This window comes from Ips typographus, linkage group LG5, assembly GCF_016097725.1.
Source record: "Ips typographus isolate SLU linkage group LG5, UJ_Ityp_2.0, whole genome shotgun sequence".
In the NCBI taxonomy this organism is placed as follows: domain Eukaryota; kingdom Metazoa; phylum Arthropoda; class Insecta; order Coleoptera; family Curculionidae; genus Ips; species Ips typographus.
In genome coordinates, this window is record NC_138426.1 from 9,215,188 (window position 1) to 9,359,366 (window position 144,179).

General features: G+C 33.8%; 5 protein-coding genes and 2 long non-coding RNA genes across 7 annotated transcripts; 4 read left to right on the forward strand and 3 right to left on the reverse strand.

The window, feature by feature from the left end:
* Positions 1 to 538: 538 nt before the first annotated feature.
* Positions 539 to 109,580, reverse strand: pxb (putative Hedgehog signaling attenuator pxb). Its single transcript, XM_081979658.1, has 6 exons — positions 109,330 to 109,580; positions 97,066 to 97,300; positions 42,325 to 42,437; positions 10,760 to 10,931; positions 1,775 to 2,157; positions 539 to 1,718 (listed from the first exon to the last, which is right to left on the reverse strand). The coding sequence occupies exons 2-6, from the start codon at positions 97,282 to 97,284 to the stop codon at positions 1,373 to 1,375; spliced, it is 1,233 nt and encodes a 410-aa protein (XP_081835784.1). The 5' UTR covers positions 97,285 to 97,300; positions 109,330 to 109,580; the 3' UTR covers positions 539 to 1,372.
* Positions 6,211 to 8,107, forward strand: LOC145729050 (uncharacterized). Its single transcript, XM_081979660.1, has 2 exons — positions 6,211 to 6,484; positions 6,688 to 8,107. The coding sequence occupies exons 1-2, from the start codon at positions 6,214 to 6,216 to the stop codon at positions 6,792 to 6,794; spliced, it is 378 nt and encodes a 125-aa protein (XP_081835786.1). The 5' UTR covers positions 6,211 to 6,213; the 3' UTR covers positions 6,795 to 8,107.
* LOC145729051 (uncharacterized) lies at positions 106,851 to 109,345 on the forward strand. The gene is made up of 2 exons (XR_014178245.1): positions 106,851 to 107,311; positions 109,215 to 109,345. It is a non-coding gene; the product is annotated as an uncharacterized LOC145729051 (long non-coding RNA).
* A 7,745-nt stretch (positions 109,581 to 117,325) lies between the features above and the next one.
* On the forward strand, positions 117,326 to 117,999 carry LOC145729049 (uncharacterized). The gene is made up of 3 exons (XM_081979659.1): positions 117,326 to 117,485; positions 117,545 to 117,668; positions 117,725 to 117,999. Exons 1-3 carry the CDS (start codon positions 117,366 to 117,368, stop codon positions 117,943 to 117,945), a joined length of 465 nt encoding a protein of 154 aa, XP_081835785.1. The 5' UTR covers positions 117,326 to 117,365; the 3' UTR covers positions 117,946 to 117,999.
* A 2,256-nt stretch (positions 118,000 to 120,255) lies between these two features.
* LOC145729074 (C-type lectin mosGCTL-1-like) lies at positions 120,256 to 120,916 on the forward strand. The gene is made up of 3 exons (XM_081979686.1): positions 120,256 to 120,399; positions 120,459 to 120,582; positions 120,639 to 120,916. The coding sequence occupies exons 1-3, from the start codon at positions 120,280 to 120,282 to the stop codon at positions 120,860 to 120,862; spliced, it is 468 nt and encodes a 155-aa protein (XP_081835812.1). The 5' UTR covers positions 120,256 to 120,279; the 3' UTR covers positions 120,863 to 120,916.
* A 2,247-nt stretch (positions 120,917 to 123,163) lies between these two features.
* On the reverse strand, positions 123,164 to 123,841 carry LOC145729271 (uncharacterized). The gene is made up of 3 exons (XM_081979954.1): positions 123,681 to 123,841; positions 123,498 to 123,621; positions 123,164 to 123,441 (listed from the first exon to the last, which is right to left on the reverse strand). Exons 1-3 carry the CDS (start codon positions 123,798 to 123,800, stop codon positions 123,218 to 123,220), a joined length of 468 nt encoding a protein of 155 aa, XP_081836080.1. The 5' UTR covers positions 123,801 to 123,841; the 3' UTR covers positions 123,164 to 123,217.
* Positions 123,842 to 133,829: 9,988 nt separating this feature from the next.
* LOC145729267 (uncharacterized) lies at positions 133,830 to 137,798 on the reverse strand. Its single transcript, XR_014178323.1, has 3 exons — positions 137,068 to 137,798; positions 136,302 to 136,484; positions 133,830 to 135,444 (listed from the first exon to the last, which is right to left on the reverse strand). It is a non-coding gene; the product is annotated as an uncharacterized LOC145729267 (long non-coding RNA).
* Positions 137,799 to 144,179: the final 6,381 nt, after the last annotated feature.

Genomic DNA, 144,179 nt, shown 5'->3' on the forward strand with positions numbered 1-144,179 from the left:
CCTGACTGTCCTTTCAAACTGTGTTACTGGCAGTTCAAACTGTGACACCGCTTTTCTCCCTGACTGTACTAAATTTTGTAGTGTTTTTTTAAGGGTATTGAATAGGAAATTTAATGACGATTCCAAAAATGTACTTAAAACTGTCATTTTCTCACTCCAAGTGGGTTTTACTAGCAGTTTTGTCCTTAACTGTCCTTTCAAACTGTGTTACTGGCAGTTCAAACTGTGACACAGCTTTTCTCCCTGACTGTACTAAATTTTTAGTGTTTTTTCATGTTATTGAATAGGAAATTTAATGAGGATTCCAAAAATGTACTTAAAACTGTAATTTTCTCACTCCAAGTGGGTTTTACTAGCAGTTTTGTCCTTAACTGTCCTTTCAAACTGTGTTACTGGCAGTTCAAACTGTGACACAGCTTTTCTCGCTGACTGTACTAAAATTTTAGTGTTTTTTCATGTTATTGAATAGGAAATTAATGAGGATTCCCAAAGTGTTATATACATTACTATACACATACGTATATGAAAACAACTTGGCTATTAAGTGATTCAGATTTATTTATAAATTAAACATTAACTGAAAAAACAATAACAACATAAAAGGTAAATTTCGTTTTGTTACAAAATATAGAAATTACCCCAAATTTTTACACAAAAACAGGACAAATATTTTACAAAAAAAATAGTTATCATACAAAGAAATAATATACAATTTACAGTGGTATAAACGCCCGACTAGGATAATGTATTCCACAATAATTAACAAAATGTAATCCAGTAACCACAGACCCTGTTTGCGTCTTAATGTAACCTTTTTTTAAAAAAAGAATTATTATTGGTTATGATAAATAGTCTGCTACACATTCAAGCCCCAACCTGTTATTCACCATAACAAGAAGAGACTAGTTTTAGGCTTATTGCTTTCAATTGGATAGTTGCATCTAATTCTTCTATTGCTAAGTGAAACAAAGTTGGGAAAGCTTGCAGAAATTGAAACTGTATTGGCCCTACGTCTTCACAAAACTATCTCTTACGATCTAAAATATTGCGGAGCCTGCACTCTAGCCAGGTTTAATTCTTATTGACAGAAAGCTTTAATGGTGATTGCATTAAGAACCAGATCGCGCATCTTCCTGAATTAAAAATGTATATTAAATAAATAACAAAGTTATATACACTTCGGTGTTATTTACAGGAGCGACAGTATACAAAATTTATACAGGAAGGCCATCGAGAGATTTCTAGATAAATGGAATGGAAGGCACTCGGCTACAGTGCCTCTGTTTAGCTAGGGAAGTGCTTAGGTCTTCACACAACGAAAAATATCACAAAGACGCGCCCGCTCTCCAGACCTAAGTCCACTCGCCTAATACTACGTCAAAGCTAAATCGGCGCTAATTTGTGACAATCTCCTCGGATCTCTTCGTCCCCGATTCGATCCTCTACTCGTGCCAGTGGTGTGATTGCTGTAGCCCGAGTCTGAGCCAAACGCAGAGTCTCGTGATGATGGCTTCATCGGACGAAACGTTGCCAGGTGACTGATTACTGGAACTGTTTCGTAGGGGGCTGCGCATTGAATTCTTTGCGCTATGCTTGGAATTTGTCTGCGCTGGTTTGGGGGTGGTTCGACGCTTCCTACACGAGGGTAAAGTTGCAGAAGGGCGTCCAATAACATCCCTTCATGGAATTCGGCTTGACGATGGCGATCCATGGTTCTACTGTAAAAAAATATTTAACTACTTGTTCAATGCATGATAATTTGTCAATCACTTACCTATTCCCAATGTATCGCTTGCTATTGCTATTATTACAACCAGGTAGAGGAGGTAAAGGTTCGTGAGGTCGCCGAAACCTGGGGATTTCACTACGTCTCATCGAACCTCCTCCATTCGGTCGATAAGGAGGAGGAGGCATCTCGAGACGTCTCCGGTCCATTTCCCCAGCCAAACTGAGCTCGTCTTCGGCAAACTCATCTTCGCTGTGTCCTCCGTGTCGTTCCAGTTCCGTTTCAGCATCGCTCAGCTCTTCGTACACTGGATTGTACAAATCCTGCGAACAGTACGGATCTGGTCCTGGTGATGAACACAAGAACACTGGAGGATGTTGCGAGATTGGATATCCACTGGGATAATGAATGTTGTTTTTCACGTCGATCATCTGAAATTTTGTTAATATTAGAACTTCTTGTTCTAAACCCTGACAGACAACAGTAAATTATGCAAAGTGTGTATAATGCAGGAGAAGGGTACAAGAGAGAGGAACAAACATTCCACACACCATAATGCAATATCATTACTGATTACCCACCAACTAAAAAGGATATAGAAAATAAATTAACACCTCACAAATTCCCATATGTTTGTAAAGACTCAAAGACCACAAATGTTCTAGTAAAGATGGTGGAATATTTTTACACTATTACCAGGTCTGAAAAAGAAACTATCTTTAACAAGAAGATCTGTTTTGGTTGAACAAATATGTATTCCTTCTATTCCATCTTATGCGTGTAACTTGGAAACAATTCTTCTATTTCTGCTGTGTTTGTTTTAATGTTGAACTTGACTAGTTAATACCATTTTAAGCCAAATTTTTTCCGTGGTTGAGCAAAAAAGCGATTCTATAAAAAATCTTTCTCCGATTGCTTACGCATTTTCAGACGTCGACAGTTGCAAAAGCAAAGTTGGAGGAAATGAAGTTGTCGATGCTGCAGGGCGATAAAACTCATACAATTTTAAAAGGTGCGAGCGGTCCGGATATAGAGCTACCTGAAAGCTTCGCTTTGGAGTATTTAGGCAAAACAGGGACGGAGTTTCGAACTTAGGAAAAAGTGAAAACACATGATAATAGCATAGGAAACTTTTGTTTTCATGGATATATGGAAATACTAGAGCACATGCTTAAGAAGCAAGTTTAGGGTCAGCAATTTTACTAAAGCATTTTAACAACATTCTTTCCTCTGGCTGTAGATATCAAAAGTTTTAGCACAAAAGTCACTAAAAGAATTGCCCAATGGACTAAATTTGACAGTTTAACAGTCTAAAAAAACTCAGTTTTTAACACAGTTACAAGGTGACCCAATATATCGATTTGTAGCCCTTGGAATTCTTTTTTGACCACCCTATATAGTGCTTATAGCAAAAGCGTGAAATAACTAAATTATTTAATAATACAAAATGAACTAAATTTGAAAGTTTGCAATAAAACAGCTTCAAGACAGTAAAAGAGCTTCAAGACACTTTTGGCAAATTAATGAGAGTAAAACGTTTTGGCTACTTCAATATGAAAGTTTCAAGACAGTATTTAAACTTACCAGGAAAATTATGGCAATTTAATGACAATTAGATGAGCTTCAAGACATTTGAAAGGTCAAGTTTTGACAAACTAACAAGAATATATGGTTTTGAACATACATTTTGACAATCTTAAGACTGCAAGACAGCATTAAGACAGTTATTAAATTTACTAAGGTAATTATGACAATTTGAAGGCAATAAGAAGAGAATCAAGACTGTAAGAAAGCTTAGAAGTTGATATTTAACAATCTCAACATAGTAAACGAGCTTCAAGACATTTGAAAGGTCAAGTTTTGACAAACTAACAAGAATATATGGATTTGAACATACATTTTGACAATCTTAAGACTGCAAGACAGCTTTAAGACAGTTATTAAATTTACTAAGGTAATTATGACAATTTGAGGGCAATAAGAAGAGAATCAAGATATTAGTAAAGTTTTCAGCAACATTTGAAGACTATAAAATGGTTTCAAGACAGTAACAAAGCTTAGATCTTGAAATTTAACATTCTCAAGACAGTAAAAGAGGTTCAAGACACTTAAAACATCAAATTTTGGCAAATTAACGAGAGAAAAACGTTTTGAACCTGAACTTTGACAACTTCAAGGCAATAATGAGCTTCAAGACAGTAAGACAGCTTAAAATTTGATATCTAACAATCTCGAGAGAGTAAAAGAACTTCAAAACACTTGAAACGACAAATTTTGACAAATTAACGAGAATATATCGTTTTGAACATTAATTTTGACGATTTTAAGATAATAAGACGGTTATTAAACGTACCAAGATAATTATGACAATTTGAAGACAATGAAAAGAGTTTCAAGACACTTAAAACGTCAAATTTTGGCAAACTAACAAGAGTAAAACATTTTGAACCTGAATTTTGACAACTTCAAAGCAAAATTAAGCTTCAAGACAATAAAAAAGCTTAAAACTTGATATCTAACAATCCCGTGAGAATAAAAGAGCTTCAAAACACTTGAAATAACAAATTTAAACAAATTAACGAGAGTATATGGTTTTGAATATTAATTTTGACAATTTTAAGACAATAATAAGGATTTCAAGATACTAGTAAAGCTTTCAGCAACATTTGATGACTGTAAGATGGTTTCAAGACAGTAGTAAAGCTTATATATTAAAATTTAACATTCTCAAGACAGTAAAAAAGTTTCAAGACACTTAAAACGTCAAATATTGGTAAATTAACGAGAGTAAAACGTTTTGAACATGAATTTTGACAACTTAAAGGCAAAAATAAGCTTCAAGACAGTAAGAAAGCTTAAAAGTTGATATCTAACAATCTCGAGATAGTAAAAGAGCTTCAAAACACTTGAAACGACAAATTTTGACAAATTAACGAGAATATATCGTTTTGAACATTAATTTTGACAATTTTAAGACAATAAGATGCTTATTAAATTTACCAAGGTAATTATGACAATTTGAAGACAATAATAAAGATTTCAGCAACATTTGAAGACTGTAAGATGGTTTCAAGACAGTAACAAAACTTAGATCTTGAAATGTAACATTCTCAAGACAGTAAAAGAGTTTCAAGACACTTAGAACGTCAAATTTTGGCAAATTAAAAAGAGTAAAACGTTTTGAACATGACTTTTGACAACTTTAAGGCAATAATAAGCTTCAAGACAGTAAGAAAGCTTAAAAGTTGATATAACAATCTCTAGAGAGTAAAACAACTTCAAAACACTTGAAACGACAAACTTTGATAAATGAACGAGAATATATGATTTTGAATATTAATTTTGACAATTTTAAGATAATAAGACAAGTATTAAACTTACTAAGGTAATTATGACAATTTGAAGACAATAAAAAGAGTTTCAAGATACTAGTAAAGCTTTCAGCAACATTTTGAAGACTAAGAAGGTCAAATTTTGGCAAATTAACGAGAGTAAAACTATGCTTTTACTCAAAAAGAAGTCTTAGCAAACCAATAATAACGTTTCTCACCACATAAAAAATTGATCAACAGTCTAAATATTCAACCGTGTGATTTTTACATAAAACATTGTTGCATTTCTCACAGTAAGTCACGATTGTCAGTTTCTCGGAGCTAATTACTCGTTCCGCCTCCTTTGCAGCAGAAAAACTTAAAGTCTTCTTAATTAAACGCAGATATTATTAATAAAATACTGGTAGGACGTATCTTTTTTTCCAGCTCGTTAAATTTTTATTAAGATTAATACTGTTGAAGAGGAAAAAATTGTCTGCGGTTAATAAGGCACTTAATAGTATACGTGATCGGTTGCAAAACTCGTTTATAGAGCTTTTTAATAAACCTGTAATTAGCTATCAACGATGTTTATTAGGAAATCATTTAAAATTATCCCTGCCGTACGTATAGAGAAAGTCAAAGTAAACGAGGATGAGGTCATCAAGAGTAAAATTTACAAACATTCGCTTTGACAGAAGAATGTCTGATGGTGATTTTGGCTTGAGGTAACGTCATGCTGATTGACTTTTCGTGTACATTATTTGAAGTAAATTCGAGGGTTTCAAACAAAGAAGCGACCAGACTTTGCCTCGGAATAATTATAATATTTATATTCGCGGCATAATCCGAGTTAATGTTTCGAACTTTTCCTGACGCGACTGCAACTCTATACGAAATCTGCAATCTTACTTATACACGAACAAGTTTAGAGCCGACAAAGTTTGCGCCCGACTTCAAAACTTCCTTCTTATCTTTCGGCGGGGATAATTTCCTTAATTAAATTCGATATACGGCGGGACGTCCTGGGTTCTACGTGTTTACCAGTTTTCTCACTCAACCAGGACCGTAACACAAAGTTTCAGAAAAAATTTAGTTTTTGAGAATCTTAGGCTTAGGATAGTAGAATTTGTAAAATCTACGATTAAACCACCGTTATAAGAGTCAGTCAATGTAATGTTGCATGATATCTCTATGCGGATAACTAGCCCGGTACAGACTGCATGGAAACCAGGACTTCGGACTAGCAGGATATCAAGTATACAGAGAAGACAGGGCGAACCGACGAGGAGGAGGAGTGGCACTTCTAGTGAAGAGAAGCGTCGCCCACGTACCAATGCCAACGCTAGACAGGGCAGAAATGGAAGCGCTGGCCAGAGAAGTGGAAACAGACCAAGGAAGATTAAGAATCAGTTCCTGCTACCACCCAACGCAAGGAACACTACAGGTAAATGATCTAGAAACAGTCATTTTCAGGAGCAAACAAACATCGCAATTGGGGAGTTTCCTAGAAAGAAGAAATGACGTCGACGTGCTGGCAACAGAAGAGCCAACACATCTGGGAAACGGACTCAACGACATCTTGGACATCGAAATAATCAGGAATCTCTAAGGTAATCACAAAACCTTATATCCCTTATTATGTTTCAGGTATCCCGGAAGAAACCAAACAGTTAATCAGGGACAGTAGACGCGCCAAAAGAACCCACCATGAGGACAGGAGCTTCTGCAGACAAGAACAGGCTCAACCAGCTTAACCGGCGAGTTAAGATTGCACTGGACGACCATAGAGCAAACCAATGGCAGGAACACCTAGAGAGCCTAAATCCCGAGGACAGAAGCATGTGGAAAACATGCAGAGCGCTGCGACAAAAGAGGAAGCCGATTCCAGGCAACAACGGGATTGTCTACGAGAAGAGGGACAAAGCAGAAGCCTTTGCCGACACATTAGAGCGACAATTTCAGGAGAACGACATCGACGACGATGACGCCGACGCCTGGAAAACATCGTGAACAGACGTGCCAGACGAATCAACCAATCCGGCACGCGACGTCAGTGGAGCTAAAGGAAATCCCGCGGCATCTCAACATCAGAAACGCCGCAGAATGGGACGAGATAGAAAACATTGCGCTCAGAAAACTTTTGAGACGCGAGATAGCTGCCCTGTTGAATATTGTTATCGGCCCATCAGCCTTCTGCCATCCTTGGGAAAAGTGGCAGAAGTTATCATCCTCAGGAGGTTAAAGGAGCAAGAAGAGAACCTGCACGTCATCCCCGACGAGCAATTTGGATTCCGGAGGACACTATCAACGGAACTCCAAGTCCTGAGGATGATCAAGTACATCACGGAAGGGTTCAACAGGAAAGAAGCAGTGTTGCTAGACGTCTCCAGGGCTTTCGACAGGGTTTGGCGCAGAGGAACTTCTAATCAAGATGCTGGATGCCGGATTTTCAATCGGCCTGGTAAAACTAATTAGATCTTTTCTTTCAGCTCGTCGCTTCCGAGTTAAAATCAACAGCGTCTACTCAAGTTATAGGGAAATTTCTCATTTCGCAGGAAAATCGCGATTCCTCTATAACATTTTTGTTTCAGATCCACCTAGAACGCAGCGGACCAGCTTAGTGCTCTACGCGGATGACACTGCAATCATGGTCCGGAGCAGGAGCGGCCGACTCCTGACGGCGGATGCGGAGAACTCCTCCAGTAATTGGACCTTACATAAGGAATACTTTAAAAGATCCAGTCTAAATATTTTAGGTGAAATACTTGCTAGTTTTGCCATATTAAGATCACATTGTCTGTTCAAAGTTATTGTGTACATTATTTTTCCGACATCTTGCGGCCGTCGTCAAGTTTTCGTGGGACGTGGGTTTCAGTGGGACGAATCAAAACGGGATAAAAACTTCACTGTATATTCCATCGAGTTGATTTTTAGCCCAGTTTTGTGCTACATATCTTCACCTAAAATTTCAGAGTTCTATTTAACCAAATCTTAGAGATATGTTCAATAATAAAGCCTTCTTCTTCAGCTTTTGTCATTGTAATTAATAAATTATTACTAACTCCCAGTTTTCACTTATATTAAAGCTTTTCTGGAGTTACTGACCATGACCGACAGTTTTCACATCAAACATCGTATCCATGAAATACATGAAAAGAAAATATAACAAGATTTCACATAACATAGAAAAAAAGGGTGGCTTCAACTAATTTGGAAAACCGACGTTGGACCCAAAAAAACCGAGATCATTATCGTACGGAACGCCACCTAAAAGCAAAACAATGTAGTTCTATTAAAACCCCCTGAGTGTACTGCACGATGTAAAATTTTCTATTGTCATTCCCCATTGTTCCTGGCTTGATATGGGCATACTTGCTAAAGCCGAGCAAAAACTACATTCGTTTGCTCATAATGGAAAAACAATTATTATGGTACATACCCTTCTCGTTTGCTAACGCCCCGAAATTAATTAATATCCACGCTAACGTTAAATTAAGTCTCACTTGAATAGTTATTCATCAAACCAGTCAAACAACTGGTAGGTTCTGAGGAATCGTAAAAACTCTATGGTACCAAGAATCATTCAGGCTATTAACTGGCAGACTTATGTAAAAAAAGCCGTGTTAAACCCATTTTAGGTGGTCGAAGCAAAAAAAAAAAATTCTACAGAACAACCAGCATCTATAGTTGAGCATTAATAGTAGATCTAGTTAGGACACCGCAAACGAATTGAAAATATCGCACCAGTTGTGAAACTGCAACGTCCGGCCCGATTTCAATTCCAATTAGAACGGAGGAGAAATACCATTGGGAAATAAATCAGATCCCAGTTTTTAATTCGCCGATAGGGCGAAACATGCAAATTGGAAAACAAACGGAAAACGAGCAAAAGAAACTGGATGCCTGGAATGGGGGCCAGGCCGATTAAATTAACGAAATGAAAACGGCGGATTATCGAGTTTATGGAATTTTTCCCAGATCGATAATCTAAAGGTGAATTTCGATACGATTTCGCTAAACAAAAGGGCGAGATTGTAAAATGTTGACGAAGCCTGTTTTGCTAATACACTCTCGCTTCCAAACAATAGGGTTGTGTGAAAACAACGGTTTATTCATTATCACGAGATTAATATTGATGTTAACTAGGTTTTTGCGAGGTTATTACACTTTTCCGCTTTGTGTTGTTGTTTGGTAAAGCTTTGAATATGCCAAAAGTTGGTCTACAGTGTTTTAGTAAAAGTCTGTTGTTTCTTGTTGGTTAGAGCAAAAAAATTAGAAGATTTAGACAAAAATTAAACAGAAATACGATGATATTCATGGAATTATTGACATTTTGCCCCTTGTACATTTTTGATAATGATTTTTCTTTTCATTCATACTCTACTTCCCTTCTGTAAAATTATAAAATCATAATTATGTTTGAACTGAAGGTTAAAATTACCACTATTTTAAATGGGACATCCTGTATATTATTACGTCATTTGATTCAGCTTCTTGTGACTTTACTTGTGCTGTACAAAAGAACGTACAGTTCCCATGATATACAGAGTGAAGTTTGAAGAATGCAGGGAAAATTTCATGGATAACGTAGATCCTAAATGATAGTGAAAACTAGTATTGTTTTTAAAGGAAAACTTTTAGTTATTTGGTGTTTAGCTGTTTGTGAGCGGGATTTACGTCATCGTTTTAAGGATGAAAGAGAAAACCAAGTTTAGGAATATTTGGGAATAACCTGGAGGATTTATAGAAGCATACATAAAGAGAAACAAGATGGATATGCTGGATTGTAAGTCCGGAAAGACAGTGAGAACTAAGAAGAAACGAGGGAGGTCGTTGATGATAAAAGAGTTGAGAAAGAAATCCAGAAGAAGAGGAGAGAGAAAAACCAAAAGTTAGATGACATAAAAAGACAAATAAAGAATTAGTTAGATTGTGTGATTAACGAAATGAAGAGTGAGATGGAACACATGATGGCAATATTCGGAGAGAAATATATCATAGAATACTTATTATTATTCATACTATCCAAAACCATCTTGGCAGATTTACAAGAAAGAGTTCTAAATAACTAAGCATCTACTGATAAGGATTACGAGGATTTAACCCAATATCTGGAAAAGATCTTTAGAAATAAGCATCTGGAAGAAGTCAACGAGGCTCAGCTATCAAGCAGAAGCCAAAGAAACAAACAAAACTGGGAAAAATACAGTAAAAAAACTTTATCATCAAAACATTCTTCTCTGTTAGATGATTCTCTAACTGTCAAAACTACTGGAAGATCAGATTGACTCAAAAGATGTTGTGAAAATTAAAAACTAGAATATCAAGGAAACTGCTTCATTGTTAGAAGAGACTTGATGACATCTTCAGTGAAGAATTACATTTGGTCCCAAGTTACTACTTGGTTTTCAAAACTACTGACTTTGACTCCAAATTGTACAAATATGTTGGGAAAGTTTTTAGATTAGAATAACGTAGAAACTGCTTCAAAATCGTTTTAAGAGAAGATGGAATTTGATATCAATTTCTGATGATCGTTGTAGGAAGTTTTCATAGTTTTTGAGGATGCTTGACAAACATACGTCTTGCGAGGAAAACTCATAGTATCTAGTGAAGTTCTCCAGATTTTGGATTAGACTTTTTGACATCTTCAGTAAAGAAGTTAATACATTTTACTGTCTTTTAATGCTAATCTAGCTTAATTTTAACAAACACTTACCTCTATCGAAGGTGCAACAATATGTCCACCAGTGAGTTGATGATGATGATGCGGTGTGGTATGCCTGGGCATCACCTCGTTCAAGTCTTCGTAGAGGCCGGTGGCGGCCGCTCCATCACAGTTGTTTTGGGGGGAATTTTTACAAGGTAAAAAGTTTTGTACTCTCTTATGTCTGCAACAAAAGGAAAAAGATCGTCTTTATGAAGTCGCTCTATTAAAGCCAGAGCCGAGAGGAGGCTAAATTGGCCTCATTAATCTTTCCCCGTTTCGGAACAATCAGTTTCCTCCAAAAAGGAAACTCTTTCGGGCGAGTCAAAATTAATTTTTCCGTTTTCGGTCCTCGGCTCTGTTAGTTCGTCGTATTGTGCCAACATCTTTAGGACAGGCATATTTAACTAATTGGATTCTGTCTCTTCTAATTTTATGATTTTAATGAGCAGAGATGGTAAATATAATCGTTTTTACTATACAAGTGCAATCTTAAGGCGTATTAAGTGGTGATTAGTTGTTCCACATTAAAATCATCAATATAACATTATACTAGCAAGATCAATGAATTATTGTTGTTCAGTTTGGTTTTTACTTTCTAGAACTGAGATATCTTTGCTTTTACAAAAATGTTTTCTGCGTTTTGCAGCATTTTTAAATTTTCTAAGATGTTTTGGTATTCAGAAACAACTTTTCAAGCATAATGCTGGTTCAGAGACAATTTGTAGGGTTGACAGGTTCCAGTGAAGAAAAACTAACGTGACCACCTAAACACTAGATAATAATTTAATCTCTCTGTATATTAGCTTTTCTCATCTATTTTACGAAAGAGTGATGCTTGTACAGGGTGATTGTTTATATTTCACTCAATAGTTGACCATTAAATTTGATCTGCAGAATAGTTTAGTATTTTTTTGAAAAGTTGACAATTTTTGCTTATTTTAAATAAATTACACTGTATTTTCGGTAAAGATTTAAAAAAAATTATTTACAATTTCAGCTTTTAAAATTGTCTAAATTTGATTTAGCAAATTTTCACAATTTAAACTATTTTTTATGGTCACATGACTGTTTTGACAGGTCTTTACAGTGTTGCAGAGCTCAAAATTGCAATATCAAAAATACACGACGTGTATTCTAAACTTCCAGTTTTTACTACTGTCTAAATTTAATTTTCAACGTTTAAATTGTATTTTAAAAGTCACGTGACTAATTTTGTCAAGTGTCAATTGGCTTTTACAATGTTGCAAGCTCAGAATTGCATTATCAACGTCATAAGACTTGTATTTTACAATTTCAGCTTTTACAACTGTCTAAATTTGGTTTAGCAAATTTACACAGTTCAAACTGTTTTTTATGGTCACGTGACTGGTTGACAGATGTCAACGTGACTGTTTTGTCAAGTGTCAACTGGTCTTTACAGTGTTGCAAGCTCAAAATTGCATTATCAACGTTTTGTGGCGTGTCCCTTACAATTTCAGCTTTTATAAGTGTCTAAGTTTAATTTAACAAATTTTCAACGTTTAAACTACATTATAACAGTCACGTGACTGATTTTGATATATATCAACTGGCCTTTACAGTGTTGCAAGCTCAAAATTGCATTAACACAGTTACGTGACGTGTCCCTTACAATTTCAGCTTTTTTTAACCGCCTAAAATTGAATTTACCAAATATTCAACGTTCAAACTACATTTTAAAAGTCACGTGACTGATTTTGACAGGTGTCAACTGGCCTTTACAGTGTTGCAAGCTCAAAATTGCATTATCAATGTTTCATTACGCGTCCCCTACAATTTCAGCTTTTATAAGTGTCTAAATATAATTTACCAAATTTTCAACGTTTACACTACATTTTAAAAGTCACGTGACTGATTTTGACAGATGTCAACTGACATTTACAGTGTTGCAAGCTCAAAAATGCATTATCAAAATAATGCCTCTTACAATTTCAACTTCTGCTACTGTCTATATTTAATTTACCAATTTTTGCATGGGGTTGCGTTTGATTTTTTGAGTTTGGCGAATTTGTAAAAAGCGCCACTTGTCGAGAAAACTAAGCAACTTTAAACAATCGTTTATAGTGCATCTGATAGAAAAAAACTTGATTTTTCTAATGGTATCAAATTCAATGCTCTACGACAAAGGGTTTCGAAGTTATCGCACTTTCTTTTAACCAACTTCACTTTCTTTCAAAAAGTGGGGAAAAAAGGTGTTAATCAAAGTTGTTACTAGTAAACGAAACATCATTTTGTAAGTATTTCCAAAGTGCTATTTTATTTGAAATTTTCCAGATATGCACTTTATTTAAACACCCTGTACAAGTTTAACAAGTAAATCTACTGAGATACACCCTAGAATATTATAGGAGAAACTAACATAGCAGTGTCGTCCGCATGTGTCACTGAATGCGGACACACTGAATCTTTGTGAGTAAATATATTATATTTAATAACAATGATATTTGTTATTTTAAGTAGCAATTGATAATGATGAAGAAGGGAAGAAAAAGAAGTTTGGCAAAAACTTGCAACAAGATAACAGAAGAGAAATAACTTTAGAGTTGTTAAGGTGATTTTACTTAAAGTGAAAGTACAAACATATGGTAGGGCCTGTATGAAATTTCCATTTTAGAGACAAAACTTACTACTTCCAGGGTGTGTATTCTTGAAACGAGGAAAAAGAGTTATCACGGCAAAGGTAGTATGTGACAGAAATCTGCTCAATTCCGTTGCGGTCAAGAATTAGGGCCCAGTACGAAAACTCTATACGTTTGGTGAAAAGGATTTAAACCAAACAACACCATAACCTAACAAAAAATCAAATAGCAAGTTATAATGCACGAATAATATTAAACAGTAGACAATATAGAAGTACTCCTGGTGGAATCAAGAATAGGAGGAGCGAGACCGATAAGAAAAGCGCTGCTTTTGACGCGAATATGTAAACAGTGCTTATTTCGCACGGATGGCCGCAGAATTCGCTATAAATTGCGACTCTCAGTGTTTCAGACAATTCAATTACGGTTCCTTGCAGCTGACAAGTACGAAATGGACGCCCTCTAAAAGAGTTAAACGGAACAAAAACCCTTATCGACGTTACAGATGCGAAACACGTCTAATATGCACGAGTGTATTATATAAACAGTTTTCAACTTTTCCCTTCTTTCAGGGTGGTCTGCGACGCACATATTATCATTATCTCTGCTGGAAGTTTCGATAAAAAAAAAACAACCCCGCTTTCTTTCAGACGGAGGCGAATTTAAATGCTTTATCATCCTCAAAGAAAGCCCTTTGTGATTCCGCGTTCAGGAAAAAACGACTCTTCGCGGTTCGCTAAAAGCTCTGCAAGGATGAAATAAAAGCGAGAGGAATATTACCTTTTTGTCTAATAGATTTACTTGGGGAAAGGAAACCGTTAACGAAGCGGGGAAAATAGAGGTGATTTGATTTACGTCAAGGCGATACCTTTGGCAAATAATCTGATAATGGTGGATTTGGAAAAAGAAGATTTAAAACTGGTTTCTGGATACCATTCGTTTGTTCCAGGAGATTGAATCAAATAATGACAAAAGGAGATTCAGTAGTGGCATATGCGGACGATACTCAACTCATATTCTAATCAATAATAATAATTTGATCCTTCTAGTCTAGACCATCGGTATAGGAGAAGTAAATTACCAAACTAATAGTCAGCTTAACTAAACAAACCAGTCTTCGATTACTAACAGTATTAAATCGATAACGTCATGCTGAACAAAAAAATACATAACTGGTTTTACCTGTTAGTTACATTTCTGCTAGTTTTTTGATGATTGGAAAGAAACAAATTTCTGGAAAGTAGCCCTGTATACAGGAGTTTAGTGGATAATGTTTGGGCCCTTGACAAGGCCCTTAAGCCGATAACGATCGGCCAAACAATCAACTTAACACGCCAAAATAAGCTTTTAGTCCGCAAGACAATGACGATGGAAAATGCAGAACCAGTGGCGCCGTAATAATTAATCACAGGACAGGAAGTCGTTTAAAGGGATGAAGGGCTAATGGGACATCCCTCGTGTCACTTATCACGTTTGCGTGCCGCTGGCCGTCAAATCAACTTTTTTCTGTCAATGCTACTTGTAGTGACATTATCAGAACTTGTGTATCGTCAGGCAACTTTAAAGGAGGTCGATAGGACATAAATCAGGTGAGCGGACAGGCCACTGCACATTGCGTTCACCTGATTTTCTGCAGCTGAAGCTTTCGTTGATCTTTTTTAAGCTGCGTTCGTAAACAGTTTTACTTTTCTTCCGTTCCCGGAGGAGTTTTCCGGTTTTTCTTCTTTGTTTAGTGATAAATGCGAGAAACAGTTGTTTTAACGGTTGATGTCGCGCTTTATGGCGTTTTAATCCCGTATCCAGTTTAGCAACTGACTTAATTGTCGGCCGTCGGATAATAAATGGCTCGCGGTGGTTCCCATTTCGGTTCCAAAGCTCGGCTATTTCGGTACGACTTGCTAATTAAGACATAACGTCTTTTTTCGTTTTGCTTTCTGTTTCTCGTCGCGGTTTTACGGTATAAATGCCACAAATTATAGGCTTTTGATGTCTTAAGTTTTTACGGTCGTTCTATTCGTTCTGGTCAGCTCTAATTGTTGGTAAATCCATTAACGTGGTTGTTTAACCAATTAAATATTAATATTATTAGTTAGATGTAAGGTTTGTGTTGTGTATGTCTGTTTATAGAAAATATTTATACGGGGTGTGCCAGAAATGTACCAAAACTTTTTTAAGAGCAACAGAGGATGTTAAAACAAACAAATTTCACCCTATACACATTTGTCCGCAACAAATAACCAAGTTTTGACAAGTGAAAGCTGTATTTTGACGTATAATAATGTCAAATTTGATGATCAAATTACTATAATGCTAGTCGATTTGACGAAATTGAATCATTGATTTTGACAAAGGTTATTTCCAGCAAAAAAATACACCCGAATATTTTAGCAAGTAATAGACGTTGGTTGACAGTGCATCTGATTTGAAGTGTACTAATGTCAAACTTGACAACTGTCAAATTAGTCACGTAATCAATTGAACTGGTTTTCAGAAAGGAACCTGAACAATTCGGTTCAGTTTGGTTAAACCAGACTTAAATTTCACAATTGTCACGTAGTTCCAAATTTTACACCGTTTCTCTCCTGTACCAAAGTTTGTAGTATTTTTTTAGGTTATTGAATAGGAAATTTAAAGAGCATTACAAAAATTTGCTTAAAACTGTAATTTTCTTACTCCAAGTGGGTATTACAGGCGATTTTCTCCCTGACTGTCTTTTCAAACTGTGTTTCTAACAGTTCAAATTTTGACACCGCTTTTCGTTCTGACTTTACTAAATTTTGTAGTGTTTTTTCAGATCATTGGATAGGAAATTTAATGAGGATTCCAAAAATGTGCTTAAAACTATAATTTTCTCACTCCAAGTGGGTTGTATCAGCGATTTTGTTCCTGACTGTCCTTTCAAACTGTGTTTCCGGAAGTTCAAATTTTGAAACCGCTTTTCGTTCTGACTTTATTAAATTTTGTAGTGTTTTTTCAGACTATTGGATAGGTAATTTAATAAGGATTCCAAAAATGTGCTTAAAACTGTAATTTTGTCACTTCAATAGGTTTGACAAGCGATTTTTTCCCTGACTGCTCTTTAAAACTGTATTTCTGACAGTTCAAACTTTGACACCGCTTTTCTTCCTGACTTTACTAAATTTTGTAGTGTTTTTTTCAGATTATTGCATAGGAAATTTAAAAAGGATTTCAAAGATGTGCTTAAAACTATAATTTTCTCACTTCAAGTGGGTTTTATGAGCGATTTTGTTCCTGACTCTCCTTTCAAACTGTATTTCTAACAGTTCAAATTTTGACACTGCTTTTCTTCCTGACTTTACTAAATTTTGTAGTGTTTTTTCAGATTATTGCATACGTAATTTAATAAGGATTCCAAAAATGTGCTTAAAACTGTAATTTTGTCACTTCAATAGGTTTGACAAGCGATTTTTTCCCTGACTGCTCTTTAAAACTGTATTTCTGACAGTTCAAACTTTGACACCGCTTTTCTTCCTGACTTTACTAAATTTTGTAGTGTTTTTTCAGATTATTGGATAGGAAATTTAATAAGGATTCCAAAAATGTGCTTAAAACTATAATTTTCTCACTTCAAGTGGGTTTTATTAGCGATTTTGTTCCTGACTGTCCTTTCAAACTGTGTTTCTGGCAGTTCAAACTTTGAAACCGCTTTTCTTCCTGACTACTAATATTTGTAGTGTTTTTTCGATTGTTGGATAGAAAATTTAATGAGGATTCCAAAAATTTACCTAAAACTGTCATTTTGTGACTTCAAGTAGGTTTGATAAGCGATTTTGTCCCTGACTGTCCTTTCAAACTGTGTTTCTGGCAGTTCAAACTTTGAAATCGCTTTTCGTTCTGACTTTACTAAATTTTGTTGTATTTTTTCAGATTATTGGACAGGAAATTTAATGAGGATTCCAAAAATTTACCTAAAACTGTCATTTTGTGACTTCAAGTAGGTTTGACAAGCGATTTTGTCCCTGACTGTCCTGTCAAACTGTGTTTCTGGCAGTTCAAACTTTGACACCGCTTTTCTTCCTGATTTTAGTAAATTTTGTAGTGTTTTTTTAGATCATTGGATAGGAAATTTAATGAGGATTCCAAAAATGTGCTTAAAACTACAATTTTCTCACTTCAAGTGGGTTTTATCAGCGATTTTGTCCCTGACTGTCCTTTCAAACTGTGTTTCTGGCAGTTCAAACTAATACACCGCTGATTTGATTAAATTTGGTAGTGTTTTTTGATCCAGTTTTAATTTTGAGAGTGTTAAATGTATGAAATAAAGATAAAATTCGAAGGTTTAACTTTATTATTAGATCATCAAACAACATACGTGCAAAGATTAAGTTTTTCCTTATTTCAAGCAAACGCTATCAATTTACGGTATGATATTTATACTCGTGTGAATACATTCTTCGGGGATAAACCCTTGGGATGTCCGAAAAAAAAATGAATTTGCTCGTACGGTTCTTAAGGAAAAAATATTGTTTCAACGCGTAAAGAAAAAATATCAGGCTTGTTTTTCTTATCAGACCCGACCCCCGCTAATTTAGATTGATTGATGTTGCAAGCGGTGATGACATGAAAAATTCCTGCTAAACATCTTTTATATTTATATTTTAGGGGCCGAAGGCATTTTTCGCTTTGTCATTTCGGCTGTTAGAACGATTAATATTTAGAAGAGGCGCATCATCGATTACTAGAAAATAATTCCGGGCTTGACAAGGAGATGTTTCCCCAGAAAGATGGAGGACTCAGAATAGGGAGAAACAGATTTTAGAAATTTTTGTGAAACAAAATATAAAAATGCTAAACTACCGTAATCAAGGAAACTCCCCGAAGCCTTCCAAGACACAATACCGAGAATTCGAAAAGTTTCCGAGTGGAAACTTTTTGTTTGAGTTTTTCCGATAAATACATAACGACACCTACACAATAAATGCTCAACAAAAACTTGACAAAGCGAGCTGGATTTTTCCATTTCTGTTTCAAAAGTTTTGCTTCAATAAGAAAATTCAGTCAAAGTAAAACCGAATAATGTAGTTCAGTTCTTTAGCTTTCCAATATGTATCAATAATGTATTCATTAAGTTTTGGTCTGGACAAGCACAACATCCTCAAATGGTAAAAATGTGTATTAAAATGTGAACTATGGTTTCAGTTTCTTCATTAAGTTACTCACTTACTAAGTCTGTAGCATAAGTATTCTCGACAAAAGATATGTCTAATCTACAGGATGTTCGAAACTTTTATGTGCCAAATGATACACACTCTTAACAAGCTTTCTATGACTATGGGAAAACCACATTTTTGATTTTTCTTTAGAATTTCAAACATTTTTAGAATCCAAACCCATGGTGACAGTAGAATTTTGTAAAAAATAAGTGACACACGCACTATGTCAAAAATCCAGAATACAGAATCTCTGATTTTTCTTTCGAAAAACTGCAAATTTTTAGTTCAAAAAACGGCAGATCAAAAATAAACAATTTATACAAGAAAAACATTATACAGGATGTTTTGTTAACGATTACAAAAAATTTTAATAATCAATTATACATCGAAAAATAATGCCAGTTTGCTATATAAATCATACTTCAAAAATACAGATTTTCATTTATTCATCAATTGTTTTCTAAGTTTTAACGTTAGTGACACATATCACGTCGTTTTAGAGGATAATTTAGTTAAACAGTGACGTGACCCACTTAGAGTAAGCAAATGACTGTTTTAAGCACATTTTTGGAATCTACATTCAATTTCCTATACAATAACTTGAAAAAACACTACAAATTTGGTACAGTCAGGGAGAAAAGCGGTGTCAAAGTTTTATCTGTCAGAAACATAGCTTAAAAAGACTGTCAGGGGCAAAATCGCCTGTAAAACCCACTTGGAGTAAGAAAATTCATGTTTTAAGCACATTTTTAGAATCCTCATTCAATTTCCTATACAATAACCTGAAAAAACACTACAAATTTGATACAGTCAGAGAGAAAAACGGTGTCAAAGTTTTAACTGTCAGAAACACAGTTTAAAAGGACAGTCAGGGACAAAATCGCTTGTAAAACCCACTTGGAGTAAGAAGATTCATGTTTTAAGCACATTTTTAGAATCCCCATTCAATTTCCTATACAATACCCTGAAAAAAACATTACAAAACTTGGTACAGTCAAGGAGAGAAGTGGTGTCAAAATTTTAACTGTCAGAAACACAGTTTAAAAGGACAGTCAGGGACAAAATCGCTTGTAAAACCCACTTGGAGTAAGAAGATTCATGTTTTAAGCACATTTTTAGAATCCTCATTCAATTTCCTATACAATACCCTGAAAAAACACTACAAATTTGATACAGTCAGAGAGAAAAACGGTGTCAAAGTTTTAACTGTCAGAAACACAGTTTAAAAGGACAGTCAGGGACAAAATCGCTTGTAAGACCCACTTGGAGTAAGAAGATTCATGTTTTAAGCACATTTTTAGAATCCCCATTCAATTTTCTATACAATACCCTGAAAAAACACTACAAATTTGATACAGTCAGAGAGAAAAACGTTGTCAAAGTTTTAACTGTCAGAAACACAGTTTAAAAGGACAGTCAGGGACAAAATCGCTTGTAAAACCCACTTGGAGTAAGAAGATTCATGTTTTAAGCACATTTTTAGAATCCTCATTCAATTTCCTATACAATAACCTGAAAAAACACTACAAATTTGATACAGTCAGAGAGAAAAAGGTGTCAAAATTTTAACTGTCAGAAACACAGTTTAAAAGGACAGTCAGGGACAAAATCGCTTGTAAAACCCACTTGGAGAAAGAAGATTCATGTTTTAAGCACATTTTTAGAATCCTCATTCAATTTCCTATACAATACCCTGAAAAAACACTACAAATTTGATACAGTCAGAGAGAAAAACGTTGTCAAAGTTTTAACTGTCAGAAACACAATTTAAAAGGACAGTCAGGGACAAAATCGCTTGTAAAACCCACTTGGAGTAAGAAGATTCATGTTTTAAGCACATTTTTAGAATCCTCATTCAATTTCCTATACAATAACCTGAAAAAACATTACAAAACTTGGTACAGTCAACGAGAAAAGTGGTGTCAAAATTTTAACTGTCAGAAACACAGTTTAAAAGGACAGTCAGGGACAAAATCGCTTGTAAAACCCACTTGGAGAAAGAAGATTCATGTTTTAAGCACATTTTTAGAATCCTCATTCAATTTCCTATACAATACCCTGAAAAAACACTACAAATTTGATACAGTCAGAGAGAAAAACGTTGTCAAAGTTTTAACTGTCAGAAACACAGTTTAAAAGGACAGTCAGGGACAAAATCGCTTGTAAAACCCACTTGGAGTAAGAAGATTCATGTTTTAAGCACATTTTTAGAATCCTCATTCAATTTCCTATACAATAACCTGAAAAAACACTACAAATTTGATACAGTCAGAGAGAAAAAGGTGTCAAAATTTTAACTGTCAGAAACACAGTTTAAAAGGACAGTCAGGGACAAAATCGCTTGTAAAACCCATTTGGAGAAAGAAGATTCATGTTTTAAGCACATTTTAAGAATCCTCATTCAATTTCCTATACAATACCCTGAAAAAACACTACAAATTTGATAAGGTCAGAGAGAAAAACGGTGTCAAAATTTTAACTGTCAGAAACACAGTTTAAAAGGACAGTCAGGGACAAAATCGCTTGTAAAACCCACTTGGAGTAAGAAGATTCATGTTAGTTCATGTAAGCACATTTTTAAAATCTTCATTCAATCTCCTATACAATAACCTGAAAAAAACACTACAAATTTGACTACAAAGATGACAAGCTGTAATTGATATGTGGCATGAAAATGACTATGACGTTTTTTTGACACTTGGTCACCAGATTTTAATCACACTTTCTGACGACGTGGTCACGTGACCAACTATTAAATGACTACCAAATTGGTAATAAATCATTGATAGGTTATAGGTAAATTGTAAAAAACATATTTTTTCTCTTGTTGAGAAAAGAAACAGGAAATTTAATGGCCTTCGGCCGGCAAAAAGGGTTAATTTTCGCCGGACCTTTGGGAAATTAAAAAATCCCCTTAATACCCGCTATAAGTTAAAAGAAAATTGGTTTAAAACGCACTTGTTACCGCATTAAACGCCCTTTCCGCGGCAGCTTAATGAAAAAACTTGAACCGACTTTTTTGCTCGTTTATTAAGGGTTTTGTTTGATATTTCGAGTTTCGAGCAAATATTTCGTTTCGCGCCCAGCCGAGAAACGTATTTCTCTTTGTTTTGTCCCAGTCAAAAAGAAACCTATTAACGATAAAACGGTAAACCCTTTTCAGTACACGTTCATATATCTTCTTCTTTTTTTCGAAAAAAAAAGTACGGGAAACTCGATATAATTTTCGAGAGGAAATCGACTGGCTGCCTTAGCACAGAACGAGATACATTGTTAAGCTGACACGTCGTACTTTTATTTGCTAGAAACGTCGATGTTTTCGTTTCGAAATTCTCCGCTTTTCCCCCTCGAGTTTTAAAACACCTTTTGTAAGTGCGAGTATTTGATAGTCTGAACACATCACTAACCGAAAGGAAATAACAATTTTATCGCCCGCCCAACACAGCTTTATGTATTTTTCTTATATGAGAGAAATGTCTTTGCAATTTTTGCACACCCAGTATATAAACGCACGTGTCAGCACGTTGAATGTTGAATGGATTCAGCCTGGTGGAAGCTGCCACTCGATTTCCTCGTGGAAATTACGATTGGACATCGGCTTTTGTTTACGGGATATATTTATCCGTTTGCGTATGTTGTTCGATTTGAAAGCCTTTTTTTAGCACAAATAGGAAAACGTGATATGTGCAATCCACACGGAAATATGCATTTAACATTGGTTTGATTAACTCAGTGGTTATCCTACCCAAACTGCGCCTAAATATCTTGCACTTTTAGATCCACAATTGATATTTATGTAGTATTAATTCCGGGACGGATTAAATTAATAATTTTAGCGTGGACATGCAAATCCAACCAATAATATTGAATTATTGTTGACAATTGGACGTTTTTAGGGTCAATAAATTGTTGCTACAACCAGTGTTGCCAAGTCAAATTATTTAATGGCTGTAGAATAATCGGTCAAAATATGGTAGATATGAAGATATGGTATTGATCAAAAATAAACAATTTACATAAGGAAAACAAAAGATCATTTTATTATACAACATGGTTTTTAAATGAAAAATCATCGATTCTAAATCGATTTTTTTTCATAATTTTTTTCCAAAGTTTTAACATTTGTGTGAGTTATCACGTGGTTTTAGAGGATAATTTAGATAAGCAGTCACGTGACAACGATCAAAATAACCGTCATAAATCTCAAAAATACGTTTTATATCGAATACAAGAAAACTTTTGTAAACCCTGATTTTTGCAACTTTTGAGCACAGTTTGACATTTTTGACGTTAGTGACCAATTTATATAGACGGTCACGTGATAATTTTTAAAATACTATCACGTGACTTTCGACAACTGTGTTAAACTTTAATTGTGCAGATTCTAGACAAATTTGTTTTTAAAGGATAATTTAGCTAGGCAGTCACGTGACCCACTTAAAGTAAGAAAATGATTGTTTTAAGCATATTTTTGAAATTCTCATTAAATTTCCTATCCAATAACCTCGAAAACACTACGAAATTTGGTACAGTTATCGAGAAAAACGGTGTCAAAGTTTGAACTGCCTGAAACACAGTTTGAAAGGACAGTCAGGAACAAAATCGCTTGTAAGAGCCACTTGGAGTAAGAAAATGACTGTTCTAAGTACATTTTTGAAATCTTCATTAAATTTCTTATTCAATAACCTGAAAAACACTACAAAATTTGATACAGTTAGGTAGAAAAGCGGTGTCAAAGTTTGAACAGGCAGAAACACAGTATGAAAAAACAGTTAGGGACAAAATTGCCTCTAAAACCTATTTGGAGTGAGAAAATCACTGTTTGAAGCACATTTTTGGAATCCTAATTAAATTTCCTATTCAATAACCTTAAAAAATCACTACAAAATTTAGTACAGTCAGGGAGAAAAGCGGTGTTACAGTTTGAACTGCCTGAAACACAGTTTGAAAGGACAGCCAGGGACAAAATCGCCTGTAAGAGCCACTTGGAGTGAGAAAATGACTGTTTTAAGAACATTTTTGAAATCTTCTTTAAATTTCTTATCCAATAACCTAAAATCACTACAAAATCGAGTACAGTCAAGAAGAAAAATGGTTTGAAAATTATAACTGCCAGAAAGACAGTTTTCAAGGACAGTCAAGGAGAAAATCGCTTGTGTTACCTACTTGGAGTAAGAAAATAAATGTTTTAAGCTCATTTTTAGAATCCTCATTAATTTTCCTATCCAATAACCTGAAAAACACTACAAAATTTGGTACAGTCAGCTAGAAAAGCGGTGTCAAAATTTGAACTGCCTGAAACACAGTTTGAAAGGACAGTCAGGGATAAAATCGCCTGTAAGAGCCACTTGGAGTAAGAAAATAACAGTTTTAAACTCATTTTTGAAATCCTCATTAAATTTCTTATTCATCAACTTGAAAAAACAGTACAAAACTTGGTACAGTCAGCTAGAAAAGCGGTGTCAAAATTTGAACTGCCTGAAACACGGTTTGAAAGGACAGTCAGGGACAAAATCGCCTGTAAGAGCCACTTGGAGTGAGAAAATCACTGTTTTAAGCACATTTTTGGGATTCTCATTAGATCTTCTATCCATAAATCTGAAATATATATCCATAAACAGAACACAACAACCCACATAATGGAAATAAAAACAGGAGAACGGTAAAAAAGCCACAAAAACCGTAGATATATACCATTTTAACGGTAGACCTGGCAACATTGGCTACTGCACTGCAAATTGCCGTCGTACAGTCGAGATAAAAACCTTTTCTACAGGAATATGTTAAGCTCACGACAAGCTACGAGATGCTAAACGGTAATCCGGATCTTACCGAAGATGGCAAAATTGAAAATCCTCCATTTTCGTCGTCTTTATTCGCATACATATGGGAAAGCTACATTGTGAACCGTTTTTACCTGTAAAATCAAATATGGCGAGAGCCCTAAATGTGGCAAAAAACTGTTTAATAGAAAATGGTCACACTGAAAGACATGCGACAACTTTGACAGAACGAACCTTGAGGATGCCTGACAAAAAATCAGTAAACAAAAACGTCGGACCAAAAAGCTCACGAAATTAATAACCCGTTAAAAATAACAAGCTAAAGTTATACGGTGTATTTCATCAGGAGCGTCCTTATTAAAAATAAATTATAACGTGTTTTTAATATCTTTATTTTGAAAGCCATTAGTTTCAGGATAGTCCTTAAGGCTACTATGTTGTAATTAAATGATACCGTTCAGACGTTAAATTAGCCCCCAGTTTCCGCTTTGAAGTTATATTTCATAACGTTGTTGTTTTTTTAGACGTTTTTCCTAAGCCAATCCAATAAGGGGAGAGGCACGTTTTTTGGGTTTATATTTACTAATCAATCATAATTGAATTATGATTTTTTTTTGAAAACAGCTTTCATTTTAGTTATCCCTAGAAATATGGCTTCCAGTCAAAACATCCTGTGTAGTATTAGTCGAAAGTATGTTTAATCCTTATTAGATAAAATCTTGTTACAGGAACGTAGTATCCATATTTTTTAATAGGATTTTGTCGAATGTATGCTAGTCAAAAAGATCTTATAACTCCAGAAAATGGTGGATTACTTAACACAATGACTGTATCCACTTTGGTACTCAAACTGCAATCATCTTAAAAACAAATTAAAGATACTTGAAAGTGATGAATGGTTTGAAAATAACGAAAATTTAGGAAAATTCCACTAATTACAATCTGACGAATTTATGACCTAATTTAAGAACAACAGCTGTCAAATTTAGTACAGTTATTGTTCTACAATAATCTAGGATGCTACTATCATCAAATCAATCAAATATCGATAAACCGTCCTAAATATAGTTGTAGGACGGTGACAACTGTCAAATTTTAGTACAGTTAGTACTTCACAGTAGATGGACACCCTAAAAAAATTTGAGCTCTGTAGATATCACCGGTTCGAAGCTTAATAAAATGGCTTACAAATGTACTGGCATGACTCCACTGAACTGACATCTGTCAAGTTTGGTACAATTTTTAGCTAGCAGTAATAGGACACTATTGAGAAATATGTGCTCAATTGGAGTAGTTTCTTACCAAGAGCGTACTGTTTTAAAATCAAACTTTAAAAACTACCTTTTCTAGTTGTACGAAATTGACATTTGCTAAATTTAGTACAGTTAGACATAATTTCAGAAATTTGAGCTTAAGAAGTAGTTCCTGAGATATCAACGGTTATTCAGCTTCTAGTTTATTAAAATGTACTGCTTTGGAAGTAAAAATAGTTTGCCAACTTGCAACTGTACTAAAGTGATTCAATAGTACAATTTTTTTCACCAAAGAAAGAAATGTGTGCTCAATTGGTACAGCTTCTTTGTTCTGGTCACTTTTATACATAACCTCAAAATTTTTAAAGAAACTGCGCAAAAAACTATTTTTACACGTTTTTTTTTATTTTTGCAAAAATAATCGTATTTCAACGAAACTTGGTGAAAGAATAACAAAATCAAGGCGTTTTCGAGATATTTATGTTTTTAGGTCCAAAACACTTTTTCATAAAATGAATTTCCTCCTTCAGAAAATAATTTTTTATTTAATAACCTAAAAAAAATAGTAAAACAGGCAGTACAGTCAGGGAAAAAACCTGTCAAACTTTCAACTGTCAGAAAGACGGTTTTAAAAACAGTCTGCGACAAAATCGCTTGTAACATCCACTTGTAGTACCCGGATTCCATTTTTAAGCACATTTTTGAAATCCTCGGTAAATTTCCTAATCATTAACCAAAAAAACACCAAAAAACTTGTTACAGTCAGGGAGAAAAGCACTGTCAAAATTTGAAGTGCAAAAATAACAGTTTAAAAGACAGTCTGCAACAAAATTGTCAGTAAAACCCACTTGTAATGACCGGATCACATTTTTAAGCACATTTTCGGAATTTCCAATAAACTTTCTATCCAATAATTTTAAAAAACACTACAAATTTGGTACAATCCGGAAGGAAAACGATGTAAGAATTTAAACAGTAAAAATGACGATTTGTAGGACGGTCTGCGACGAAATCGCTTGTAACATCCATTTGTGGTACTCGGATCCCATTTTTAAGCACATTTTTGAAATCCTCGTTAAATTTTCTATTCATTAACCTAAAAAAACACCAAAAAACTTGTTACAGTCAGGGAGAAAAGTACTGTCAAAATTTGAAGTGCAAAAATAACAGTTTAAAAGAGAGTCTGCAACAAAATTGTCTATAAAACCCACTTGTATTGACCGGATCACATTTTTAAGCACATTTTCGGAATTTCCAATAAACTTTCTATCCAATAATTTTAAAAAACACTACAAATTTGGTACAATCCGGAAGGAAAACGATGTAAGAATTTAAACAGTAAAAATGACGATTTGTAGGACGGTCTGCGACGAAATCGCTTGTAACATCCATTTGTGGTACTCGGATCCTATTTTTAAGCACATTTTTGAAATCCTCGTTAAATTTTCTATTCATTAACCTAAAAAAACACCAAAAAACTTGTTACAGTCAGGGAGAAAAGTACTGTCAAAATTTGAAGTGCAAAAATAACAGTTTAAAAGAGAGTCTGCAACAAAATTGTCTATAAAACCCACTTGTAATGACCGGATCACATTTTTAAGCACATTTTCGGAATTTCCAATAAACTTTCTATCCAATAATTTTAAAAAACACTACAAATTTGGTACAATCCGGAAGGAAAACGATGTAAGAATTTAAACAGTAAAAATGACGATTTGTAGGACGGTCTGCGACGAAATCGCTTGTAACATCCATTTGTGGTACTCGGATCCCATTTTTAAGCACATTTTTGAAATCCTCGTTAAATTTCCTATTCATTAACCTAAAAAAACACCAAAAAACTTGTTACAGTCAGGGAGAAAAGTACTGTCAAAATTTGAAGTGCAAAAATAACAGTTTAAAAGACAGTGTGTAACAAAATTGTCTGTAAGACCCACTTGTAATGACCGGATCACATTTTTAAGCACATTTTCGAAATTTTCAATAAGTTGTCTATCCAATAACTTTAAAAAACACTAAAAAATCGGTACAGTCAGGAAGGAAAGCGCTGTCAAAATTTAAACTGTATAAATGACAGTTTACAGAACAGTCTGCGACATAATCGTCCGAAAAACCCTTGTCCAATGATTTCCTGTCCAATATCCGAAAAAAACACTAAAAAATCGGTACAATCAGGAAGGAAAGCGCTGTCAAAATTTGAACTGTAAAAATGACAAAATCGCTGATGTTTTAAGGACAAAATCGTCCGTAAGACTTATTAGGTTAGGTTAGGTTCGGTTAGGTTACTCGGAGTGTTAAGATTGATTTTTGTGATATAGAGAATGAAAACTAAAACACAAAAAAAACATTGATTTTTTGGGTTTTTTTCTCAGAAATTTTAAGGTTGTGTTAGAAAAAATGGTTTCCATAAAAGTTATAGAAAAAAAGAAGAAAGTATATTTTTTGGAAGATTTACAATTTTAATTTTTCAATTCAGAGACACTGCAATTTTTTATTTTTACCAAGTTTCGTTCAAATACAACAAACATTTTTGCACAACTGAAAAACAAAAAACGAACAAACATGATAAAGTATGTTTTCTCCATTTTTCTCGAAAATGTTGAGGTTTTGTATCAAAGTGACCAGAACAAAAATTGTACATTTTTTAAATATCTACAACTTTCATATAGCACACTTTTCTCTAGGACGTGAAGTTTTGCTGAAAATAGCAATAAATTTAAAATTTTTATAAATATTATAAGAATGTGTGAATGTGTAATTATGTTGTATTCCGCCAGAAATTGCAGAGAAACCATTGTTGAAAAAAGTTATATTGGCACTTAGAATTGACCAAAGTTCTTATTAACTGTCACTTATTACTTAAACTGTCACTTCCAGTTTTCAAAAGCATACAAACTCTCAATAGCGAAAAAGTATAAGAGAAATAAAACTTTGTAGGTTTAACGGTCATTTAGCTATAAAGCTTTGACGTTACTTTCGACACATTCCAATTAAAAGCTCCGGAAACGAACGAACAACAAAACAAGGCAGACAAAGGAACATTCAAAATTGCCAAGCGAGACTACGCGAATAATTATTGTTTGTACGTGGTTCCGATTCAGAAATTCAAGCTGATTCGGAAAAATTTGTTTTAATTTAAAATAAGGGAGTGATTTTTAATTAAGAAAATTCCGACTTTTAGAGTAATTTTTTTAAGTGTCATTGCCCGGATTTGTCGATGATTTAACCTGAATAACCGTGAGAGCAGATAATGATCAAATGCAGCACGTTTTCCCAAGTAAAATGTATGTTAACAAGTTTAACACCTCGTTTGACAGACTGCTGCTGTAGCTATTTACATCCATATCGAAGTCAAGAGCACATTTTACCGTAAAGTATTAGCGTCACTCACTCGAAAACACTCGGTATATCGAGAGAGTACGTAGCGTTAAAATCCACTCTTTGCTCATTAATATGAAAAGCCTTTTCGTTGAAAGAGTTTAGGTGCAAATCCTCTTTACATAAAAATGAGCCCAGTCTCTTTTCAGCCCCGAAAGATTAACTTTTTAAGAACAAAGCAAACTTTTTGGCGCCTTTGTGATGTCAAGCCCTTATTCAGCGAAGTAATTTAAGAAGTTAATAGCTCGGATTTAAACCATTTCTTTAAATTGTATCAGTATGGTGACACTGAGAATCATGCACGTTTTTTTCTGGCGTTTCCAGATACTTTATGGTAATTGTCAAATACGAAAAGTAAGGAATAACACACAGTCGTCTCCACAATACTTTTATTTGAGCCTACAAGAAATGGAATTGGATGTGGAGACCACAGTGTGTTATTCCCTAACTTTCGTATTTATGCAACTCCACTGAGAGGCAATGGACTTTTCTTTGAATTAGCCAGATAGTTTCTGAAAGAAATTGTGACTTTCTTACTTTAATTAACAAAACAAAGTCACAAAACCGTCAGAGGCAGTATATAAGTAAAAATTTGCATTTAAACAGTGTCTTGATGACCGATTAACGGGACGTCATAAAATCCCTTCGGATACGGTCCGTTAACGTTTTTTAAATTAAGCCTTGCACGAATAATTGCGCATTATTTCTAGACAACTTGTTTTTAAGAGGTAGTTTAGAGTTAAAGGCGACAACTCAATTATTGTTTTGCGCCAACGGCTTCGTTTCGTCGACGAACTTTTCCAGTTTCAGTTTTTCCGGTCTGTCGGTCCCTGGAAAAACGAGAGGAATTATTATTGTTTATGGCGTTTCCGAGGAAAAGCTCTTTGAGGAAATCGTTTAGATATTTATGTAAAGTATCGTCCAGTCTTTTTATCATGTTTTTGTGAAAAGGACCAGTCAGTGTGCACTTTTGGTTCAATTATTCAACTTGATCAAACTGCTTTTATACACAACTCGTAGTTTGACGTCCTTTACATGCTACAATTCTCCTAAAATATTATGCCTTGTTTAGAGGACAGTCAGACATATTATCAAAGCAGACGAAAGAGAAATAAATGTAAAAGTACACAGGGATGAAGGAAATTGAAACTGAACACTATATTCTGAAAATCTTCGACAATCAGTATTGACAGAAAGAGAAGTAGAAGATGTAATGTTTATCAACTGTGAAAAGATAATTCATAAAGTACCAAACTCTAAAACAAGACAAGCTGTACAACAATGTCATGTGAATGCAAATCTGCACAAATTCTCCATATTGATACTGCGTTCTTCCTAATGACACCAGAATTAACCAGCTAAAGTATTTAGAAGAAAGGAAGAAACCATTTGACAGTAAAGAAAAATGACATTTTTAATCCATAAGACACTCAGTTGCCATTTTACTGTCATAAGAGGAAAAGAAGCAAAGAATGACTGGGATAATCAATGCAAAAATGAAATAGAACTGGAAGATTGAAAACAATCAAACAAAAAAAAACTGTGACAAGATAAGTAAAGCTGAACAACATTGATTTGAATGAAAACCTGAAGAAATTCTTTACAGTGATTTTGCGTTTCTCCAAAGGATGATGAACAGGTTTGTTTAAGCATTTCTTTGAGAATGACACCAGAATTAACCAGCTAAAATATTTAGAAGAAAGGAAGAAACCATTTGATAGTCAAGAAAAAGGACATTTTTAGTCCATAAGACATTATTCTCATACACTCAGTTGCCATTTTACTGTCATAAGAGGAAAAGAAGCAAAGAATGACTGGGATAATCAATGCAAAAATGAAATAGAACTGGAAGATTAAAAACTGTGACAAGATAAGTAAAGCTGAACAACATTGATAGATTTGAATGAAAACCTGAAGAAATTCTTTACAGGGATTATGCATTTCTCCAAAGGATGATGAACAGGTTTGTTTAAGCATTTCTTTGAGAATGACACCAGAATTAACCAGCTAAAATATTTAGAAGAAAGGAAGAAACCATTCGACAGTAGAGAAAAAGGAAATTTTTAGTCCATAAGACATTATTCTCATACACTCAGTTGCCGTTTTACTGTCATAAGAGGAAAAGAAGCAAAGAATGACTGGGATAATCAATGCAAAAATGGAATAGAACTGGAAGATTGAAAACTGTGACAAGAGAAGTAAAGCTGAACAACATTGACAGATTTGAATGAAAACCTAAAGAAATTCTTTACAGTGATTTAGCATTTCTCCAAAGGATGATGAACAGGTTTGTTTTAGCATTTCTGTGAGAATGACACCAGAATTGACCAGCTAAAGTATTTAGAAGAAAGGAAGAAACCATTCGAAACTAGACAAAAAGGACATTTTTAGTCTATAAGACATTATTCTCATACACTCAGATGCCATTTTACTGTCATAAGAGAAAAATACGCAAAGAATGACTGGGATAATCAATGCAAAAATGAAATAGAACTGGAAGATTGAAAACTGTGACAAGATAAGTAAAGCTGAACAACATTGATAGATTTGAATGAAAACCTGAAGAAATTCTTTACAGTGATTTTGCATTTCTCCAAAAGATGATGAACAGGTTTGTTTAAGCATTTCTTTGAGAATCACACCAAAATTGACCAGCTAAAGTATTTAGAAGAAAGGAAGAAACCATTTGACAGTAGAGAAAAAGGACATTTTTAGTCCATAAGACATTATTCTCATACACTCAGTTGCCATTTTACTGTCATAAGAGAAAAAGAAGCAAAGAATGACTGGGATAATCAATGCAAAAATGAAATAGAACTGGAAGATTGAAAACTGTGACAAGATAAGTAAAGCTGAACAACATTGATAGATTTGAATGCAAACCTGAAGAAATTCTTTACAGTAATTTTGCATTTCTCCAAAGGATGATGAACAGGTTTGTTTAAGCATTTCTGTGAGAATGACACCAGAATTGACCAGCTAAAGTATTTAGAAGAAAGGAAGAAACCATTCGACAGTGGAGAAGAAGGACATTTTTAGTCCATAAGACATTATTCTCATACACTCAGTTGCCATTTTACTGTCATAAGAGGAAAAGAAGCAAAGAATGACTGGGATAATCAATGCAAAAATGGAATAGAACTGGAAGATTGAAAACTGTGACAAGAGAAGTAAAGCTGAACAACATTGATAGATTTGAATGAAAACCTGAAGAAATTCTTTACAGGGATTATGCATTTCTCCAAAGTATGATGAACAGGTTTGTTTAAGCATTTCTTTGAGAATCACACCAAAATTGACCAGCTAAAGTATTTAGAAGAAAGGAAGAAACCATTTGACAGTAGAGAAAAAGGACATTTTTAGTCCATAAGACATTATTCTCATACACTCAGTTGCCATTTTACTGTCATAAGAGGAAAAGAAGCAAAGAATGACTGGGATAATCAATGCAAAAATGGAATAGAACTGGAAGATTGAAAACTGTGACAAGAGAAGTAAAGCTGAACAACATTGATAGATTTGAATGCAAACCTGAAGAAATTCTTTACAGTAATTTTGCATTTCTCCAAAGGATGATGAACAGGTTTGTTTAAGCATTTCTTTGCGAATGACACCAGAATTGACCAGCTAAAATATTTAGAAGAAAGGAAGAAACCATTCGACAGTCAAGAAAAAGGACATTTATCCATAAGATATTATTCTCATACACTCAGTTGCCATTTTACTGTCATAAGAGGAAAAGACGCAAAGAATGACTGGAATAATCAATGCAAAAATGAAATATAACTGGAAGATTGAAAACAATCAAACAAAAAAAAAACTGTGACAAGATAAGTAAAGCTGAACAACATTGATTTGAATGAAAACCTGAAGAAATTCTTTACAGTGATTTTGCGTTTCTCCAAAGGATGATGAACAGGTTTGTTTAAGCATTTCTGTGAGAATGACACCAGAATTGACCAGCTAAAGTATTTAGAAGAAAGGAAGAAACCATTCGACAGTGGAGAAGAAGGACATTTTTAGTCCATAAGACATTATTCTCATACACTCAGTTGCCATTTTACTGTCATAAGAGGAAAAGAAGCAAAGAATGACTGGGATAATCAATGCAAAAATGAAATATAACTGGAAGATTGAAAACAATCAAACAAAAAAAAAACTGTGACAAGAAAAGTAAAGCTGAACAACATTGATTTGAATGAAAACCTGAAGAAATTCTTTACAGTGATTTTGCGTTTCTCCAAAGGATGATGAACAGGTTTGTTTAAGCATTTCTTTGAAAATGACACCAGAATTAGCTAAAGTATTTAAAAGAAAGGAAGAAACCATTTGACAGTCAAGACAAAGGACATTTTTAGTCCATAAGACATTATTCTCATACACTCAGTTGCCATTTTACTGTCATAAGAGGAAAAGACGCAAAGAATGACTGGAATAATCAATGCAAAAATGAAATAGAACTGGAAGATTGAAAACTGTGACAAGATAAGTAAAGCTGAACAACATTGACAGATTTGAATGAAAACCTGAAGAAATTCCTTACAGTGATTTAGCATTTCTCCAAAGGATGATGAACAGGTGTGTTTAAGCATTTCTTTGAGAATGATAGCAGAATTAAGATGAATTAGCCAATAGAAATATTTAGGAAAAAGGATGAATACCATTTGACAGTCTCACCAGTAGTAGGTATAATTAAAATTTGTCTAGATTCGTATCTTTTGTACTTTTGTAGGTAAAGTTTTATTCTAAAACTAAAAATAAAACTTGTAATGGGGGGGGGGTTTAAATTCAATCAATAATTTCAATCCTTATTGACATTATTGTAAGCTAACCATGCAATCTATGACATCAGTCGGTCTTTTAGACTCTCCAACCAAACAATGTTCTGTAACTTTTACTAACCTAACTTAACCTTTTTGGAGACCATTTGGAGTTCTGAATCAACATGAACAATGTGTGATAAGTACTGAGCGTTTTATCATTTGGAAGATGTGGGACAAAACGATTTTGGCATATCATGATGAAGCCTTTGTTCAAGATTTTGATGATGTTACACAAATTCTGAAATCCAACTAATTCAAAGCGATTCCAAAGAATATCATAATTTTATTATTAATCATGATACAGAGACGTTGAAGGAACTGAGTTCAGTTTTTGGAATACATTTCAAAAGTGTAATTCTTCAAATTGATCTTTAAGTAATATTGATAGGATCACGTCTATAACTGAACCTGGAGCAATCTATACCAAGATTATGCCAGAATGTAACATTGTCAGATTCTTCTGTCACTTTCTATCAAAATATCTGTTGAGAGTCATACTCCCTGATTTCAAGAATTAACCCTGGAAAACTGGGAATTGAATGTACATCTTCTTTTTTCATCAGACAGTGTTTGTTGCTTGTGGACGACATTTCTAGGTAAATTTCAAGTTTATTGGAAACGAGTTTTTAACTTCACTTTGACAATATCAATTTATGTGACATTCTTTGGTCTTTCTTGTGACTAGTTTCTTATATTATTTCTGATCCATCGGGAATTAATGTCTTTCTGGATTTTTTGGGTGCAGCTGCACTTAATGTCCCAAACACTTAAGGCTCACCCAAATGGCTTAATTTGTTAGGAAAACGAGGCGGCGCCGTCGTAAACAAAGCATCCCCGGACCGGAGATTTTTCATTTGGCTGATGCGACGACGGCTTCCTGATGGATTAAGATTGCGGCGATATAAAATATTCCGGGATTCGCGGTGCCGACTCGGAAATATAACGTTTCTTGCATCGGAAATGTACGGCCATTATTTAAAGTAATTTTTTTTAGGGGTGGGATTACGCTACGACGGTTTTTAGTCGACGAAACAGGAAGCTTTCGTTCAGAGAAAACTAGGGAAATTTAGGTTTTCTACGAAGACTTTCAGCTTAAGCGTCATTAACAGACGACATTTGTTTACACAGCATAAATCGGGACGTCGCGGAGGCCATTCCCAGAACGTACTTTTTAACGTTTCCGACACCATCCTTTTAAGCTTTTTCTTCAACATTAAGTCATTACAGTAAATCATAAACAATGATGCGTAGGAAAAATCCTTCGAGTAAATGGCGTTTTAGTTGGCCGTTAAACGTTCTCCTACTCATAAATCCCAGTTTTTTCCAGTTCTTTATGTGCTCTGAAAGGAATCCCAGAGTAAAATATCGCCGTAAAATGTACTACTGGAAGTCAGTCGGGTAATGTTTGTAATCCAGTTTTCCTGGACGCTTCCTTTTCAAAAGTACATGTGCAAACGTTTATTTTTAGTTAACGTTTTAAAAGGGGTGGATTAATCAGTTCTGGTAAACTTCCCTTGGCGCGTCTATTTTTTCCGGAGCAAATAGAAAGTGTAAACACGCAGCACACCAATAAAATTTGTTCCTGTTTATTTTCGGACATGTATACTATTTTTAACGCAATTTTTCCGGCATTTGGTCATCTCGATTCAGGCTATATAACGTTCGGGAATGTTTGCACCACTGATTGAGTATAATTGCGTGGTGCCGAATTCCTAAAAATGTTATTTTTACCCTATGAAGTTGTTTGCTTCAATGTGGTTATCAAATCAGTTAATGTTTACTTTGATCAGTGATGCCAATCCTTAAATAATATCATTTTGTCAAAAGCGTTTTAAAAAACTTTTTTTTTAGGTTTTTTGAAGTTGTGGTTTAATTGCACTTTCTTGTACAGGGTGGTCAACTAAGAAGGCGAGATACTGTATCTAGAAAACCAAAAATGTTACAATTTTACCAGTAAATTCCAATCTTACCAGTAAATTTATGGGTATAATTGAAATTTACTTGAAAGATTTTCCTGTCATGGCTGTCTTTAATTTGAAAAGTAATAAATCTGAATTACTACAATTTTCATGCACCCCCTGTATAGTAGCCACACTAACAAACTGTAAAACTTAGTTGAGCAGTTCTTTACGAACCTTTTTTCTGAAAACCTTTGCTCTCTATGAAATTTTTCGAAGCCTTCAGTTTCTAAATTATTTAGTAAATGCAACAAATTTTAAAATTTGAACACCCTGTAACTCGGTTGTTCTTCCGAGTTCGGGGAGGTTGGACCACTCAAATTAACCGTCTTGAGCTCCTCTTTCCAGTGGTGTTGAGCAAAAAATTCTATCTGAAAATTTGCGTGCAGGGTGACCAAGAACAGTCAATCACCATACTTTTCATTCACACCCTGTATACTGGAAGCAAAAACGGTCCTATAAAGTTACGGTGTTAGGTTTAGGAGTTGATTAGGAACATTTTTGGTTTCCTGCAATTTTTTTGTAACTTTTACCGTTTTTGAGTTATTAGGAAAACTAGTTTTATGCAACAAATTTACAAATCAGTAAAATTGTAATCTGAAAATTGAATACTGTTAAGGACAGTCAGGGACAAAATCGCCTGTAAAACCCACTTGGAGTAACCGAATCATGTTTTTAAGCACATTTTTGCAATCCTCATTAAATTTCCTATCTACTGACATAAAAAAGATTACAAAATTAGGTACAGTCTTGGAGAAAAATGATGTCAAAATATCAACTGTCAGAAAGACGGTTTGAAAGGACAGTTAAGGACCAAATCGCCTGTAAAACCCACTTAGAGTGAGAAAATTACTATGTTTTAAACACATTTTTGGAATCATTAAATTTCCTATCCAATAACCTGAAAAAACAATACAAAATTTGGTACAGTCAGGGAGAAAAGCGGTGTCAAAATTTGAACTACGAGAAACACACAATTCGTAATTTACCGGTCAAATTTTCTGTTTTCTTCTGTGTTGGGTTAAGGAGTTGATTAGGAACATTTTGGTTTCTGGAAACTTTTTTGTAACTTTCACCGTTTTCCGGTTATTTAAGAAAAACTAGTTTAATGCAACAAATTTTTGAATCAGTTAAAGTTGTGGTTGGAATTTGAGTAACCTCTGTAACTCGATTTTTGAGTGTTTTTTGTTCTTTTTTTCTTCGTCTTTTCTTTATTTTTGATTGTTTTCTCTCGTAACTCCCAGTCTCATGTTTATTTAGACTTAATATAGAATAAACAGAATATCTAGCTGTTATAAAAGGAAAATACAGTTTTAGAACTTTTTTTTTTCATAAACTCAGCCCTTTCTTCTTCTCTTATTTACTATTTTATACAAAGTTTTTCCATTTTTTACTGTTACTTGCTCGAGCTTCCATACCACACTTTTCTTCTCCTTTCTTCGACTATTTACCTTCCCCACTGGTTACTTACTGTCTGAATAAAATATTAGTACAGAAACCATAAATTAAATAAATCTTTGCTACAAATCATAAAACCGTAATCATTTTCTTGTAAAGCTAAAAGCCCATTCTGAAAAGAAAAAGGGATGGCACCCTACAAGATTCCAACTCGATATGGTTTCATCTAATATTCTTGTGTAAAGAGGCTTAAGGCAAATATTTTATTTCGTTTGCGTTCGTTAGCGTAGCCCCGGGGCTTATTGGTTTTATTTCGGGGCTCGTTGTTTAAGGAAAATTTTATCAAATAAGACTACTCGGACCCAGAGTTGCCATTTGCATTCCCCTCGAGTACGTAACGCAATCCAACCGACTGCGCCAACAATCCTTGTGCCCACTTTAGGAAGTTTTTGATATAGGGAAGTCATAAACAATAACTGATGGACGGGGCATTAACACCCTCAGTGGGAGTTTGAGAGTTTTTGCTGGAGGAGGACCCATTAGAGAGTAAAAAGTTAACGAAGGTTTATGGGCGTTTAAATTAGCGTCCAAAACTGAGATTCGCACATGAAAAGCTTCGCGAACATTAAATAAACGTGATATGACAAGGGATTAGGGCTCGTTTGTTGGATTTATGTTGGGGGGCAATTTGGACGCTTGTATCTATTATAATTATTGCGATGCGGTGGCAACCTGAACGACGTTCTGGAAGTGACGCGTCCAGGTAAAAATGCTGCTCATTAGTACAGAAAAAAAAAACTTTTCAGCACAAACTGGAGGCCGAAAAGAATCTCGCCCGTTCGCATTATAAGTCATTAAAAATTCTTTTTGGTATAATTACTCCGGGAAAAAAGAAATATTTATTCGGGCTGTTTCTCGCTAGGAAAAACGCAGTTTAGTACGGGAGCAGTGTCATTATGGTGTTCTTAACCGGCCGCGGAATTTTTCACTGTATGCCCGTTTTAAGTGGTACCGGCATACTTGAGATAGGTCGAGGGTTCGGCCGTGTGGTTTTTGTCATAACGTTAAGTAGCTCCGAGTGCTTCTAATTATCGATGGGAATTTAGATTATTTGTCAACCCTTCGATTACGAATGGTTTTTTTCCGGACATTTTTACGACTCCACTTCAAAACTCTCTTAAAATCTACTTAGTACCAGTAATTCTCCGGAAGAAATGTTGTTCTGTACTACACCACTTTAAACAGCAGCTATTTTGTTCATTTTCCATCATAACTGTGATATTCTTGTTTTGAGAGTAACAGAACTTGTCACTGATCCAACGTTATTTGAGAACATTGTTAAGTAGTATCGTTTCTTCTAATGAACAGTTTTTGTTCCATTTAAAATGCAAACAAATTTCTGATTGGAAAACACAGATTTATAATTTTTTTCATCAATGTCTTAGATAGTGCTTAGATCAATGCTTTAAGATATATTAACTAACCTAACCTAACCTAATTTGATATTTTGGACACTCACGTAATTGGACCGAATTTCATCTACACTCTGTCCCAGGGAAATCTTAGATTAGTTCTCAAGATTTTTTTTCATATTTCGTTAGCTTAAAAAAATATAATAATAGAAAAAAATAGGAATAGTACGTCACGTGACCTTTGTAGGTCAATTTGATAGTTGAAAACAATCACGTGACTGTAAGATAGCTATTAAAACCTTAAGAAAACGATTGAAAATAGTCACATGACCTACAGAAATTCCTTTTAATCGTAAATATGACCTTCAGAGCAACATTTGAACCTTAAATATTGGTCACGTGACTGCAATGTTGCTGCTTTAAGTTTGAGAAGGGTTACGTGATCTTAAAAATTCCATTTGACGCTTGAAAATAGTTACCTGATTTTGATAATTGAAATCAATCTGTCGTAAAAATGACTGACCTTTTGAGCAACATTTTGATTTTAAATATGATCACGTGACCTTTGTAACTGAATCTGATAATTGAAAACAATCACGTGACCCACGAAAATTCCTTTCAATCGTAAAAATGGGGACGTGGCTGTAAGATAGCTATCAAAACCTTAAGAAAAGTTACGTGTGATCTTTAAAATTTCATTCAACGATTGAAAATAGTCACATGATCTACAGAAATTCCTTTTAATCGTAAATATGATCACGTGACTATCAGAACAACATTTTAACCTTAAATATTGGCCACCTGACTGCAATGTTGCTGCTTTATCTTTGAGAAGGGTTATGTGACCTTAAAAATTCCATTTGACTTGAAATCAATCAGTCGTAAAAATGACTGACCTTTAGAGCAACATTGTGATTTTAAATATGATCACGTTTGTAACTGAATTTGGTGATTGAAAACAATCACGTGACCTAGGGAAAATCCTTTCAATCGTCAAAATGGTCAAGTAACTGCATCAAGATAACTATTTAAACCTTTAGAAAGCGTGTGACCTTTGAAACTAAATTTGGTGATTGAAAACAGTCACGTGACCTTGGTAGGTGAATTTGATAATTGAAAAGAATCACGTGACCTACAGAAATTTCTTTTAATCGTAAAAATTCTTCAAAACAACATTTTTACCTTATTTAAATTTAAATTTGGAGACTTTTGATATGAAATACAACAATGTAACTGTACTACAAATATTGAAAGTGTCAAAATTTAACAGCTCCTAACTTGGTTCCTATGACAGTTAGGAGGTTTGCTCAAACGTCAAAATATAGCCCGTAAAAAAGAAGACATTCGTTTTCGTATTTAAAGTTTTTTTCTTAAACTAATAATAAAGCTTGTAATAAGATGGTACTCAATAACCATACTGGGTGTTCCATTATAAAAATTGACTTACTGGAACATTTGCAATGTCATTTGCAATAAACAAATGTCAAAATCTTAAATAACAGTAAAATTTTATGACAATTTACTTATTGAACTATTTGCAATCATTCTAGTCAATTTTCAACCTCAAAACCTTGAAAAACAATCAAATTTTATAAAAACTGACTTACTGGAACATTTGCAGTATTGTAGTCAATTTTCAAAGGTCAAAATCTTGAAAAACAGTAAAATTTTATGACAATTTACTTACTGAATTATTTGCAATCATTCTAGTCAATTTTCAACCTCAAAACCTTGAAAAACAGTTAAATTTTATAAAAATTGACTTACTGGAACATTTGCAGTATTGTAGTCAATTTTCAAAGGTCAAAATCTTGAAAAACAGTAAAATTGTATGACAATTTACTTATTGAACTATTTGCAATCATTCTAGTCAATTTTCAACGTCAAAACCTTGAAAAACAGTCAAATTTTATGACATTTTACTTACTGAGCTATTTGCAATAATTATAGTCAATTTTCAATGTCAAATCCTTGAAAAACAGTCAAATTTTATAGAAATTGACTTACTGGAACATTTGCAGTATTGTAGTCAATTTTCAAAGGTCAAAACCTAGAAAAACAGTGAAATAGATAGGATCAAAAAACTAATTTTTCATATTCTTGAAGAAAAAATTATGGTCGTAAATGTTCCTACATTAGTTTGAATTTGTCCATTAAATTTAAAAGATCTGTTCTGGCGCGCATGTGACGTACGTAATTCTGGGCGATTTTATTGGCTGTTGCACGCCAACTGTTTCACTTCTTGTCGCTGATTGGTTGATAGTGTAGTACGTCACCGGCGGCGGGCGTTTAAAATATGAGATTAATATAGTTTTTATCATCATTTTTTTTCTATTTAGACTTAATATTTTTGAAAACAAAAAAATACGGGTATAATATTTTCAATCCGTCTTTGTAGTTATGAAATAAAAAAAAATTGTGGGACAGGCCCATTGTATGACAAGTTACATAATAAACTATTTGCAATCATTCTAGTCAATTTTCAATGTCAAAACCCTGAAAAACAGTAACATTTTATGACAATTTACTTACTGAGCTATTTGCAATCATTCTAGTCAATTTTAAATGTCAGAACCTTGTTAAAACAGTCAAATTTTATAAAAATTTACTTACTGGAACATTTGCAGTATTGTAGTCAATTTTCAAAGGTTAAAATCTTGAGAAAAGAGTTATGAAAATTCTGTTGACGCCATATTTAATTTCACGAAAAAGTAGCACACTGTCGCAAAAATCTTTAAAAATAAGCGAAATATCCTACAAAAGTATCGAAAATGGGACAACCTGTACAATTGAAAAACTAGAAGCTTGAAAGTCGTCATCAAAAGGGTTATTAAACTTTCTAATTCCTCCAGATTCATTTGTTTATGAAGAAATAGAACTAAACTGGTGGTCAATTGAAATAGAAGGAAAACTTACGTATAGAATGTTTTAAAACACATTGGACGTTATCAAATCTAGAAAAGAAAATTATTTTATAGAAAAGTGAGCGTTTTTTGCTACTTTTCCAGACAAATTGTTCTAAAATTGATATTACCTCAGTAGTTTTCAGTGAATATCTTGTATATTAATTTCACAATCTCGTACAGGGTGTTCTGAATATTTAACACTCTGTATAACCATTTGAGAGCAACACTTATCCGTTAACAACGTATTTATAGAAAAATATTGAGTTCATTTTTCGAGTTGCAAGCTAAATTTCTGGTAAAATGTATTTTTTCATAAAGTGTGAATTTTCTCGAAAGGCAGTGCTGCAATAACTAAAATTTTTCCAGATTTTCGCAGAAAATAAAATTTCCTAAAAATTTTACCATTTTATAAATCTTTCTGTATACTCTGGCTTATAAGATATGTTGAAACCTGAATGACTCTAATCAACATCACAAGCCAGAAATTTTGAACTTGTTGGATTTTGTAAAAACACCTTTTATAGATTACTGCTAGTCCATTCAAGAAGCGTTAATAAAAAAACTCTTCTTCAAATAATGTGAACACCACCATTTTTGTTTTTCTTGAATAAAACTGTAACCTGTCAAAAACAAAAGTGAGGGTGACGTGTAACACCAAATTTGCCAGGATAATAAATAATAACCTGGAACTCTATAATATCATCCAAGAAAACGCTGTCATAATTCAGGAGCCGGGACGTGTTGTTATTTAAAACCTTTCAAGACGCCCATGGAATAAAAATTATGAACACGAAAATGTGAATGATGTCTGCTCGTTAGGGAGGAAATTATCCCTCTTAAATTTTAATTTAAATCTCGAGACGGTTTGCTCGAGCAAAATTAGTATACTTACTTCCAAACTAAGATGACAGCAATGAAAACTAGTAGTCCGAGTAACACTGAACACAAAACTATCACAGCCAAGGTCTGGGATGATGGGCTACTGCGGTAGCTGGCATCAATTAGCTGAAAACAATGGAGAAAAGTCAATTAGTCGACACTCGGAAAAGTGGAAAACAATCCTAAATTTAACCTCCCGGTACTTAATCAAAGATTCTACAATCTAAAAACAAACGCCACCGTTTGTTTAGGCAACGTAATTTATGGGACAGAAAAACAGAATCCAGATTACCTTGGGCGGCGGTTAAATTTATTTTCTAGGGCCAGTTTCGGGACTAATGGCAAACACACGCTACTGAAGTTCAAAACAATGTAGTTTGGATCACCTTTTATTAGAGTATCAACTGATTATAGAACGTTTCAAGACTTTGAGTGTAAAATAAAGGCTTTATTACCGTCTCTAATGGGTTTAAAAAGTCAGTCAGTGACGACAGATTGATAATAAGCTCGTTTAACAACAACATGGATAACAATAGTAGTTTTTTAATGCCCAGAACATTTAGGTACTGCCCTAAAAATTGTATGCAGTGTGTCTCAAATTGGTCGGTTAAATGGGAAGAGTTTTAAAGAATTTCATGTGAAACTTATTACCGGTTATTGATTTATTTTCTCTTTTTTTTAGAAAATGGTGTACGAGTTGATTTTATTATGTGATTTGTAACGTGCAGAAGAACTTTTTTTCAGTTTTAATCTGTGTAGGAATTAGATTTTTCCTCCAACATGGAAAACAAGAGACAATTAGTATTTCATGGGGCTCAATGCTTTTTAATATAAACCGAAATGAGACAAAGTCTCAAAATTATTAAAAACGTATGTAAATTTGAGTTTTTGTTTTGTATAAGACTTTGAGTGTAAACTAAAGGCTTTATTACCGTCTCTAATGGGTTTAAAAAGTCAGTCAGTGACGACAGATTGATAATAAGCTCGTTTTTTAACAACAACATGGATAACAATAGCAGTTTTTTAATGCCCAGAACAATTAGGTACTGCCCTAAAAAGTGTATGCAGTGTGTCTCAAATTGGTCGGTTAAATGGGAAGAGTTTTAAAGAATTTCATGTGAAACTTATTACCGGTTGCCGAATTGATTTATTTTTCTCTTTTTTTTAGAAAATGGTGTACTAGTTGATTTTATTAGGTAATTTGTAACGTGCAGAATAATGTTTTTTCAGTTGTAGTCTGTGTAGGAATTATATTTTTCCTCCAACATGGAAAACAAGAGACAATTAGTATTTCATGGGGCTCAATGCTTTTTAATATAAACAGAAATGACACAAAAACGTATGTAAATTTAAGGTTTTGTTGTGTTATTTCTGTTTTATACTTACAACGAAGTCTTTTTGAGCAATATGGACTACCTTTTTGATCAAGCAGTGATTGAATTTACATAGAGAGAGTAGAACGAATGTTTTATAATCAAGAAAAGATTATCTATTCAGGTTTCAAATATACAGCTGAGGAAATACTGAAAAAGGTTCACCAAAACCGCAAGAGGTACGAAGAATTTTTGAAAAATAGTCCAACATTTTCAGGTCAGCGCGATCGCCAGACTTAACTCTATCCGACCTTTCATTTGGAATTACGTTAAAAACCAAGTTTAAGTGCTCTGTTTTGCAACTTAAAATCAACTTTTGAGAGCAAATTAGCAGAGCATTTAATGCCACTTAGAATCAGACCAGAACTAATAACTAATAATTTAAAGATTTATATATTTTTTTTCCAAAAACTAAAATTCACAAAACACCTTAAAAATGTCCGGACTGAAATCATTAAAAGAACAAAACACTTTAGGTCACTAACATACAAAAACAAAGGCATTAGTACAAAAACGGCAACTCAAATATACAAATCCATCTGTAGACCGGTCCTGGACTACGGACACTTACTTAGAGCAAACGCTACGGACAAGACTAAAAAATATACACAAATTACTGAACAGATTGCTCTAAGACTAATAACAAAAATACGACATCCTGCAAACCCACTACACAACCCATCCAACCAACTTCTCTACGAACGTACGAACATGACTAAAATAACTGACAGACTCATACAACTACAAACCAAGTGGAAAAATAACCCAAACAACTTGACAATTGTAAATCCACTATGCATAACCAGACAGACTAGACAATCCCGTTATCTTTTCCCCGCTCTCACCCTGTTAGAACATTTTAATTAGAACTTTTTTTTTTTTCTCAATGTATAATTTGTATATATTAATTAGAAATAAGATTACCTGTACATATTAAAAAAACATGTATACATAGGCAGAAAGACCGTAATGGTCGATAGCCGTTTTTTCTTGGAAATAAAGATTGTTTATATATATATATTTTTTTCTGTAATACCATGATAGAGTATTATGGATATAGATGGGGTTTTTAAGAAAGAGAGTAATTTCAATAAGTGTTAATGAATCCATGGTATTTTGGATTTTGGAATACAAGGTTTTTTAGGGCACACAAAGTTTCCTTCCTCCTCTAAGATTCTCTAGAATTGGGGATTTTGACAGAAATGGATAACTTTCTACACCTCATGCAGGTTTTACAGTAAAACTTATGGGTTTTACCAGTATGCACGTCAGATCACTGTACTCTCTCTTTTATCACTTCTTAACTGAATGATTTGGTGAATAATCCATTAAGTACGTAAATTTACTTAAAATGTTTTACTGTTTACATGATAGGTTAAAGTGGTAAATGATTTAAATACATTTTGTAGACCGGATATTCCTGCCTTAGGGTATACACATCCCAAAGGATAAGCTCATAAAGCTGCCCTCTAGTTATATATAATCTGACTCGTTAAATTTTCCTCCAGTGGCTTACATTTACTAAATACAGGTGGCTACTCTTCGTATTTCCATTTTTAACAAAACTTCCTTTAGTTTAATTAAATCCTCAATTTTACAGTCCTACGCTGAAACGCCCACGAAATCTCAACAAATTACCGTATTTCCTATCAAAAAAAATGCCGCCTTTGTAAAACTTTTTAAAGCTTTTTATCGGCGTGTATCCCGTTTAAGATGTCGTATTTTATAAAGACTTTATAGCCTCGGTCATTCCCCGAGCGTAGGCAACACCTCGATGAGGGAATTTTGTTTACTGCCTTGTTTACAATATTTTAATCCCGATCGTATTGATTATCTTATGTCGTTGTCGTTAAATTTGATTAGCGTTTTTACGACCTAAAATACGATTTCGAAATCGGGAACAGAAGAATTTATTATTATACAACTGTGTGAATTTGAAACAAACTCATTACCAAACGGCATTCGCAATTTAAATTCCTGCGATTTGGGAATTGTTTTAACCCGCTATTGAAACTGGGCTTTTGTTCATTATTAACCATTCATACGTACAAATGTTTTATTTAATATTTCATTGATTCGGATATTTCGGTCGAAAGTTTATTTAACTCTATGTATACAGAGCATGTTAACAAATTCGTAACTTTGTTTCCTCGCTGCAGCATTTTATTTATGATTTTTCTCAGCATTCATTTTTTTGTAAATATTTGTTTTGTAATGTAACGAAGCAGTGGTTTTTCTTATTTAAAAACAATTTAACGTTATTGTGGTTCGTTTTTGTTTGCTATTCTTTTTTAATTCTTATGACATGAAAAAAAAAAAGAATGAGACAGGAATTAGTATTGTCAGTTTCTTCTGTCACATTCTATCAACAATTTTACCAAGAGTCCAGCTTTCAAGAATTTGACATATTTATAAATAATATTCTTCTCCACTAATTCTAAAAATTTTATTTTACATAATGTATAGCGTGCCTCCAATTTGATGGTTAATTAAAAATTTGATGGAAATCATCAAATTTGCGACACTCTGTACAGAGTTGGTCCGTATATTTAGACAACTTGTATCCAATTTATTTTTGCAGGTAGGTAAAAACTGTTAATATTAAGTTGTAGGGCTTATCCTAAATCACCCAGAAACTGTTATTAAATTAAATAAAAGACAGTACTGAACAATAATTGGTATATCTTCAAATACGAGTAACTCTGCTGGCTCTTGAATTTTCCTTCCCTTTCATACCTCTTCTTTAATGATACATTATGTCAAGTTTGTCTAATTAAAAAAAAAACAAATTCTTGATCAATGTGGCATTAAATTATTTAGACAAAGGAAAAAAGGTTAAAACTTTAAACTCAATAACTGAAGGAATCACAGAATTTCATTTGAAATTTGCCAGTCACAAGAAATCTATTCATTTTTCTGTTGAAAATATTAAACACCGTCAGTTTATATTCACTATCATATTTAGTTTAAAATAAAAGATACAAAAAAAGGAAACACAAAAACACTAGTAAACTTTTGACAGTTATAGCAGCGGTCACGTGACGCAAGCAAAGTATTAAAGTGTTCCTTAAAGTCCCAACTGTCAAATTTGGATCCATGGATCTTTAAACCCAACTTCCAGTGTAATTTCTCAAATTAGCAACTATTTCTAAATTTATAGTTTCAGGTGAACAGATTTTGACAGTTTTGACAGCCGTCACGTGACGTAAGAAAAGTTTAAAAATGTTCCCTAAAAACAGAACTGTCCAATTTGGCTTCATGGAGCAATAAAAACAACTTCCAAGTATAATTCCTTAAATTAGCAACTAATTCTAATTTTATTCTTTCAGTGCATTTGGTGAACGGGTTTCGACAGTTGTCACGTGACGAAGAACAGTATAAAAGCGCTTCTTAACGTCAAAACTGTCACATTGTGCCCTATGGAGCTGTAAAGATAACTTACAGTGCAATTCTTCAAAGAAACACATCTATTTGGCATTTTCTTACTTTCAGCTTACTAGGGAGTGAGTTTTGACAGTTATGTCAGCTGTCACGTGACGTAGAAACTCAGTCAGACAACAGTCAAAACTGTTAGTTCCATGGAACTGTAAAGTGTAATCATTCTCTTGAATTTTTCTGTTGGCATTTACTCCAAAAAAAACAATTTGAGAATGTTCCCTCTCTAGTCACTAGATAACTAGATTTTATTACATTTTTTATATTATTTTTGATAAAACCAGTCAATATCTGAGTATTTCTATAAATTGATGTATCAGACCGTATACAATGTGTCCCAAATTGGTAATACCTACACATAAAACCTAAAAAACAGTTTTAAAGCATTTTATGAGCAACTCAATATAGTACCAACCTAACCTAATAATTTCTAAGGCATTTTTTTTATTTAGAATACGGTATTAATTAGAAAATCCAAATTTTCCAATCCAAATTTGTTTTTGAGATATGCTGGAATTTCTTCTGGACGCCATATTTTGAAATTGTTGGAAAGAGTTATTTATGCAACAAGTGCAAAAAGTACATCGTTTTTGCACGCAACGTAAAAGTTGTTATACGAGACCGAAGGTCACTAGTCACTGTTTTAGAAGCATTTTGGAGTTTATGTAGAGCTTTGGAAGCTTTTGAGATCCATTTAAACTACTTTAGGAGCATTTGGAAAGTTCTTGGAAAATCAGATGCAGTGCAGCATTGTCCTGAATTTTGCTCTGTTTATCTTTGTCAACAATTCAATTAATAGAAAGTGCATTCTATAATTTGAAACTTGCCAAACACATCCGTGAAACTTCCGTCTGATTACTGGAACCCCAGGTATTAATTTGCACTCCTCAAACTTCATGCACCAACACCCATTCCCCGAGAAGAAGTTTAGTGTCCGCAGAACTAAGAAGCCATATATTTCCTGTCAGTCGGCTCCTAAATTAGCCCCAACTTGTTCGCAAACTTTTCAAATTAACGACAACCTGAAATGTATGGCCCTCAGATGTTGTTCTTTTACACCGTCTCCCATATAAACTTAATTAATGTCGGGAACTTTCAGGCCCAAAACTTCAAAAAATCTGACCTTTAGCTCTGAACTTCTGAAGTTTAAAAATAACCGGCGCTTCTATTTCGACACGGTGTACAAGTTTATCTAATGAAACCATTTGGGATACAGTTATAGACATTTTCTTTAACAAAAATCCAGTTTAATCTACTGTGATTGTGATTGAACTAAACTGCTCGTCAAAAATAATGGGACAGCAAAATGATTGGTTATTTTTGAGCGGCTGTTTTTTCAAATTGATTCACTCAATTTTAATATATTTTTTGAGGATTAAAAGGTATTTTCTTCCATTTGCAATCATTCTAGTCAATTTTCAATGTCAAAATCTTGAAAAACAGTAACATTTTATAAAAATTGACTTACTGGAACATTTGCAGTATTTTAGTCAATTTTCAAAGGTCAAAATCTAGAAAAACAGTGAAATTGTATGACAAGTTACATAATAAACTATTTGTAATCATTCTAGTCAATTTTCAATGTCAAAACCATGAAAAACAGTCAAATTTTATAAAAATTGACTTACTGGAACATTTGCAGTATTGTAGCCAATTTTCAAAGGTCAAAATCTTGAAAAACAATAAAATTTTATGACAATTTATTTATAGAACTATTTGAAATCATTCTAGTCAATTTTCAATGGCAAAACAGTTAAATTTTATAAAAATTTACTTACTGGAACATTTGCAGTATTGTAGTCAATTTTCAAAGGTCCAAATCTTAAAAAATAGTAAATTTTTATGACAATTTACGTATTGAAACATTTGCAATCATTCTAGTCAATTGTCGTCAGCAAAATGATGGGTCATTTTTGAGCGGCTGTTTTTTCAAATTGATTCACTCAATTTTAATACATTTTTTGAGGATTAAAAGGTATTTTCTTCCTCTTTCTGATGACCTAAATAATCTTTTTAAAAGTTTTTACGGATCCGAGTATACAGGATGTGAGTCAAAAAGTGAAGAAACAAACAAAATTTTGCTGTCCCATTCTTTTCGACTAGCAGTTTATATTAATACTAAAACCAAGTACTGAGGAAGTTTACAGTCATAACTGTTGACGCTGGAGCTGGATGCTATCCAGAGCTTAAGTCGTAAAGCGTCTGCTTCTGGATTATCCACTCATTTGTTCCAGGATAAACCCAACTTTATTTGCATATTTCCCTTATGTCCAAATGGTGGTCCCCCCACAAAAACCATTGGCGTGGTTTTGCTCGAATCAATGCAGCCATCCGACAATTGACTGGTTGATTAGCTGTCAATGGCATGCGGGGGGGCTACAAACGGAACGCACTTAATTAAACTAGATACCTGGAAATCGGCAATAACCCTCCAGAAACTCGATATAATTCAATCCGACCGAATTGAATTGGATAATCTAATTTGCAGACGTACCTGAGCGTACAAATGAATATAAGCCATAAATATATCTGCGCGTCTTTCTCTAACGCGGATCCGGGCATAATATTGTATTCAAATTCCGAAACTCCCCCTGGGAAAACTCCATTCCGGTTGCGTGCGAGAAATCCGGTTTAATTTATCGGCGAGTTTCGTTGGGGAAAGTGACAAGGTGCAAGTTTTCGGGGGCGGCTTTATCTTGCTTTTTGGACAGGTAAATGTTCGTGCCGTTCCGAAAACGAGATTTTCATTTAGTTCAATCTAAAGTCTTTTTGTACTCTACAAGTTTATTCTGTTTTGTTCGCGAAATGAACACTATCAATCTTTACAAACTTTACTCACGATTTCCATCATGGAATAACTTTTCTGGATTAATTCGTACATAACGTCATGACGTCAAATTGTCATCTTTTTCGGTAACAAGGACCAATCGAGAATGATGTCAACCAGGTGAAAAAACACGCATGTCTTGAATTAGATCACAAATTTTAACCTGCAAGTGCTTTGGAAAAATAGCGACCTAAACTTGAATATCGTTGATCAAGAAGTAGGTTCACTTACATTTAAAGTGGAAACCTTTTGACTCTGTATCTAGTTTTAAAGATAAAAAAACTACAATATCAACATAAATCGTAGCTTGGAATGATTCTTCTTATCAAAGCTTCTGATTATCTGCTTAATCCTCAGCAGGATATAGGCCCAGATTGCGATTCTTGCGAGTCTTAGTGTGTCTAACTACTAATCGTTTGGTGCGTCCATCCGGATTTACAGAAGCACTTGAGCACTTGAGGAAGATGGCAGACAAATTGATGTTGCTGTGATTTGTAAATTTAATGGTCAAAATTATCCTCAGTGGAAATTCCATTTAAAGTGTGCCTTAAAAGCCAAAGGACTTTATGGAATAGTGGATGGATCCGTACTTCAACCAACCTGATAGACCTGAAGAACTATCTCAGTCAGCGTTGTCAAAGCTACCCCGATTGGAATAGATTTACCCCATTTCCAATAACTTTACCCCGCTCGTTCGACCAATAACCAATGTTGCCAAGTCTACCGTTAAAACGGTATATCTACCGTTCTTGTAGTTCTTCTATCGTTCTCCTGTTTTTTGTATATAATCTACCGTTTTTAATTACGTTATTGCCATTATGTTGGTTTTGAAACTTTTTTTATGTACTTTCTCAACTTATTGCATAGGAAATTTAATAAGTCTGTCACTATTGTCAGAATTGTCAAAATTTTACTAGAATTTGCAAGAATTACATTTTAACACAGTTTTCGAAACAAGACGATTTTCTTCACGTGACCGTCCAACTAAACAGTGTTATACAATCACGTGACAACTCTCACTAACGTCAAAACTGTCCAACCAGGCTCTAAAGTTGCAAAAATCAGGGTTTGGGAACGTTCTCTTGTAGTATTTGATAATTAAACGCGTTTTTGAGATTTATGACAGTTATTTTGACAATTGTCACGTGATCGTCTAGCTAAGGAGTGTTCTACAATCACGTGACAACTGTCACTAACGTCAAAACTCTCAAACTATGCTCTAAAGTTGCAAAAATCAGAGTTTAGAAACGTTTTCTTGTACTATTTGATAATTAAACGTGTTTTTGAGATTTATGACAGTTATTTTGCCAATTGTCACGTGACCGTCCAACTAAATAGTGTTATACAATCACGTGACAACTCTCACTAACGTCAAAACTGTCCAACCAAGCTCTAAAGTTGCAAAAATCAGGGTTTGGGAACGATTTCTTGCAGTATTTGATAATTAAACGTGTTTTTGAAATATATGACAGTTATTTTGATAATTGTCACGTGACCGTCTAGCTAATTAGTGTTGTACAATCACGTGACAACTGTCAATAACGTCAAAACTGTCAAACTATGCTCAAAAGTTGCAAAAATCAGGGTTTCGAAACGTTTTATAGTAGTATTTGATAATTAAACGTATTTTTAAGATTTATGAGAGTTATTTTGACAATTGTTACGTGATTGTCTAGCTAAGAAGTGTTCTACAATCACATGACAACTGTCACTAACGTCAAAACTGTCAAAATCATGCTCAAAAGTTGCAAAAATCAGGGTTTAGAAACGTTTTCTTGTAGTATTTGATAATTAAACGTGTTTTTTAGATTTATGACAGTTAGTTTGACAATTGTCACGTGACCATCTAGCTAAAGAGTGTTCTACAATCACGTGACAACTGTCACTAACGTCAAAACTGTCAAACTATGCTCTAAACTTGAAAACCATGCTCTAAAGTTGAAAATCAGGGTTTAGAAACGTTTTCTTGCAGTATTTGATATAAAACGTGTTTTTGAGATTTATGACAGTTATTTTGACAATAGTCACGTGACCGTCAAACTAAATGGTGTTCTACAATCACGTGACAACTATCACTAACGTCAAAACTGTCAAACTATGCTCTAAACTTGAAAACCATGCTCTAAAGTTGAAAATCAGGGTTTAGAAACGTTTTCTTGCAGTATTTGATATAAAACGTATTTTTGAGATTTATGACAGTTATTTTGACAATAGTCACGTGACCGTCAAACTAAATGGTGTTCTACAATCACGTAACAACTGTCACTAACGTCAAAACTGTGAAACTATGCTCTAAACTTGAAAACCATGCTCTAAAGTTGAAAATCAGGGTTTAAAAACGTTTTCTTGCAGTATTTGATATAAAACGTGTTTCTGAAAATTATGACAGTTATTTTGAAAATTATCACGTGATCGTCTAGCTAAATAGTGTTCTACAATCACGTGACAACTGTCACTACCGTCAAAACTGTCAAACTATGCTCTAAACTTGAAAACCATGCTCTAAAGTTAAAAATCAGGGTTTAGAAACGTTTTCTTGCAGTATTTGATATAAAACGTGTTTTTGAGATTTATGACAGTTATTTTGACAATTGTCACGTGACCGTCTAGCTAAATAGTGTTCTACAATCACGTGACAACTGTCATTAACGTCAAAACTGTCAAACTATGCTCTTCTTGCAGTATTTAATGGAGCAATAACTAATAAGCGTGTGTCGCTGAATTGGTCCTCCTTAATCCTATATCCTTAACATAATAACAGACTCTAGTAAAACGCTTCCGTTTTGTTTTTGATGCTACCCTCTTTAGATTAGGGATAAAATCAACAATTTAAAGCCATTTTTCACCCTATTTACTAGAAGATTTAAATCCGCTCGGACAGGAACAATAAAACCAAAAAACAAAAAACCGAAAAAAAGCCCCGGGGTGCGTTACTTTACCTCCGGCCGCGTTACGACTTCATTTGCATTTAGATAAAGTTGCCTGCGCCGTTGAATTTCGTATTTGACACAATCGCCACTTTGGTCCGGGTGTATGATATTTAATTATGTTGTCCGGAGACTGCCTTTTTAAATTAATTACCCGGACCCCGCCATAAAATTTCATGAATAATAATCAAACGACCCGTAGGTAGATTGTTTTAATTTATTCGCGGTGGTTTGTGAATTTATGTTGTCGAGATGGAGGAGAGTCTTTCGTGTTTTGATTATGTGCTGCATTTAATTAGGTGCCGAGCCTTGTTTGGTCGCGATTTATACGATTCTCCTTTCAACCAAGATGTCTCTGAGAACAAATACTTGGAATATGTCTCTGCTGGACGCCAAATCGTCATCAAGTGCAAATGAATTCCACCTTGAATTTGCTGACCAACCACCTTGTGAAGATGTAACAAATGTTTTAATATATGAAAGGAACTTTAATTACCTGGATTTGGATTTGATGTGCTTCAACCTGGATTTGTCTGGAAAATCGACACAACACAAGCATAAGTATAGCATAGAAACTTGAAACTTTACTTGTGTTACCTGACATCTTGGATGTTTAGTGATAATGATAGTTATTACCTGACATCTTTTTCAATAAGTCTCATTATTAATAGACATTGGTGGGTATTCTAATTCTCAAAGACTTTCCTTTGAAAGACTCTCTCTGCTAGATAATCGTGTCTCATATTGCTTGTAACATTCATTATCTTGCTCATTATAGGCTTTGCCTTGGTCTAGAATTTGTTTTTAACCGTTATTCGGGATTATCTGGACAAATTCAGTCAATTTCATTTCATTTTATTGTTGGTATTGTAGTAATACTAGTGATTTCTCTGTGGGATTTAAAATAGTCTATTATTGAGCAGTGAGAGATGTTTGTACTCTCTTTGACGAGTAATTGTTATGTAACAAACGCTTTTGGTGATAAAATAAAAAAAAAATTAAAGTTCCGTTGTTTATTGTCAGGATAGGTACTAATTAACTCAATGGTTAATTATTCAATTGAGAGATTCTCTTTACCAGGAAAATTTGACCGATAAATTGCCAGTAAATTTCTGGTAAATTGCAAATACTGTGTTTCTGTGTTTCTGGCAGGACTTTTATCCCAGACCAAATTTTGTAGTGCTTTTTTATGTTATTGGCTAGGAAATTTAATGAGGATTCCAAAAATGTGCTTAAAACTGTCATTTCTTCACTCAAAGTGGGTTTGACAAGCGATTTTGTCTCTGACTGTTTTGTTAAACCGTATTTCTGGCAGTTCAAACTGTGATACCGCTTTTCATCCTGACTGTACCAAATTTTGTAGTATTTTTTTATGTTATTGGATAGGAAATTTAATGGGAATTCCAAAAATGTGCTTAAAACAGTCATTTTCTTACTCCAAGTGGGTTTGACAAGCGATTTTATCCCTGACAGTCCTTTGAAACTGTGTTTCTGGCAGTTCAAACTTTGACACCGCTTTTTGCCCTGACTGTACCAAATATTGTAGCGTTTTTTCATGTTGTTGGATAGGAAATTTAATAAGGATTCCAAAAATTTGCTTCAAACTGTCATTTTCTTATTCCAAGTGGGTTTTACAGGCGATTTTGTCGCTGACAGTCCTTTCAAACTATGTTTCTGGTAGTTCAAACTTTGACACCGCTTTTCACTCTGACGGTACCAAATTTTGTAGTATTTTTTATGTTATTGCATAGAAAATTTAATAAAGATTCCAAAAATGTACTTAAAACTGTCATTTTCTTATTTCAAGTGGGTTTTACAGGCGATTTTGTCGCTGACAGTCCTTTCAAACTGTGTTTCTGTCAGTTCAAACTTTGACACCGCTTTTTGCCCTGACTGTACCAAATATTGTAGCGTTTTTTCATGTTGTTGGATAGGAAATTTAATAAGGATTGTGCTTAAAACTATAATTTTCTTACTCCAAGTGGGTTTGGCAAGCAATTTTGTTCCTGACTGTCAAACTGTGCTCAAAAGTTGCAAAAATCAGGGTTAGAAAAGTTTTCTTGCAGCATTCGATACAAAACGTGTTTTTGACAGTTAGTTTGACAATGGTCACGTGACTGCCTAGCTAAATTATCGTCCAAAGACCACGTGATATCTGTGACTAATGTCAAAACTGTCAAAATTTTACTAGAATTTGCAAGATTTACAGTTTAACGCAGTTTTTTGTCAAAATGTCATTTATTAAGAGCTCTAAAAACTGTCAAAATTCCCAAAATTTTAAGGTCATCGAAACAGTACCAGTTAAAGCAAAACGGACTTCAGATTCGTATTTCCCAGTTCAAAATTAGTAAAAATGGTCACTTGATTCACAAAATTCAATAGGGCCGCTGTTAACAGCGTAGTTTTTCCCATCCCAAATTTGAGACAAAACTTCGCGCACTTTTCCAAAAAGTTGTCCATAACTCGCTTATTTAAAACACTTGTATAGACATGCCATATGACAAAAGAAAGCTAATAGATGAGGCTATCACGTGACGTTGAGCGGATAGGGCTAAATTGTACCGTTTCACCGCTAGAGGTCGTCAAAGTTGACTCTAGTTTTTCTTGAATATACAGAAGATACTTTTACAACAAACTTCTCTTTAGCTTCTTCATACTTTTTCAGTACCATGCACCGTGTAGAATTGTTTAAAAATTTTCTGGGAAAACCTCTCTAATTTTTTGAAACAAATTTTTCATTTGGAAAATTAATTTTCTTTGTCTTCTAGGTAGTAGTATTACGGTAAGTACGAGCAATAATTTTCAAAGTTAATATTGCATCTACAAGATGGTTTTCTTGATTTTAGTTGAGCAATCATGTAAGTACTTATTCTAGGTGACTATCTTAGTTTTTTAGTTTTGTGTCTTATTTCTCTAAAATACAGCCGAAAAATTACTAGTCAATTATAATTTTAAGCCAAAACCACAAAAAACTGAGATAGTCATTTCCTAGCTCTGTTTCCTCAAAAAACATGCAAAAACTCAAACCACTAGAAGTCTGAATTACCAAACCTCTACATTTCCTAAAATTAACATGGCTTGCCTCCCGAATGGGTAAAACTTAAGTAAACCGTGCGTTTAATCGTTAAAAAAAATCTCAAAGCTAAAAAATCTAAATAAGCAATCTACAAGTGAAGTGAACCCCTACAGGAAAGCTAATTACAAATCTTCAAAGCATACCCCAACGTAAATATTTGGATGCATCCGATCTCCGAAAAACGTAAATGGCGTCACTAACAAACCCGAACGAAAATAAAAAATCATTTAAATACTCTGGGCGTAATCGTCCGGGGGAAATAAACTTGTAAATGGGGCCTAAAACGTTATTTATGCGGACGAGTCAAGACGGGAGAAATATGAGCGGCTCCGTTTTTTGTCTTTTGTTTTTTTGTTTAATGCGCTTCACGTGGTGGATTTCAGTAATTAATTTACTGCTTCCACCTTGAGGGTGTCTACTCTTCATAGGAAGGTGTACCATTACCTCGTAAAACATGTCTGTAACAGACCATAGTTCTTTGGTTACAACAACGGTAAAATTTATAAAAAAAATTCAAATTTATGAAGAATCAAATCCAGAATAATAATAAAGCATCATCGACTTTGTTAAAAATTAGCAGTTCAAAGAACGCTTTAAACTCATCACTAGCACAAATTACTTGAAAAGGTTTCCATTTTGTTGAACCATTTTACATTGGGGACAAATATCCTCTTAGCTACTCCAAGTTCTGCAACTCCCACGATTTTCTCAATCTTCTTGTATCTATGTGCCAAACATCATTGCCTTTTCTGATATTCTTGGAAACTACTTGCTCAAGTAAATAGAATTTTTTCTAATCAGTTCATTAAGCACTTATACAGATACTAAATCAAGTAATCAAAATCAAACAAACACTTCTTTGCACCAAACAAGTAACTAAATTTAGCTGCTTGACATTCAATTGTGCTGTTAGGCTGTATCTGCCTAAGGGCTTTAGCTTTTGTCAATCTGCTGTACTTCCTCAAAATGTAACAGTTTTCACTGAAATAAAGCCATACACGCTGTCCTAAAGACCTTTACTCTTCTGATATGTGGCATTCTGCAAAGGAGAAATAAGGTTGACAATACACTCTTTGTCAACCAATTTGTATTAAATGATGGAAGTTCATTTACTTAGAAGATGAATAGAGAAAATATTGACTTTTGTAGAATCATCCAAGCTCTGATGCCTTAAAATACTATTTTCTCCTCTTCTCCTTTTTGCGTAGAGAAAAGGAAAATGGGCACATGTCCTTAACACCCAACTGTGTCCTCTTTTACTGGTCGGAAAATCAAACCATGACCGTCCCACTGTGCAGTACATTCTTTTGGACAACACCTGGAGGCATATTGGGATAAAATGAAGGATTGGGACATCCACAATCTACAACAGTCCAAGAACCACCGTCTTTGTTTAGAAGTACTCTACTCCAAGAGCATACTTAGAGAAGTTCTAGTAAAGAAGAGATGGTCTTTCAATTGACATCTACTTATGTAGAATCATCTAGATATTTCATATTCTTGTTGATTTAGTTAGATTTTGTGGTCATATACTTGAAGCAGAAGTAGAACTTGACAACTTTGCGTGCATCTAACCATATGTTGGTGGTATCTTGCAAAGTTTTGGCCACCCCAAAAAAGTGGTTACCTTGACATTAATTATACAGTAGTAGACGGAATAATGATGGCGAAACAAACCGACCATTGAAACGATCCTGAACAATCCGAGCGTAACTTAAAATGGCGGCATCCGGCAATGGGCGTAAATAACAAAAACAAAAGCAAATAATCGTACCCGGTTAAGGGGGGGGAAAAGAAGGCCAATTTGGCCCCCTCGTCTCGCCATCACGAGCCAATTCGACCGAGCATAATTGCGGGATCAAAGTCGACAATGAGTGCCAGTCGTCAACGGATAATTCCTTTGTTTTTGGGGAAAAATCCGGCTGTCGGGGTGAGAGATTTTGCCGAAAACAATTCACGTTCCCTAGACGTCTCAAGGAGGCCAAAACAAGCTTAACCCACAAACCGCTATTGTTTTCCAACTTCAATTCCAATTCACAAAAAAACAGATCGAAAAAACAGACGGAGCCGATATTAATCCATCATTAAAGTCGACGAATCATACGTCCAAACTAATGGATTTGCTGACAGAAAATGTTCGCTTAAACAATTTGTAATCCGAAACGTCTTCCGCAACATCATCGTTCTTGATTTACAAACGTTTCTCGTTAACGTTTTCTATGTTTTTTCCGGCGTCCGTTTGAGATTTAAATGGAATTCCGTCGGTAGCGGAATTCATCTAAACTTTATTTTATTATAACCATATGGACTTTGTAGGACAGGCGTTTAATGGACTCTGAACATTTTTAGATATCCTCATCTTCTGGGAATTGCTTAATTTATGAGCTTAATAAAACTTGGACAACCCAGAGTGGAGAGACATAATTTTGCTAAATGTCAAAATAAGTAGTAGGTACTTTTGATGATGATGTGAGAAATAGAACAGGAGTGTAACATTTGAAATGTGGCGATTCTGCACTTTCAAAGTCTTCCTTCATACAAAATAGCACTAAGTAAAGAAAAACCAATGAAACCAGACTTAGCTCTCTGGAGAAAACTGAATAATCTTCTCATCAGTCATCCTTAGAAGGTTTAGAATTTTCTTCAGTGGATTTCTGAAGTATTGTAATATTCCTGTGTGCAAATGTGTCCAAATAGCTTCCATGATAATCTACTGAACAATTAGAAATCATTAGAAAGTTTTATATAATATTTAGATCTTCCAACGAAGGTTCCTGAACAACCGTAAGGTTTGCCAAGTGATCAATTATTCATGTTATTTGATGTTCAAGACATTGAAGACTTTAGTTTTTCACCTTAAAAGTTGCTCCAATGACAGTGAATATCAGAAGAATAGAATATGTTCAAATAGCTTCCATGGTAAAGCCATCTACTGCAAAAAGTGTATGATCTTTTGCTTTAGTACCAAACTGTCCAATATCATCTTTAGAAAGTTTTATATTTTTTTGGATCCTCCAATATTCTGAATGTTCCTGAACAACAGTAAGGTTTGCCAAGTGATCAATTATTCATGTTATTTGATGTTCAAGACATTGAAGACTTTAGTTTTTAACCTTAAAAGTTGCTCCAAAGACAGTGGATTTTAGAAGAATAGAATGTGTCCATATAGCTTCCATGGTAAAGCCATCTACTGCAAAAAGTGTATGGTCTTTTGCTTTAGTATCAAACTGTCCAATATCATCTTTAGAAAGTTTTATATTTTTTGGAACGTCCAATATTCTGAATGTTCCTGAACAACAGTAAGGTTTGCCAAGTGATCAATTATTCATGCTATTAGATGTTCAAGACATTGAAGACTTTAGTTTTTAACCTTAAAAATTGCTCCAAGGCCAGTCGTTTTCAGAAGAATAGATTGTGTCCAAAGCTTCCATGGTAAAGCCATCTACTGCAAAAAGTGTATGGTCTTTTGCTTTAGTACCAAACTGTCCAAGATCATCTTTAGAAAGTTTTATATTTTTTGGAACGTCCAATATTCTGAATGTTCCTGAACAACAGTAAGGTTTGCCAAGTGATCAATTATTCATGCTATTAGATGTTCAAGACATTGAAGACTTTAGTTTTTAACCTTAAAAATTGCTCCAAGGCCAGTGGTTTTCAGAAGAATAGATTGTGTCCAAAGCTTCCATGGTAAAGCCATCTACTGCAAAAAGTGTATGATCTTTTGCTTTAGTACCAAACTGTCCAAGACCATCTTTAGAAAGTTTTATATTTTTTGAATCCTCCAATATTCTGTTATTGTCCAATACTTCTTTCCCTTAAAAGTTATGACTGTGAATCGAAAGGGCAGAGTTTCAGATACAAAATTATAAACGTGGGTCTAGTTAACAGTCAGCAGCTACGTCCCTAAATCACTGTCGCTGAATTAATTATAGGCTGGTATCGAGGGCTTCCACAAATCAGTATCCCTTCAGTATTATCTCATTGTGGCCGTTATCTGTTGCTGCTGGTTCGACATCGTTCCTAAATGACCGTCGCAGCTAGAATGGCTGATAAGCTGAGTTCTGGTCGCAGTTCGGTGGCGCTATCTTGTGACGGATATTAATTTAAAAGGAAGAGAGGGGGGTATGAAAGGAAGGGTTCATTATTTATTGTTCCGCTTTCGAAATATCAGATTGCAGCTTGGTGTTAGCGATTTGTAACTGCGGTATGACGCTTACAAAATGTGCTCATTTGTTAGAGCTGATGCTCTAGAGGGTTGTAATGTTCTTTACTTTAAAAAAGAGGTTAACTCAATTCTGTAATTACTTAAACTAGTGACTTTAATCAATCAAGTGTCTTTATTATTTGTAAACATTGCCTACAAATAGAGTTTTTTCAACTTAAATCAGCAGAGGAATGTATACAATTTGGTCGCCATCGAGGTACTTCCCCAGTGTTGGTGATTATCATATTTTTCAACCGCTTTATTACATCGTGCCGACCTAATTACTTTTCTTTCGAGTTGAATAACTTCTTCCACACTTTTTTCATCGGCATTGATGAAGACGTTGCTGTAAAGTCGATTAAGACGTTCACGCTTCGCATCCGATCCCTGTGAAGTATCTCATATTTTTCAGTAATGTTTGAATCCAATTTCGATCCGGTTTTTTTCTCCTATCAGAAGAAGGTAATAATCATCGGGTGAAATTGTAATGCAAAGTCCCCTGCATCCACACTCAAAGGGCCAATTTCCCATTACGTTTTATTTATTGGACATCTACGCGGAGGTAATTTTTCTTTTTAGTGAGGCATTTTGAGTTTTCTCTGGTTAATCACCAGAAACACCTAAAAACAAAATTGTTCAGCCTTTAATTGGCTCGAAAACTAGACAACAATTAAAAATAATGATATACGAGCTCGTGTACAAAAAAACCGTGTTCCAACACCCTTTCAGCGTTAACGACACGGCCCGGCCCTTTTCTAGGGCCGACAAAAACGTACACTCTCAATAATTTAAATCATCATATAGATCCCCGCGGTCTAATGAGGCCCCTTCGAATAATACTTGGGGGCCCCGAGGCCTCGGACGGTTTTCCTTAAATAAAAACGAAGATTGAGGGTTACAGGCCCAGGCTCATCAACTACAAAAAGAAGAAGAAGACAAAGCGGTTATTTCGATCCGGGTTTTCTTTATTATGTTATTAAGGTCCGCGGACCTTTGGTTTCGTTTTTGATCTGTTCAGGTCCGGACTTATTGATAACTTGGGACTTATTCCAGTGAATAGTACTTTTTTTGTGTTTTAGGAAAACAGAGAATTTCAACTAAACTGCGCACCATCTCAACCTAAACAATGATTTTTTGGGTCAATTTGAATTAACGGATTGCATTGCGGTTGGGACTGTCATTGAGCTTGATTTATTGACTTTTTTGCTGACCTGTAAAACTTTTACTTTAAAGAATGTTGATACGGTAGAAAAGAAGGACGTTAACCAAGATTTTTTAGGTCCATGAGTAGAAAGAGCATATTTCAATTTGTCAACTTTGAAACTATCAAAATATGTTCCATGAAGCTATAAAATGACAAAACATTATTAAAACAAGTACTAGCAGTTAAGAGTTTATGAGCATTATTTTTTGACAGATGTGACGTAAAGCATTTTTAGCATTCTCTGTATCCTGTAAAATCTCTGTATTGTGCAAAAAATTCATGGAAAGGAAGAAATCATAATGATGAAGCAATCTTCTCCACTTTTTTATTACCTTTGAATTTTTTTAAAATCCTCATCCAGAATCTTTCGAAAAGGTTAGAAAAAAGATCCTGGACAGAGAAAGTCTTCTACTCCAAGTGGGTTTTACCAGCAATTTTATCCTTGACTGTCCCTTCAAACTGTGTTTCTAGCAGTTCAAACTTTGACACCGCTTTTCTCCATGACTGTACTATAATTTGTAGTGTTTTTTTAGGTTATTGAATGGGAAATTTAATGAAGATTCTAAAAATGTGCTTAAAACAGTAATTTTCTTACTCCAAGTGGGTTTTACCAGCGACTTTATCCCCGACTGTGCTTTCAAACTGTGGTTCTGACAATTCAAATTTTGACACCGCTTTTCTACCTGACTGTACTATAATTTGTAGTGTTTTTTTAGGTTATTGAATGGAAAATTTAATAAGGATTCTAAAAATGTGCTTAAAACAGTAGTTTTCTTACTCCAAGTGGGTTTTACCAGCGATTTTGTCCCTGACTGTGCTTTAACACTGATTCTGGCAACTCAAACTTTGACACACTTTTCTCCTTGACTGTACCAAATATTATAGTGTGTTTTTCAGGTTCCTGGGTAAGAAATTTAATGATAATTCTAAAAATGTGGTTAAAACAGTAATTTTCTTACTCCAAGTGGGTTTTACCAGCGACTTTATCCCCGACTATGCTTTCAAACTGTGGTTCTGACAATTCAAATTTTGACACCGCTTTTCTACCTGACTGTACTATAATTTGTAGTGTTTTTTAAGGTTATTGAATGGAAAATTTAATAAGGATTCTAAAAATGTGCTTAAAACAGTAGTTTTCTTACTCCAAGTGGGTTTTACCAGCGATTTTGTCCCTGACTGTGCTTTAAAACTGATTCTGGCAATTCAAACTTTGACACACTTTTCTCCTTGACTGTACCAAATATTATAGTGTGTTTTTCAGGTTCCTGGGTAAGAAATTTAATGATAATTCTAAAAATGTGGTTGAAACAGTAATTTTCTTACACCATGTGGGTTTTACCAGCGACTTTATCCCCGACTGTGCTTTCAAACTGTGGTTCTGACAATTCAAATTTTGACCGCTTTTCTACCTGACTGTACTATAATTTGTAGTGTTTTTTTAGGTTATTGAATGGAAAATTTAATAAGGATTCTAAAAATGTGCTTAAAACAGTAATTTTCTTACACCAAGTGGGTTTTACCAGCAATTTTGTCCCTGACTGTGCTTTCAAACTGTGTTTCTGACAATTCAAACTTTGACAGCGCTTTTCTCCCTGACTATACTATATTTTGAAGTGTTTTTTTAGGTTATTGAATGGGAAATATAATGAAGATTCTAAAAATGTGCTTAAAACAGACATTTTCTTACTCCAAGTAGATTTTACCAGCGATTTTATACTTGACTGTCTTTTCAAACTGTATTTCTGGCAGTTCAAATTTTGACACCACCAATTTTGTACTGTTTTTTTCAGGTTATTGATATGACGAAAACTCAGTATTTTGCCTACCATTCTTGGTTGATTCTATTTCAGACAGAGACAGGACAAGATATTCCTTTACTTGCAAAATTTACTCTGTATTAGTGCTAATTGTTAATTAATTCCATAAGTACCATGGAAATTTGCCTGATTTTAACAAAAGCATTTTGAAAAAACTTTCATTCTTCTAAATGCATTTCAAACAGTTAAGGATGTCTTTTGCAATCAGTTATGATGAAAGAAAGAACGAGAGGTTTTTTCTGCTACAAAAATGTGTAATGTTCTTAAAAAATTGAATCGTCTGGTATGAAAAACCTACAAATCCGCTTAGGCCCAATGTCAGAAAATTGACATGGATTTATTGGGGTTTGATTTGTATTGAATAAACAGCCTCTACATTTTTGAAATATATTATTGAAATGGAAAAACATCTTTTACGAACATAGAAACAGTTATCAGGAGGACAGAATAGATTAAAGTCGCAATATTTGAAGTATTTTTTCCTGAATTTCCAGAAATTAAATCAGTTTGGACCACTCGGTATAGACGAAAAAATATTAAATTAAGTTCGATTTAAAGTTAAAATTCGATTTTAATTATTTTTCAAAAGTGGATTTTGACCACTAAATATCTTAAGTATAGCAATTATCTGGAAGTTAATCAAGGAAGTTTTCAGGGAAGTTGTAAACAATTTCATACATTTCAGTGTTGCCACTATCGTCTGTAAATGAGAAAGTAAACTTATTTTCTCACGATTTCTTCATAAACTTATATGAACAAATTACAGAATTTAATACAAATAAAATTGAGAATGACTAGAGTGTTAACAAAAATAAAACAACTTAGCATTAATAAAATATGGTGCAAATCAATGGGAAAACTACCTTTTGAAGACTGCCTAATTGCTAAACCTTCTGCTACTGTAGAACATTTACAACTATCACTAGGACAATTACAAATACTAACATAAGAAGATTTCTGTCCATCCATCAAAAATTCCAACCTTCTAACTGTGCCTATTTGAAATTTCAGAGCTTATAACTTATTCAATTTAATTCTTTCTATCCACTCGTCAAAAGTGGGGGTTGTTGCCAAGATTCTATGACCTAAATTCACTCGGTGCAATAACTATAAAATATTCATAAAATTATACTCTGCAGTAGAGAAAATGTCCTGAAAGCTCGTTTTGTACTCAAAGGTCAATAAAGTTTCTGAAAATGTTCAGTGGTAAACATAAAATTTCTACTACAATTGCATGGATTAGTCCAGTTAATGCAGTTTGTCCGAAACCAGACCCCCGTGACGATGATTTTAGGTTCTTCCACCAGATTAAGATGTTACGTGTCTTCTACTTTGTGGGTAATAATTTCAGTCCCACAGGACAGGCTTAAGAATTAACTAAGTTTGTTTTTATTCAAATCGGAAATAAAATATGGGTTTGATGGCTTGTCACTGAAAGAAACTAAAATTAGACGACTGTACTGAAATTCTTGTTCTACATTAAACAATTTATATCCGATTTTATTAGATGCCGATCTTCATGATTTATGGCAACAAAACCATTTCCAGACGACAGGTGCAGACTTTATGGAATCCTGGAAACGGTGTCTAAATTAGAACATCCAAAGCCATTCACTTCTAAGTGAGTGAACTTTTCGTACGTTCTAATATTTGTCTCGTAAAGATTTGAATCTTAAAAGCTCGAGGCAAAAAGTGTTTAATATTCTTAGAAACTTGACACTTGTGATGAGATACCGATTACAGTCCACATTGGGAACTTAATGGACCGATGGTCGCCTTGAATAGAAGTCGCGTAGATAATAAAGATTTCAAGGTAAACCAATTTTGATTCCATCTGTTGTGATTCGAAACGGTATCGAAGGAAAAAAGGCTCCAATCTGCGGAAAAAATTCAATCCGAAACGAAAGCTCGATCGATTTACGAGACAACGTCAACTTGTTTTTTTTTTTTGGTTGTACTTGCTTCAGTAAATGGAAAATACAATGTTTTACCCGTCAGTTATGTGGTATTTTTAACGAGTGTTAAATTCAAAGAACCTTTTTGTTCGGTTCCACTTTTCCCATATAAAGTTTTGCTCTTCAACCTTTCTTAATCTTGTAGTTTAATTATAGCTAACTTTAATGCTTTATGTTGTATCAATAATACGTAAAAATTAAATAACGATGCTATAAACTATGGTTATTTTCAGAAATTCAGTGGGTACACCAGATGTTTGTGTGGATATAATCGAATATACTAAAGATATGTTTTATGTTCAAAGCTTTTCTCATAATGCACACTTTGATCTATTTCTAATGTCACAATAAAATTTTTGTTTCTAGTTTACGTTAGGAAGTTTGTAATTACACAGGTAACACAGTTTTACTTTCTGTTTTAACATTATTTACAGGTTTTACGTGTAAAACCTGTCATGCCTCTGCAAGTGCAAAACAATATAAGTGCTTTGAATTTTTCAGAATAAATCATAACAATTTTGATATAAATGAGAGTTGTCACGTGACGCTAGGACAATATTTACTAAACCAGTCACGTGACAACTTTCAAAATAATAACGATGAAGCTACGTCATGGTTTGCCACTGCAAATAAACCGACTGGACTTTGAGTTTTTGAGCTCATCAGAGCAAACTTTGACTGTTTTGACGTATAAGACAGTTGCCACGTGACGCTAAAACACTATTAGCCTAACCAGTCACGTGACCACTATTACACTACAATTAAGCCTACTAGAATTTAACTTCAGACTTCAGAAGCTTTATAGAGCAAATCTTGACAGTTGTCACGTGACGGTAAGACACAATTTAGTAAGACGATCATGTGGTAACTCTCACAATAATATCCATAAAGCTGTACAACACGTCATGTCTTTACAACAACTAAACCAAGAGGGTTTTGACTTTTTGAGCTCGTCAAGGCAAACTTTAATAGTTTTGCCGTGTATAAGACAGTTGTCACGTGACACTAGAACTGTTTTGAAGTATAAAATAGTTGCCACGTGACGCTAAAACTCTATTAGCCTAACCAGTCACGTGACCACTATTATCTTGGTTATCATAAAGCTGTAAAACTCATTTTGCCTCTAAAACTACAAAAACCTACTAGAATTTAACTTCAGATGCTTTATAGAGCAAATCTTGACAGTCGTCACGTGACGGTAGGATACAATTTACTAAGACGATCATGTGGTCCCTCTCACAATAATACCCATAAAGCTGTAAAACACGTCGAGTCTTTACAACAAGTAAACCGAAAGTGTTTTGACTTTTTGAGCTCGTCAAGGCAAATTGTAACAGTTTTGACGTGTATAAGACAGTTGCCACGTGACGCTAAAACACTATTAACCTAACCAGTCACGTGACCACTATTAATCTTGATTATCATAAAGCTGTAAAACTCATTTCGCCTCTAACACTACAATAATTAAACCTACAAGAATTTAACTTCAGAAGCTTTATAGAGCAAATCTTGACAGTTGTCACGTGACGGTAGGATACAATTTACTAAGACGATCATGTGGTCCCTCTCACAATAATACCCATAAAGCTGTAAAACACGTCGAGTCTTTACAACAAGTAAACCGAAAGTGTTTTGACTTTTTAAGCTTGTCAAGGCAAATTGTAACAGTTTTGACGTATATAAGACAGTTGCCACGTGACGCTAAAACACTACTTATCCAAACAGTCACGTGATAACTATTATCTTCATTACCAGAAAGCTGTATAACTCATTATGCTTATAACATTACAATTAAACTTACTATATAATTTAACCTCAGAAGCTTATACAAGATAGCACAAACATTGAAAATTTTGATAAAAATGACAGTTGTCACGTGACGCTAGGACACTATTTACTAAGACAGTCACGCGGCAATTCGTACAATAATTACTATGAAAGAGTCTAAAAACACGTAACACCAAAAGTGTTTTGACTTTTTGAGCTCGTTAGAAAGTTTGACAGTTTTAACGTGTAAGTAGCCACGTGACATTAGAATAATGAAGATGATGACTTTAATGCTGGATATGAAGATCATGGTGTAGACTCTGGCAAATTAACTATAGCAAAATACAATATCCTGGAAAATACCAAAAAATCCTATTAAACCTGTTAAACACAAGACTTTATTACATTGAAATGTTTGAAAAGCAATTTTTCAGGAAACAGAACAAAATCCACATCATGAATGATGATCGTGTATAAAAAAAGAACATTGAGACCGTTTTAAATAATGAGGACTGTCCATTTTTTTTCGACTTTTGTTCTCGATTCTAAAAAACACGACAAAGGGACTTTATTAAGCGTCATCCAGTTCGATTATTATTTCCATTACGGAACGCATTTACGTGACTGACAATTTTATCTTTTTATTTTTGGTTTTTATTCCCGAAGGGAAATAAATCATTTTTCAGTTACATTTATAGTGACAGAATAGTTTAACGTCGAAAAGTTAAACTTTTCGTGATATTGCTTTAACGGGCGTAACGAGGGAAACTACGGCTTTATCGATTTCAAGCCGTTGTGGTAAACTTTATCCTAAAACAAATGTTTCGGGTTAAGCTAGCCAAATGTCCTCGGTTAAGGCTTTATTCCGATTCATCCTCGGTTTGGGTTAAGGCTCTAAGTCAGCCGGAATGTCCTGTTGTTATTGTTTGTTTGATTGGACAAGAAAAACCAGTAGTTTTTGTACAACATGTAGACTTTTTAGAGTTAACTTACCCACCATCTAGGTTAACATAATCTGAAGCTTACCTGCAAAAAAAAAATCAGTCAGTTATCGCCATAAGCCATGAACCGTGAGCTTTCAAGCCAGATCGTTTGACGAAGTGAAAAGCGTTTAAATTACCGACTGATGCACGTATATTTCCGCACACAGTCTCTGTGGAAAACAACATCAAACGGGAAAATATACGATTTGAATGAAAACGTGCACTCTACATGCCACTCTTACCCGTCCAGGAAAACTTCAACGAAACGCTTTCCACCGGTCGTATGTAATATGTATTCATTGCTGCGTTTAACATGAACACGTGAGGAACGAGATTTATGTTTGTGTTAAGAAGATTGTCAGATTTTCTCTTGTAACGTTCTCATTCACGTGGAGATCGACCGCTATATTTGTACCTCGACTCTAGTCTTGGGGATCAATGGAATGTCTCAACTTGCTTTTAATAAAACGCTCACCGGCGCCAGATAGCTATAAAATCGGTTCAATCTGAAGATTCTTGAAATACTGGTAATTTGTAATTAGGCGACCGTTGATTGTGCCTACATGCTGTGATTGTTTCAAGTTTAACAGTTACCAACTCTGTTTAAAGTTTACATATGAAGGAAAGTCATTATTAATCAGCTTGTGAGAAGAACAGCTTAATATACCTACATAGAAAAACTAAATTAGTACCGAAATTCTTATGTTATAGTACGTTATTTAATTGGACAATGCAGAGAAATAGGTATTTAGAGGGGTTTTCTGCCAAAAATGAACAATAGTGATTGGCTGTTGGGCCTACTATGCTCGATACTTCTGAACGAGCACTCGATTCGGGATGGAATCGAAGCGCCGCAATATCTGGCCGGCCGCGTGTTAAAGTAGGCCACAGTTAGGAAGCGCCACACCTGGAAGCATCTTCGATATTCGACGCAAATCGCGAAGAATATCGAATATTTGTAAAGTATAATACTACAGAAGGAATTGCAGACAGCGGTCTTGTTCTCCAAACCCACAGTGCCGACGAAATCAGGACATCAGAACAAATCACCGGAACTCCTCTGCTAAAAGAAACATTACATTGTGTTATAATTGTGGACGTAAAGGACATTACCGCTGGAATTGCAGACAGCAGTCTCGTTTACCGACCCCGCAGAACTGGCGTAACCAGGAGCAGGAAATGAAGAATCCGGAAAGACATTTACCACGATATGTAAAGGATCGTCAAGCTTTTGATAGTGACTTAAGGTACCGGAAAGGACAAATTCATAATGGTTGGAGGATTGGTCAAATCGCGAAGGTGACAGATAAAGAGGCTACAAAAAGAATGAAGAGCAGCGTTTCTAAGGAAGACATAATAAAAGGACAGCGCTCAGACTCTGATTTGAAAGTAATCAGAAGATGGTTGGAGAAGGATTTGAAACCGGATTGGCAACAGATTTCCAGATATGGACCAACAGTAAGGGGTTACTGGTTGCAGTGGAATTCGCTTCGACTGCGAGATGACTTAATTACTCGCAAATGGGAAAGTCCAGACGGAAAACGCTTTGTTTACCAAACAATAGTGCCCAATTGCTGCAAAGAGAATGTGCTGCGAGAACTACATGACAGTCGCGGAGGAGGACACTTTGGAGTAAGCCAGACTTTGGCTAGAATAAGAGATCGATTTTACTGGATTAAATTCAGAAAAGACGTTGAGGAATGGTGTAAACGGTGTGACCACTGTTCGTTACAGAAGGGATCCAGCACAATTCGGGAACTTGAGAGAGAGAAGATGAAACCAAACAACGACCGTATGAAGATGACACTGGACCATAGACCAGCTGGTGGCAATTATAAGGAAGGTGATGCTGTGTTGATGTTTCAACCCAGGAGGAGCAAAGGATTAAGTCAAAGATGGCAACGACACTGGGAGGGACCTTACAATGTGGTAAAAAGGTTAAACGACGTCGTGTACCAGAGAGTCCAACGCAGCCCCAAAGGCAAGATGAAAATTGTCCATCTGGACAGACTCAAGAAATACCAGGGACTAGATGAAGCGGGAGACAGGGAGACATTGTGTCCCCCAAATTGTTTACACTGTTGCTAGAAGACGCCTTCAAGAGCCTACACTGGGAAGACAGAGGAATTAATATATCGGGAGAAAAACTAAGTAACCTAAGATTTGCTGACGACATTGCCATTTTTGCCCCAAACAATGAAGAATTACAACATATGCTTATAGAACTACAACAAGAAGCAAGAAAAGTAGGCCTAGAAATGAACATTTCTAAAACCAAATTCATGACAAACCAACGGACAAACATAGAGAGTATAAATGTGCTAGGACAACAGGTAAAGAAGGTGAACTCTTATGTCTACCTAGGTCAAGAGTTAACATTGGGTAAAGCTAATCAGGAACTTGAAATTAACCACAGACTACATCTAGGATGGGCTAGGAAGATGCGTCACGTCTTCAGCTCCAACCTACCCCTCAAACTAAAAACCAAGGTTTACATGGAATGCATTCTCTCAGTAACAACCTACGGATGTGAAACATGGGTGCTAACAAAGAAAATCTTAAATAAATTAAAGATACACCAAAGATCAATAGAACGAAAAATGATAGGAATAACGCTTAAAGACCATAAAACCAATGAGTGGATAAGAAATAGAACCAAGGTAGAGGACAGAGTGAGGCGAATAGCCAGTCTTAAATGGAACTGGGCCGGACATGTTGCCCGAAACAAAAACAACTGCAGCGGAAAAATAACAAGATGGAGACGTTGGGGGGAGAAAAGAAGCACCGGCAGACCACAACAAAGATGGTATGATGACATCAAAAGACTTAACTGGAACCAAGTGGCACAGAACAGGGAAGACTGGAAAAATATGAGAGAGGCCTATATCCAAAGGATAGAAAACGGCTAGAAGAAGAAGAAGAAGAAGAAGATGAAGCGGATCGGGACGATCAGCTTTAAGAGGGGGGCAGTGTTACGGTTTGGGCCTACTATGCTCAATACTTCTGAACGAGCACTCGATTCGGGATGGAATCGATGCGCTGCAATATCTGGCCGGGCGCGTGTTAAAGTAGGCCACAGTTAGGAAGCGCCACACCTGGAAGAATCTTTGATATTCGAGGCAAATCGCGAAGCGTTTTGCGGTCATTCTAGAACGTGGTTTGCGAATATAAAAGAAGCGATGTCGACGGCGGGAGTAGTGAATTTGGGAACGCGGTAAAGTTTAAATAGTGGAATTGTAGTAGTGTTTTTAGTAGCTGAATTAATTATTGTACGGAGTGTTTTGAAGTGTAAATAAATTTATTAATTGTTGAGTTAAACCCACGGGAAAATGATGTCCTAAATAATTATCAAAGTTTTTAGGACGATTGACCTTATTAAACTGAAGTCCGATCATTCCTCAAAAAACTTGAGATAGAGTGCAAAGAGCAATGAGTGCTTTCTTGACTCTTGACACAAATAACGCACTTTTACTGAAAAGTGTGTTACTTTTTAAATTTTTTAGAAAAAATCTGGGGATCATTTACTAAACGAATGTTTCCTCCAGCAAATACCGCAAGGAACAAACAGAGTAAACGTTTGTTGGGGGGGAAATCTCCAACAATGTCGATCCTTTTTATTTTAAAGAACGTCCCGAGCTTCAGTTTCAGCTTCGAACTTTGTCTATTATTTAATCTGGAAGCTCAGCGCCGAACAGGCGCGAAGCTAATTAGCAGTCTGCAAAACGGCCCCACTTTAACTTGCTCCGTCCCGTGTAAACGATATTGGATTTAATTAGCGAGCTGACGGGGCAATTAGTAAATGGGTCCGCAAAAACGTATTATATTTACTTACTGTCGATTTTTATACGAAACGACTGGTACGAAAACTCTTTTATGGGTAATAGACCATCAAAGTGGAACGTTCCACCCATCAAACGGGCAATAGTCGCGTTTGACAGACAAGCGGAATTCCTCGTGGTTCTCACACTGGCGAAAAACCCGAAGACAGAACAAACCCGACGTAAGCTCTTTCTTCACGTTATTTACGTTTTAGTTTTGCCGTACCTTTGGTACTTTCCGAGTCGTGACTATGTGAGGTCCGAACCAGGCAGCAGTCTATATTTTATTCGACGCGACGTGTCTATCTCCATCTCGCTATCTGTCACATTAATCTAATCTTTTAGCATCTCTCTCTTAATAATAACTTTAAATTTATGATGGCTCTTTTTCGACATGACTATTCTTGCGGGGTTCTTGTTAACGGCGAGGTGAAAGTACTCTTTAAGACCAGAAAGTAGTACCAACATTTTTTCTTAAATGCTCCACTCTGTGGGATTCGAATTTATTTCACACAATAATAACATTTTAAGGAATGAAGTAAATTTTACGTTTGCTAGAATCCTTCCTAGTTGACTGAAAACATTGCAAGATACTGAAAATTTGCAGTAGTTTATCTAAATTTTACGTTATCTATGCCATTTTAACGGTAAGCTGAAAACAATAGTAGTAACTCAATTGACAATATCATCTTGCTTGAAAACAAAGAGGTCATAGAGAATGTTTAAAGGATTTTATGTATTGATTCTCATAGTTTTCACAACAGGGTAGACCGTTAGTGTCACAAATAGAAAAATACAACAATGTTTTTTTCTGATTTCTGGTAAAACGTATTTAATGTTCCAAATTTGAAAACCTGTTCATATTTTGCTAAAATTACATATGCAGTATGCTTTCAATTTCTTCATTAGGTAAGGAAATTTCATCATTTAAACTATCAAAATATCATTATGTGAGATGTGAAATTTAGACCGAAACTTTCCAGTTTAAAGCAATTTCATTACTAAGTAAGTTAATATCAGCATTTGAACTGTCTAAATTTCAATATCAAAACTGCAAATTTCATCATTTTTTGCATTAAAGCTACTTTACCATTAAGTCAATCAGTAGTTAGTCTTGTCATTTTTACTGTCCTGATACATTACAAAGTCCATCAATTTCATCATTTCTTCATCAAACGTATGTTGTAGATTAGTGACTTTTGTTATATTTTTAATACCAAATTTAGGTCCCAAGTCTATAAAATTGATAAATAAAAATTTAAATTTTATCATTTTAACTGTCCACTTCAAGTATGATACCTCTCAATTTCCTCATTAAGTATCAATATCATTGTGAAATTTAGATCAAAACTTTACAGTTTAAAGTAATTTCATCACTAAATAAGTCAATATCAGCATTTGAACTGTCCAATTTCAATACGAAAACTACAAATTTCATCATTTTTTCAGTTAAAGCCATTTTACCACAAAGTCAAATTTCTCAAAGTTGAAAACGAATGTGAAAAAACGAAAATGAAATTGCCTTCAACTGAAGAGTTTTAAACCTTTTCATCAATCAGTAGTTAGTCTTGTCATTTTTAATGTCCTAATACATTACAAAGTCCATCGATTTCATCATTTCTTCATCAAACGTATGTTGTAGATTAGTCACTTTTGTTATATTTTTAATATCAAATTTAAGTACCAAGTCTATAAATTTGATAAATAAAAGTTTCAATTTCATAATTTTAACTGTCCACTTCAATTATGATACCTCTCAATGTCCTCATTAGGTAAGTAAATTTCATCATCTAAACTATCAATTTTAAGTATCAAAATTTCAATTGTGAAATTTAGATCAAAACCTTTCAGTTTAAAGTAATTTCATTACTAAATAAGTCAATATCTGCATTTGAACTGTCCAATTTCAATACCAAAACTGCAAATTTCATCATTTTTTGAATTAAAGCTACTTTAATACTAAGGCAATCAGTAGTTAGTCTTGTCATTTTTCCTGTCCTGATACATTACAAAGTCCATCGATTTCATCATTTCTTCATCAAACGTAGGTTGTAGATCAGTCAATTTTGCTATATTTTTAATACCAAATTTAGGTCCCAAGTCTATAAGTTTGATAAACAAAAATTTCAATTTCATCATTTTAACTGTCCACTTCAAGTATGATACCTCTCAATTTCTTCATTAGGTAAGTAAATTTCATCATCTAAACTATCAATTGTGAAATTTAGATCAAAACTTTACAGTTTAAGGTAATTTCATCACTAAATAAGTCAATATCAGCATTTGAACTGTCCAATTTCAATACCAAAACTGCAAATTTCATCATTTTTTGAATTAAAGCTACTTTAATACTAAGGCAATCAGTAGTTAGTCTTGTCATTTTTCCTGTCCTGATACATTACAAAGTTCATTGATTTCATCATTTTTTCATCAAACGTATGTTGTAGATCAGTCAATTTTGTTATATTTTTAATACCAAATTTAGGTCCCAAGTCTATAAATTTGATATATAAAAGTTTCAATTTCATCATTTTAACTGTCCACTTCAAGTAGTGACACCTCTCAATTTCTTTATTAGGTAAGTAGATTTCATCATCTAAACTATAAATTTTAAGTATCAAAATTTCAATATCGTTGTGAAATTTAGATCCAAACTTTACAGTTTAAGGTAATTTCATCACTAAATAAGTCAATATCAGCATTTGAACTGTCCAATTTCAATACCAAAACTGCAAATTTCATCATTTTTTGAATTAAAGCTACTTTACTACTAAGGCAATCAGTAGTTAGTCTTGTCATTTTTACTGTCCTGATACATTACAAAGTTCATCGATTTCATCATTTCTTCATCAAACGTAGGTAGTAGATCAGTCAATTTTGTTATATTTTTAATACCAAATTTAAGTCCCAAGTCTATAAATTTGATAAATAAAAGTTTCAATTTCATCATTTTAACTGTCCACTTCAAGTAGTGACACCTCTCAATTTCTTTATTAGGTAAGTAGATTTCATCATCTAAACTATCAATTTTAAGTATCAAAATTTCAATATCGTTGTGAAATTTAGATCGAAACTTTACAGTTTAAGGTAATTTCATCACTAAATAAGTCAATATCAGCATTTGAACTGTCGAATTTCAATACCAAAACTGCCAATTTCATCAATTTTTCAGTTAAAGCCATTTAACCACAAAGTCAAATTTCTCAAAATTGAAAACGAATGCGAAAAGAAGAAAATGAAATTCTTGACCTTCTGACATGTTTCAAGAAATTTTGAACTTTACAGAACATTGGAAAAACCTGTCAGTTTTTTTTTATCAGAGGGAGTTTTTAAAATCACAGATGCCAACTATACGTGTAATTTTAAAATCCCTTGAAGTAAATTGTATTTATTTTTCTCTCGAACTGAAACAATCTCTCATTAGCAAACTGCAAAACATACAAAAAATACATTTTATTTTGCTGTTGTTTTCATACATTTTGCGTACTCTGAATAACAATTATTTCACATTAGATTCGTGCAAACAAGTTTTTTCTGCTAAAATATTAAAATTTACGATAAACACTGTTTTTCCAGTGTAGATAAAAAAATTGCCCCTAGTTAGATTATGTATCAATTAAGCCAGGCTTAAATGTCGTTAAAAGTTTCCGCAATTTATCTAGTCCGGTCGGAAATTTTATGCAAATGGAAATTCGCTGTTAAAAGTTATTTAAAACGGGAGCAAATTTATATAAAACGAGCCCGGAGGGGGTGCCTGGTACTGTCGCGATGCAAATTCGTTTCGCAATTGACCAATCCGGGTTTATTATAAAATAAATAATCAGGCGTACGATTTTGGAATAACAATTATTATTGGGATTCATTATTAGTTATTGCGTGTTTAATAATGACAAATTGACGTCCAATAAATTTTTCGTTATTTAAGGGGAATTTAATTTATCGCCAGTCTATTTCGACACTCTAAAAAAACTCTATAAACCTGGATCGAGAATAACATTTTCTAACATAATCGGGACGCAATGCGCATTTTATTTATTGCCGATCCCAGGGGGTGTTTTGCAAGGAAATCGTTCGCGATAACGTCGTTTCTCTTAATATGAACGTATAGCATGCAAGGGAACGACAATCCGTCTTTGTCACTCTGAATTAAAATGCAACAAGTTTAAATTTAAAAACTTAAACCGACAGTTTAGCCTTTCAGGTTATTGGATAGGAAATTTAATGAGGATTCCAAAAATGTGCCTAAAACACTCATTCTCTTACTCCAAGTGGGTTTTACCAGCAATTTTGTCCCTGACTGTGCTTTCAAACTGTGTTTCTGACAATTCAAACTTTCACACCACTTTTCTCCTTGACTGTACCAAATTTTATAGTGTTTTTCAGGTTACTGGATAAGAAATTTAATGATAATTCAAAAATGTGCTTAAGACAGTAATTTTCTTACTCCAAGTGGGTTTTACCAGCGATTTTATGATTGACTGTCTTTTCAAACTGTGTTTCTGGCAGTTCAAACTTTGACATCACTTTTCTCCTTGACGGTACCAAATATTATAGTGTGTTTTTCAGGTTACTGGATAAGAAATGTAATGATAATTCAAAAAATGTGCTTAAAACAGTAATTTTCTTACTCCAAGTGGGTTTTACCAGCGATTTTATCCTTGACTGTCCTTTCAAACTGTGTTTCTGACAATTCAAATTTTGACACAGCTTTTCTCCCTGACTGTACTATATTTTGTGGTGTTTTTTCAGGTTATTGAATGGAAAAGTTAATAAGGATTCTAAAAATGTGCTTAAAACAATAGTTTTCTTACTCCAAGTGGGTTTTACCAGCGATTTTATCCTTGACTGTCCTTTCAAACCGTGTTTCTGGCAATTAAAATTTTGACACCGTTTTTCTCCCTGACTGTACTATATTTTGTAGTGTTTTTTTTAGTTTATTGAATGGGAAATTTAATGAGGATTCTAAAAATGTGCTTAAAACCGTAATTTTCTTACTTCAAGTGGGTTTTACCAGCGATTTTATCCTTGACTGTCCTTTCAAACTGTGTTTCTGACAATTCAAATTTTGACACAGCTTTTCTCCCTGACTGTACTATATTTTGTGGTGTTTTTTCAGGTTATTGAATGGAAAAGTTAATAAGGATTCTAAAAATGTGCTTAAAACAATAGTTTTCTTCCTTTCAAACTACGTTTCTGACAATTCAAACTTTGACACCGCTTTTCTCCCTGACTGTACTAGATTTTGTAGTGTTTTTTCAGGTTATTGAATGAGAAATTTTATGAGGATTCTAAAAATGTGCTTAAAACAGTAATTTTCTTACACCAAGTGGGTTTTAACAGCAATTTTGTCCCTGACTATGCTTTCAAACTGTGTTTCTGACAATTCAAATTTTGACAGCGCTTTTCTCCCTGACTATACTATATTTTGTAGTGTTTTTTTAGGTTATTGAATGGGAAATATAATGAGGATTATAAAAATGTGCTTAAAACAGTTATTTTCTTACTCCAAGTCGATTTTACCAGCGATTTTATACTTGACTCTGTCTTTTCAAACTGTATTTCTGGCAGTTCAAATTTTGACAGCACCAATTTTGTACTGTTTTTTTCAGGTTATTGATATGACGAAAACTCAGTATTTTGTCTACCATTCTTGGTTGATTCTATTTCAGACAGAGACAGGACAGATATTCCTTTACTTGCAAAATTTACTCTCTATTAGTCCTAATTGTTAATTAATTCCATAAGTACCATGGAAATTTGCCTGATTTTAACAAAGACATTTTGGGATAACATGATAATTTTATTCTTCTAAATGCATTTCAAACAGTTAAGGATGCCTTTTGCAATCAGTTATGATGGAAGAAAGAACGAGAGGTTTTTTCTGCCACAAAATGTGTAATTTTCTTAAAAAAATTAATCGTCTGGTATGAAAAACCTACAAATCCGCTTAGGTCCAATGTCAGAAAATTGACATTGATTTATTAGGGTTTGATCATCTATTTGATATTTTTTACGAACATAGAAACAGTAATCAGGAGGACAGCATAGATTAAAGTAGCAAAGTTTGAAGTATTTTTTCCTGAACTGCCAGAAATCAAATCAATTTGCAACACCCTGTATAGACGAAAAAAAAGTAAATTAAGTTCGATTTTAAGTTAAAATTAGATATTAATTATTTTTTAAACGTGGATTTTGGCACCAGAATATTCAGAATTGTCATGTATGATCAGTAACTTTCATTGGAACTTAAAGGCTTTAGCTATTTCATCAAATTCAAAACATTGTCAAAATGTCAGTTTGTAAACAATCATTTTGTTTTTGTGAGTGATTTTAACAGGCCAAAGTAGATTTAGCAAAACTCCCCTTGCTAAACCTACCACTAAATGTACAGAGTGATAACTGGAAAATGAGTTAGGGCGTTTGCAAAATTGTAATTTTCAGTATCAAGCCTCAAAGATGGTAAAATTATAAATTTTGCAGTATTTTATTTAAAAAATTATATAACAATGCACATTGCGACATACGAGGTTTTCCTCAAGGTAGGTAGAACTAGATCTTCTGTTACTAGGCTTCAAATTATAAAAAAAATCTATAATTAATCTTGAATGATAACTGTGATTGACTCTAGTAACAAAACACATTTTACTATAACAAGTTAAGGTTTAGTAATAAAACAGAAAATATGTCATCTGCTAAATATGCTTGTCTTCAACTAACGATTCAGTAGAATATCCTTAAATCCCGACACTTTTGGCCTAAAAACTGGTATTTTATTGACCTTTAAAACTCAAAAAGTCGTACTTTTTATCGCCAATAAAATAAAACGCTCTATCCGAGGCCTTTTCTGATAAAGTAAATTGGAGAATTTTTAATTCGCGGCATCCAATAAAACCAACTCGACACAAAACGGGCCTAATAAAATGGGGAAATAAAATTTTTATTGAACGTCATCTGGCCTGAAATCGAACATCAAGATTAAAAGTAAATTACCTTTCTGGGGAGCGGTTATAACAATTTTAAAAGTTTTTGGCGACATTTTCAGTGAATAACCAATAATTAAGTGAAATCGGACAAAAGCAACATTTTTGGTTAAATGAAACGTAACCAATTCTTTTGAAATAAAAGCATCCCAAAACCGCGTTTCCGCAATTTGCATTGTCCGAGACCAAGCATTGTCCAAAACGTACAATATATTTGGGTGTGTATTACACAATGCACCACTATTTGTAAGATTTTTACGTGTTGAAGAATATCCATGTAGGTATAAAGGTTGGGCATTGTAGTACAATGCGGATACGACACGACAATCGACAATAAAACGGGGGATAAGTCTGGCGAGTGGGTAGAACAGCAAGGCACCTGTGTGGATGTTACCATCCTCAGGTGTAGTGATATTAAGTTCTTGGTGTAGTAATGAATTCCCGGAGTGATAAATCTGGAGAGTGTGTAGGCTGTGGCAGTTAGGTTATATGACTATAATTAAGTCATTATTGTGCGCCGGTTGAGAATTCAAAATCGAACTGTAATAGAACCCGATGATCGGAGAGTCTGATTGATTATCCCATCATTACGCTGATTTATATGCAGGCAATTATGAATGGTTAAAACGAAATTCATCAACTCGAACACGTCCAGCCGGTATGCGAGAGTAATTGCCGTGGCCACGCAGCGTGTAGGCAATATAAAACATCTTCGATAATGGAACGAAAGCTCGGCACAAAATGACCAACAAATATTCTAATCAACTGCTTAATAATTGATTTAATAATGATTTCACTTATGCTTAATAATTATTAGGTGGGACATTAAAAGTTCAATTTGTAAGGCCTGCCAGTCGATCAGGGAATCGTCATAGAACACTAGAATTCACAAAACGTTGAAGAAGCTGTAAGTGGATATGAAGAAAAAGAAAAGTAATTACCAGTTATTGGAGAAGAGAGAAGTTCTTAAAATTGACATAACAAAAATTATTGTCAAACTAGTATCTATTATTAGTACACGAAAAGATATGTATAAATAAACATTAGACAAACGTGTGTCAGACATTTTTAAATGCTGAATATGGGCAGAATTCATGGAAATATTCACAAAACCACAACTTATCAAAAAGTATTGCTTTGAATTGTAAAGCTAGTTCAAATTGATAGTATTGAAAGTAAAAAAAAACGTATTTTAAAGTTGAAAGAAGAGTCAAATCAATTCAAATGATTATTTCAGGTTTTAAAATGACCATAACTGAACATGATAAGTTAAAAATAGATGGATTAAACGTTAAAAAAATGGGAAATTAACTGGAGAATAGTGTCATTCTAGGTTAAATTAGACAGTTTTAAATAATATTTCAATTCTAACCTACTAAATAGTGATTAATTGTATCACTTTTGTCAGTTTTCAGTATAAGTTTCAGTAACTTTTAATGTTAGTCAAATGTACGAATTTTGCAAAAAAAATTGTCAAATGGCAATTTTATAACTTTTCATATCACACAATGTGAGTGTCAAAAATCAAAAATGGCATTTAAAAAAGTAAAAAAACAATTGTTTTAATACATACACCTAAGTTAGTTTCAAGTGTCAAAACTGTATTTCAGTTTGTATAAACTTTTCAGAAGTTTAACAGACAAATTGACACTGTGAATTGTCAAAAATGACACAGTCCTCTCAGTCACTGTCCTCTAGAAGCAGTTTGAAAGTGCCAGAGGCCTCTGCAAGTGTCTTAAACGTTTCCAGAGTTGTTTTAAATTATCAGAGGCCTCTAAGACCATTTTGACAAGTGTCACTGCTCTCTAGATACTACTGGAAATCTTCTAGAAATTGCCAGAGGCTTCTATAAATATCTCAAACATTCCCAAGATTGTTTTTATTGGCTAGAGGACTCTAGGATTATTTTGAATGTGCCAGTGTTCTCTAGATACTACTGGAAATCTTCTAGAAATTGCCAGAAGCTTCTAGAAATATCTCAAACATTCCCAAGATTGTTTTTATTGGCTAGAGGTCTCTAGGATTATTTTGAATGTGCCAGTGTTCTCTAGATACTACTGGAAATCTTCTAGAAATTGCCAGAAGCTTCTAGAAATATCTCAAACATTCCCAAGATTGTTTTTATTGACTAGAGGTTTCTACGATCATTTTGAATGTGCCAGTGTTCTCTAGATACTACTGGAAATCTTCTAGAAATTGCCAGAAGCTTCTAGAAATATCTCAAACATTCCCAAGATTGTTTTTATTGGCTAGAGGACTCTAGGATTATTTTGAATGTGCCAGTGTTCTCTAGATACTACTGGAAATCTTCTAGAAATTGCCAGAAGCTTCTAGAAATATCTCAAACATTCCCAAGATTATTTTTATTGGCTAGAGGTCTCTAGGATTATTTTGAATGTGCCAGTGTTCTCTAGATACTACTGGAAATCTTCTAGAAATTGCCAGAAGCTTCTAGAAATATCTCAAACATTCCCAAGATTGTTTTTATTGGCTAGAAGTCTCTAGGATTATTTTGAATGTGCCAGTGTTCTCTAGATACTACTGGAAATCGTCTAGAAATTGTCAGAAGCTTCTAGAAATATCTCAAACATTCCCAAGATTGTTTTTATTGGCTAGAGGTCTCTAGGATTATTTTGAATGTGCCAGTGTTCTCTAGATACTACTGGAAATTTTCTAGAAATTGCCAGAAGCTTCTAGAAATATCTCAAGCATTCCCAAGATTGTTTTTATTGGCTAGAAGTCTCTAGAATTATTTTGAATGTGCCAGTGTTCTCTAGATACTACTGGAAATCGTCTAGAAATTGCCAGAAGCTTCTACAAATATCTCAAACATTCCCAATATTGTTTTTATTGGTTAGAGGTCTCTAAGATCATTTTGAAAGTATAACTGCTCTCTAGATATTACTGGAAATCTTCTAAAAATTGCCAGAAGCTTCTAGAAATATCTCAAACATTCCCAAGATTGTTTTTATTGGCTAGAGGTCTCTAGGATTATTTTGAATGTGTCAGTGTTCTCTAGATACTACTGGAAACCTTCTAGAAATTGCTAGAGGCTTCTATAAATATCTCAGACTTTTTCAAGACTGTTTTTATTGGCTAGAGGTTTCTAGAATCATTTTGAATGTGCCAGTGCTCTCTATATACTACTGGAAATCATCTAGAAATTGCCAGAGGCTTCTATAAATATCTCAAATTTTCCCAAGATTGTTTTTATTGGCTAGAATTCTCTAGGATCATTTTGAATGTGCCAGTGTTCTCTAGATACTACTGGAAATTTTCAGAGGCATCTACAAATATCTCAAACTTTCCCAAGATTGTTTTATTGGCTAGAAGTCTCTAAGATCATTTTGAAAGTGTCACTGCTCTCTAGATAATACTGGTAATCTTCTAGAAATTGTCAGAGGCTTCTAGAAATATCTCAAACTTTCCCAAGATTGTTTTTATTGGCTAGAGGTCTCTAGGATTATTTTGAATGTGCCAGTGTTCTCTAGATACTACTGAAAATCTTCTAGAAATTTGCCAGAGGCTTTTACAAATATCTCAAATTTTCCCATGATTGTTTTTATTGGCTAGAGGTCTCTAGGATCATTTTGAAAGTGTCACTGCTCTCTAGATATTACCAGAAATATTCTAGAAATTTTCAGAGGCTTCTACAAATATATCAAACTTTTCCAATACTTTTTTTATTGGCTAGAATTCTCTAAGATCATTTTGAAAGTGTCACTGCTCTCTAGATACTACTGGAAATCTTCAAGAAATTGCTAGAGGCTTCTAAAAATATCTCAAACTTTCCCAAGATTGTCTTTATTGGCTAGAGGTCTCTAAGATCATTTTGAAAGTGTCACTGCTCTCTAGATACTACTAGAAATCTTTTAGAAATTTTCAGAGGCTTCTACAAGTATATCAAACTTTCCCAAGATTGTTTTTATTGGCTGGAGGTCTCTAAGATCATTTTGAAAGTGTCACTGCTCTCTAGATACTACTGGAAATCATCTACAAATTGCCAGAAGCTTCTACAAGTACCTCAAATCTTCCCAGAATTGAATGACAGTGGCAAAAGCCAACATTTCTTGCTTTTTAATTTTCTAATTTTTACTAAAATTATAATTTCCATTTCATTGTTTAAAATCATGTTACGTCTGTCTTTTAAAATCATTAAAAAATTTCACTGTGTTAATATTCTTAGTTTTTCCAAATTATGATTGTCATTGTAAATTTAGATCCTATTAGCTGTATATTTTCAATCACCTCTTTGAAAATGCTGAGTATTTTCAATCACCTCTTTGAAAATTAGTTTTTTTTCGTTATCGCTTTATAATTATCATAGAAAAACCGTTTCGTTTCCCGAATTTCAGTGAGTAAAATAACCGAATTCCAGTCTAATAATTTGAAACTGTAAATTTGAAAAATAATCTCTGAATTTTGCTCATAAACTTTAACATTTTAGCAATTGAAAAATTAGTGTAACAAGTTAATTAGTGAAAAGTTGCATCACAAAACATATGAAGAATTTAAAACTTAAACTAAAAACAATAAAAAATGTGTGGGACAAGCATCACTGAAATGAAATAAGATGTTATTACATTATTTTTGAAAAGTAAAAACCTATGAAAGTGTACCAAATCAAACTGTAAAAGCAATATCTATCAAAACATATCGATTAGAGAAATAATAGTACTTTTTTAATTTTTTTTTAAAAAAGGAAAAGTAGATAAATTGTGTGAAAATAAATGGCAACTTGCTGATACTGTTAAGTTCTCTCTTCTGACTAGAAAATAATAATATGATATAAGAAAATTTCTCAAAAATTAACAGTCCTCTATTTTTATACCAATTATCCATTTAATCAACCGACCAATAATAATTATTACCATTGTAGCGATATCTGTGTTTGAATAAATTTAATTATTGTAAAAGGGCTCGATGATTGAAATACTGAGATAGCGAATTTCCAATTTATTTTCAAATTTACGATTGAATAAATTAACGACTGGGTTAGTTTCCATGCGAATTCTCATTAAACACGTTATAAAACCTTTTGTGGTTCCGTCAGCCGTATTTTAAAACAACACAATTAACTCGGTTCTGTCTTATCATCACATCTAACATAATTATTTCGAATCTCTGTTCCATTTTATGCGCTAAGTTGGTTTAGCTGACTGTGTATTAAAAAAATACGAACGGTTTTTAATCAGCGCAAGTTGTTATTATTGTTATAATCATAAAGATGAAATTGTTATCCAAAACTGTTCCAACCCAAACGATTTGCATTGTTACTAATGTTTACAGTGAAATTATTCATAAGGTGAAAGTATGCACATTTGTGGTATGTTTCTTAATAGTGGTCATGTCCAATTTACCAGAAACATTCTCCAAAGTATTCAAGTTATGACTGAAAGTAGGTTATATAAGAAGAAAAAGTATAAATAATACAATAACAAATCAATATTAAAACATTCATTATGCAGGAAACACCTTGCAAGAAATTATAATGAAATACAGTAATTGTTATTTCGGAGAGTTCAACAGTCAAGTAGATCAGTAACCTTAGTGGCAAAGTATTTACAACAAATTTCATTATTATTTCATTTTTTAATTTAAATTAACAGTTTCTTGCTTGCGATAATTAACAAGTTGGTTAATTGGCAAGAATTTCATCAAAACCTATTTGATATCTAAAAAAATATGTTCAAGTTGAGTTTCAACAGCACTAAATTTATTTTTAAATCTGTATTCACCTTTGCAGTTTCCTAATAAAATTGATTTATTAAAGATATTAAACCAAATTAAATTAAAAATTCACAGATTAAAAACGTTAAAAATCTATAAACGGTAGCTTTAAGCAGCATGTCGATAAATTTCCGAGGCGTGCCAAACATTTTTGATAGCAAAGTCATAAATAAAATTACTAACGCTTATTCCAAAATATACAACTCGGAATCGTAAAATCTCTCCAGTTATAAAAGAGAGGTTTATAAATTATCTTAAAGTAGCTTGTGCAGGTGTAATAAATGTTGAATCGACGGTTTATTGCTCTTGTCGTTAGTGAAGTTAGAATTTTAAATGCTTGAGACGACGGGGGGTGGCCGAGAAGACTTTATTAGTCTACAAATTAGTGTTGATTATTGTTCTAAACAAGATTTATGTCTAATTTATTCTCAACGTTGTTTCCAAAAAAAAGGTTGCTTTGTTGCAACCAGATTTATGTATCGTGTAAGTCATAATTCAAACACCAGCTTTATTTATAACCCTTTCACTCACACAGAAAACGCCCTTCGAAAAATTATTTTAGGACCTCCCTTAAAGGTATACTTGATTTACACACCCTTTACTCTTGACAGTCTGGTTTGACTCATTTTCTAAATATTCGCAGCTTTGTTTACACCCTGCCCTGGGTAAAACAAACTATTTTGAAACCAGGCTAAAACACTATAGGGTCGTAAATTGGAAATTCCTTGCAACAACTTATCGACGTCTGTCAATTAAAATTTCTGAGAAACTGTTATTAATATTAAATTGACCCATTTGTATGTGTTTCCCTTTTCACCCTAATTCAGCCCGAGTTGGAAGTGTTTAATGTTGCATAGCCGCGGCTCTCTAATTATTTTCGTATTGGCCTTATGAAAATAATAGCGTACTATGACGCTTTTGGTTAATGCGAGTTGATTGTGGTTTCAATTGGGCTAATAGAATTTAGTTACATAGACCGCTCATAATTAAGTTGCTAATTGGTGCTATCACTTTGGTAATCAACGTGCTGGTAAATTTGTCAATGGGGAATAACACCAAAATTTTTTATCATCGTCATTTTGGCTTTATGTCCCTTATATCCAAATTTAATCAGAGTTGGAAGGAAAATAATAAAAAAATGTAATAAACAGTGGGCAAATTATTTGATTTTACAAAACCTTGTTTTATTTTTAAATTTTAAAATAATTCTAGTTACACTATTTTATGAATGGAAATGTCAATAAAACCATGTCGGTCTTTGTTTGTTTTTTTATTGACTTTGTTGCACTCATAAATTGATCAAATATCCATGTGACGTTGTAAGCTAAATTCTAAAAGTAAAAACGTCAAAAACGTGATTGAAAAGGTTTGGAAAACTGTTCCAAGAACACGAGGAGTAACCTTTCACAAATACATTCACGGTTTTTAACCTTCCAATAGACTCGAACGTCTCAATAACCCTTTGGGAAAAAGGGCAATCTAGAGTAAAAATATTGATTTTAGACTGGTTCACGTTTGAAATCCAGAGCTTTTACTATAAAACGCATAAACAAGTTGTTAACCACCATCAACATTTTTTGGTAAAACGAAGTATTAAGTAATGCACAATTTGTATGACAAAAAAATATTACTTGAAAATATTGCTTTGTTAAGTATGCAAAGTGTAGTGGCAAACCATAACTTGTGACACACTAATTTTCACCTGATAATTATGACCTAAAAGTGAATTTTTAGGGTTAGGTTTCATTAAATTTTGGTTCTATAATCTTCGTTGACTGTTGTATACGTTGCAACTGTCAAAGTGTGCTCACATAAAAATCACAAAAAATTGATTTTTTTTTTGTAAAGTGTGCTATTTATTGAAAAAGTCTATGGTCACGTGACACCTGTCAAAGTGCACCTAATAAAACATTTATAAAACATACACTTTTCGGTAATTTTAGAGCAGGGTATCACAAAAATCATATTTAGAGCTTTATGAGAGGATTTTGACAGTTTTAGAGCAATTGAAGTTAAAGTTTAGAGTTTAACGCAAATATTGCACATGTAGACTTGACGTGTTATTGATCGAGTTTAGCTGGTTCATTAGGTATTTCAATGTTGAAATTACCAATAAAATACCCAGGTAAAACACTTTACTTAAATCACGTTTAAAATGGTAGAAAAGGAGTATTTTATGTGCATTACAAGGCTTTCTCCACGTTATTTTTCAAATTTATGTAGTTAACTTTTTATTTATGGCAGTTGCTTGACTAAAACATTTAACTATTACACCATAAAGACGTATAGTTTTTTGTTTATGGCACAAATATGCACTACAGTAATTTATAAATTTTGGGTTCTACAGAAATGTTACTTTGTTTCAGATAAAACGAAATATATCATTGTAACATTTTAAAACTCACTAATAGTGGAAACTTAACACAATAAAATAAAGGATACAATTTATTAACGATGAAATATTTCAAAATATGTATTTTATAGCTTCCTGAACAGAAATTCCTTTCGACATGAAGTTATAAAGCATACTTTTTTACTTCGTAGTTTTGTTTATGTTTGTGAACACTTTTCAACCATTAAACTGTACTTTATAGGTGTAGGGTCCTAGTCAAGCAATAGCAACACGATACAGCAACTCTAGCAAACACTAAAGCAGTATTTGACGATAAAATCAAATATTTAGACTAAAAAATATAGCATAAGGTCACGTGCAAAATACGTTTTAACAATGCAAAAAAAAACATACAAAAGTCCTATTCAGAGCTCTTCAAGGTTGATTTTGGTAGTTGTTCACTGAAGTGGCAATTTAGGGTCATGTGACCTGTGTCACACATGCAGAAATGCGCACAACAGAACGTAAAAATATAAAATACGTTCCTTGGCAACTATAGGAAAACATAAACGTCATATTTAGAACTTTATGAAAAAAAAGGACTATACTGTAGCTGTTTATTAAAGTCGAACTTTACGGTCACGTGATTCGTAAAACGTGAAAGAATAAAATACGCTTTGACAACTCTAGATGGTACCAGAATGTCGTATTTACAGCTCTATAAAGCGGATTTTGACAGTTGTTTACTGAGGTCGCAGTTTAGGATCACGTGACACCTGTCACACGTGTCAAAATGCGTGCAACAAAACGTGAAAATACAAAAAAAGCATTTTGACAACGCTAGGTAATCATGAACCTCATATTTAGAGCTCTTTGAAGAGGAGAGTGACAGTTTTTCTACAGCTGCCTATTCTAGTTGAATTTTAAGGTCACGTGACTCTTGTATACGTAATGGAGATCAAAGTGGGCTTTTTAAATTGTAAAAGGATAAAATACGCTTTGACAACTCTAGAAGGTACCAGAAATCTCGTATTTAGAGCTCTATGAAGAAGGTTTTGAGAGTTTTACGGCATATTTAACGCTCTTGAATGCTGATTTGGCCATTATCTACTGAGGTTACAGTTTAGGGTCACGTGAAACCTGTCAAACATGTCAAAATTGGTAAAAGAAAACATACAAATATAAAATAGACTCTTTGACAGCTCTAGGTAATCATAAAACTCACATTTAGAACTGTATGAAGAGGATTTTAACATTTTTATGGTCTATTCAAAATTCTTCAAGGTTGATTTTGACAGTTGTTTAGTAAAGTGACAGTTTACGGTCACGTGACAACTGTTACACTTGCCGAAATGCGCACAAGCAAGCGGAAAAATATAAAATAAACTTTTTGGAAACTCTACGTAATCATAAAGGTCATATTTAGAGCTCTATGAAGAGGAAGGTGACTGTAGCTGCTTATTGGAGTGAAAATTTAAGGTCACGTGACTGTCATATACGTCAGAACTGTCAAAGCGCCCTCTTTAAAAGGTAAAAGTGTAAAATACGCTTTGACAACTCTAGAGGATACCAAAAATGTCGTATATAGAGGATTTTGAGAGTTATTTGTGGAGGTGGTGAGTGGATTTTGAGAGAAAATAATTCTAGTTACACTATTTTATGAATGGAAATGTCAAGAAAACATTAGTTGTTTTATTGCCTTTGTTGCACTCATAAATTGATCAAAATTGCCAAATATCCATGTGACGTTGTAAGCTGAATTCTAACAGTAAAAACGTCAAAAATGTGATTGAAAAGGTTTGGAAAACTGTTCCAAGAACACGAGGTGTAACCTTTCACAAATCCATTCACGGTTTTTAACCTTCAAAAAGACTCGAACGTCTCAATAACCCTTTGGGAAAAAGGGCAATCTATCATAAGATATTGCTTTATGACCGTTACTAACAAGTTGCCTTACAACTCAACTTTCTCCCTAATAAAACTTGAAAAAATTGGTAATTAAACTAATTGAATAATTACAGAATGATTCAGACCAGATGCTTCCAAAACAGTCACTAGATTAATAACGTTAATGACAATTAAGATAAGCCCCCGTATTAGAACCGGAATTTATTATGGAAAAAGTGTTTCCTTTAGATAAAATGTTGTTGTTTTTTCGGTAGTAATAAATATCCGACCGTTTACCATAACTACGCATTCATTAGGGCTCGTTTTTCTCTCGGAGGGCTGGAAAGCCATTCATTTTGTCGCCAATTAAGTTGTTAGGACGCGATTAAAAGTTAATGAATTGTGTTTGTTTGGGTGCCGCTCTTATCTTCAGCCAGTTGATCAAAAACACGTTTTTAATTTAAACCGTTGATTGGTAGCAAAAATTTCATAATCCACTAGAGATGGTATTTAAGCATTAACTAAATAGAATGACTCAATTAAAAATGTCCAGCCATTAACGCAAGTGCGCAATTTTCCGTATCGTAAATAACAGAAAAAACGATGTTTATTCATGAACCCCGGTCCTGTATACACGTTAATGGCTGTATTTACTCTGGGGAATAAAATATATGACACTCAACGCTGCAGGGACGATGATGAATATTCACTTTTTTTTTCCTGGAAATGAGTAGGGTGAAACTTCCGCGCAAAAACTCGCCAACTATGTTTGTGAAAACTCAAGTATCAAAAACGGGTTAAGTAGCGCTTAGGCGAAGAATATTCAAAGTTGCTTTGATGTCGAAAACTTCCTCAAGAAACCGAGTTTCTCCCGCCAGGAAATTTGATTCTGTACCTCAAAGGCGGTAAGAATGCCTATTTACTATTATTCACGACCCTTAAGAAACTGGAAAATGCAATGAAAACTTTCGAAAGGTATTTAGTTTCAAACGTGCTTAACAACCCAACTGAAATTTCAATCATTTTACGTAAATTACGAATAATTTTAGCGACTTTTTTGCGGCTTTGTTTGACAGTTGGGTCAACAGTTTCATCAGCCGGATCAGGCCGAATGGGGGATTTAAAACCTGAATTTCGCATAGACAATGCGATCGAGGCCTGTGGGAAATACAGCAGGCCTGCAATTAAATATTAATTGGCCATTGCAGGCGCCACTATGCTTTGACATGATCCTAATAATGTTTGATGTGGTTCGGTGTACTTTTAAAGAGATTGTTCCAATGGAATAGACTATTCATGACGATCAAATGGACCAAAATGTTTTCAATCCATCAACAGAAAAGTTGTTTGAAAAAGTTTGCAATTACTGTAATTAACAAAATTAAAGAGTAAATAGCAATATCAATCAATCACATTTGATAAAAAATATAATATATATATATATATATGGTTAAGATCAGCATGATTGGCAATTACGTCATCGTGTAACTCAGGTAAATGTAAATGCTATCAAATTTATTTGTACTTTTTTGTATCTGAATATTCTGTTGTAATCCAGTCCATAAAGTTATAAAACACGAATCTAATTAGTATTAACTAGACAGTGACATGTATGACCCTAAACTTTAATTTCAATTGCTTTAAAACTGTCATAGAGCTCTAAATACGACTTTTATGATACATTCTTGTTATATAACTCTAGAATGTATCAGTTAAGGGTTGTAAAAGAGTTTGTTTGTGTGACAGTTGTCACGTGACTCTAAACTGCAATTTCAATAAGCAAATGTCAAAATCAACCTTCAATACGACGTAAAACTCTCAAAATCCTCTATGGTATGGTATATACGACATTTTTGGTATCCTCTAGAGTTGTCAAAGCGTATTTTATACTTTTACCTTTTAAAGAGGGCGCTTTGACAGTTCTGACGTGTATAACAGTCACGTGATCTTAAATTTCGACTCCAATAAGCAGGTACAGTCACCTTCCTCTTCATAGAGCTCTAAATATGACCTTTATGATTACGTAGAGTTTGCAAAAAGTTTATTTTATATTTTCCCGCTTGGTTGTGCGCATTTCGGCAAGTGTAACAGTTGTCACGTGACCCGAAACTGCCACTTTACTAAACAACTGTCAAAATCAACCTTCAATAATTTTGAATAGACCATAAAAATGTTAAAATCTAAATGTCACTTTCATGATTACCTAGAGTTGTCAAAGAGTCTATTTTATATTTTTACGTTTTCTTGTACCAATTTTGACATGTTTGACAGGTTTCACGTGACCCTAAACTGTAACCTCAGTAAATAATGGCCAAATCAGCATTCAAGATCTTTAAATAGGCCGTAAAACTCTCAAAACCCCATATAGCTCTAAATACGAGATTTCTGGTACCTTCTAAAGTTGTCAAAGCGTATTTTATACTTTTACAATTTAAAAAGCCCACTTTGATATCCATTACGTATACAAGAGTCACGTGACCTTAAAATTCAACTAGAATAGGCAGCTGTAGAAAAACTGTCACTCTCCTCTTCACAGAGCTCTAAATCTGAAGTTCATGATTACCTAGCGTTGTCAAAAGGTTTATTTTGTATGTTCACGTTTTGTTGCACGCATTTTGACACGTGTGACAGGTGTCACGTGATCCTAAACTGTGATCTCAGTGAACAACTGTCAAAACAACTGTCACTTTGATAATTGTGACCTATACAAAAAACACGTGACCTTAAAGTTCGACTTTAATGAACAGCTACAGTATTTTATATTGCCAAGGGACGTATTTTATATTTTTACGTTGTGTTGTGCGCATTTCTGCATGTGTGACACAGGTCACATGATCCTGAATTGCAACTTCAGTGAACAACTACCAAAATCAATCTTGAAGAGCTCTGAATAGGATTTTTGTATGTTTTTTTTTGCATTGTTAAAACGTATTCTATAAGGGACTCTATCACGTGACCTAATGCTACATTTTTCAGTCGAAATATTTGATTTTATCGTCAAATACTGCTTTAGTGTCTGCTAGAGTTGCTGTATCGTGTTGCTATTGCTTGACTAGGACCCTACACCTATAAAGTACACTTTGATGGTTGAAAAGTGTTCACAAACATAAACAAAACTACGAAGTAAAAAAGTATGCTTTATAACTTCATATCAAAAGTAATTTCTATTCAGGAAGCTATAAAATACATATTTTCAAATATTTCATCGTTAATAAATTGTATCCTTTATTTTATAGTGTTAAGTTTCCAGTATTAGTGAGTTTTAAAATGTTACAATGATATATTTCGTTTTATCTGAAAGAAAGTAACATTTCTGTAGAACCCAAAATTTATAAATTACTGTAGTGCATATTTGTGCCATAAACAAAAAACTGTACGTCTTTATGGTGTAATAGTTAAATGTTTTAGTCAAGCAACTGCCATCAATAAAAAGTTAAGTACATAAATTTGAAAAATAACGTGGAGAAAGCCTGGTAATGCACATAAAATACTTCTTTTCTACCATTTTGAACGTGATTTAAGTAAAGTGTTTTAGCTGGGTACTTTATTGGTAATTTCAACATTGAAATGCCTAATGAACCAGCTAAACTCTATCAATAACACGTTAAGTTTACATGTGCAATATTTGCGTTAATCTCTAAACTTTAACTTCAATTGCTCTAAAACTGTCAAAATCCTCTCATAAAGCTCTAAATATGATTTTTGTGATACCCTGCTCTAAAATTACCGAAAAATTTATGTTTTATAAATGTTTTATTAGGTGCACTTTGACAGGTGTCACGTGACCATAGACTTTTTTCAATAAATAGAACACTTTACAAAAAAAATCCAATTTTTGTGATTTTTATGTGAGCACACTTTGACAGTTGCAACGTATACAACAGTCAACCAAGAGTACAGAACCAAAATTTAATGAAACCTAACCCTAAAAATTCACTTTTAGCTTGCCTTCAAATTGAGGTTATCATTTGCAGTCAAACTTTGACGAATCAGGCGAAAATTAGTGTGTCACAAGTTCTGGTTTGCCTATTTTTCAAAAATTGTTTTACCAGTCACAGTAGTGTAGGTTAAAAATACCTGAAATTTAAAAATCTGGAAAATTGATTGAAAGGTGATTAAGAAAAATTTAATTCAATTTCTAAAAAGTGTCAAAAAGTATGTTACAACTGCTTCAAATTGCAAACAAAGTTTCTGCATTGTTTGTTGTTTCAAGTTAGTTTTCAAGATATTTGAAAAAGTTTAATTAGACCAATGACTAACGAAATTAACTTTAATTATTGTGGTATAAGTAAATATCTCAGAAACTAGACTTTTTTTAATAAATAACCATACCTAATATTATATTTCGATCATGAAGAATTGATTCAATAAAGCTAGTTACTAGAGAAAGCAATATTTTCAAGTAATATTTTTTTGTCATACAAATTGTGCATTATTTAATACTTCGTTTTGCCAAAAAAATTTGATGGTGGTTAACAACTTGTTTCTGCGTTTTATAGTAAAAGCTCTGGATTTCAAACGTGAACCAGTCTAAAATCAATATTTTTAGGACCATTAAGCAGGGAAAGCTTTTAAGTTTGTTGCTCCTTGCACGGTCAAACTGACTTTCCGGTATTTTTCCTCTAGACTAATAAATATTTGAAACTCCAGAGAGACTGAAATAAACGACAACATTGAGCAAAACTATATGGCTCAAAAGGCATCGCAAATGGCGCAATGCGACGTATAAATATCGGTTAATATCTCCTCGGATACTATCGGGGTGCATATTTTATTTACATATGAATTGAGAGAACTCGAAAACTATACAAGATTTTTCGAGGACAAGTCACACTCCTCGACGACTTTGTTTTGTTGCATCTTTTATTAAGCTTTCCAGCCTTTATGGCGTTCGTCGCCCGTCTGGAGTAGAAGGTTATGAAATTCTTTTTTTGGGGCGAAACAACGAAGGATTTTAAAGAATAAAAAACCACTTAAGGCGGATAGAAGATAATTAAAAGGAAACTGAAAAGTGCGGGGAAAAGTTTCTGTGGAAACCCTTTGAAAATGGACGTTATCAAGCTTTTTTTGTAGTAGAAAATCGTTTACAAAAGCAAACATCAGTAGCCCCGGGAAGATCCGATATCAAATGAGTTTTTAATATTCTGACAGGAAATTGTCAGCGGTTTATACGTTATTTTATGGCTACTTCTAGTACTGGTTTTTATTGCTGTTTGGTTTTGGGTTTTATTACTTGAATTAATATGGTCCCAAGGCGGCTAATAAATCGTCCGTTAACAGTCTTGAACACACAATGTCTGACTGAAACCAATAAAAAGAACTAAATTCAAAAATAATACTGTGATTAATTAATTTCCATCTTGGAAATTTACCGAAAAATTACTTAATAATGCTTAAAAGGAAATTTTCCTTGATAGGGAAAACAACTGTCAAACTTGTCATTGTTATTATCATACTTATCATGCATTCTAATGAGATAATTTAAACGCCATTTGCACCGTCGTACTTTAAGCATAGCTTAAGTTAACGGTGGTTTAGAGTGTGACCTTTTTCACCTGTACTGTCACAGTCTGACCCACAGTTAAATTAAGCTCGGCATACAAAACGACGGTGTAAACGGGGGTAAATTATTAAAAAAGTACATTAAACTTTGTTTGAATTGATATTGGATTGTTGTACAATTAATTAAAAAACGAATTATTTTTTAATTTTCAAATTTTCCAATTTTTTCCTGGAAAGTTACCGGAAACTTTCTGAAAAATCTTGTATACCTAACCTCAACACTTTTCAAAATAATATGAATTTTGAAAAAAATAGTTCTAAATTTATCCCTTCTGGACAACACATTCCCGGTATAAAAGCTTTAATCTTTCGATAGCGTGACATTTCTACTATATATGGTATACAGGGTGATCAAAAGACAATTTCAAGGGCTACAAATTGGTATATTAAACCACCCTATAATTGTCAAAATAACAGAGTTATGGGCTGTCACAGTAAAAACTGTCAAAATCAAACAACGCAGTTTTAACAGTAAATAACTCACTTATTCGACGGTTTAGGTAAAAACGCTATACAGTGTGGTCAAAAGTGAATTTCAAGGGCCACAAATTGGTATATTGAACCACCCTATAATTGTCAAAATAACCGAGTTATTGACAATACACTGAATTTCCTCCAACATCCTTGTAACTGTAACTTGTAAAAAAATAACAAATGTGAATCTTGTAGATATTTGCATATGCTTTATTCCTAGATAATCCGTCAGTATATAAAGTGTCCCAAATCTGAGCAAAAAACCAAACTAATCATTTTTTATTCCTTTTTTGGAATCTACATCAAATTCTAGACCTACTTGATGTAAAATGTTTGTATCGATATTCAATTGTTTTTGCTCTAGCAGCATTTGAGCAAAATTTTGGTTCACTTTTCCAGAAAATCGTCCATAACTGACTTATTTGAAACATCTTGTATAAACACACCGTATAACAAAAGAAAGCTAATGAAAGGGGCTATCACGTGACGTCGAGCGGTCATGACTATGTTGTCCCGTTTAACCGCTAGAGGGCGTCTCTGTTTTTTTGCAGTTGTTGCTGAATATCTCAGAAACGTTTTAGATTAGAGGTCTGAAAGCTCTAATTTTACCAGAAATGCACCTCCACGAGATACAACTTTTACCTTCTATACACTTTTTTGGTATCACGCACCGTTTGACTTGTCAAGAAATTTCAAGTAAAAATTTTTAATTTTCAAAATTATCCTGAACTGCCTAAATACCTTCAAGTTAATAGTACAAAAATGTAAAAAATAAATTATTTTTTAATTTTCAGATTTTCCAACTTTTTTGGAAAATTACCGAAAATTTTCTAGAAAAATGTCCATAAATTTAACTTTCCGGAAATTTTACATCCCTGCTTCTAATACTGCACTTAAAATGTATCTTTTGTCTAAAAGCAAAGAAGATTAGTAAACATAACCTAATTTTTGAAATTTTGTAAATGTTTCTTTATATTTATTAGAGATGATCAGTGGCAACTTTCAAATTAGTTAGGTCATCAGAAAGAGAAAGTGACGTGACTGCATGGATGCTATTTTAACCTTATTAAGTAGGGTCACGTAAACTTTATCATTCCAATCGACGCTTCAAAATAGTCACGTGACCTTTGTAGGAAAATTTGATACTTGAATCACGTGACTTTCCGAAATTCCTTGCGATCGTGAAAATAGCCACGTAATTTTCAGTACAACATTTCCACTTTAAATATGGTAAGTAGTTTTAATTTAGGAAATTCAACTTGGAAACTTAGAATTTAAATTTGTAAAATAATAATTGACTATAGAGTGGACGTGAAAAGTCACTTTTGAGGTTTTTTTAAGTAAATTTTAAAGTTGTCATATCTTTGAAATAGTACAAATGGACTTTGAGTTTGAATTCCGGTTTATGAAATTTTACTTGGAATACAGTTGACAATTTTAAAGTAAGACAGTTGATTTAATTTACAAATTAACATCATTTCTTATTTTTTTCTTGCATAATTAATTTCCTATTCTATATGGATAGGTGTGATTTTGACAGAAAAATCATAAAATCTAGGATATTTCAATATTTACTATCAAAAATATTACTAATGACATCTTGATTATATCATTCCAAATAAGAAGAGCAAGGAATTTTTTAAAGGTAATCTAATTCCATCTTAAACTAAAACAAAAAATTAAATTATTTACTTTATTTCCTACCTTGAAGCTTATAAATAATCGAATAGGTCGTCGCAAACTGAATCTCAACTAATCTGTTTCGTTATAGAGCTGTATTGCATATTTATGTGGCTAAAACTTTCAAAATTTACATTGTTAATTTATATTAGCCAGAAGACTGACTTAATCGACTATTAGGGCATAGTTTAATTCCCAAACTTTTCTATTATCCTTGCTCGTTTTATGTATGTAACAGACAGGATGAATTTACTCTTATAATTGAAGTATTTAAATTTGATGAATAATTATGAAAATTGTCTGTTAACCACCTACCCAAGGTCTGAGATATTATAACATTTTAATTCAGGTAATTGGCGGAAAGTTTTGATTCGTTACGGCTTTCACAAACATAATTTTTCAGTCTTAATCATGTGGTCATCCCACAAGTGCACTCTGACTATTTCGCATAAATTACAGCGGACGTAATTACAAATTACCAGCTCAAATTAACCATTTTAAGTGTGTGACACCCTCATTCCTCCTGTCAGATCTACACGTTATTTATAACCGGAGCGCTAAACGGCCATATGGTCGGTAGAAGTTTATCACACATGTCGCTACTATACGAAAACGAACCGGCATAGAAAACACGTTATAATTTTTAATGAGCATTCATGTATTGACAAGACATCTGTCAAACACTGGCGGCTTTTTCGGTTGTGAAAAAAAAACACAACTTACCGGAAGGGCGTCGCACGTTTCGATCGTCAACGGATCATCAGAGCAGAACCTGGGATCCGCCGGTTGCAACGAGGGCGGTCGTGGTGGTGGCGGCAGCAGGAATTCCGGGGGTGGTCCTGGACATTCGCAGTCGGCGGCGGCGTCGATGACGTCCCACATTGTGGGATCTTCAGGACTTGGGGTATCGTCGCCGTAGACCGCCCCTGCGGCTTTTGCCATAGACTTTTGTCTACCTCTGAAAGAGTGACAGAGATTCTATTCAAACCCTTAAATTGGCCAAATTGTGTAAAAAGTATATGATTAATTAATCTTGAGGGTTAACAAATTGTATACAAAGTGGATTAGAGTCTTCTTTTAGGATGTTTGATCTATGACAAATCTGTTAAAATCCAGCTCAATTTTGAAAGAAAACTGACCAGTTGATTTTAAAAAACCAAACATATCTTAAAAACAGTACCTACTTATATCAATGTCCAAAAAGGCAATAAACTTATAAAGAAACTTTAAAATTGGCCAAATTATAGAGAAAGTGCATTATTAATCATTTTATAGGTTTTCGAGTCTGGTTTCTGGCGGCTGTGTCGTGTGATCCAGTATACAGGATGCTAATTGGTCTGTCACTGACAAAATGACATGACATCTGACAAAATCCAGTCCAAATGACCAGGGTGCGTATTCTTGAAACGAGGGAAGGAAATTATCAGGAAAAAGACCTGCAGAATGTGACAGGAACCCGCCATTGTCAGCTTCTTCTGTCACATTCTATCAACACTTCTCTTGAGAATTCCATTCCCTGCTTTCAAGAATAGGCCCCCAGAAACCTCTACAGAAATCTTAAAATTGGCGAAATTGATAGAAACTATACTATTAATTATTTTATAGGTTTATAAGTCTATTTTTAACAATTGTGACATGTGAACCACTTAAGACGTTTATTGGTTTGTCACTAAGGTGATATCTGGCAAAATCCTGCCCATATAACAATGAAACTGTAACAAATCCTTGAGAGTTAACAAATTGTATAGAAAGTGCATTATTAATCATTTTATAGGTTTATGGGTCTGTTTCTGACAGTTGTGGCGTGTGTTCCACTATTTAGGACAGTGCCTAATTTGCCACTAAAGTCATATCTAACAAAATCCCGTCCAAATGACAATGAAAGTATAAAGAAACTTTAAGAGTTAACAAATTGTATAGAAAGTGCATCATTACCTACTCATTTTATAGTTTTATAATGACAATTCTGGCTGCTAGATTGACTAGATGGTACTTGATCTGTCATTATAGTGAGAAACACACAATTTGCTCCATCGAGATATAAAACCAGGTACCGTCATAAAAAATGATAACGTGACCTTAAGGATGCTATTTTGGCATTGAAAACAGTAACGTAACCTTAAAAAATAGCTTTCAATCTTAAAAATGGTCACAGTGCCTTTAGAGCAACATTTTGACCTTAATTATGGTCACATGACTGTAAGGATACTGGATACTATTTTAATCTGAGGTAGAGTTTCAAAATTCCCTTCGACTTTTGAAAGTAGTCACGTGACCTTCGTAACTAAATTTGATTATTGAAAACACTCACGTGACCTTCAGAACTACATTTTGGGTTTAAATATGGTCACGTGACTAGGCAAGGATACTATTTTAATCTTAAGTAGAGTCATGTGACCTTCAAGATTCCATTCGACCTTTGAAAATAGTCACGTGACCTTCGTAACTAAATTTGATTATTAGAAACACTCACGTGACCTTCAGAACGACATTTTGGCCTTAAATATGGTCACGTGACCGTTGCCTTCTAATTTACGTAGTTTTGGAGATATTTTTGAAATTTTAATAACCTCTAGCGCCCAAATCGTTCATCCAATCCACTCATGTAAGGATATTTTCTGAAAGCTCTTAATCTGCTCTATTTTTTTATTTTGGTGGTTTTTGACCTATATTTGAAGGTAAGGGAGTTGATAAGGGTTGAACAGTAGGGTGCACTATGGGCAAAATGTGTTAGAAGGAGGCTGTTTAGGTTTTTGCCGCTTTGCGACCAAACTAAGCAATCTGCGCCAAAATATCAATTTTAACCTTTTTAACATTCTAACCACCCTATAAATTTCAACTCTCTCAGTCTTTTTGGAGATATTTGCGTTTGAATTTTCAACACCCTCTAGCGAACAAACCGTGCAACCAATCGACTCGTGTAATGGTATTTTTGGAAAGCCCTTCAACTGCTCTATCTTTTTTATTCCAGTGACTTTTGCCCTAAATTTGAAAATAAGGGAGTTATTAAAGGTAGAACGGTCGGGTGCACTATTGAAAAAATGTGTTAGAGGGAGGTTGTCTAGATTTTGGGCGTTTTACACCAAAATTAAACAATTTTCGCTCAAATGTCATAAATACAAAATTTTAGCTTTTTTAACCCTCTAACAACCCTGCAATTTCAGCCCTCTCACTCTTAAGGTTTTCGAGATATTTTGATGTTAAAAATTCAATGGGGATACAAAAAGTTTACGGTATAGTGTAACTCGATCTTGTCAGGCTGTCATCGAGGGGTCGCTGTTATGTAAACAGGTATTTGCGAGACAACACATCATTTCAACTGGATATCAGATTTCTTTGTCAGTCTAACATGTGACCCGAAGGCATGATTTATAAATGCCGTTTCGCATGGAACATGTCGGTTTTATGGACGAGGAAGTCGATTATCCCCTTATTCCGCTGTCGTCGATGTTCATCTTCAGGAATGTTACCGGAAATCTGTTTTGGATGCATTAATAATAATTTGTAGCCTCAACAGGAAATTGCTACAAATTAGTGGAAACTGTCGTTCTCTGATGAAACCACGTGAAAAAGTTTGACATAAACAACAAAAAAAATAATATTTATTCGCAGACGATACGGTACAAATGGAACCAGACCGGCTTGAATGGAAAAACGCTTAATTTCGATCTGATACCGGCCCGAAACGACCTGGGTTTACATGCAAATTTTATGATTTAATCAATTAGGTTATCGCCGTAGGGAATTGTATTCAATTTGCCCTATTTAGTTTATGACGGACACTATACCCCTATTTGGTTCGCATATAATAGCAGTCGTTAGCGGTTTGGTCTCTTGACGATGACTATGTTTAGCCGTGTATTAAGTAATAATTGTTTGCTTTAAATCTGCTTAATCAGTTGTATCCAAATTGTTTCCAGACAATTTTGTAGTTGGGTTTAAACCTTCATTAATCCCAAACATTATTCTAGAAGTATGCTGTACTAGAAGTCAGGGAGAATAACGATGAAAGTCAGCAAAATTCGAATATTTGAGTTAGGGAAATGTTTCCAAGGAACCAAAAATATTCTGCCCTCAGTGGACTGAGTTAGGGCACTTATAACCGGATAAACGCAATCACAGTAAGCACTATTGGCAAAAAGTTAGTTTCAAATTGAACTAAATTCTTTCCATTCTTTCAACTTTTTTGAAAAATGAGAAATTTTGAAAAACTTTTTTTATTATACTTAACAGAAAATACTACATTTTCAACTGTTTATAAAATACAGTAAATATGACATTTTCGGAACAGCGCACGGAAATTTTTTCCCGATCCCTCTTTCCGTGCGCTTAATAAACATAGATATCCATGATACTAGATATCCTATGGCAACCCGAAGAAAAAAAAGAAACGAGTAATGTGTCTATAGCAACGATTTATTTATTAATGACAAATTTTATTTTCTGTCAGTGAAAATTAAGTATTTATGTATTTATTACATTTTGCAAAAATGAATTCAGATTGTGAATAAAATCGGGATATTCCCGAAAATATCTTACAACGAGCGGCAGAAGTGAGTGCAGATTTATTACCAATGAAATCCAGGTTGAGATATGAACAAGACAAGAATATAACAGTTTTACCGAATGGCGGACTCAGAAACGAATCAAAATTGTGAGTGACGATATTCTTTTAGTATATTTTTCTGAAAAAGCCAACACTATGAAATCCTCCACTTTATGGAGTCGATTCTCTATGTTAAAGAGTTGTTTGGCAATAAAAGAAAATACTCACCATCAATATCCAAAAACGATTGCTTTTTTGAAACGACAAGCTGTAGGATATGTACCAAAGAAATCCAAGATTCTTACAGCAGAACAAGTAACCAAATTTTTATGTGAAGCTTCAGATGGAGAATATCTACTAGCAAAAGTAATTTTAGTGTTTGGCATCTTCGGTGCATGCCGCAGAGATGATTTAATACGTTTGAGTTTAGATGATGTGGAAGATAATGGGCGTTTCCTTGTCGTGTTCTTACGAGATGGAAAAACTCACAGGTCAAGAAGTTTTACCATTACCAATGAAAATTGCAAATTCGATCCCTGTACAATTTACCGTAAATACGCAGATCTCCGCCCTAAACATATGGAGAGTAGAAGATTATTTGTTGCATACCGAAACCAAAGATGTTACACTCAACATGTTGGGTGCCATACTATCAGTGGTATTCCAAAACTTGTTTCAAAATACCTAAAACTAAAAAATCCCGAAGAATATACCGGACATGGGCTAAGGCGCTCTTCGGCAACCATGTTGGTGGAAAACGGCGGTGATTTGCTCACTTTGAAAAGACACGGAGGATGGCTTTCTACCAATGTAGCAGAAGGATATATAGAAGAGTCCATACAAAGAAAAATTGAAGTATCACGGAAGTTGTTTAGCCCATGTAACTTGGAAACTACAACATCTGTAACAGTCAATCAAGAGAACCAAAGCACACACGAACACTCCGCTTCAACATCTTTAGCAGAGTCTTTAGTTCAACAAAAAGAAATGCAAAAGGGATTGAGCTTCAACAATAATACGAATTGTACAATAAATATTACTATTAATAATAACGGTTCTGTCCAAAATTAATTTTCTTAGAATTACCTACTTGTATTTTTTTTGTAAATTTGAGTTGTATGTACTTACATTTTTACTATTTTAAAAATAAAAATAAATATTCCCGATTTTCTCTTTCAGGTACCTAAGTATAATAAAAAATATCGTTCATTACTCGTCCAGAAATGGATTTTCCGTTCTTGCATGACTTCCCGTGTTCGGCTGCGCCTCACACGAGAATTAGTCACGCGCGCACGGAAAAATCCTCATTTCTGTACTGGTAATGAAATATACTATTTTTTGCACTTATTTCATCTAATTTAAGGTCCTTTGGTATAAATATGCTCTTTGATGTGCTTTGAGCCTAAATTACTCCCTTATTTGACAAGTTACGTCAAAATGTCATAGAAAACAAACGATAGAGCAGATTTCAAGCTTTCCAAAACTATCCCCACTTTAGTTGATTGATTATACCGTTTGCCCGCTAGAGAGCGTTCAAGTGCTTCCTACAGCACGAGTTACGTAATATACTATTATATGACCGTTTACTTGACGATCATTACTAAAATAACATAAACTGTCGAAATCAGTTGAGTTTAGGGTTTGACTATCAAATCCTCCATCAACCACAAACACATACCGCAAGATTATGTATTTATATCGATCGAGACTAAGCATTGTTAGCACTGACAAGCAATAGGTCTGCAACAACGCCGAAACAATCTAATCGGAATTAATATAACATCGGAGCGGAACTATTCCAGGCAATGGCATTTACTCTAACATGCCTCAATACATGGTTGACGCTAATTACCGTCGAGAATTTTGCTACTTCAAGTAATTTATTAAATAGTTTGCCGCTATGCACACGAGTCAAGTTTGAGGACGCTTGTGTTTACTAACTAGTTTTATGAGAGTTTGAGGTATCCTCCCGACTGCGATCGATCTGCCATTTATTGCCCCGTTACGGAAGGAAATTAAAACTTTTTTTGCCAATTAACTGGCCATGCCGAGCGCGTAGTTATTAACCGTAATATTGGATTCATTACTTATGAATAAGGCCAATTATCGGGGTACGTTAGGTTGATGGGTAATTTTACCTCGGAAGTTTCATAAACCAAGCGATATGAGAAAGTTTTAATGGATCTCTGTTTAAAATTACCGGTCTGAGAAAACCCGATCTAAACCGCGTTGATTTTCTGTCCAGTTATGATGAATCAAACGCGCTTCTTTGAAATTCCATTAAAACTGTCACACAGAATCCCACTCGGTTAAAATATCGAAAAAGTTGGTCCGTTTAATATAAAAGGATCCGGATAATGGCCGGTCGGTCCTCAAAGGGAAGAAATCATTCCAGTCGTCGACTTTTCAGTTCTATTTTTAAGGGACAAGGGCGAGACTTTCTGTATTTTAACGTGGATTTTCACCTACCTATTCCAACATTAAATAATGCTTTGTCGGCGTATTTGTAGAAGCACCGACTTGACCGCAACCGTTTACCTTTTATTACTTTACATTGATGGAGATGAGAATTTAGTTCATAAATCATCATTTTGTTACACTTTTGTTACGTAGAAAAACATAGAAATACTTAAGTGATGTTTCCATCAAATGCCAGTTAGCTATTGAGAATTCCACATAATTTCTGGCAATGCCATAGAATAGACAATCAGCCAAATTAGTTTTTTGCTCAAACTTTATCTGGATCTATCATATCTAGTCAGATTCTCGACGAATTTTTAGAAGTTGTATCGCAACTTTTTGAGGAGAGAAATTCGAAAATTTTAGTGGTATTTAGCAATTCTACACCATTTCCAAATGTAGTTCAGAAAAGGCCAAACGTAATTCAGAATAAGGAACTGCAATTCAGAAACCATCAAATCAAGTTCAGAACAGTCAAAGGCAATTCCATAAAATACATTATCTGTGGATAAAATTACCAAAACTGAAACTTCAAGGCACTTTAATAAATTTAATACACTTTATAATAATACTATGAATGTTATGAAAAAAATAACACAATTTGGGTTAAAAATTAAACTGAATTACACTTGACATACTTTCTGAATTGCAATTAACCGTTTCTGAATTACACTTTACGATTTCTGAATTGCAGTTGCCTATTCTGAATTACTCTTGACTCTTTCTGAATTACAGTTAGAAATGGTGTAGAATATTTCTTAGAGGCGTTTTTAAGTTTTTAGAATTCTTTGGCATTACTAATAAATTTTGGAGAGGTTTTTCAAGCCTTTAGAGGCATGGAGATCATGGCTAAACTGGTTCTACACGATTCCTAACTGTAATTCAGAAATCGTAAAGTGCAATTCAGTTTAATTTTTTAATTTAGTTGTGTTATTTCTTTTTATAACATTCATTGTATTATAAAGTATATTAATTTATTAATAGTGCCTTGGAGTTTCTGCTGGTAATGTTATTCACTGATAATGTATTTTATGATTCGGAATTTAAATTAATTTTTTTCGAATTGCAACTGATGGTTTCTGAATTACAGTTCCTTATTCTGAATTACGCTTGATCTTTACTGAATCTCACTTTTCCTTTTCTGAACTACATTTGGAAATGGTGTAGAGACATTTTTTAATACATTCTTGAAAAAATTTCGAAATCTTTGGCATTCTAACAACGTGTCTAGAGGCATCTGGCCCTGATGTTTTAAGAGGTTTAAGAGTTTATTAGGGTTTAGAAACCTCTGGCATTTTAAATAGATTTTTGAGAGGTTTTCCAAGCTTTTAGAGAACATATTGCTACACTGGTATTTATAATAAAAACCGAAATATGTACTTAAGAGGTTTACCAAATTTCAGGAAGTTTCTGGCATTAGTATAATCATTCTAGAAACATCTGACATTTATAATAATTTTTGAAGAGGATTTTCTAAGCTGTCAGAAGCTTCTGGCATTTTCAAAACAGTTCCAGCACTTATGAAACATTTTTGCGAGGTTCATGACATTTATCGAAGCTTTTGAGAGCATATATGGCATTGCAAAAACAATTTTAGAGATATTTGGCATTTATAATAGTTTTTTGAGAGATTTTCTAGGCTGTCAGAGGCTTCTGGCATTTTCAAAATTGTTCCAGCAGTTATGAAACATTTTGGAGAGGCATACGACATTTTTCAGGCATTTAACATTTATAATAATTTCTTGGCATTTTTAAAATGAGGGATTTTATTCCAGAGGCATTTTCCGTTTTGTTAGATTGTTGTAGGTGGTGTTGTCCAAGCTTTTGAAATGATTCTAAAAGCAATTGGCATATGGCAATTGTTACTAAAAGATATTTTAAAGGTTTTACAAGAGAGCAGAAGCATTTCTGGAATAATTCTAGAAGCCATTAGGCACTTTTAATTTTTTTTTATAGATTTTCCAAGCTTTCAAAGGTTTCTGGCATTTTTATAATGGTTGTAGCAAAAAAAAGGTACAAAATTTACAAAAAGTATTTTTTGTTTGTTTTTTAAAATTTTTGTTTCCTAAATTTAGGTATCACATTTGTTTCAAAGAGTTATTTGCAAAAATAGTTACAGTCTCAACTATAAACACTTATTGAATTAATTATTATTTGAAGTTAAAAACCTCTCGTTAATTAGTCAAAATTTGTCGTTTCGAGTGTCTTGAAGTTCTTTTACTGTTCTGAGATTGTTAAATATAAAGTTCTAATCTTTCATATACTGTCTTGAAACTATTTCAGTCTTCTAAATTGATGTTAAAAGCTTTATAAGTGTCTTGAAGCTCTTAATTACCTTGAAGTTGTCAAAATTCATGTTCAAAACGTTTTGTTCTCGTGAATTTGCCAAAATTTGACGTTTTAAGTGTTTTTAACCTCTTTTACTGTCTTGAGAATGTTAAATTTCAAGATCTAAGCTTTGTTACTGTCTTGAAACTCTTCAAAATGTCTTCAAATGATGCTGAAAGTTTTACTAGTATTTTGATGCTCTTTTTATTGCTTTCAAATTGTCATAATTACCTTGGTAAGTTTAATAACTGTCTTAAAGCTGTCTTGTAGTCTTAAAATTTTCAAAAGTTTAAATACTGCCTTGAAGTAGCCAAAACGTTTTACTCTCGTTAATTTGCGAAAAGTGTCTTGAAGCCGTTTTACTGTCTTGAAGCTGTTTTATTGCAAACTTTCAAATTTAGTTCCTTTTGTATTATTAAATAATTTTGTTATTTCACGCTTTTGCTATACACACCACTATACAGAGTGGTCAAAAAACAATTCCAAGGGCTACAAACTGATATATTGGGTCACTTTCTAACTGTGTTAAAAACTGAGTTATTTTACACTGTTAAACTATCAAATTTAGTCTATTCGGTAATTGAATAGTGGACACGTGTCCACTCTAAAAGATTACCCACTCTATGGTTCAATTGTTGGAAATGTGATAGTGACGTTTGCAAAGACGCGGTAGTGACAGCTGAAAACCATTGAACTACATACTTTGTGTAACTGGAATGGCATAGAAACTTGTGCTGTGATTGTTGAGTGCATTGATGTAATTTGAAATGCAAACTTGGACATCTAGTTATCTGCTTCTAATCTGTATTATCTAGTAATCACTACTTAGCAGTATTTGATTGCTTTTCCATGGTTCACACTTTCGTGTGGGATTATCCTTCCAGCTAAAAATCCAATTGAAACCAGAATAATAAACCTAAATCATTTTCCAATTACGGTTTGACAGTCACGAGTAACGAGGTATTAGCCGTAAAACTTAACAAATTTTAAGTCCCACTGAAAATGCAAATTAATTTGTTGGCCGTAGCGATGTCCAGATCTAACCGCATCTGATTTACAACCGCTGCATAATCGGTTCGGAAGCTATATAGCCTTATCGATCGAGTATATTTCTTCGTATTAACCGGAGACTTGTGTGTCATTTAGTCGCAATAACCGTGTATTTGCTCACCTGCAGATTATCTGTTGATTATGCAGCCGTCGTTTTCTACTTGAACCGCGCCAATACATCATAATTAACACTGACATTGCCAAGTTTAGAACAGGAAGTAATTTCTCGTTGTGTCGATTAAGTGATTTAGTTTCACTTCATACGCATCCACGACCTACGTTCAATTTACCAGTTATTGATGGTTGTGAGTGCGGCTTAATTGAGTAAAACGATTCACAACAAGGTGGAGAACCAAAAAGGAGACCCTGTAAATCGCATCAAAGTTCAGTTTATTGTCTTTGTAATACGACACGATAATTATGCTCGACTTGTGTAAATAAATAGTACATTTTGTGCGGAATTTACTTTCCGTTGGTCTTTTAATTGACGTACACAATGGGTGCTTTTGTTGGGCTTATTCCTGTTTTAAACACCAAACGTCAGTTTCTAGTCAAACTGCCCATGATTAAAAAGCCAGTTTACAGGTAAAACTATGCTTAAATACTTGTTTGTTACACTAAACAACAACGTGTCTAATTTGCAAGGTAAATTTTAGACACAATAACTGAAAAGAAAAAGCAAATGTATTTCGTCTTCTCAGATTTTTCTAATATTTTCGGAAATATTCAGATAATGACACAAATTCTTTATTGATGCTAGTACTTATTCTGTATTTGTTAAGTATTAATTCTTTCTTAAATTACTGTCAATAAAATACCAAAAATTCCTACACGCTAATATATTTTTAAATTAGTGAAGTTTTTTGTTCTGGATATTGAAACAACTTTAGAAAAGGTTTTTTGGATAGTTACTGGGTGGTTAAAAATATTACTTTTACGTCGCTGTTTTGCTTGTTATAACTCTTTCACATCCAAATTTAATAAACCATTTTTGCAGATTGCTAGGGTATGCATTAGCAAACTAAAATTACAAATTTTACATTAAAAACTTATGTAAACAGTACAATAACATGGTTTCAACTCCTTAAGGATTAAGAAGAAGAAATTAACAAAAAAGAAGTTGGGTAAACCTGACTTTAATATAGATTTCTGTATTTTTTAAATGGAGTGCCTTTTTTGTACTTGTTTCACTTAATTTAAGGTCCTTTGGTATAAATATGTCCTTTGCTGTGCATTGGAACCTTCCTGAAGCAAAATAAAAAATTGCCAAAATTGCACTTTTAGCAAAAATTCAATTTTTGAATGATTGTAACTTTTTTATTTGAACTCTTATAGATTTCATTAAAACGCCGTTAGAAAGAGGATAAAAAATACTACAAAATGAGTCAAAACTGGCTTTTTTAGCTCTTCATGTTACCGAGATATTCACATTCAAAAAGTAGTAAAAAAAGACCCTTTATACCCCCCAATTCTTTCAATTTGTTTGAGAAATTAAAAATTTTAAAGTGATTTTTTTGTACTTGTTTCACCTAATTTAAGGTCCTTTGGTATAAATATGTTCTTTGCTGTGCATTGGAACCATCCTAAAGCAAGATAAAAAAACATGAACCATTTTGCTTCTGACACCTTTAATAGGTAATTTTTAGATTTGTGATTGAATAAATTTATTTTTATAAAGAACATTTAAAGAAATGTTATTTCTGAAAAAAAATCTGTGATTTAATCACTAAATTGATCATAAATGATCATAAAGAGTCTATACCCTGAGGAATATCCAGAAAAAGTCATTGGAAAATGTAAATTATTACGGTCATAATTGCACAAAACCCAAGCTGGTTATACAGTTTTGAAATTTCTTTAAAACTGCCTTAGATATTATTTTTGACAGAGAAATAGCAGGTTCTTAGTGCACATTAACAATATCATTAGCTAAAGTCCGTAATTGAGTGAAATCACTTAATTAGTAACTATTATGGACTCCAAATGATGCAAACCAAACTTGACTCATCAGAAAGATATGATAAACGGAAATTTTTGTTGTTAAAAGTTAATTAACTAAGTTTTGTCTAGGTAATTCAATACTTTGGTCCAAGTATTTGGGATCAAGCATTTTTTTCTGCATAATTTGGGATTATATGACAACTACTTTTTAATATAACATAACATAATTCAGGTTAGTATACTAAAGTAGGCTAAAGAGATAAATCATAAATAATATTATGTTACACATCTATTGGAATTCACAATACCTATCTGCGTCTCACTTAGATGCACATACTATAAAAGTGTCAGATATGACGAAGATAGATTTATACAATATCTCAAGAGAGTGTTTGCTGCTAAAGTAATGAGAAAATAATTGCTTACAGATAGTAGAAATTCAGTACTAGAAGATATTTTTTAAAGACACTAAATCTGACCATCTCAAGGGACTAACCTGTCTAAATCAAATTTTGAATACACACTATTAATAATGTCCCTTTTTCAGAGATTGGAGAATGATAACCCAAGAAAAACTGTCAGCTCTAATGGATCGAGGTCCGGAATTCTTGGAGGCAAGATGATGATCTTTTATTGTGTTTTTTTTTGTTGTAGTGACCTACCTTCATTAAAATGTAGTAATCCAATCAAAGTACAAACAACCCCAGAAAAAATCCATGATAAACTTCACTTACGAAACTAATAAAAAAAATCACTAAAAAATCGTCACAAAATCACTAAAAACCCCCATAATCACTAGAAAAAAATTTGAAAAACTGGCGCGATTTCGTCTGTTCGTAAACTCGAGCACAACCGACGTTTCGAGATAGCGCCCGTACGGCAAGCAAAGCCAGACTCTATTCAGACTTGGAGTCAGACAGCTGCATGCTCGAATCCTCGTTCCCACCACCGTATCCTGGCCAATGGCACAGTGAATGGGATTAGGGGGGATAATAATGTCATTATTTTTCATTTTACAGCTCGATGGTCGCAGGTAAGCGACAAGGCTGACCGAAAGGTGTAGTCGAGTGTGTTTTGCGGTCGGATTTCAGGTGTTAAAAAGTTCTGGTCAGTTACGACACTCTTAGTTTCAATTCATCAAATTGAATGCAATAATAGTTATTTACAACACTAGTGTGGTATGGGCAATTGTATAGTCACGAGTGGGAAGTATTGTGCTGATCACACGAGTCCGTTAATTTACACAGAAATTAGTCATTTTTTTACTCTAACTTTGAGTTTTGTTATGAGAGATTTTACTAGTGCGATAATGAATGTTTTATTGTACTCTTTGGGTGCTTTACCGCACTAGTGTGATAAAATAGCCCATTACGTTACTCAAAATGAGCTATGTAAAGATTCATTATTATGCTAGAAGTAGATAAATTGAATTATAATGCCAAATAGCCAATCAGGCTAATTCATATGGCATGCTATGCGGAACATTGATAGTACACAGGGTGTCTCTAAAAAATCTGTACAAAATCCTATGACATAATCCTGACATCAAAATAAGCATTTAAAGCAACTTACCTCAGTCCAAAATTGCTCCGTTTTCGAGATACAGGATGGTAAAGTTAAAAAAAAATAAAAATCGATTTATTTAATAATAATTGTTTTCTAAGTTAGTGACCGACATCACGTGGTTTTAAAGGATAATTTAGCTAGACAGTCACGTGACCATTGTGAAAGTCATAAGTCTCTAAAACACTCTTTATATCGAATACTGCAAGAAATCTTTTCTAAGCCCTGATTTTTGGAACTTTTGAGCACAGTTTGACAGTTTTGAGGTTAGTTGCAGCTGTCACGTGATTGTAGAACACTATTTAGCTAGACGGTCACGTGACAATTGTGAAAATAACTGTCATAAATCGCAAAATCACATTTTATATCAAATACTACAAGAAAACGCTTCAAAACCCTGATTTTTGCAACTTCTGAACACAGTTTGACAGTTTTGACGTTAGTGGCAGCTGTCACGTGATTGTAGAACACTATTCAGCCAGACGATGAAGTGACGATTGTCAAAATAACTGTCATAAATCTCAAAAACACGGTTTATATAAAATACTACAAGAAAACGTTTCTAAACCCTGATTTTTGAAACTTTTGAACACAGTTTAACAGTTTTCACATGAGTGACAGTTGGCACGTGATTGTAGAATACTACTTAGCTAGGCGGTCACGTGACAATTGTCAAAATAACTGCCATAATTCTCAGAAACACGTTCTATACCAAATACTGCAAGAAAATGTTTCTAAATCTTGATTTTTGCAACTTTTGAACACAGTTTGACAGTTTTGACATTAGTGGCAGTTGTCACGTGATTAAAGAATACTATTTGGCTAGACGGTCACGTGACAATTGTCAAAATAACTGCCATAATTCTCAGAAACACGTTTTATATCAAATACTGCATAAAAACGTTTCTAAACCATGATTTTTGTATCTTTTGAACACAGTTTGACAGTTTTGACGTTAGTGGCAGTTGTCACGTGATTAAAGAATACTATTTGGCTAGACGGTCACGTGACAATTGTCAAAATAACTGCCATAATTCTCAGAAACACGTTATATATTAAATACTGCAAGAAAATGTTTCTATATCTTGATTTTTGCAACTTTTGAACGCAGTTTGACAGTTTTGACTTTAGTGGCAGTTGTCACATGATTATAGAATACTGTTTGGCTAGACAATCACGTGACAATTGTCAAAATAACTGCCATAATTCTCAGAAACACGTTTTATATAAAATACTACAAGAAAACGTTTCTAAACCCTGATTTTTGCAACTTTTGAACACAGTTTGACAGTTTTGACGTTAGTGGCAGTTGTCACGTGATTATAGAATACTATTTGGCTAGACGGCCACGTGACAATTGTCAAAATAACTGCCATAATTCTCAGAAACACGTTTTATATAAAATACTTCAAGAAAACGTTTCTAAACCCTGATTTTTTAAACTTTTGAACACAGTTTGACAGTTTTGACATTAGTGACAGTTGGCATGTGATTGTAGAATACTATTTGCCTAAATGGTCACGTGACAATTGTTAAAATAACGCCATAATTCTCAGAAACACGTTTTATGTCAAATATTGCAAGAAAACGTTTCTAAACATTGATTTTTGCAACTTTTGATCACAGTTTGACAGTTTTGACATTAGTGACAGTTGTCACGTCATTGTAGGATACTATTTGGCTAGATCGTCACGTGACAATTGTTAAAATAACGCCATAATTCTCAGAAACACGTTTTATGTCAAATATTGCAAGAAAACGTTTCTAAACATTGATTTTTGCAACTTTTGATCACAGTTTGACAGTTTTGACGTTAGTGGCAGTTGTCACGTGATTGTAGAACACTATTTAGCTAGACGGTCACGTGACAATGGTCAAAATAGCTGTCATAAATCTCAAAAAAACGTCTTGTTTAGAAAACTGTGTTTAAATGTAATTCTTGCAAATTCTAGTTAAATTTTTACATTAGTGACAGGCATCACGTGGTTATAGAGGATAATTTGGAGTTAGAAAATGACTGTTTTAAGCGCATTTTTGGAGTCTTCAATAAATGTCTTATTCAATCAATTGAAAAAGTATTTAAAACGTTTCACAACCAACATAATGACAATGTTATTTAAAACGATAGGTTATATACAAAAAAAAAAAACAGGAGAACGGTAAAAGAACCACAAAAATGGTAGATATACCGTTTTAACGGTAGACCTGACAACAATGGCCAAATCTAAAAAGGAAGAATTTTCCTAATTGTTTAAAAACCACCTGAAGCAGTGATAGTCCTGAATTAACCAATTTGTGGGAAAGTTATTTTGGTAGGCAAATCGACTATTTAGGCAAGGAAATGTATACAAATAAGGGCAAAGGTATATTAGTATAATAATGCAAAAGGCATGTGTATATTAGTATAATGATTTAATAAACGTATAACTTAAAAGTTGCCAAGAAAGTAATTTAACAAACTTATTATCTAGAACTGAGTATCTGGAGGAGTATTCATAAATATACTCAAAATTTTAGAAACTAAAATCACAACTATGTATAGTTTACATGGATTTGGTTCAGTCAGTCAATTAGTCAATTTTCCCTTTGATGGATGTGAAACTGAGTAAATCACACTAGGATAATCAACGTCAAGGTTGAACTTGATGATGATTGCAGACTAGTAAATCGACAAAAGCATCATGAGTGCATTTATTTTTATTTCAACTGTAAAAACCCGTAGTAGGGCGTAACGAGTTTCCATAAACTGCAGTTTGCGGTCCTGGGTTGCAATGTTGTTTCCGTCCCTAGTGATTTAACGACCGCCGACTAATTAACTTATGATTCGTTTGTTTTTGAATGTTTTCACCCTAAATACGAGGAATTAATTCTCAAATTTGTGAGTTTAATTACAGCAGATTTTAAGTTTGTTTGAAAACTAAAGACTCAAACATCATTTAACATAGATTGACATGTGTAAATAAAACATCACCCTGATAAGATCCAGAGCTAACTAACCATCAGTAAAAAACAAACCATTGTGTCGATAACACCGACCCTAAACCATTGTCTACTTTTTATCGGAAAGCTGCTGATCGACGATCGAAATCTAATATTCACCCAAACGAAAGCCGTTTCCTATTTGGGACATCTGATAGAGCCCATTGTCATCTAACGGCGGTCCTTCCAGTTAGTTAGCTTCAAAAAATTAATAATGAAAGGTTTCAGATCCAATTATGACTTAAAACCCATCTTCAGGTAGCCGGTTTTAATATTTAAGGCCCAGTTTTTTTTTTAATTGTGAAGGTCAAAGTTAAACGTTCATTAGTGTTTTGCCAGTCATCTGAGTACGTGCACACGCACAAACCTGTCAATACATCGTCAAAGTATCGAAAAAAACAACAAAGAGCCACTTGTTACGTGCACAATGGCGTCGATAAGGAATCGCAGCCGTTGAAATGATTTTTCTCGAGGAGACCCACCGCGATTAATGAACAATGCGAGGAAGAAAGACCGCACTTAGTGGCCTTTCAATAAAGATTAAAGATTGAAGCCAATTTGAAGACGTCGAACTGACCGTTCGATTGATTGAAAGGACCGCTCCAGGTACGTAAACCCGGAAACCTATTAGACAAGAAACCATTTTTCTTTTTGAAAATGAAAATAATTGGTGTTAGAAACGCTTTGTTACCGTATAGCTTCGATTTGCTAACCCATCTCTATTAAAGTCGAAAATGAAATATTTTATCCAGTTTGTTGGTTTTGTAGGTAGTACATTTATTTTTAACAATTCAGTAAGTTTGCTTCGAATGTGATTGTATTTGATTAAAATGTAATTAATTTAACAACAACTAAATCAAACACAACCCAGTTTTTGTTGTTTAATTTTCACATATTAATACAGTTTATAGAGAGAATGTAAATAATGCTATCGCAAAACAAATATTTTGATGCTTAACAACAGGAACAACTTGGAAAATACAAGAAACTGATAGTACCAGAAACTTTATTTAAATATGGCAGAAATGAAGAAAGTGAAGTAGAAAGGAACAAGGATGATAACCCGGCGTTATTAGGCCAGGTATAAGCTTTCCAAGCTGACACGTAACGGGTTGACTAAATCTTGACAGTTTGACCGTTGTCACGTGACACAAAACTAGGTCCTAGACTGTTATAAGTAAGCACAACGAATACGGTTCATAAACCTATAAAGCACGTCATGTATAATGCTTTTATCTGCAGCCAAATATCCTATTTAATTTGACATACATTTTTTATGAAAGCTTCGACATTTTTTAATGTGTCTGACAGTTGTCACGTGACCTTAGACTACACATCCTCTAGTTATAAACCCTGTTGAATATTGTTAATGCAAACTTCGACTGAGGCACCTTCCTGCTGACTGGAAGAGGGCTGATGTTATCCTGTTTGCAAAACCACAAAAGGACCCGCTGTTCCCCTAGAATTATCGGCCCATCCTGCCATCCTTGGGAAAAGTGGCAGAATTTATCATCCTCTGGTGGCTAAAGAAGAGGACTTGCACGTCATCCCCGACGAGCAATTTGGATTACGGAGGACACTATCAACGGAACTCCAAGTCCTGAGGATGACCGAGTACCTCACGGAAGGGTCCAACAGGAAAGAAGCTACAGGAGCCGTGCTGCTAGACGTCTCCAAGGCCTCCAGAGGACTTCTAATCAAAATGCTGGATGCCGGCTTTTCAGTCGGCCTGGATATAACATTTCTCTGGCTTCTCTATAACATTTATGTTTCAGATCCACCTAGAACGCAGCGGATCAGCTTACGCGGATGACACTGCGATCATGGCCCGGAACAAGAGCGGCAGACTCCTGACCCGATACCAGCAAGAGGAGACCGCAGCATTGGAGAAATGGGGCAACAAATGGAAGATCGACCTAAACGCGGAGAAAACGCAGGCCATAGTCTTCAAAAGAAGACCAAAGATGAGGATAGAAGGCAACGTCAGGTTAAAAGACATGGACATCGAGCGAAAACCAGTTACTCCGAGAAGCAGTGGACTACGACCCGGAGTTAGAAGCACCCCACCAACGACCTCAATACCAGTTATTGGATAAAGGGTAATTATTAATAAGTTTTTTCTTTCTGTTTCAGATAGACGACAATTCAGGACCAACCAGCCAAGAAGAGGACAACAATTTCCTCCAGACCTTCCGCCCGAGTGGCGAGTCAAAATCTGGGTTGAACCTTTCCGCAGTTTTTCCCGGTTCTACCTGGTCTCTGACTGCACTTGACCATTTCCCCCGCTTTGCCTACGCGAAAGGGGGAAACCATCCTCCACTCACCAGACTCTAACTCCCCAAAAACTTTAGGATGTAAAGGCTCGTCCATCCAGGACCACCAGAGACGGACGAGCTGACGAAGAAATGGAGGACAAGAAGAGCGCCAGAAGAGCCCCTCCGTCAGCGGAGGCATCTTTTTTCCAAGACAGAGGGCGCCAATACAACTATGGGAACTTCCCGAAAGGGAAAATTCCTAGACTTGTAACGCCTTCCTCTTCCATACCTATCCTTTTGGTCTACAGCGATGGGAGGGTACACTGCCCAGTCTTGCTTAATCCATTTATCTGAGGCCGCATTCCCAACCAAAGAATATTGGCGTCTAGTCATAAATTTAAATTTGTGTTGTATCAACTAACTTTATCTTTGTGGGTTGTAGAACCTGGAAGCTGGAGATATTGACTATGTTTGTTATATGGAGTTATATTGTTATTGCAGAGCAATGTTATTTAGAATAGTTTTTATTTCGCCCACTGTGTTTTTCCCGTCAAAATCACGGTGTATGTGATGTCGTGGCTTTGCTGGTTGATGTTTGACCAATTACCTAATACTTCTCTCCAAAGTTGTAATTTACTGTTATTGGTGCTCTACGCCATGTAAAACCGAAAATTTAATTCAATTAATAATGACAGTTAATCAGCTTAAGTTTTCCTATGCAACAATTCACACCTAGGTCTTACAGGCCCAACTTTAAGCCCATCTTCAGAGGCTAAACTGAATATCAACCAGAACCTGGGTAATTGTTCTTGACGTAATATACAACAACCGAGCATCAAACAAAACCGATCTTTCTCCAAAAGGAATTAATCCTCCTAATCCGTGGTAACGTGCGGTATACCTATCTTTAAAAAGCTTTTTAATGTTGGGTCCTATTATATAATAAATAAATCTTCTGGACGGATCCGATGTTTGGGGGCTTAAGAAAAGCGAGAGGTAAAAAAATTCCGGTCGACCGATTGAAAATTGTTGATGCGGAAAAAACGATTTGCCAAATCCGCGATGGCGGCGTGAAAGAAATCATATACCAAAATATTTTGTTGGGTGCGTTTTAGGGTTTAGGGTGTATTATTTCTCGAGGTTTTCAGCTTCAAAAAATACAAACCAGGGGCGTAGGAGAGTTACAGCGAGACGAGTATTAATCATTTTACATAGTTGACATAACAATTGCCTAGGTACTGTCATCAGTGTCGTTACAGTCAATTTGTGAAGTATTCAAACGTGGTTTTTATGGTAGAAAAATAGCGGAAGTAGGGGATCGTTTGGGTTTCATTGTGCGTTAACATTTTGTCCGGCACGCAAGCCTTTAATCAACTTTGTACACTGATTGATTGCTTTTTATTCGGTTTATTAGTCCAGGTGTGTAATGACAATGTTTTGAAACGTTCGGTTAAACCACTACAATAATTCTGTAACTGGAAAGAAATAGAAAAAAATCTGTCAGCATAGAAACAACTTTCGTAATTTGATTTGATCTACATAAAATTCAAATTTGTTAAAATATGATACTTACAGTTCTTACAGAACTAATTTGTGAAGCTCGTTTTGGGTATTCAATAAATTTCAAGTTTTTCTTGTCTTATTAGTCATTTGATCTTGATGAACTTGATAATAAAACAAGTTAGAATACAACAACAAAAAACGCTAGACATTAATAATAACTCTTGATATTTCAGTTGAAGGACTGATTTTAATGATAGGGCAGATAACTGTAGTAAAAACAATTTTTAGTCAAAACAAACTATTTATACGCACTTTTGGAAACTTTCTGGAAACACTCAGCAATATTAAAAACTATATAAATGCATTATTTTACTAACAATTCATTATTATCATAGAAAATGATGAAGGTTGCAGTGTTTTTGACTACTTTTTGCATTTTAGCAACATATGGGGAATCTGTGTTGCAAAATAGCCTTTTTCTCACCGAACATGAAGATTATGTGATTTCCAATGTTGAGGTAAGACTTTCATGCCATTTCATTTTATCAAATAATTGTTTTAATTGTGAACTCTTAAGCTGACTTATCTGCAAGCTTATGCTACGTGTAAAAGTTACGGTTACACCCTAGCAATGGAACGTTCTGCAGAAGAGACTGCTGCATTAAATGCTGCTATAACTGCTGCTGGAGTGACATCACATTGTAAGTTTATACACTTAAAATTTAAATTTGTTCACTATAAATTTTCTTGCTTGCAGCTCATTTTATCGGAGGGGTCAAAAAGACTGATGGAGTTTTCCAATCAGAATGGATATGGCTAGAAACTGGGGATGCAATTGATTACTCAAATTGGTACAATAACCAGGACCATACTTATAGTTGTTTGGTGAAATTAGATCTACCCAGCTACAACTTGAGTTGGCTTTCTACAGATTGTTCATCTCCTCAATACTTTATTTGCCAGAAAAATGTTAACTAAATGCTGTAGTATCTGAAAGTTGCTGAAATTAATAAATACAGTTCTAATACAAAATTAAGTTTGGATGCAAATTCTCACACAGTGTCTCTATCATACTATTTCCACAATTCATGTATCAGCAATTTCTAACTGAAGTCACACAGTTCACTGTAGAGTACCGTTTGTTGTTGCTTTTGCATAACAAATAATATACTACACTGACAATAGTACTGAGAGAGATTTTGGAAATAAATGAGACTTCTAGAGTTTTTCTATCTCTATATCAAACCTTCGAGACTGTAGAAATTTAAAAAGTTACTGAAATGTCATGTAAAAATAATTGAAAACTTTTAGAGATTTAGTAGAAGTACAAGAGATAGGAACGGTACAAAGTGCTTTTAGAGTTTTAATATGCATAGTCAGTTATAACCCTCTGGGTGGTTGAAAAAACAAGCAAATGTCAATTGTCAAGTTTCAAATGTCAAAACATGAAGTTTTCAAGTCAACTCTCTAGCTTGAAAGAACAAAATGTAAAAATTGCCTATTTGGTCAAAACTTAAAGTAAATTTTCTCAATCTAAATATCAAGTTTGTTGTTCCCATTATGGGTTCTTCTTCAGTCGATTTTGTTGTGTCAAACTGATTTCAAAGCACACAACAAAATTCTAGCAACTTCCTGTATCCTGATATGTTTTATTTCCAGGTGTGTTCACTAAGCAGTAAGCATATACATCACCAAACACATATTGGAAACGTTATTCAATATTGATTTAGTGGCATTTTCTGTGAAATATTACACCCATATTCTCAGTATTAATGTACGTTAAGTGACACACAATTTTACTGGCAAACAGGTAGATAAGAATTACATTTAAAAAAACTCAACGAATTGGTCTAACTTATTTCAATATAAAATAATTTTGAAAAATGAATAAATATGGAATTTCTTTATAAAAGTAAAAAAAGTTTTTTATATACTTTTAAAATTAGCTGATTGTGTAAATATTGTTATTCTATAGTATAAAGCACAGTATGCTGAGTATAGATGAGTATACTGAAAACCAGACAAAATTAGTATGACGTCAAAGCCGCAAGAACTGGCAAGAATGCCAAAAAGTGGATTTAGATTAAAACACTATAGTAGGGGCCTTAGAAACGCAGTAGAAGTTCCAGGAAATTCTAAATACTACTGAACATTCCTTCAAAATTGCCAGAAGCCTCTGCAAATGTCTGAAAATTTTTGTTTTGATTACCAGAGCCCTTTGGAAATGCTAGCTTGGACCTAAAAAAGAGGCCAAATGCCTCTAAAAAGGTCCTAAACCTTACATGATTTGATTTAATTTTCTAGAGGCCTATAGAACTATATTGACAATGGCAAGAGCCTTTAAAATACTATTTTAGAGTTGTCAGAGGCCTCTAAAACTATTTTTAAACGCCAAAGGGCCTAAAAAGCCTCAAATGATTACCAGACACCTCTACAATTGTACTAAGTTTTTCAGAAACCTCTTAGAGTCGAAAGAGACCTTTAGAATAATTTATTTGGAAATGCCAGAGTTCTCTAAATTAATACTAAAATATTCTCAAAAATTTGCCAAATTCTTCTGCAAGTGTCCTTCTAAGGTTTTTAGATTCATTTAAGAATTTGCCAGATGCCTCTAATTACTACTGAAAGAATACAGAATTTCTTAAAATAATCAAAGGAGAAGTTAAAGAAATACAGAAATGGAAGCATGTGTGCTTTGAAATCAGTTTGACACAACAAAATCGTAATTAAGAATAAAATAGACTGAAGAAGAATCCAGAATGACAATAACAATAATGGGAACAACAAATTTGAAGTTTGATTTAGAAAATTTACATTACAAAAATAGCGGAAGTAGGGGACCTTTTGGGTTTCATTGTGCGTTAACATTTTGTCCGGCACGCAAGCCTTTAATCAACTTTGTACACTGATTGATTGCTTTTTAAAAAAAAGTTCTGTCAGCATAGAAACAACTTTCGAAATTTGATTTGATCTACATAAAATTCAAAGTTGTTAAAATATGGTACTAACAGTTCTTACAGAACTAATTTGTGAAGCTCGTTTTGGGTATTCAATAAATTTCAAGTTTTTATTGTCTTATTAGTCATTTGATCTTGATGAACTTGATAATAAAACAAGTTAGAATACAACAACAAAAAACGCTAGACATTAATAATAACTCTTGATATTTCAGTTGAAGGACTGATTTTAATGATAGGGCAGATAACTGTAGTAAAAACACAACCACTTTTGGAAACTTTCTGGAAACACTCAGCAATATTAAAAACTATATAAATGCTTTCTTATACTAACAATTCATTATTATCATAGAAAATGATGAAGGTTGCAGTGTTTTTGATTACTTTTTGCATTTTAGCAACATATGGGGAATCCGTGTTGCAAAATAGCCTCTTTCTCGCCGAACATGAACATTATGTGATTTCCAATGTTGAGGTAAGACTTTAATGCCAATTGATTTTATCAAATAATTGTTTTAATTGTAAACTGTTAAGCTGACTTACCTGGATGCTTATGCTACGTGTAAAAGTTACGGTTACACCCTAGCAATGGAACGTTCTGCAGAAGAGACTGCTGCATTAAATGCTGCTATAACTGCTGCTGGAGTGACATCACATTGTAAGTTTATACACTTAAAATTTAAATTTGTTCACTATAAATTTTCTTGCTTGCAGCTCATTTTATCGGAGGGGTCAAAAAGACTGATGGAGTTTTCCAATCAGAATGGATATGGCTAGAAACTGGGGATGCAATTGATTACTCAAATTGGTACAATAACCAGGACCATACTTATAGTTGTTTGGTGAAACTAGATCTACCCAGCTACAACTTGAGTTGGCTTTCTACAGATTGTTCATCAACTCCTCAATACTTTATTTGCCAGAAAATTGTTAACTAAATGCTGTAGTGTTTGAAAGTTGCTGAAATTAATAAATACAGTTCTAATACAAAATTAAGTTTGGATGCAAATTCTCACACAGTGTCTCTATCATACTATTTCCACAATTCATGTATCAGCAATTTCTAACTGAAGTCACACAGTTCACTGTAGAGTACCGTTTGTTGTTGCTTTTGCATAACAAATAATATACTACACTGACAATAGTACTGAGAGAGATTTTAGAAAAAAATGAGACTTCTAGAGTTATTCTATCTCTATATCAAACCTTCGAGACTGTAGAAATTTAAAAAGTTACTGAAATGTCATGTAAAAATAATTGAAAACTTTTAGAGATTTAGTAGAAGTACAAGAGATAGGAACGGTACAAAGTGCTTTTAGAGTTTTAATATGCATAGTCAGTTATAACCCTCTGGGTGGTTGAAAAAACAAGCAAATGTCAATTGTCAAGTTTCAAATGTCAAAACATGAAGTTTTCAAGTCAACTCTCCATCTTGAAAGAACAAAATGTAAAAATTGCCTATTTGGTCAAAACTTAAAGTAAATTTTCTCAATCTAAATATCAAGTTTGTTGTTCCCATTATGGGTTCTTCTTCAGTCGATTTGGTTGCGTCAAACTGATTTCAAAGCACACAACAAAATTCTAGCAACTTCCTGTATTCTGATATGTTTTATTTCCAGGTGTGTTCACTAAGCATATACATCACCAAACACATATTGGAAACGTTATTCAATATTGATTTAGTGGCATTTTCTGTGAAATATTACACCCATATTCTCAGTATTAATGTACGTTAAGTGACACACAATTTTACTGGCAAACAGGTAGATAAGAATTACATTTAAAAAAACTCAACGAATTGGTCTAACTTATTTCAATATAAAATAATTTTGAAAAATGATTAAATATGGAATTTCTTTATAAAAGTAATAAAAGTTTTTTATATACTTTTAAAATTAGCTGATTGTGTAAATATTGTTATTCTATAGTATAAAGCACAGTATGCTGAGTATAGATGAGTATACTGAAAACCAGACAAAATTAGTATGACGTCAAAGCCGCAAGAACTGGCAAGAATGCCAAAAAGTGGATTTAGATTAAAACACTATACCAGGGGCCTTCAGAAACGCTGTAGAAGTTCCAGGAAATTCTTAATACTACTGAACATTCCTTCAAAATTGCCAGAAGCCTCTGCAAGTGTCTGAAAGATTGTTTTTTTAGAATTTTAATTGGAAATGTCTCTAAAAAGGTCCTAAACCTTACATGATTTGATTTAATTTGCTAGAGGCCTCTAGAACTATATTGACAATGGCAAGAGCCTTTAAAATACTATTTTAGAGTTGTCAGAGGCCTCTAAAACTATTTTTAAACGCCAAAGGGCCTTTAGATACTACTGAAAAGCCTCAAATGATTACCAGACACCTCTACAATTGTACTAAGTTTTTCAGAAACTTCTTAGAGTCGAAAGAGACCTTCAGAATAATTTATTTGGAAATGCCAGAGTTCTCTAAATTAATACTAAAATATTCTCAAAAATTGCCAGATTCTTCTGCTTAGAAGTGTCCTTCTAAGGTTTTTAGATTCATTTAAGAATTTGCCAGATGCCTCTAATTACTACTGAAAGACTACAGAATTTCTTAAAATAATCAGAGGAGAAGTTAAAGAAATACAGAAATGGAAGCATGAAGCTGAAATGTTAAAAATTGCAGAACGGTTCGTAGTTTGTGTTTGATAAAAAAAATCAGAATACAGGAAGTTGCAATTGCAATTTGAATACAGGAATTTTGTTGTGTGCTTTGAAATCAGTTTGACACAACAAAATCGTAATTAAGAATAAAATAGACTGAAGATGATTGTGACTTGATTTAGAAAATTTACACTACACATTTGAAATTTTGACCAAATAGGCAAATTTCACATTTTGTTGACTTGAATACTTGATCAACAAGGAATTTTTCATGTTTTGATATTTGAAACTTGACAATTCCCATCAGCTTGTTTTTTCAACCATCCAGAAGGTTATAACTGATTATACATATTAGAACCCTAGAAACACCTTATATTTTTCCTACCTCTGGTACTTCTACTAAATCTCTAAAAGTTTCCAATTATTTTGGCATGACATTTCAGATACTTTTTTCAATGTTTAACTTTGACTCACCTTCCATTTTAAATTTCTTCAGTCTAGAAGGTTTGATATAGAGATATGATGCTGATACATGAAGTGTGGAAATAGTATGATAGAGACACTATGTGAGAATTTGCAACCAAACTTAATTTTGTAACCTAAATGATTCTCCTTCAGTATTAGAACTGTCTTTATTAATTTAAGTAACTTTCAAATACTACAGCATTTAGTTAACATTTTTCTGGCAAATAAAGTGTTGAGGAGATGCTGTACAATCTGTAGAAAGCCAAGTTAAGTTGAAGGTGGGTAAATCTAGTTTCACCAAACAACTATAAGTATGTTCCTGGTTATCGTACCAATTTGAGTAATCAATTGCATCCCCAGTTTCTAGCCATATCCATTCTGATTGGAAAACTTTATCAGTCTTTTTGAACCCTCCGATAAAATGACCTGCAAGCAAGACAATTTATAGTGAACAAATTTAAATTTTAAGTGTATAAACTTACAATGTGATGGAACTCCAGCAGCAGTTATAGCAGCATTTAATGCAGCAGTCTCTTCTGCAGAACGTTCCGTTGCTAAGGTGTAACCGTAACTTTTACACGTAGCATAAGCTTGCAGGTAAGTCAGCTTAACAGTTTACAATTAAAACAATTATTTGATAAAATGAAATGGCATTAAAGTCTTACCTCAACATTGGAAATCACATAATCTTCATGTTCGGTGAGAAAAAGGCTATTTTGCAACACGGATTCCCCATATGTTGCTAAAATGCAAAAAGTAGTCAAAAACACTGCAACCTTCATCATTTTCTATGATAATAATGAATTGTTAGTAAAATAATGCATTTATATAGTTTTTAATATTGCTGAGTCTTTCCAGAAAGTTTCCAAAAGTGGTGCCTAGAAAAAGTTTGTTTTGACTAAAAATTGTTTTTACTACAATTACCTATCAATAAAATCAGTCCTTCAACTGAAATATCGAGAGTTATTACTAATGTCTAGCGCTTTTTGTTTTGTATTCTAATTTGTTTTTGAAGTTTCATGATATTAGATTAAATGACTAATAAGACTAGAAATTTATAGAATATCCAAAACAGACAGCTCTACCATTGTACTAAGTTTTTCAGAAACTTCTTAGAGTCGCAAGAGGCCTTCAGAATAATTTATTTGGAAATGATCTCAAAATAATTAAAAAAATTAATTAAAATATATATTCTGGTGCATATTACCACTTTCGGAAATATTAGCATTAGAATAATTTTTTGCATTTTCTCATGATGAAGATATAGACTTAATTGCTAATTTCGCGATGAATGATAAGCAAGATCAAACCGATGTAAATTGATGCTTATAAGCTGACAAAACTTGGGAGCAGACCAAGAAATCTTCTAAAATTCTATTCTATGTTATTTAAAAGTTTAGAACTACTATACTTCTTTTCCTATACGAAAAACACGTTATCGAGTTCTCTAAACTACATTTTTTTTAAAGTATTTTTTTCACGTCATTTTAGGTATCAGATTCTGGAGATCTCATCAGCAGAAATTCTGTAATAAAACTGAAGAATTTTTAGTTTTGTATTTGAGAAAATACCAGAACGACAAATGGTAAATTATATTTTTTTGACAAACTGAATACTCCAAAATACCTAATCCACATTATTAGAAACTTACTGGAAAACAGACAATTAGAAATACGTATAGACAACACCCTTTCCTTTTCTTTTATTCCTCAACAAGGACTACCACAAGGATCGCCTTTATCACCCTTCCTCTACAATATCTACTGTCATGACATATACAACCACAATCTACTTGACAAAAACTACATAAGCAAACATGACTACATTCTACAATATGCTGACGATACAGCACTCATAGTTCATGCCAAAACTACGGCAAAAGCTGTAGAGGAGCTTCAGACATTAACAGACCACACGACGACATGGTTCTACAAATGGAGATTAACACCAAACCCCACGAAAAACCAACTACTCTTACCAAATCACAAAATAAAAGACAACTCTCCTACGATAACAACAGACGGTAATGTAACTACACCAAGCGCAGAAATAAAATACTTAGGGATAACACTTGACCAAAAACTCAAATTTACAAAACATGTGAGAACTGAAATTTTTAAACGAACTAAACATTTCAGAGCCCTGACGTACAAGAACAGAGGTATAAGCACAAAAACTGCAACTAAAATATACAAATCTATTTGCAGACCTCTACTCGACTACGGACACATACTAAGAGTTAATGCGACCAGCAAAACAAAAAAACACATACAAACTACAGAACAAATTGCACTTAGACTAGTAACCAAGATTAGACATCCTCAAAACCCGTTACATAACCCAACCAACGAATTACTCTACGAACGGACAAAAATAACAGAACGATTAACGAAACTAGAGGCAAAATGGAAAGGCAATCCCCACAACTGGACAATTATAAACCCCATCTCCCTCACAAGACCAAATAGACAATCTCGCTACGCCTTTACTCAATATACTCTGTTGGAACATTTTACTTAAAAAAAAAACTATTAATTTTAACCTTTTCTCTGTAAAACATTATTTTTTTTTTTTTAACAAATATTTATGTAGATACATTAAGCTTTGTTTCTGTAACATTGGCAGAAAGACCGGTAGGTCGATAGCCTTTTTCCTCGGAAATAAAGATTGTTTATATACAGGGTGGTCCAGTTTTAAATGTCAATAATTCACCAATCGATAGCCAATCAAAAAATAAGTTGACATCCTAAGGAAGACACAGACCTTCAAAATGGTTTAAATGCGTCGATATAGGGGGATAGTCTTTATTTTCTACTCTCACTGGATATTATTCAAAATTGACAAAAATGTCTACTTGGGTTGTTGTATTTTTTACTTTAAAATGGTTCAAAAGGATTCAAATTTGGTCATCTGTGAGGTTTACGAGTTAACTTTTGACACTGAAAATAGTCAAAAAACAGGATTTTTGGACTTCTTTTTATTCAATTAAGCACTGGTAACAGTCCGAATTTTTGGATTAATTTAATTCTAAAAATTAGTTTTTAAGACTAATATCGTAGCATTTAATGCCAAAATTGTTTACTTTCATCAATGAAGAGTCTAACTTAATTTTTACTAAAAAAAATTGTTTAAAATTCGATTTTTTAGTCTTAAAGCAAAGTGAAGCGTCTAGAAGTCAATTTAATACTGACAAAGCGTGAAATGGAATGTTTAAGCCTATCGAAAATGTAGAAATAGTTTTTTTAAGTCTGCTATGTCAAAAACTTGGTGAAGGAAACCCTAAAACTCGATTTTCCTAGCTGAAAGCAATTTTAAAGCCCTAAAAATAGTCCAGAAAATCAAAGTCTTCAAGTCAATTTTTATGAATCTAATGTCAATATCCTGTATTTAAGACTATTTTCAAGACTAAAATATTGAAATGTATTTTCAATCTATGAAAACTTACTTCAAATGGAAATTTTAAGCTTTTGATGTCACTTTTCATTGGTTTAGAGTTACTTTTTGGTGTCCAAGTCCATTTTCAAGGTTGAAATGTGTGAATTTGTAGTAAAAAATTGTAGATAAAGTAGTTTTTCATGACTACAACCTAATTTTTACGACTAAAGTTTTTCCACTTATCTGAAAACTATAACGACTGACTACAAAGACAGTTTTTAAGCCTTTCAAGTCAATTTTCGCAGTTTCCAAGTTAATTGCCAAGGCTGAAATCTTTCAATTTGTGAAAACTGGTCAAAAGACAATTTTTAAGCCTTTTAAGTCAATTTTCAACACTAAAGTCTTTCAATTTGTCTGGAAACTATGAAAACTGGCTAAAAAGACATGTTTTAAGCTTATTAAGTAAATTTTCACTGTTTTTAAGTTAAGTTGGGTTGATAGAGGGTCTTTGAACGTAATAACTCAATTGTCTCTTAAACGAAGCTTCAAATCAGAATTTTATAAGAAGTACTTATTTTGTCAAATTGGACAAGTAAAGTAAAAAAAAAACTGAAGTTTTTGAAAAATATCAATCCATCTTCCTGTATTCACGCTACTGGAAAATTTTGGCAAACGTCATTCATAATAAGTATTAATTTCATAATTGCTTGTTCTAAATTTGATCAAAATTGCTACAACGGTTTGACAGTTATGACAAAAAACTTGAAGGACTGTATTTTTCTTAGAAAGCATTTTTCAGGAAAATGACATAATATAATATTACAAATTACTTTTTACTGTAGACATTATTGACATTTAAAACTGGACCACCCTGTATATATATATTTTTTCTCTCAATATGACAAAAGCAAATATTGAGATATTACATTTTAGTAGCTCCAGGTCAAGAGAATTTAGTACTATACCATGGGGACGATTAATGTATTAAGAAGTGTGTTAATTGACGTGAGGAGAAATACGGGTCTAACATCTACCTGCAAACAGACCAAGGTAAAGCCAGTTCAGGTAGAAATCAAGATGTGTTGCAACAGGAGGTCAACAAATGTAAAGCACAATTGGTGGCCACTGGTTTAAGCTACATGGGGTCTCGACATAATTGAGACGACCGTGTGGGCAGGCATGTTACCTTTCTTAGAAGCGCTGACTATTAGAATGTGTTTAACAATTCAGATTCTTGTGTCACGCTAAATGATTATGTCAACGCTAGTTTAGGTCGTCGAGCGAAATTTTTCAGCGTTGGCAAGTAAGATAAACTCGGTTGAGACCATTTTATTACGGTGCACTTCGATATGGAGTGGGCTCGTCAGGCCGTCAAATTGCAAATTATACAGCGTTCGAGCTAATACGTTTAATCGCACGACGAACAAAGAGCCGTCAAAGTCTTGCACAACAATTCAATTACGGGAGCAAACGGGGCAGTTTCGAGCAACTCTGAACTGATCCGGGTTTGCACTAGTCTCGATGCTCTATCGTTTGTTGTTTAAGCTGCGAGGGTGACAGCCGAGATGTCTTTGATGTGTTACTGTCTTTGAGTATGGTTTTGTTTGATAAAATCCAGCAGGAAATGGACTGAAAATTCCATTCAACATTGTTTTACTTGTATAATACCTGCATTGGTGCAACTTGCTTGATAATTCATTTGGTAATGGAAGGTTTGCGGTTAACTTAACAGGCACAGTAACAATTAATCTGATTCTAGGTTAATCAATTGGTATTTTAATAAATTCTCGTTTCAATTACGTTCTACGTAACCAGGAATAACTTTAATCATGGTCTAAGTGCGAACCCTCTAAGATGCAATTATAGAGCACCTCTTTCTGATTATTGTCTCTTAAAGAGCTAGTTTATTGCATTATTTCGTATTCAAATATACTGATTTTAGAAGAATTGTCGTCTTCACAGAACTCAACACATTGTGTAGTTTGTGAAAACATTTACGTAAATACTGCACAATAAAATTACTAGTAATGGGCGTAAATTTACCGTGACCGGTAAGGTAAAGTAAAATTCAGTGCGACAGGAAAATTTATCAATTTACCAGGAAATTAATGGGTATAATTAAAATTTACTTGAAAGATTAAGACATTCTTTAATTTGAAAAGTAATAAATCTGAATCACTGTACTTTTCACGCACCCCCTGTATAGTAGCGACACTAACAAACTGTAAAACTTCCAGGGATTAATTTAGCAGTTCTTTACGAACAATTTTGCTCTCTATTAAATTTTTCGAAACTTTTACCGTTTCTGGGGTATTTAGCAAAAACTAGTTTAATGCAACAAATTTTTAAATCAGTTGAAGTTGTGATTTGAAATTTGAACACCCTGTAACTCGGTTGTTTTTGTTTTTGCGAGTTCGAGGAGGTTGTACCACTCAAATTAACCGTCTTGAGCTCCTCTTTCTAGTGGTGTTAAGCAAAAAATTCTATCTGAAAATTTGCGTGCAGGGTGACCAAGAACAGTCAATCACCATACTTTTCATGCACACCCTGTATACTGGAAGCAAAAACAGTCCTGTAAATTTACGATATTGGGTTAAGGAGTTGATTAGGAACATTTGTGGTTTTCTGCCATTTTTTTGTAACTTTTACCGTTTTCGAATTTTTTAGGAAAAACTAGTTTATTGCAACAAATTTTTAAATCAGTTGAAGTTGTGGTTGAATTTTGAACACCCTGTAACTCGGTTGTTTTTGGGAGTTCAGGGAAGTAAAACTACTCAAATTAACCGTCTTGAGCTCCTCTTTCTAGTGGTGTTAAGCAAAAAATTCTATCTGAAAATTTGCGTGCAGGGTGACCAAGAACAGTCAATCACCATACTTTTCATGCACACCCTGTATACTGGAAGCAAAAACGGTCCTGTAAATTTACGGTGTTGGGTTAAGGAGTTGATTAGGAACATTTGTGGTTTTCTGCCATTTTTTTGTAACTTTTACCGTTTTCGAGTTTTTTAGGAAAAACTGGTTTAATGCAACAATTTTTTTAAATCAGTTGAAGTTGTGATTTGAGATTTGAACACCCTGTAACTCGGTTATTTTTGCGAGTTCGGGGAGGTTGAACCACTCAAATTAACCGTCTTGAGCTCCTCTTTCTAGTGGTGTTAAGCAAAAAATTCTATCTGAAAATTTGCCTGCAGAGTGACCAAGAAAAGTCAATCACCATACTTTTCATGCACACCCTGTATACTGGAAGCAAAAACGGTCCTGTAAATTTACGGTGTTGGGTTAAGGAGTTGATTAGGAACATTTTTGATTTCCTTCAATTTTTTTGTAACTATTACCGTTTTTGAGTTATTTAAGAAAACTAGTTTAATGCAACAAATTTACAGATCATTGAAATCTGAAAATTGAATACTAAACAGTCAGGGACAAAATCGCCTGTAAAACCCACTTGGAGTAACCGAATCATCTTTTTAAGCACATTTTTGGAATCCTCATTAAATTTGCTATCAACTGACATAAAAAACACTACAAAGGCAAGTAAAGTCTTGGAGAAAAGTGGTGTCAAAGTATCAACAGTCAGAAAGACGGTTTGAAAGGACAGTTAGGGACCAAATCGCCTGAAAAACCCACTTAGAGTGAGAAAATCACTATGTTTTAAACACATTTTTGGAATCCTCATTTAATTTCCTATCCAATAACCTGAAAAAAGCAATAAAAAATTTGGTACAGTCAGGAAGAAAAGCGGTGTCAAAAGTTGAACTTCGAGAAACACAGTATTCGTAATTTACAGGTAATTTACCGGTCAAATTTTCATGGTAAAGTAAAATAGTTACTTTACTGGTAAATTACCCATCACTAAAAATTACTATAAATAAAAGAATTCTAAGAAATAAAATATGGTTTATATTATGTAACTAGTCACCTTAACAGACTGAAACAATCAAACATCACTTCTATCTTAAAAAAAAAACAAACACAAACAATTCGAATCTTATGATGTTTTTGTTACCGGAGACATGTTAGCAACGATTCTCGGCAACGAAATCGGCAGTTCGTTTTTCCACCAGTGGTCGCGCGTATTCACTTTACGCTTTCTACCGTTTGTTCTCCCGTCTAGCCTGCTCTTGCTATAACTACTGTAGAAATATAAAATACAGTTAAATAATTAAAAATGTATTATAGTAATTACTAAGTAATTATTGTGCATCATTCTAGGATTAAGTGTTAATGAAATGGGAAATCGTAAGAAAAATAAACCAAGTATTTTGTTTAAACATTTTTTAAGGGTTGAACATCGACCGTTGCTGGGGGTTTTTTTCACTAAATCGACTAAGGGTAGATATAGGAATATTATCCTGTCAAAAACTCAGAAAGGCCGGGTACTTTAAGGAAGTGAGGGTTAATTAAATGCAAGGTGGTGGAAAAAGTAGAAACATTTTACAATTTAAATTGTTTTTAAGGGTTGAAAATGGACCGTTGCTGGGGGTTTTTTTCACTAAATCGACTAAGGGTAGATATAGGAATAATATCCTGTCAAAAACTCAGAAAGGCCGGGTACTTTAAGGGATTGAGGGTTAATTAAATGCGAGGTGGTGGAAAAAGTAGAAACATTTTACAATTTAAATTGTTTTTAAGGGTTGAAAATGGACCGTTGCTGGGGTTTTTTTTCACTAAATCGACTAAGGGTAGATATAGGAATAATATCCTGTCAAAAACTCAGAAAGGCCGGGTACTTTAAGGGATTGAGGGTTAATTAAATGCGAGGTGGTGGAAAAAGTAGAAACATTTTACAATTTAAATTGTTTTTAAGGGTTGAAAATGGACCGTTGCTGGGGGTTTTTTTCACTAAATCGACTAAGGGTAGATATAGGAATAATATCCTGTCAAAAACTCAGAAAGGCCGGGTACTTTAAGGGATTGAGGGTTAATTAAATGCGAGGTGGTGGAAAAAGTAGAAACATTTTACAATTTAAATTGTTTTTAAGGGTTGAAAATGGACCGTTGCTGGGGGTTTTTTTCACTAAATCGACTAAGGGTAGATATAGGAATAATATCCTGTCAAAAACTCAGAAAGGCCGGGTACTTTAAGGGATTGAGGGTTAATTAAATGCGAGGTGGTGGAAAAAGTAGAAACATTTTACAATTTAAATTGTTTTTAAGGGTTGAAAATGGACCGTTGCTGGGGGTTTTTTTCACTAAATCGACTAAGGGTAGATATAGGAATAATATCCTGTCAAAAACTCAGAAAGGCCGGGTACTTTAAGGGATTGAGGGTTAATTAAATGCGAGGTGGTGGAAAAAGTAGAAACATTTTACAATTTAAATTGTTTTTAAGGGTTGAAAATGGACCGTTGCTGGGGGTTTTTTTAACAAAATCGACTAAGGGTAGATATAGGAATATTATTCTGTCAAAAACTCAGAAAGGCCGGGTACTTTAAGGGAGTGAGGGTTAATCAAATGGGAAATATTAAGAAAAATAAACCAAGTATTTTGTTTAAACATTTTTTAAGGGTTGAACATCGACCGTTGCTGGGGGTTTTTTTCACTAAATCGACTAAGGGTAGATATAGGAATATTATCCTGTCAAAAACTCAGAAAGGCCGGGTACTTTAAGGAAGTGAGGGTTAATTAAATGCGAGGTGGTGGAAAAAGTAGAAACATTTTACAATTTAAATTGTTTTTAAGGGTTGAAAATGGACCGTTGCTGGGGGTTTTTTTCACTAAATCGACTAAGGGTAGATATAGGAATAATATCCTGTCAAAAACTCAGAAAGGCCGGGTACTTTAAGGGATTGAGGGTTAATTAAATGCGAGGTGGTGGAAAAAGTAGAAACATTTTACAATTTAAATTGTTTTTAAGGGTTGAAAATGGACCGTTGCTGGGGGTTTTTTTCACTAAATCGACTAAGGGTAGATATAGGAATAATATCCTGTCAAAAACTCAGAAAGGCCGGGTACTTTAAGGGATTGAGGGTTAATTAAATGCGAGGTGGTGGAAAAAGTAGAAACATTTTACAATTTAAATTGTTTTTAAGGGTTGAAAATGGACCGTTGCTGGGGGTTTTTTTCACTAAATCGACTAAGGGTAGATATAGGAATAATATCCTGTCAAAAACTCAGAAAGGCCGGGTACTTTAAGGGATTGCGGGTTAATTAAATGCGAGGTGGTGGAAAAAGTAGAAACATTTTACAATTTAAATTGTTTTTAAGGGTTGAAAATGGACCGTTGCTGGGGGTTTTTTTCACTAAATCGACTAAGAGTAGATATAGGAATAATATCCTGTCAAAAACTCAGAAAGGCCGGGTACTTTAAGGGAGTGAGGGTTAATCAAATGGGAAATGGTAAGAAAAATAAACCAAGTATTTTGTTTAAACATTTTTTAAGGGTTGAAAATGGACCGTTGCTGGGGGTTTTTTTCACTAAATCGACTAAGGGTAGATACAGGAATAATATCCTGTCAAAAACTCAGAAAGGCCGGGTACTTTAAGGGAGTGAGGGTTAATTAAATGCGAGGTGGTGGGAAAAGTAGAAACATTTTACAATTTAAATTGTTTTTAAGGGTTGAAAATGGACCGTTGCTGGGGGTTTTTTTCACTAAATCGACTAAGGGTAGATATAGGAATATTATCCTGTCAAAAACTCAGAAAGGCCGGGTACTTTAAGGGAGTGAGGGTTAATCAAATGGAAAATATTAAGAAAAATAAACAAAGTATTTTGTTTAAACAGTTTTTAAGGGTTGAACATCGACTGTTGCTGGGGGTTTTTTTCACTAAAAGGACTTAGTGTACATATATCTATTACATTCTGGAGAGACCTTTGAAAGGCCGACTTTTAAGACCGACCCTTTTAAGGGACGTAAGGTGAATTAAATGAGCCCTGATGAAAATAGTAAGGATTTTTCTCTAAGTAGGATACATGTAGCTATCACATTTTTGGAAGACCTTGGAAAGCCCGACTCTTATTTTTTTATGGATGTATCGTAAAAAAAAAACATTTTTGAAAGATAATTCAGTTGGTGGTTAAGTACGTTCGTATTGGCAACATTGCCTTCTTTGACCAGGAGCTTGTTGCAAGGCTCAGCGTTTTCTATTTTCACGCGTGATGTCTGTTTACATTAGATCCAGACACGGCCAGGACGGTGTTCTTTGATGTAAGCCGACGTATAAGAAGCCGAAGTAGTTGGAAACCGCCGAAAAATTGGCAAAGCCTATATAAAAATTGTCTAGAAAGAATAAGAGTCATATCGTATTATTTATTTCTTTTCCTCACGTCTTGTAGGTATGCTTTTGTTTTAACGTTTTTAGGCTTAGTTTAGTTGCTCTGAATATATCTGACAAAGTGGTTGAATTGGTTTTGTTAGCGAATATAAGAGCGACTTTCTAGCATTTCAATTTCTGATATTTGCAAATAAAGTAACATAATTAAAACGAAAACAGGTTTATACTTTTACACAAATCTTTATAACATTAATTATTATTTTCAAACATCAGTTTTAGTGAAGGTATAATTGTCATTGTTGGCGTCTTTTTTGTGGGGCGTATATGGCAAGAGTCAAAGTGTAAGGGTCAAACTTTTCTATTACATTGTCATCTTATGTCACGACGCCTACTTTACAATTATTTTTGTTATGAGTGCTATACTCCGTGGTTGAAACACCCAATACGAGTTACAATAATACCTAACTTAACCTAATAAAAACTAGTAGACCTAATAGTACTAGTAAAATAAAGTAATTCTCAACGTCATTGACAAATTGAAAACATCGTAGGTTTTTGTTTTATTTTTAAATGTATATAATCCAGTTACAATTGTACATAAAATCAGGCACATAAACGGGCTCTATTGACTCATCATTTTATACAACTAATTGTTCAATAAAAGTTTGTATGAAATGACACAAACACACTTATTTTCCTAATAAAATATAAAAATACAGGGTATCTCAGAAATACATGTAATTATAAATAAAGAATAAATAGAATAAAATAAATAAATGTATTTAAAAAATATATAAAATTATTGAAAATAAACAACCTTCACTACCCACAAAGTTTGAGTTAAATTGATGATGATGGTTTTGCAGAAGTTTATAGTTTTGTATTTTTTAGAGTGTTTGACTCTCTATATCTCGAAAACGAAGAGTTTTCGGATCCACGTATATTTTAACTTTTTTCATATTTGGGCCAGCTCAGTTTATCCCTAAATTTACGGTACTTATTTCTAAGACACCCTGTATATTATTGAAATATAAACATAATAAATTGTTGGAGCTATGTTCTATAAGTTGGTTGAGGAGAGTTATTCATTTACTTTCGATTTTTGGGCTTTGCGTCTCACCGCATCAAAAAGGTTTGTTGGGAAAATGGAATTTTGCACTATTTTTAACTAAGTAGAAAATAACATTAACCTAGTCGTCCCAACACAAGACCACTGACTTAGGTTCGGTCTTGAACCTGAAAAACTTCAAGAAATCTGAAAAATAAAAAACAGCAGAACACAGCAAACAATAACTTATAATAAATAAACAACCTGATACTTAGTAATTTTGAATTCTGAGAAAGATTTTTTGTCAATTAAATTGACATAAATGTTTCGACTATTGTTGCAGTGAATGGTTGTAAAAATAAAACAATAGATAACCTTTGACGCGAAGCCCAAAAAACAAAAATAAATAATACATTATAGTGTGAAACAAGTTCATGTGTAAAGCATGGGAATCTTGAAAACAGTAAAAATAAAACTAAAATTTACAAATTATAATTTCCATAGGGCACTGGTAGAAAATGAAAGCAATCATGCATCTCACGATTTTATAATTTTTTTTATCTAATCCACACGCTATTTTTGGCATAACAATTTTTTTTAAATTTCGTGAGATGCACAACTGCCGTTAATTTACCAATGCCCTCCATAAGTACAAATATTTAGGTTTGTGGAAATATTTGGGCTTTGTGATCAAATGAATTATTTTGAAACCCTTGGAAAACTGCAGAAGTGCATAGCCCACTTTGCCCTGCTGAGGCCAATGGGTAAAACCACCAACCCCAAATTTTGACCTAAAAATATAAAATAAAACATAAAACATTCAGGTATTTATTCAGCCGAAAACAACTCGACTTCAGGTGGGTTTATAAAACCAATAAAATAAAAATAATTTAATAATATAAATGATCTGCTGTGGTTGAAAAGGGTTTACAGAACAAAATAAAAATTACTATAGAGAAACTACCAGATATTTATTATTACCTCAGCTGATGCCATCCCTAAAAGAAGTACAGGTAGTTGTATGTCTTCTAGCGTGATTTCCAAAGTAATAATTTAAGTCCAGCAAATAAATTGCTTTAATCCTAATTTGTTTTTAAATAATTGCTTTTAAAGGACTTCCCGATTTAAAATTTTAATTTATTCAAAACAGAACCAATCAAAATTAGTGTTTAAGGTTAACAAAAAAGGAAGTTAAAATAAGTTCGCAAGCTTATCTTATTTTATCTTATCTCTTATTTATATATTATTTTTTTTTTTTATAAACGCAACGCAACGACATAGCAAACAGCAACTTTCAACAATTATTTTATTTTATTGATTTTATAAACCCACCTTTCATATTGTCTCTGATACATTTTGTCCTTTTACTCAAACCAAAAAAAGCGCTCAATACTACCACAAAAAAGCTGTTACTGTTAGTAAGCATAAACAGAAAACGTATAGTGTGTAGTGCGCACCTTTTTTATTATAAAAAAATACTTCAAGTTTTATTAAAGTAAATGTCTATAAATAAGTACAGTTTTTCAATTTCACCCTGTAGTAAAAACCAAAATAAAAATTGCTGGTCACATCCGTAAATTACACGAAAATGTACTAAAACTGCAATAATGTATCTATAAAAATAAGAGATAGCAAACACAAAAATTACCTAATTTTTCGTGCAATGCCCTTGGACATTTTTAAGTCGGCAGACACGCAGTGTACCAGAGCATACTCGGGGTGAAAAGAAAATAAATCCCTCTCGACCTCTGAAAGTACAGCCGCTGGACTTATTTCTCCTCTATTGAACGCAACCCAAAAATGTCGAAATTCGACTTCCTTGATCCTATTCCTAAAAAATTCAAATGCTTACAATTCGGTACTTTGTAAAAAAAATAACATCGCACTATAAGAACGACCTATCTTGAGTTTTGTGTAAAACCACATACCGGGTGTCCAGAAAAAGCAAGAGAGGTTAATATGGTTATTTTTATTTCTCTGTAAGGGTGATTTAGTTGGAAAACTAAAAACTTTTAGTTTAAATTTCAATCTTGCAATTTTATCGTCGACAAGAAACAGGCATCTTGATTGTTTTCAGTCTATTTAGCTTTTTAAAAAATTTTCAAGAATGATAAAACTACAATTAGTTTGTAGAAAGTACATACAAAATCCAAAATTAATAAAAAATCAAAATTATGATCACAACCCTCAACATGACCAGTTCAGTTTAATAGTTTTATAGACGCTCTACGACTTCAATTTAAAAAGTTTTACAATAATTACCCAACTGAACAGACACAAGAAAAAAACGATTTTTAATGTTAATCTGTTATGTCCCCGTGTTCTCCTGGACACCCGATATAAGTTACAAATTTGTGATATTTTCAACTTTCTTTATGCTAAACTGTAATTTATTTCTACTCAAACATACTTACATTGCGAATAAGAAACAGTTTTCTTAGATGAACAATTTGGAAATAACTCCCTTGGGACACTTGGGAAACGAGTAGGCAATTCCCAGTTAGCACAACAACGTACAAGAAGCGAATGAACTGTGAAGTATTTAACCGTGCCAAAGTAACTGGCAAATTTTATAAAGTTGGTTGCAATAATAACGATTTTCCAAGCAAAGTAAAAGCTTTGTAAAATATCCAAGAAATTAGAATTACCAACACCAAGGCAAAAGAGAATTACATGACTGTAATTTCTCTGTTTGAAGAGATTATATTTACTTGTTAAAATGACCGTTAAAAAATATAAAAATAGGCGAAGACAAAAGCTGACTGGCCTAATTTATTATCTTAATCCTACACTCCATAAAAAGAAGTGCGTCCCCCACCGGCACGCGCCGATCCATAATCATTGTCGGCGCTCCTTTGATATAAAGAAGTCAAATTTTCTTGAAATACGAAATGTCTGCAGTGTTGTCATAGTTAACAAAATTAAATAAAGGATCTAGATACCCTTATAAGTGGTATTACAAATACAATAATGATTGATATGGCAAATGAGTCAACAACCATAACCTACAATTACTGAAAATGTCTGAATGAACTGCTAAGTCGATTTAGCGAAAAAAACATCCAGTAACGGTCGATTTTCGACCCTTAAAAACAATTTAAATTGTAAAATGTTTCTACTTTTTCCACCACCTCGCATTTAATTAACCCTCACTCCTTTAAAGTACCCGGCCTTTCTGAGTTTTTGACAGGATATTATTCCTGTATCTACCCTTAGTCGATTTAGTGAAAAAAACCCCCAGCAACGGTCCATTTTCAACCCTTAAAAAATGTTTAAACAAAATACTTGGTTTATTTTTCTTACCATTTCCCATTTGATTAACCCTCACTCCCTTAAAGTACCCGGCCTTTCTGAGTTTTTGACAGAATAATATTCCTATATCTACCCTTAGTCGATTTAGTGAAAAAAACCCCCAGCAACGGTCCATTTTCAACCCTTAAAAACAATTTAAATTGTAAAATGTTTCTACTTTTTCCACCACCTCGCATTTAATTAACCCTCAATCCCTTAAAGTACCCGGCCTTTCTGAGTTTTTGACAGGATATTATTCCTATATCTACCCTTAGTCGATTTAGTGAAAAAAACCCCCAGCAACGGTCCATTTTCAACCCTTAAAAACAATTTAAATTGTAAAATGTTTCTACTTTTTCCACCACCTCGCATTTAATTAACCCTCAATCCCTTAAAGTAGCCGGCCTTTCTGAGTTTTTGACAGGATATTATTCCTATATCTACCCTTAGTCGATTTAGTGAAAAAAAACCCCAGCAACGGTCCATTTTCAACCCTTAAAAACAATTTAAATTGTAAAATGTTTCTACTTTTTCCACCACCTCGCATTTAATTAACCCTCAATCCCTTAAAGTACCCGGCCTTTCTGAGTTTTTGACAGGATATTATTCCTATATCTACCCTTAGTCGATTTAGTGAAAAAAACCCCTAGCAACGGTCCATTTTCAACCCTTAAAACAATTTAAATTGTAAAATGTTTCTACTTTTTCCACCACCTCGCATTTAATTAACCCTCAATCCCTTAAAGTACCCGGCCTTTCTGAGTTTTTGACAGGATATTATTCCTATATCTACCCTTAGTCGATTTCGTGAAAAAAACCCCCAGCAACGGTCCATTTTCAACCCTTAAAAACAATTTAAATTGTAAAATGTTTCTACTTTTTCCACCACCTCGCATTTAATTAACCCTCAATCCCTTAAAGTACCCGGCCTTTCTGAGTTTTTGACAGGATATTATTCCTGTATCTACCCTTAGTCGATTTAGTGAAAAAAAACCCCAGCAACGGTCCATTTTCAACCCTTAAAAACAATTTAAATTGTAAAATGTTTCTACTTTTTCCACCACCTCGCATTTAATTAACCCTCAATCCCTTAAAGTACCCGGCCTTTCTGAGTTTTTGACAGGATATTATTCCTATATCTACCCTTAGTCGATTTCGTGAAAAAAACCCCCAGCAACGGTCCATTTTCAACCCTTAAAAACAATTTAAATTGTAAAATGTTTCTACTTTTTCCACCACCTCGCATTTAATTAACCCTCAATCCCTTAAAGTACCCGGCCTTTCTGAGTTTTTGACAGGATATTATTCCTGTATCTACCCTTAGTCGATTTAGTGAAAAAAAACCCCAGCAACGGTCCATTTTCAACCCTTAAAAACAATTTAAATTGTAAAATGTTTCTACTTTTTCCACCACCTCGCATTTAATTAACCCTCACTCCCTTAAAGTACCCGGCCTTTCTGAGTTTTTGACAGGATATTATTCCTGTATCTACCCTTAGTCGATTTAGTGAAAAAAACCCCCAGCAACGGTCCATTTTCAACCCTTAAAAAATGTTTAAACAAAATACTTGGTTTATTTTTCTTACCATTTCCCATTTGATTAACCCTCACTCCCTTAAAGTACCCGGCCTTTCTGAGTTTTTGACAGGATATTATTCCTATATCTACCCTTAGTCGATTTAGTGAAAAAAACCCCCAGCAACGGTCCATTTTCAACCCTTAAAAACAATTTAAATTGTAAAATGTTTCTACTTTTTCCACCACCTCGCATTTAATTAACCCTCAATCCCTTAAAGTACCCGGCCTTTCTGAGTTTTTGACAGGATATTATTCCTATATCTACCCTTAGTCGATTTAGTGAAAAAAACCCCCAGCAACGGTCCATTTTCAACCCTTAAAAACAATTTAAATTGTAAAATGTTTCTACTTTTTCCACCACCTCGCATTTAATTAACCCTCAATCCCTTAAAGTAGCCGGCCTTTCTGAGTTTTTGACAGGATATTATTCCTATATCTACCCTTAGTCGATTTAGTGAAAAAAACCCCCAGCAACGGTCCATTTTCAACCCTTAAAAACAATTTAAATTGTAAAATGTTTCTACTTTTTCCACCACCTTGCATTTAATTAACCCTCACTTCCTTAAAGTACCCGGCCTTTCTGAGTTTTTGACAGGATAATATTCCTATATCTACCCTTAGTCGATTTAGTGAAAAAAACCCCCAGCAACGGTCGATGTTCAACCCTTAAAAAATGTTTAAACAAAATACTTGGTTTATTTTTCTTAATATTTCCCATTTGATTAACCCTCAATCCCTTAAAGTACCCGGCCTTTCTGAGTTTTTGACAGGATATTATTCCTATATCTACCCTTAGTCGATTTAGTGAAAAAAACCCCCAGCAACGGTCCATTTTCAACCCTTAAAAACAATTTAAATTGTAAAATGTTTCTACTTTTTCCACCACCTCGCATTTAATTAACCCTCAATCCCTTAAAGTACCCGGCCTTTCTGAGTTTTTGACAGGATATTATTCCTATATCTACCCTTAGTCGATTTAGTGAAAAAAACCCCCAGCAACGGTCCATTTTCAACCCTTAAAAACAATTTAAATTGTAAAATGTTTCTACTTTTTCCACCACCTCGCATTTAATTAACCCTCACTCCCTTAAAGTACCCGGCCTTTCTGAGTTTTTGACAGGATATTATTCCTATATCTACCCTTAGTCGATTTAGTTAAAAAAACCCCCAGCAACGGTCCATTTTCAACCCTTAAAAACAATTTAAATTGTAAAATGTTTCTACTTTTTCCACCACCTTGCATTTAATTAACCCTCACTTCCTTAAAGTACCCGGCCTTTCTGAGTTTTTGACAGGATAATATTCCTATATCTACCCTTAGTCGATTTAGTGAAAAAAACCCCCAGCAACGGTCGATGTTCAACCCTTAAAAAATGTTTAAACAAAATACTTGGTTTATTTTTCTTACGATTTCCCATTTCATTAACACTTAATCCTAGAATGATGCACAATAATTACTTAGTAATTACTATAATACATTTTTAATTATTTAACTGTATTTTATATTTCTACAGTAGTTATAGCAAGAGCAGGCTAGACGGGAGAACAAACGGTAGAAAGCGTAAAGTGAATACGCGCGACCACTGGTGGAAAAACGAACTGCCGATTTCGTTGCCGAGAATCGTTGCTAACATGTCTCCGGTGTTTTTGTTATATCTCGGCCCGTATCTCGTATTCAATTTTTCAACCGTCTCGACATAAATTTGATATATTACCAGATAAAAAGCTGCTTTTCACAAACAACGCCAGAATCGGAGATATAATACTGGAGGCCTCCCACGTATACATTTTTGTGAACTCGGTTTAATGCAAGACGCAGGTATACGCGACGAATGTATCCCGAAAGTATTGGGTTTCCCGTCGGGGACTTTTTGACTCAATTTGCTTGATGTATGTTTAAGAAGGTCCCCATTTACCATGAAGTTCATCTCTTGTTTCAGTCCCAAGTAAACTGAAGCAGCCGCAAACGTATACAGAACCAACCCGGACAGCTGCCAGTGGATTATACCAACCTGATTGGTCAAAATCAATCGCATTTGCGGCTGAACCTAAGGGTTTTCTAAACAATCACGACCTAATTATATTATTGCAATCAAATTGTGGTTTCCAGCCAAACAACCATGAACAGACAGTCTTAAAATTTAAATAATTGATTATTGTTCGCTGTGGACAATCGGATAATTAATGAAACCGTTATGACGTTAACAAACGGACAATAAGCGGTCATGTTTATTCGATTCATTTACCGGACTCTGATTTTGAATTAATTTTATCTATTTAATAAATTCATAAATATGGTAAAGTACACAACAAAAAGAGTTTACTGGTGATTGGATCCCATGTATACCACAAATGAAATAAAACAAGATTGAAGTCGCATTGTTACCAAATGTTTGGTATATTTACCCAAAAACTCGATATAGTTGTATTTGTTTTGTTTTTAAAGCTAAAAACATATTGCATATTGGACTAGCAATTTTTTCCTTATTTGAAAAGAAAAACAAAAGACCAATAATTTTGAGAGACCTTAACCTAACTGGTGCTCTCTCTGGAACGTCAATTTCTATCTGTCATTTTCCTCACCACAACCAAACATTAATCACTTGATGTAAGGAAAAAAAGTCATAATAGAAAATCTAGAAATGTCACTAAACACAGAGTAAATCATACTATTTAAGTGTATGAAAAATGGCAGACATTTTGAATGACAATTTGACATAATTGTCAAATTATTTTTGTTTATTACTAATGTGATTTTCATTTATTATTTTATGTTGATACATATGACCAAAACTTATACAGACGCCATTTTCTCGGAAACAAGGTAGGTATATAATATAATTTTTAAAATTTGCTTGAAATTTTAAAATCCCACAGTATACAGGGCGTTCTATTAAAAATATATGTTAAGTTCTCAAAATCACTGATATCTAAATTTGTTGTTGCAAGAAAAATTTGCTTCAGTGGGGTACCACCAAAAAATTTGAGCTAATTTAGGTTGTCCACCATAAAAAATACCACCCCGTGCAATATTTACTTTATACAGGGTGTTTTACGATAAATGGGTCATATTCATTCAGGGTTTGATAGTGCATCAAAAAATAACTGAAGTTTGGTATATAAAGTACGGTCCAATCCAAAGTAGTTACGTTATGAATATACAGAGTGTTCTTTTTGAACTTTATCCTAGAAAGGTTACGTGATTCTCATGCGTCCATTTTTGAATTCAAAACAGTCACGTGTCACCTTTAGGATCCCATTTGAACGTTAAAAACGTGATGTGACCTTAGAAGTATTATTATATCTTTAAAAACATTCACGTGACGTTTAGCATTCCATTGTGACCTTAAAAATTATCACAAGACTGTAAAAAGTAAATTTGTTGATTGAAAACAGTCACGTGACCTTTAGAATTTCATTTCTGTATTAAAAACAGTCACGTCTTCAGAATATCAGTATAAAAATAAACACAGTCACGTAATCTTTTAAATACCATTTTGACATTAAAACATTCACTGGTTCATTCACTCACAAAAGTAATTTTAACTTTCAGAAATTCACGTGATCTTTAGGATTCTATTTAAACCTTTAAAACAGTCATGTGACCTTAGAAATGTCATTTGATTCTTAAAAACAATCACGCGTCCTTTAGCATTTCATTGTGACCTTAAAAATGATCACAAGACTTTTAAAAGTGGATTTGTTGATTGTAAACGGTCACGTGACGTTCAGAATATCAGTTTAAAAATAAAAGGGTCACGTAATATTTTAAATACCATTTTGACATTAAAAAAATTGACTTGGAATGTAATTTTAACAGTCAAAAAGTCACGTGACCTTTAGGATTCCATTTAAATCTTAAAAACAGTCATGTGACTTTTAGCAATCCATTGTTGTCTTAAATATGAATACATTTTCAGAAGTCGATTTGTTGATTGGAAACAGTCACGTGACCTTCAGATTATCAGTTTAATAATAAAAAGAATCACGTATTTTTTTATACCATTTTAGCAATAAAAAATTAATTTTGATGGCAATTTTAATTTTAAAAAGGTCATGTGACTTCTAGAATATCGTAAAAACAGTCATGTTATCTTGGAAATATCATTTTTATCCTCAAAAAAAAAGCTATGTGACTTTTAGCATTCTATTGGGACCTTAAAAATGATCACAAGACTTTTAAAAGTAAATTAAAGCATTGAAAACGGTCACGTGACTTTCAGAATACCAGTTTAATAATAAAAAGAATCACGTATTTTTTTTACACCATTTTAGCAATAAAAAATTAATTTTGATGGCAATTTTAATTTTAAAAAGGTCACGTGACTTCTAGAATAATGTAAAATCAGTCATGTTATATTGGAAATATCATTTTATCCTCAAAAAAAAGCTATGTGACTTTTAGCATTCTATTGGGACCTTAAAAATGAGCACAAGACTTTTAAAAGTAAATTTAAGGATTTATAACGGTCACGTGAGCCTAGGAATGTCATTTTAACCTCAAATAGAATGGCGTGATCTTTGAAATTTCAAATTTGATGATTGATAACGTCACGTGACATGCAGGATAAAGTTGTCATAGTCCAGTGACCTAAAAAACGATCATTTTGCCATTAAAAGTAACTACGCGATTTTTAAAATTAAATTTGACGATTGA

Excerpts from the sequence above, each read along its gene's own strand:
- LOC145729050 (XM_081979660.1), top strand. The coding sequence starts at position 6,214 with ATGTTGCATGATATCTCTATGCGGATAACTAGCCCGGTACAGACTGCA. Across the intron at positions 6,485-6,687 it reads CAACGCAAGGAACACTACAG|GTATCCCGGAAGAAACCAAA; the intron begins GTAAATGATCTA and ends ATTATGTTTCAG.
- pxb (XM_081979658.1), bottom strand. The coding sequence starts at position 97,284 with ATGGCAAAAGCCGCAGGGGCGGTCTACGGCGACGATACCCCAAGTCCT. Across the intron at positions 2,158-10,759 it reads TTGTTGCACCTTCGATAGAG|ATGATCGACGTGAAAAACAA; the intron begins GTAAGTGTTTGT and ends ACAAAATTTCAG. Across the intron at positions 1,719-1,774 it reads AAGCGATACATTGGGAATAG|TAGAACCATGGATCGCCATC; the intron begins GTAAGTGATTGA and ends ATTTTTTTACAG.
- LOC145729049 (XM_081979659.1), top strand. The coding sequence starts at position 117,366 with ATGATGAAGGTTGCAGTGTTTTTGACTACTTTTTGCATTTTAGCAACA. Across the intron at positions 117,486-117,544 it reads ATGTGATTTCCAATGTTGAG|CTGACTTATCTGCAAGCTTA; the intron begins GTAAGACTTTCA and ends TGAACTCTTAAG. Across the intron at positions 117,669-117,724 it reads TGCTGGAGTGACATCACATT|CTCATTTTATCGGAGGGGTC; the intron begins GTAAGTTTATAC and ends TCTTGCTTGCAG.
- LOC145729074 (XM_081979686.1), top strand. The coding sequence starts at position 120,280 with ATGATGAAGGTTGCAGTGTTTTTGATTACTTTTTGCATTTTAGCAACA. Across the intron at positions 120,400-120,458 it reads ATGTGATTTCCAATGTTGAG|CTGACTTACCTGGATGCTTA; the intron begins GTAAGACTTTAA and ends TAAACTGTTAAG. Across the intron at positions 120,583-120,638 it reads TGCTGGAGTGACATCACATT|CTCATTTTATCGGAGGGGTC; the intron begins GTAAGTTTATAC and ends TCTTGCTTGCAG.
- LOC145729271 (XM_081979954.1), bottom strand. The coding sequence starts at position 123,800 with ATGATGAAGGTTGCAGTGTTTTTGACTACTTTTTGCATTTTAGCAACA. Across the intron at positions 123,622-123,680 it reads ATGTGATTTCCAATGTTGAG|CTGACTTACCTGCAAGCTTA; the intron begins GTAAGACTTTAA and ends TAAACTGTTAAG. Across the intron at positions 123,442-123,497 it reads TGCTGGAGTTCCATCACATT|GTCATTTTATCGGAGGGTTC; the intron begins GTAAGTTTATAC and ends TCTTGCTTGCAG.